The following is a 125165-nucleotide window of genomic DNA, read 5'->3' as shown; positions in this document are numbered from 1 at the left end:
AGGGATAGTAGATATGAGATGGTCGATGAGTAGAAACCTGATTCGGCGGTGGTGGTGATAAAGAGATTCTGGGTCTGAATTCCTGCGCATCAGGATCCAGGTGCCCAGAAAACTTAAGAAGTCGATTTTCCTCCATGGATAAAAGAAAGGTTTGTTCACTTACTTACAGGAGAGAAAACAACAACTCAAAAAGAGGAGAGACTCCAGATTTTCTTTGAGCACATACTATGACCTAAAAATGAAATCTCTCTTATCTTGTCAAAGAAGATTTCACGGCGACCACATTAATGCATAGAAAATCTTGTCGGCGCAAGCAAGAGTCCCTTCAATCCTCCATTCCTGCGTGCGTAACTACTGCGTATCTTATTCTTCCAAGAGAGGACTACTCCTAAAAACTTCAAACCTCCTCTCAGAATTCCAAGGCTATGAGTCTCAACCAGAAACGGATATCCCTAAAAACCTGGTGTTTCGACTTCTCAACTTGGAGCCGACTTCGCTGGAAATATGGTTCAGATTCTATTAAATTACAAAAGTAACCTTCGAAGTATCACACACAAATCGATCAGAAACCGTACACGCGGGCGGCTCCGTTGAGAAGATATGTTACATGTTTGAAACTTGAAACGTTAAAAACACTATACCCAACCCCCAAAAAAAAAAAAAAATTACTAACACCATAATATAATAGATCCACACATAGACGAGGGTAGTTACGGTAATAAACATCAAAGGTTGGTTTGTTTACTTGAGAGAGCATGTATGACACGTGTAATATCTTACTGTACTTTTTTTTTTTTGGAAAAACTATCTCACTGTACTTTTTTTTTTTTTTTTTGGTTTTTTTCTTGTAATCTATCTCACTGTACTTACTTGCTTGCTTTTCGGATTGAGCCTTTCAGGATTTTCCTTCCCCCAACTGCTATAGTGCCATGATGATGCCCTGATGGGTACTGACTCGACACAGCATGACCATCAACGCTTCAGCCTTTAAGAGTAATCGGCTAAAGCCCAAATCTCTGCCTTCTCCATCCAAACCTTTTTTGTGTTTTATTATCAGTAGTTCATTACTACCGAAAAAAATAAAAATAAAAGCAGGCCTGCCTTATTTTTAAGCTTAATACATAGGGCAGAGAATGTTACTATTACATATATGAGAATCTGTAATCTCTTCACTCAAAAGTATATATCAGTCATTACTGACTTTAAGATAATTTTTTTTATGATGAAAAATCCGGTATGAGCTAGATAGCTAGAGAGTATATATTTTTTTTGGTAATTGAAATGCTTCTACAAGCTAACTGATTTGGATGTCAGATTGGCCATTAATTTTATTATTATTATTATTATTATTTATTTATTTTTTTTTTTTTTTAAGTAATAAATTTTTTTGAGACTGCACAAGATCCCTTGTCAAAGGTTCAGGAGGAAAATGTGGAGTATGTACATGCCATATGCCATATGCCATACATAGAACACAGAGAACACAGGTTACCCCACTCTCTAACAAATTTTCTACCCAAATAAAAATGTACAAAATATTTAAAAAGGTAACCATCAATTGATACCATATGTCATTGGACTCAACTCATACCTCTCCTCTGCTCATCCCTGCTCCCGCCTTTTGTTTTTCTTCTATCTCTGCTCCTCTTCCCGTCTTTGTTACCCTCTTCCCCGCCCCAACCGATCTAGGGTTTCCCCTTAGTCTGTTTGGGCTTGTGTTTTTGTTTTTGTTTTTTGTCCCCCCGTTCGCTTGTTCCTCGCGCCCCTCGGTCAGTTCGGCCACGCGGCCCTCGTTGCTCCCCGCTCGTGGTGGTGTGTGCCCGCTTCTGGGGTGTTTATTCTTCCCCCTGTGGTGTGTTTGTTCGGGTTTGTGGCCGCCTCTGCCCCCGTCCCTGGCTTGGCTTTCCGTCCTTGCCCTGCTTCTCTTGTTTGCGTTGCAAATATTGATGATATATAGTCATATATATGCATACAAAAATTCTACCATATGCATATGGTGCTCTACAAGCATCTGTATTGAATATTGATAAGTGGGTACACAACTAATGTAACGAACCGCAGATCTAGGTAAAGTTCGTTATACCGATTAATTGGTCTTCAACAAAAGTTTTTGTCATTTGTTATCACAACAAAAATAAAGGCGATAAAAGTGATAATAATTTGTAATCTAATCAATCATTTTAGGCTTGTTGCATCAATTACCATTTCAGTTTGCCAAAACCAACATGAATGAAAGTGGTGAAATAGTAAATCCCGCTTTTTATCAATGGTGTTTCATATTTTGCATTTCCAACTTTGGTTGGGTTCAATTTAAGGCCCAGCCCAGTTAACATTATTATTGAAAATTGAAACCCCAGCGTAGCCCATGAGCTTTGAACCTTCTCTAAGTCACCCAAAAAAGAAAGAATTTCTCCGGTGACCACTTTCCTCCCTTTTCAGGTTGATATTTGTACTTAATTATATTATATAAAGTAATCCTCCATGTTTTGTTAGAGGTGGCTTCCCAAACCCATGACCCACAATTATTAATTTGTGGTGGAGACAAAGAACGAAAGGGACCATCCAAACTTGCCTCCTCCCCCCTGGTTACCGGGATATATGCTGCTACCCACTAACTTTTGTTGGGGAATAGTGGGCTTGATGACTTTAATAATACAAAAACAAAAATAGAATCCGAGGCACATAAATAAGACAATGGTTTATGGGCCCCTGCCATCATCATTAGTTGGGCAGATCGCACTGGGCCCATTTGGGAATCTGTGGCCCTTTGTCGGATCTTGTTATGGGGAATGAATGAATCGTCACCATCCGTTAACATGCTGGCCAGTTCCTTAGTCCTTACCTCACCAGAGAGACAAGGGGAGAAAAGTATTCAAATGACAAATATATATAAAACTTTAAAATCGAATGCGGCTCAACCCCTATTGGACTGGGCTGGGTTCGAGATTTTTGTTATATTTGTAAGATTGGCCCAATATTGCTTTAAGACAAACCCGGCCCGGCCCGTGTCGGCCCATTGACACCCATGAAAATGATTAATTACCTTTCATAGAGATTACATTATTTTTTTTTGTAATAAAAAGGGAGTGGGGGGGGAGGGGGGGTGGGGTTCAAAATACTAAATTTTAATTTTATATTTAATATATAATTCATAAATTCCATAAAAACAAACACCCCAAAATTTAATTTTACCACCCCCCCCCCGGCTCGGGGGGTGAGGGGTCGGGATTTTCTATCTTTTTTATTCTTCCCCCCCCCCACCCCCCAAACGCCCTCAGACCAACCAATACTATTTCTTTCTCCCAAATATTCAAGAGAGAAAGGCATGTAAATGTCTAAAATATGATGAGATGATTCTTCCTCAAAGTTCGTCCTTGGGGTGTTGGGCATTTGGGGAAGTTTTGATTGGGAAAGAAGCTTGCATTGCGATACCACAAAGTCCATGACTGGCCTTGATGCCACGCTGCATTCTAATGTAACCTTCTTCTCCCCAGTCTTCACCCCATGAGTTTCTCACGATCCAATACTTGGTTCTATCAGCAGTGGTTCCATATCCCACAATCACCACTCCATGATCTAGCTCTGTTCCACAAGGTCCAGTGAACACTCCCTGTTCATGCATCGTGCCGAGTATTGATCAGTTGACATGATTTACTACAGTTTCTTTGTCTTGAATTCTAGTTTTAGGTGATGATTGATTGCATACCTCGGAGTAGAATTGAAAGGGATGACCACTGGCTTGAATGGCTACAGAAACAGGTTGGTTTGCTACTGCTTTCAATAGGGCAGCCTCATTGTTGGATGGAACATCTTGATGTCCATCAATTGTCACCAAAGCACCACCATCCAACTGCAAAATTAGAAAAATTAAGTTTGAGAACCCAAACTAGAATTTTGATTTGCTGAGAAATATCTACCTTTGATGCATCACAGGTACCATCCTTGGCCATGTAGGGATATTTTTCTTCTGTGGTAAGCCCTCCACTTGATTTAATAAACTCAAATGCATAATCCATGAGTCCTCCACTACAGCCTGAATTCTCAGTGCTACAGTCTATCAATTGTTGTTCAGACAGTGAGACGAGCTTCCTTGTCTTGATCTGATTTATGCCCTCAACAGCAGCAACAGTTGAAAAGGCCCAACAACTTCCTGTTACAATATTTGCATAACATGAAAATAATTTAGTATCATAATCCATCAATTGGTCAAGTGGTGAAAGACCCACAATACAAAATAAGAAAACTGTAATTAAATGCTTACCACATTTGCCTTGATTCTTGACACTATTGACAGCACCTTTAGCCCTCCAATCAATAGAAGAAGGGACTCTTTGGAAGTTTTCATAGATGAAGCCATCAACCGCACGAGAACGTCCTCGTAGCATGCTATAGTGACTCACTTTAGAGCCTGCATAGGTGCTGGTGAATTCTTGGTTGGTCATATCTGCAAATTTGTTGAGCTTCAATTTGTAAGGATTGTCTAGTTTGTTGAATTCATGAATGTACTTGACATTCTCTTTGAATACATTGAAACGTATTTGTTTCTCTGAAAGGTCTCGAGAAACAGTGTGATGACTCCTCCACTTCTCATATAAGCTCCAAAGACTGTCTTCCCTCTCCAAATCCTTTTCTGTGAAGTCCATGCACTGGGCCAGACTCAGAAGCAATGCACATGACAGAACAAACACAATAAGCACCTTCTTCTCCATCTCCATTGCTTATTTTGATGAAGAACCTAGGTTTGTTTAAGTGGGTTTATATAGAAGAATATATCACAAGAGGAAAAGCTTCAGAATACCTTCGATTCTCACAATCAATTATTTGGAGGGCATGCATAGGTTGGGGAAGAAAATATCAAGTTGAAGGTTTCTTGTGGGCAACAAGAACGAATTAACAAATTATAAGGAAGGTTATCTAACTCCAAACTAGCTAGGCTATCTCCTGTGCTTGTAAAAGAATTGCTATTTCAAGAATGTCATAGAGCCTACCAGAATAACAAGTGAAGCAAGCAACTGGTGTTGTTTATATGCTAGAATGAGTGGTAGCTATGGTGACATAAGGGAGTTACTTGTTACAACTTTAACTGAACACCTATAAGGGAAAAGGAAAGACGGCTCGGTTACGTTTGGGGAGTTTCATACTTTTCATGCATGTAGTTTTGGACAAAAACAAAGCTCTCTCCATTTTGTGATTTCAACTTCGCATTCAAAACACGCTAACGTTGTCATGGAGGTGACGGGTGGGTCATGATCTTGGAGACTTTTGAGACACGATTTCACCCAAATGGGCTGCTGCAGGAAGCCATAAAGACCTCCTATGACTCATTGCGTTATTTTCCCTTTCGTAAGGACCCATAGCTTTAACCCTAGAAATTCCTATGACTTCTTTTTTTTCTTCTACTTTCGAATCTCCTACTAATAACTAAACAATGACTTTTCAAAAGGATCAGGGGAAAGCCCCAATGCTTTTCGCCCCTATTTTCAAGCAAAAAATGTGAGGTGAAGAAAAAAAGAAGAAGGTTTCCTCCATAAACTTCCAATCTCCTTTGTAAAGAAATGGTTCAGGATTCGATAGTTTTCACCTTAAGTTAGGTTGTCTAATTTATTTATTTTTATTTTTTTTGAAAAGTTAAGGTTCATCAATCAAAGCCTTGTTACATCCTCAAGGGGAGATGTTGTTTACAAGGATCGAACCAATGACCTCTCCACTGAAAAGTATGAATCTCTACCACTATTACACTCTACCAATCTTGCATTGGCAAATTGATCTAATATTCATACTGTTGAAACTTAGGTAAACTACAATTACAGAGCTTTTATATGTATAATTAGGGAAAATCGAATTCTAATATATATTTTTTTTTGTTGGTACAAAGGCGCTTTTTATATATAGTGATAGGGATCTTAGCATGTAAGTAATCCAACCCATGACCTCTCACTCAAATAGGTTCAAACAACCTAATCTCTTGAATTTACAAATCGAATATTTTCATTAAGAGGTGTTGATCATTGTCTATTGACCACCTATTTGATGATATTAAACTCAATTTATAAAATATAGCACAATCCAACTTTAATGCGTAGATTAAGTCATACCATGTCCAAGAGAAGTTGAGAAATATGTTGATCGTCGTCTCTTTTATATTTTCTTTTTTAATTAAATTAATTTTTGTCTGTATTGAATTAAAAAGAAATTTCAACCTATAAATGACATTGAAACACAAGTGTTTTATACCATTGAAAAACCACTTTCATTTTAGTTTTTTAAGAAACTCATCTTTTTATGGATAAGAATTATCATTCTTGCACTTTAAGGAATTTTATTTTCCACAGATAAGGACCTTCCCCCAAAATAAGTTTAACATGAGTTATCACAAGAAACGAATCTTACCAAAAAGTAAACTAAAGAGGGCACATCTCATTCTTTTGATAAATTGAATCTTACTATAAAAAAATAAAAAAATAAAAAAATCTACGTGGGTTCAAGTCAAGATTGCAGATGTATTAAGCACTCAAAATGATCCGATCCCTACCCATTGATTCTCATTCCATTGCATCTACTTAACATTTGAATGGAAATTTATTTCTTTCTCTCAAAAACATAAGAGATTGATTGCATTACAACGTAAGAAAACACTAATTAACTTTCAGAAAAGTTAATAGAAAAAACAAACAACGCACAACAAATTTGTTTATGTGAGACAATCTAAGCGTCTTGTAAGACCAAAGGGGTATCTAACATACGATGAGAGAAATTGCAATCAGAGAAGATATTGAAATATCTGATGCAAAATGTCTTCAATCCTCTTCAAAGTTCGTCCCTGAGCTCTGTGGTTTTTGCAGAATATTTGATGGGGTAAGATGCTTGCATTGCTAAACCACACAGTCCATGACTAGCCTTGATTCCACGTTCCATTCTAATGTAACCGTGCTCTCCCCAGTCTGCTCCCCAGGAGTTCCTGACGATCCAGTACTTGGTTCCATCAGCAGCAGCTCCGTATCCAACAATGGCCACTCCATGATCTAACTCTGTGCCGCAAGGTCCAGTGAATACTCCCTGTTCACCAATCATGGTAAGTATTGATGAGTTAATTAAAGAACCAATTAACTTGAATACCAATTCAGTTTGCCATTACTACAATTTGTATCTTCTTCATCTACTTATCTGGTTTTAGGTGATGGTCAATAACATACCTCTGAGTAAAACTGGAAGGGGTAACCACTGGCTTCAATGGCAATAGAAATAGGTTGATTTGCCACAGCTTTCATTAGGGCAGCCTCGTTGTTGGCTGGAACATCTTGATGTCCATCAATTGTTACCAGAAGACCATTCAACTGCAAAATAGCAAGTTAAATTTGAGACCCATCATTAGTTAATGGACTATTTATTAAATTCTGCAATTCATCTAGAATGCAAAGTAGAATTTTGATTATTTTGCAGACTATATATCTACCTTTGATTCATCACATGAACCATCTTTGGCTGTGTAGGGATAATTCTCCTCTGTGGTGAGTCCTCCATTGGATTTAATAAATTCAAATGCATAATCCATGAGTCCTCCATTACAACCTGAATTCTCGGTGCTACAGTCCACCAACTCCTGCTCAGATAGGGAAACAAGCTTCCCTGTCTTGATTTTGTTTATGCCCTCAACAGCAACAACAGTTGAAAAAGCCCAGCAACTTCCTATAAAAACAGCATAAGACCAAAATAATTATGGGTTGACTAATCTAGTAGTGCAAGAATTGCTTAATTAGGTATAAAATGTAATGGTTATGCACAAGAAAAGAAATAGTTAGGTACTTTGCAGTATCAAATGCTTACCACATTGGCCTTGGTTCTTGACAGGGTTGACAGCACCTTTGGTTCTCCAATCAATGGAAGTAGGGATGCTTTCGAAGTTTTCGTGGACAAAGCCATCAATGGCGCGAGAACGCCCTCGTAGCATGGCGTTGTGGCTCACTTTGGAGCCTGCATAGGTGGTTGTGAACTCTTTGTTGGTCATGTCTCCGAACTTGTTGAGCTTCAACTTGTAAGGGTGGTCCAACTTGTTGAATTCGTGAATGTACTTGACATTCTCCTTGAATACATTGAAGCGTGTTTGCTTCTCTGAAAGGTCTCGCGAAACGGTGTGATGACTCCTCCACTTCTCGTACAAGCTCCAAATGCTATCTTCCGTTTCAAGATCCTTCTCTGTGAAATCAATACACTGGACTAGACCCAAAAATAGAAAACATGATAGGGCAAACAAAACAAAAACCTTCTTCATCTCCATTGCTTAATTGATGTGGAACTTAGGCTTATTGAGGTTGGTTTATATAGAAAAATCACAAAGAGGAGAAACCTAACACTACCCTCATCATCTTCTCCTATCACAATCAATTATTGGAGGGCAAAGGAGGGAGAAGAGATCAATTGAATAATAGATTATCAGAAAGATCCTTTCTGGAGAACCCAAGTTACTAGTTTTCTTTAGTTTCTTCCATAATTCAAACACCCAAACAGTGCCAGCAATAACAACTTGTATTTTAAGCAACACTTCTATGGATAATGACGATCACCCAAAGTAGATCACGAGTTGGAAATAAAATGAAAATTTTTATAAGGTCAATGATTTAATCCTCATCTTCATCTGTCTTCTTGGGCACCTTTCATGCCTCCCAAACGGCACGAAGTTTCCAAGAATCTTGAAAGAGAAGTACAGAATCGAGATTGAATCTTGTTTTTATAAAAATCAATTGATGCAGACATGGAATCTTATAATATATAATCAATTGATGGTGAACATGATGTGTTTCAATTTGGGACAGTTTCCCACCTGGTCAAGTAAACATTTTAAAACATTTTTAAAAAAGTGATTATAGATTAAACCAACCATGAATCGATTCCATAATAAGTAAAGGCTTTTAGACCATTAGTTCCCACGTCTCTATTATTGAATTGGTTCTCACTATATAATATTTATTGAATCAGTCTCTTTTCACATTATACTTTGGATGGAAACCCTAATATCAATTAAGACTAATTCATCTTTTCTTTTCTTTTTTTTTTTTTGGTGGAAGTCTAATCCATCTTAGAACCTTTGATGAATTGAACCATCCATGAAGGTTTAAAATCACCCAATAATTTAGAAGTAACTTTTTAAAAAATAAATTTAAAAGCATTGGATCCAAGACGCATAAGATGGGTTAGTATCATTATCAACTGCGCCTAATTACTTTGGCCAAACTTGTCATAATATTCACTATCAAATATAAAATGAAAGCAATTTAGAAATAAAGTAGAATGCATTGCACCCACGATTAGTAATATGAACTCATTTAGTTGTTTACATTAGTCATAACTCTTGTCATGTTTGCAATTAAACTCTCCACCAATCTTCTTTTCATGGAATCCTTAGTGTTTTGTGACAGATTTGATCCATCCATAATAAATTCAAAGAATCTCTATAACTCAACCTAATTATTGTTTATTTTTTTCATGGCATCCTTTCTTTTCTTGTTTTTAGGTTTTGGGGGTTGGGAATTTTGAGTCCTTTGAAGAGTTGTTTGATATATTTTAGCATTTCACTTGGAATCATGACACGTGATATCTTTCATTATGTGTATGCTTAGACAGTAAATTACGGCTCCTATCGTGAAAAAAGTAGATTAAGACTTGATTAAGTTCCCACATGCATCTTTATACGGTAAAGAATACCATTTGGATTGGGATTACATCAGTCGAATTAGTTGCAATGACTCAGTAAATTAAGACTTGATTAAGTTCTCAATCCTCGTTGATTGATGACTCCGCCCTGTTTTAAACTAATTGGACCAACGTAAAGATCAAATTTACGTGAAATCCTTTCATATTGTATATCATAAACAAAAAATGAAATTTTACTTGATTGACAATGACCAATCCCTAAAATAAAATTGAATGATAATTTTGACAAGTTGGGTAAAAATTGTCCATAATCGACTTTGGAGTTCAGGATCAGAAAATTAAGAAGACAATTTTTAAAATTTTTTTTTTATGGACCATGAGATAATAAATATATAATTAAGAGTTGAATAAGTATTTTGTGATAATAATGTCCATCATGTGAGGTACCAATAGTTTTTTTAAGAAGCCAAATTAAATAAATGACGTGCAACCCATTCTCGCTAGTTAGTCGCTAATAAGAAAACAGAATTAACAAATTTAGATCCACCAGCATTAAATAGTTATTATTTATTTTAAATAATTGTGTTTAATTTATTAGTTAATCACAATTATTTTATTTAAACCTCTTGACCTTGGGAAGAAGTCAGGAAGAGACGTATGAGTTAGATCTGCATTAGTCTTTCTATATAACAAAATGAGTGAAGCTAAATTTATTAATTATTAATTATTGTTATAAAATAAAATTTTATTTGGGTGTATGTATCCTCTCGAAATCCAACTTATAAAATAAAATTTTATTTGGGTTGTATCTATCTTCTCGAAATACACCTCACCGACTATTTTTTATTTATTAAAACAGGCAATTAATTTAAGTAGGCATCCAAACTTGAGGAAAATTGAACTAATTGACAAGGTTTTGGTTCACATGTGATTTTTCAATTTTAATAAAAAAAAATTCTTTAGATTTTAAAAATAATAAAATAATTGTTTATTGACACCTCTATGCGTGTATGTAATTACATAAAATTTGTATTAAAAAAAGATTACTTAAAAATTGTTAACTTAATGCAAGGATTCAGATCTTTATTGTTCACCTAATTCTTACCATTGAAAAGCAACCTTGTGTCTGTCATTTTCATTTTTATTTTTATTTCAAAATGTGAAATTTAAGTTACTTCACCTAGGAATAAGCAGAGTTTTAAGGAAATTCTTCCCTAATCATTTTTTTTTCGATTATTTGTTTGATGAAATAAAATTGAGTGAATAAAAGAGTTTCAATCCTTTCTTTGGAGGGGTCTTTTCAATGAGTGTCTCATAAGATATAAAATTTAGCTAAATCTAATATTCTTATCATAAGATAAATCAGATAAGTGCCGTTGGATTAAATGTGACAGAATCCTATAACTTATTGAGAGATTCCTTCTAAGGAAAGAAACGAGAAAAAAATGTAATGTTTCATATGAAATCTAAAAAATTTAATTTGTTCGATGCATTAGGGGCCGGAGGGTGAAAACAAGTAGATTTCCTTATTTTCTCCCACCCTAAGCATTTTTCTAACATGCAAGCCTAAGAGTAGCTAGAATAGTTAGAAGATCTAATTGAAAATTGAGAAACTTTCAAATGAATATGGAATTTGAATTTCCTATATTGTCACAAGTGTATTATGCATGCATCTCGAAGTTCATCCTATTCTTGATGATATCCTGACCTTATGTTATTGTTTTAATAATTAAATATTATTCGTTCACTCATGTATCAAGGGAGCAAAAGCATGTTAGTAGTTAGCTTAGCTCTATCAGTGTTGTGTCTAACTATTTGGCCAAATTTCGTTCCGATCCATAGATTTTGGGTCTTACGCCCGCGGTCACGGTTTTTTTTTTTTTTTTTTTTTTTTTAAGGTCATGAGTATTCGTGACTAATAAAATGGTTTTACGTACAACCAAAACGAATATGGAATTTTTCAAAAGAAAATTAATCGACAGTCAGGAGAAACTCGACGAACTCTCGGAGTTCAATCATTCACCTGGAAATTGGGTTTTGATAGTTTAATGAATTGATATACATTTTTTTTGAATTTAATCCCAATATTATCAGTGACAAAATAGATTCATCGATCATTCACATATGACTCCATGATTATTTTTTTTCTGGTTGAAATGTTCATAGTGTAGCTCGCTTTAATGGTTACTGATTGGAGACACAGCTCCCAAGTCACAAGCGCAAAGACAGCCTAATCAATGCCGATGGATCTTTTATAATCAACACCAAACAAAGTCGAAAAAAGTCTGGGATGGAACTCCCCCTAGGCCCAATCTATGGAAATCGTGCAATGAAAAAACACACCAGATGTTACAGAACAAAGCAACCCACAGAGCCGCATCGAAGCGCGCGCCCCCGGGCGGCGGCCCCGTGCTGGCCGGTATCCCGCCCGCCCCGGGGCCCCGGGTTTTCGGTGGTTCTCCGGCGCGTTTCTTTCCTCCGGTGGGGGGGGGTTTCTTTTTTTTTTTTTTTTTTTTTTTGTGGGTTTGCCCCCGGTGGCAAACTCACAGTATTGATTGAACACAATGAAACGAACGTTCATCGAAGATTCCAGTCTGAAACAGACCACCCAGGGAGGGAGAAACGAAGATGTTACAGAGACAAAGCAAATACACAATTTTTGCTGGGTTATCTTTCGTGTTTCAAAAACTTAAAATAAAACACATACTGACATCAAAACAGTCACCCATCGGTGAGCTAGCTACTTTCAAAGAGAGAAAGCTGAGCAGGGAAGTTTATCTTGAGTGAGTGAATTATTTATTTCCTTCTAACTGGTCAAAATTATGAGCTCAGAATACGATATTTTCACTTGATTCCCTCCAATAATGAATTGTTAATGAAGCACTGGAGAAGGATTCGAGGAGGTTTCCCTCTTGTTTTTCTTCTATATAAACTAGCTTTAAGTGGATAAGTTTTCATAGCAACATTACAACAATTAACAGTGATGGAGAGTAAGATTGTTCTTGCTGTTACTGCTCTAGCTTTCTCCCTGCTGCTGGGCTTAGCCCAGAGCTTTGATTACCAAGAGAAAGAACTGGAGACTGAAGATGGTCTCTGGAGCATGTATGAGAGGTGGAGAAGTCATCATACCGTTTCCCGAGATGTCTCTGAGAAACAAAAGCGTTTCAATGTGTTCAAAGAGAATGTCAAGTACATTCATGAATTCAACAAGAATGACCACCCTTACAAGCTGAGCGTCAACAACTTTGCAGACATGACCAACTATGAGTTCAGGAGCACCTATGCAGGCTCAAAAGTGAGCCACCACACCATGCTGCGAGGGAAGTCTCGTGCCATTGATGGCTTCATGTATGAGAACGTCAGAAAGGTCCCTGCTTCCATTGATTGGAGGGCTAAAGGTGCTGTCAACCCTGTCAAGAACCAAGGCCAATGTGGTAAGCATTTGAATGTAATTATGGGTTGTTAATAACTTAGATCTTTTAATCAATGGATTTCATGTTATGTTTATGTTACAGGAAGTTGTTGGGCTTTTTCCACTGTTGTTGGTCTTGAGGGCATAAACCAAATCAAAACAGGGAAGCTTATCTCCCTATCAGAGCAAGAGCTGGTTGATTGCAGCAAGGGTGAGAATGAAGGGTGTAATGGAGGACTCATGGATTACGCATATGAGTTTGTTCAGAAAAATGGAGGCATCACCACAGAACAGAACTATCCCTACACAGCCAAAGATGGGATCTGTGATGAATCAAAGGTAGAGTTTTTAAGAAACCCACAAAAGAGATTCTAAACAAATTCAAGTAAGTCAATTAAATTCTCAAGTTTTCTGGTTTTGCAGAAGAATGGTCCTGTGGTGACAATTGATGGACATCAAGATGTGCCTGCTAATAATGAAGATGCCCTGATGAAAGCTGTAGCAAACCAACCTGTTACAGTTTCCATTGAAGCTAGTGGCAAAGCATTCCAGTTTTATTCAGAGGTGAGTAATTAATCCCAAAGACAGAGAGAAATGAACCTGTTTTGATTTTCAAATTAAGCTGGGTAGACATTGTTTGAAAATAACTTGATATGTAAATTGAAACTACCATGTTTGGTGATGAACACAGGGAGTATTCACTGGACCTTGCGGAACAGAGCTAGACCATGGAGTGGCAGCTGTTGGGTATGGAACGACTGTGGATGGCACCAAGTACTGGATCGTGAGGAACTCATGGGGACCCACCTGGGGAGAAAAAGGATACATTAGAATGCAGCGTGGAATCATAGCTAAAGAGGGTCTTTGTGGTATAGCCATGGAAGCTGTTTATCCCATCAAATACTCTTCTAAAGATGTTTCAGAGCCAGAAGCACCTCTCAAGGACGAACTCTAAGGAGTCATGACGACTGAGCCAAACTCAACTTATCTGTTTACTATCAAAGAAAAAAGACTCATCTGTTTGTTTATTGCTTCATGATTTCAGTTCTAGGGCATGTAGTGTGGCTTAGGTTGTAAAACTATTTGCTGTTAGTTACCTAAAATCAGAAAAATGGTATTCTAGGGTGTTTCTGAGATGAGTAAATAAGAATAAATTACATTTACATACCCCTGTGTTTGCAAATAATTTGGTCAAGTGACACTCAGTGTTCTGAATTATCAAATGCCCAACAATCGCTTTATTACAAACGCTAGAAGGATATCAAACTATAGAGGTGAAGAGTGACCAGTCAACAATGGAGATACATTTTTTGATTTTTCCAACACTTACCCTAATTTAAAAGGGTTAATTTCTAACGTTAAAACTAACAATATGGCATAGGGGACCATTCGTGATTAAACAGTTCTAGAACATGGCTAAACGAAGATTTGTCACCCAATAAAAGGTGAGGGAGACTTGTTTAGTGTTATACTTTTTAAGGATAATTACTATATTGCCCTCTGGGACCGTGAAATACTCACTTAGTTCCTTATTAGTTAATCAAATCTTTAACTTTTTTTTTAATATTACTATTAAAACCCCAAATTCCCCTCACTTAAAGGCGTGCTTAATTTGTCTTAATTTACCCTCAATTACTAAATCATCAATGGCCCAAAACGTGGGTTGGTTTGTGGTAATGCTTGGGTAAGCCCAAGTCCAGCTCATTAACTTAAATTACCGACCGATCAGTCTCAAGTGAGCTAAAGCCTAAGAAAAGCCCATGGCAGTTGGCCTGAGAAGAAAACCCATCTGAAATGCCTCAAGATAAACCAAAATGTCACGTCTTACCTATGACATACCTACAAACACTGATTCAAAGGATGTCATGAGGTTGTTATTCGATTCTGTTTCAATTGGATTTAGAACTGTAGAAGCACTTATTAAACGAAACGGTTCAAATATCCCAAACGAAAATCAATTAACAAATGGTTTTTCAATGATTTCAGTCGGATTGAATTAATTTACAAGGTTTATCAGTTCTAATTGGTTTATTATTTTTAATTGCATCATTAATGTATCTGCTTCAAATGAATTTAATCGATTCAAAATTAAACCGAATCATTTATTTAAACAATTAATTTGGTTTTGAATTGTCAAATGGGCTCAACGATAGGCTTCGGTGAGTTGCACTCCCCTGTTTCAATGTCAACAGAAGTGGCAATTAAGGATCTATTTCGACCTTTTTCTGATATTCCTCTTTTCTGTGTTAACTCATTTGCCTTTGAGTGCAACGGTTGTTGATCCCAAACTTGAAAGCCTGGTTTATCTTGATTCTGGAAAACAAATCATATCGGTCGGTAGTCCTTAATATTCATTGGCGTGAACGAGAAATTGCAGAGATCTCTATGTAAACTACATATCTAACGGTTCATAACTTCCATCTCCAATAATAAATTGTTTACGGAGCAAGATCCAAGAGGCTTCCATCTTGTCTTTCTTCAATATAAACAGGCTATATGAGTTTTTAGTTTCCACCAAAACATCAAACTTAACCAATGGAGATAGAGAAGAACGTGTTCGTTGTTTTTGCTCTGTTGTTTGCTCTGCTTCTGGGTTTAGCCCAGAGCTTCGATTTTCAAGAGAAGGATTTGGTGAATGAAGACAGTCTCTGGAACCTGTACGAAAGGTGGAGGACTCATCACACTGTTTCTCGAGACATCTCTGAGAAGCAAAAACGTTTCAACGTCTTCAAAGAAAACGTTAGGTACATTCATGAATTCAACAAGAAGGGTCACCCTTATAAGTTGAAGCTCAACAAATATGCAGACATGACCAACCAAGAGTTCAGGAGCAACTATGCTGGCTCCAAAGTGAAGCACCACGCCATGATGCGAGGGCCTCCAAGTGGGTCTGGTAGCTTCATGTATGAGAAGTTCAAAGACGCTCCTTCTTCTGTGGATTGGAGGGATCAAGGTGCTGTTACCTCTGTCAAGAACCAAGGAAAATGTGGTAAGAACATTGAAGATGTCCAACTAGATAAAATGTTTAATCCCAGAAGGTGATCTATTTTGATGTTTATGTTGCAGGAAGTTGCTGGGCTTTTTCAACTGTTGTTGCTGTTGAGGGCATAAACCAAATCAAAACCCAGAACCTGGTGTCCTTGTCTGAGCAGCAGCTCGTGGATTGTGACACAGGCGATCAGGACAACGGTTGTAATGGAGGACTCATGGAATATGCATTCGAGTACATCAAGAACAATGGAGGGATCACTACAGAGGACAGTTATCCCTACAAAGCCCAAAGTGGGACATGTGATGTATCTAAGGTATAGTCTAGTGTCTTTATCTCTTCATGATTAGATTCTTAGGAATGTTTGAGATTAAAGTACCTTGAAATTTTAGGTGAATGGTCCTCTGGTGACAATTGATGGACATGAGAATGTACCTGCTAGCGATGAGAATGCCCTGATGCTAGCAGTTGCAAATCAACCTGTATCAGTTGCCATTGAAGCAAGTGGGAATGCGTTCCAGTTCTATTCAGAGGTAAGCAACTAATTCCATCCAAAACTAAAGCAGAAAACAGAGGATCTGGTATTTTGTTTTCCTTCTCAATTAAAGAATGTGATGTAGTCCTACCAATTAGGAATTAGTTTTAAATCAGTAAGTCATTCAAAAATCAAGAAATGTCTAGACTGAGCTAACTCATTGATGAAATTAGGGAGTGTTCACTGGACCTTGTGGAACAGAACTAGATCATGGAGTAGCAATTGTTGGCTATGGAGCAACTGATGATGGTACCAAGTATTGGATCGTGAGGAACTCATGGGGACCTGAATGGGGAGAGCAAGGTTACATTAGAATGCAACGCGACGTACCAGCCAAAGACGGACTCTGTGGCATAGCCATGGAGGCGTGTTATCCCATCAAAAACTCTTCTGATCAGCAACTTCAAGAACCAGAGTCACCTCTCAAGGACGAACTCTGAGATGTGAGCTCTAAGTATATGATTTCACTCCTTACCGGTGTACTCTTTTAAGATTCCAGAGAATGTCCTTCGACTAGAAAAATCAGTTTATAACAACAAAAACACCTTCTTAGTTCTATTATCAAGAGCAATAGGAAACAACACTGCTTTAGCTATTGAAAAAGTACTCGACAATGCCAATACTCCAAAGGAGGATTTGAAATACGAATCCAAACTATTTAGTCGATGGTTGGGCTATGTTCACGTTAAAATCCAGCCTTTAACATTGAAACTATACCACTTGTGAAGCAATCCGAGAAGGCTATGTCTCTATACTTGGAACATATCCTTGTCATAACCAAATTGGAAAATAACAAAAGCCCTACCAATGGAGTGCAAACTCATCTGATCATCTAATTTCCAACTAAGAAAGCCTTTACCACAAGATATGGAGGGGAATTTAAGAAAGAGAAAAGAGACATAAATCACACCATATATTATATTCACTTTTGCTTTCAAAAATTTACATATCCACCCTAAATGTGGTATAATGGACCGATAATCGTGTTAGAACCCAAAAAAAAAAAAAAAAAAAAAAAAAACTTTGAAGAAAAAAAATAAAAGAAATCAAATTAATCTGAAAGATCCCCCAAACCCATTAAGATACTATATATTTTATTTCTCTTCAAAGTTCAAACTTCAAACTCACACAAAATTCCCTTTATGAGCACCTACCATTCTTTCCTGGACCTCCATAAAAGAAATACCTTCCCCAAATTTTGTTGTTTACCTGTCACTGTCTAATATCATAGCAATTTGGATTAGTTGTTAAGAGCTGAAGATTTGGAGTAACCAAGTTTCTAGTCGGGTTCATAACTTGGACGTTTCGGAAATAAGAAGCCTTCTTGTAACCTAATCCAGGAAAGTGACCACTGCCCATATGTGTGGTCGTGTGCAACTCCGACTCAGCGTGGTTCGCGACCTCTCCCCCAAACTTTACCAGAGTTGCATAATATGTGTAGTTGATGAAACAAAGACGATGGCCAATACCCAACCAGTTCTATATTTCCGAATTGAAGCCACCAACTCCCACTCCTCCGATCCTGTTTGAAACAAGGGAAACGAAAATCCATCTTCATGATACATCCATGCATATATATATATAGGTTTGTATATATATTAAAAAAAATGTTTAATTAATTTGGTCATTCAGTATGCATTAGCTTAATCTGAATGAAGACATACTTAACCACGCACTTAAATTAATTATACCTTAAAGACCATAAGGATGATCTCCTTTTGCACACCATTAAATATGGATATGGGGGCGAGAGCACCCCCAACAACAATTTTTCTGCTCGTTTGCACAAAGCCTGAACACAATAGATTGTAGCACCCATCTTCATATCCATTACGCTGTTTATGTATATAAAAACCAATTAAGACGGATTAGCACTTATCCTCCTCAATATATCCTAGCGGAGAAAATTAAATTAATTAAAGACTGTTAGTTAATTTGATGAAACTAGTTATATAGTTACTTACAGCCCAGAAAACAAAGAATCTGGGTCGGTTGCTCTATACAGCGCAGGGTATACCTACAGGTTGAAAATATATAAATGAAGCAGATATACTTAATTGGAATAATGTCTTGAATTGAACAGAACAGAACAGAACAGAGAGGTTGGTAGATGAGAAACATTGAATTAATTAATTGGAGTGAAAAATTGAACAAGAATTCAAGATTTTTTTCATTTCTCCTTTTTGAATTAATTTTCACCTGCCAACCAGCTTCAACGCTCTCTTGAGCTCCACATGAACCAGAAATTAGCCAAATCTGTGACTCGCTATATTCGCCCGGGCTACCCGCGTGAGGTGATCACACATTAATTGCTGTTTTCGCTCAATAATACTGACCGCCTTTTACATACCCAACCGCATACTGTGATTAATTCGTAATGAGTCAGTCAATTCAGTAATCCCATACAAATTAAACAAGTTAATTTTAAGAAAAATGGATTTGATGTCTGGTTAAATGTGCACATTGTGTTTTGAATGGTTGAAATACGTACAAAAATTTTTACATGGCTTGCATCCAATGGAGAACAAAGAATAGCATGTGTCTTCCAAAATTTACGGGTCTAATAAACTAACCTCGAAGCCGTTCGTGCTAGCTCGTACAATAGGTCTTATCGGTTTTCTTCCAAATCTTTCGATGGAGCTAGCCTTCAAAATATCTTGTTCTGTGGTTCTTCTAATTTATTGCTTCAGTTGTTAACGAAATCCTTTGGGCTTTTTAAGAGATTGAATAAAAGTATTTAGTTGGGTCAAGATTTACTCTTTTGATTTTATGATGAGCGAGAAATGGTGAAGGATAGAGATCAGTATTCCTTAAATTAAACCAGGCATTAGAGTCAACAATAATTAGATTATGCAGAGCAAAAAGTGGGATGGATCCCTTATAATATTTAAATGGTATAGTGAGTAATTTAGGCAAGTTACTTTGGATCTCTTATGATAATTTGATGTCTTATGTGGTAATCAAGCAAGTTACTTCTCTCTGATGGGCATTGTGAGAAATCCCATTCAAATGTATATTGAATCTCTCACTCTCTAGACAAATTCATGGACTTGGATCCTTTTATGTAAGACTTCCTGTGTTTCTTCTATAAAAACAGACGAGTTATCATCAAATTTTCATGTTATGGTGTGGAGATGGAGAGCATTTGAGCTTGGACCAGATGTTTTTTTCTTTTTCCTACAAGCATAATTACAACAACAACAAAAACACCTTCTTTGGCTATTGAAAAAGTACTCAAACTATTTAGTACGTAAATTCAAAATTTTACATATCCACCCTAAATGTGGTATAATCGACTGATAACCATGTTAGAACAAACAATAACTTTGAAGGAAAAAAAGAAAAAAGAAATCAAATCTATAAATCCCCCAAACCGACTATATATATTTATTTATTTCTCTTCAAAGTTCAAAGTTCAAACCCACACAAAATTCCCTTTAGGGGCATCTACCGTTCCTTCCTGGACCTCCATAATAGAAATACCTTCCCCAAATTTTGTTGTAAACCTCTCGCTCACTAATATCATAGCAATTTCGATTAGTCACTATGTGCTGAAGATTTGGAGTAACCAAGTTGTTAGCCGGGTTCACAACTTGGACGTTGCGGAAATATGAAGCCTTCTTGAAACCTAATCCGGGAAAGTGACCGCTGCCCATCTGTGTCGTCGTGTGCCCTGACAAGTGGTTGTTGATGATCTCTCCCCCAAACTCTACCATAGTTGCATAATTGTTGAGATCATTAAACAAAGACGATGGCCAATACCCAACCAATTCTCTATCTCCGAATCGAAGCCACCAATTCCCACTCCTCCGATCCTGTTCATAAATTAACGATGAGAAATATTACTTAAATCCTTCGTCTTCATGAAACATCTATGATCTATCCAGGTTTCTATACATGACAAAAAAGAAGCCAAAAGATGTTTTGGTCATTCAGTATATATTAGCTTAAACAGAATGAAAAACCACTTAAAATACCTTAAAGACCATAAGGATGATCTCCGTTTGCCCACCATTAAATTTGGATACGGGGGCGATAGCACCCCCAAGAACAATTTTTCTGCTCGTTTGCACAAAGCCTGAACACAATAGATTGTAGCATCCAGTTCGATATCCATTAGCCTGTTTATATATTTAAAAAAAATAAAAAAAAACCAAGACGGATTAGCACTAATCCTCAATCCTAGCGGAGAAAATTAATTAAAGAATGTTAATTTGAAGACACTGTTTGATGAAACTAGTTACTTACAGTCCAGAAAACAAAGAATCTGGGTCGGCTGTCTCCATACTGCGAAAAGAATACCTGGTAGAAAATAAATGAAGATATGACAGCTTTAATTGCCTCTCGCTTGAATATTAAAAAATACACTTGGAATGTTTGTATCGAACAGAAAAGAGAGGTTAATTGGTAGATGAGAAAGATTGAATTGGAGTGGGAAAAAAAAACTGAACAAGAATTCAAGATTTTTTTTCCTTTTTCCTTTATGAATTTTCACTACATATATACCTGCCAACCAACTTCAATGGTGTCAAGACTTTCGTATGGACCAGAAATTAGCCAAATCTGTGACACGCTGAATTCGCCCGGGTTAGCTACGTGAGGTGACCACACATTAATGGCTGTTTTCGCTCCAAAATACTGACCGCCCGATGCATACCCAACTGCATACTGTGGTTAATTCGTAATGAGTCAGTTCAGTAATCCCATACAACTTTTAGAAGTTGCAGAATAACCCATGCCAGTTTCCTACTATCAAGAGGAAATTAATCGTGAAATTTTGAATAAAGAATGGGGAAAAAACCAGTTATTTAAGGAAATTCTGCAATTTCAAACCAGTTAGGAAGCCAGAAATTTGAAAATCATCGGTTTTGGATGCCCACCACATTAATTCTATTCAATTCCAATCACTCAAAAACATGGTTTGGTTCATTTTAAGAAAAATAGATTTGATGTCAATTAGTTAAAGGTGAACATTGTGTTTTGAGCGGTTGAAATATAAAGAAATTCACGTGGCATGCATTCAATAGTGAGCACTGCAATGTCACTAAATGGAAAACAAAGAATAGTATGTGTCTTCCAAATTTTACAGGTCCAATCAACTAACCTCGTGGTTAGTCTCTCTGTTTAGTCTAGCGGATCTTATCGGTTTTCTCCCAAATCTTTCGATCGAACTAGCCCTCAACATATCTTCTTCTGTGGTTCTTCTTATCGGAATTGTTCCTTCTGGGCAAGACTCGTTTGAATTCATCCATACCTGGAAGACATCCGACACCGATTCTAGTTCTTCATAACCCTTGGGTATCTCTGGTGGATCCTGCAACATGACGAGTAGTAGAAGCTCAAAGTTTTATTTCAAAAGAGAAAGGAATAGGAATTTCAAGTTATTGTTAATGGTATAATTTGAATACCAGTGGTTTCTGTCCTTTTAGCTTCGGATGATCAAAAGCTGGTTGTAGATGTAATGGAACACATTCTATGAGATCACCATCAGGACTCTGCAACATCAAACAAGAAACCCAATACTTCACCAAACTAAAAAAAACTAAACAAGAAAATAAAAAATCAAGTTTGAAAAAGCCAATCAAAGACAGTGGAAATGCCTTAATTGTCTTGACAGAAGGCTTGTTGATCCTTCTGAGATGAGCTCTTATTATGTTTAGCTTCTGCAAATCTTCTCCGGATTTGGAGGTTTGGTTTGTCTGATGCTGAAAATCATGGTCTTGTAATGCAATCGATGTTGACGATGCAAAAAAAGAAACAAGAAGAAAACCAGCAAAAATGGGAATGATTGGAGACATGTTGCAATAGCTAGAAGAAGCCATGGGAGAAGAATTTTTGCATGTTGCTGTTTTCTTCTATAATCAACTAATAAATACCATGCATTTCTAATCCTTGTCCACAGAAGCACAACTCTCTCAAAACCCATTTCCGGCAAAATAACCATTCAAAGAAAACCAATTCGATTCACACTAACTCCCTCGTCTCACTATTTTTAACACCTAAATTAACAAATCCACCACACCACGGCGGCACCGGGGGGGACTTTTGCAACCTCCTCCAATCCCAATAGCCAGACTTATTTTAACACTGAACATTGAAGAAAGAAGAGAAGCTGCACAATCAAAAGAAATTGCTTTCTCCGGGTTGTTAACATGCATGGTAAGTCAATTTTCCTTACGTATTCTTTCATGTCTGCTACTTCTAGTTTGAATATTGGCGAGAAAGAGAATAAGAGTATATGGATCTTTGTCAAGTAAGCCAACCATCGAGTTGTTATGATCCACTTGTTACTTAAGATTACTTGTCTATTTCTTGTTTTGTCAAGCGTTGACTTGCTTACAGTTGCTCAAGTAATTTGGGTTTTTTTTTTTTTTAGTAAGAAGTTGCTCGGACTTCAAGTGGATCTCCACCTAGCATGATGTACCTCTACGGCTCTACCCATATAGCCACCACACTCATATGAATGTAGAACCCAAGCTGTCCTTGCTTGATATGCACAAACCTTATGAGTGTATGAGTGTTATGGAATACTGTTATGGATGGAGGAGTAGGCTGAGTGGAGAGGATTGGGACTCAGTGACTTCAGTCCCCACTCTTTTTGTACATTCATTCTTTATTTCTCTTTAAATAAAATTGAGAAAGCTTTACAAGCTCCGCACATAATTTCATTTTTATATACATCAAAACTGAATTTAATTACTTGTTTGATTTGATGTTTTCTCTTGGCAGTCTGTGTTGGAAGCATGGTTTGACATATTGGCAATATTTCACCATGTCAGAGTGGGCTGGGCTCAAAGTATCATCTTCCCTTGCCTTGATGGAGAATCAGCTTATGCCAACTTTTGTTGTTGAAAATCTTAATAAGAGAGGTTTTATTTATCACTGATATACAAAGAGAAAGTGCTGCAGTGGCCCAATTTCTAACTTGTAAGGTCCATATGGGTTATGATGGGCCTTAACGTCGTTGTTGTTGTTGTTTTGCTTTCATTTTCCCCTTCCTCTCCTGCTCTACAACCTTAACTTTGCCTATCTTCTCGGTCTTATTGACTTTTATTTTGTTTTTTTTTTTTGGTAAGAGACTTTTATTTTGTTGTTATAAAGCCGTTTTCTTGGATAAATGATTCCAAAAGAGGGCCCTATGTCACAAAACATTTGTTGATGGAAGGTCTACTTATTGTTCTTCACAGTATCATAGATTTGTTTTCATGCTTCTCTGTGAATGAATAATCTATTAGTTTGTTGGCTTGTGATAAGGAAAAATTTCAGGACCACCCACCTCGAGATTATCCCAAAATAAGTGGTGAAAAAATAATACGAATACTCTCAAATTTTATACGAAATTGGCAATGACTCTCCAAAACGCCTCTTCAAGTTTGCAAAACACTACATTTTATAAACAAATTCTGTTTAAGTCACTCCTAATCCAATAATTTCATAATTCTTAAATTTTCTATTATCTCTTATCTCTTATTGTTTTGGAAATCAGCCATTAATGTAGCCTCCATCAATTCCATTCTGGTTTTTGAAAAGAAATCAGTCTGATTTGAGAGATTAGAGATGCAGCAGCAACTAGCAAACTAAGCAAGCAGCACCATGTATGGTGGCATGGTGCTGTCATGCTATGGGGAAGGGAAAATGTAAATTTCTAAATTGCAAAAGTCAGGGTTGTGTTTCGGGATTGGGAAAGGAAGGGGACCCGTTGTCCAAATGCTTTCCTACACCCCAACATCCTTCATATGTATATAAAAACACTAGGAACACTCCTCATGGTTTGTGACTTTGTTCTCTTATTTCAATTAATTAATAATCAAAATTACGTACCCCGAAAGAAAAAAAATTTAATTAACAATCTACTCTTGGTTTTCTTGCACGGCAGCACAAAATAAGAGAAGAAGCATCAATTGTGTCTATCCCCAAAAGCTTTACTAACCAATGTCAGTTGATACATTCATTGAATTATACGTCAATCACAAATCAAATAAGTCATTTTTGGACTACTCATGGAAGGGATGAAGTTGAAGAGATGGTATTCGTCTCTGTTATCTTCATACATTTCCATCACATAATAAGAAGGGAACATCATATGTAAACCCGTTTACCATCGAGAAATATGAATCTCTACCTTGACGGATACAAACTCGAAATTAAATGTTCTCCAAACCTTTATTAACCCTAGATACAACATATATATATTATCATCCATTATCTCTTACACTTAACTATTATAATCATCAGTATCCCTATTACGCCTAATTATTATTAACAGTAATCCATCACATGGGTAGGTGTGGATCTATTATTACTCCTCTCCCATTTTTTGGAAGAAAAAAGAAAATCAAAATAAGATGTTTGGGAAGGTGAGTTGGAAGTGGGGACATTGGGATCCTTCCGGCTGCATGTGACTCTCTTGTCCACTTCTCTTCTACAGATCTTTGACTTCTTGATTCCATTTTTGTATCATATCATAAATCCTAAGTGTAAAATTGATAAGAACAATAAGACAGGTTCTTAGAATTTGAAATGGGGTCCCAGATCTGTAGTTTCAAAAACAAAGTCAGATTTAATAGGTAATAGCTTCTTTCTTACCCGTACATTTTCTACAAATGAGACTTCATTTTGACATTTGATCACACCGTTCTCATTGAGTTGACTCGCTGACTGAGTCAGTGACTAAATTCTTGGCATAAATAACAGCTGCATCACACATTCACACCTCAGTTGACAATGGGCTCCACGCTTTTCCCGTTTTTTTTTTCTTTTATTTTTTGGTTATTCCCGTTACGTTTTCACTATAACCGTTACACCTTTGTTATACTTTTTTCCTTATTAATTAATAACACTCACAGCAAATTTCTTCTTCTACTTCTTCGTCTGCTGTTGCTGCTGCTTTGGGTATTGAAATTTGAATCATGAAAAAGAAAGAACAATAAAGGAAACAAAAGGAGGATGAGCAATCATGTGGCGCATGGTGAGTGAATCCTGAATCCTGTTCCTCTTTACTCTCGAAAAGACAAAATTGTTCTTTGTGGGCATCACGAAATCTACCGAATCAAGGACGATTTGGGGTTATTTACCGTCTTTTCACTTAAGAGTGTGGGTTGTGCTGTCTCTCCCAGAAAGGATTATCTATGCTCCAGAAAAGAGGGAAACAGAGAGAGAGAGAGAGAGAGACAGAGAGGAGGAATTAGAGAATAGTAGAAGTAATCCTCCCTCTGTGTAGAAAATTCTTATCTTTTTCTCTTCCTGAAGCAAGGAAGAGAAATGTCGATCTGGGTCTGATTCACACACAAGTAAAAGGGGTGTCTTGAGCATCACAGAGTGATTGAATAGTGAGAGTAAAAGAGAGAGAGTGATGGGTGGAGTGACTTCATCCATGGCGGCGAAGTTCGCCTTCTTCCCACCAAACCCTCCTTCTTACAAGGTGGTAACAGACGAAGTCACTGGTCTCTTAATCCTTAGTCCTTTCCCTCACCGTGAAAACGTCGATGTTCTTAAATTGCCCACTCGTCGGGGCACCGAGATTGTGGCTATCTACGTTCGACACCCCATGGCGACCTCAACTCTTCTTTACTCTCATGGCAACGCCGCTGATCTGGGTCAGATGTACGAACTCTTTATCGAATTGAGCATTCACTTACGCGTCAATCTCATGGGGTACTTTCTCTCTCTTTCTGTTTGAGCCTTTGAGGCTTAATTAAGCTTTCAAGTTTTTGTTGGAGCGGAGGAGATAGTGAATAAACCTATGCCCACTTTAAAGCTCCTTTACCTTCTTCTTTCGTCTTCAAGAATGTTGTAATTGTGTAACTATAATCAGGGATCAGCGCCGGGGGTGAAGCTGCAGCTATTATTCAATCACCCGTCGTTATTAACCTTATTAAATGTGGTGATATTTAGTGTAAAATGTACTGCATTTTCGGTGAATTGAGCTATTCTTTTTCTAGAATTTGCGGCTGAATTTTTCAGAATTAGATATTTTGCTGCTTTATGGTTGTTTTGAGCTTTTGGTGCGGAAAAGTCATAGATTTATCGATTTCTTCTTCATTTTTTAGCTAAATAAATTGATCCCTATCAAACCAGGGGGCAGAGAACTCTGTTCTTGCCATTTGAGAGGTTGATCTGGGTATGGTATCTTTTTTACTTCAATAGCATTGAGGTTCTTGGATCTGGGCTCGATGGCAAAAACCATTTGTTAAGCAATGGGTGCCTACTGTATGAAGTTAGGTCTTTTCCGGATGGCTTGGATTGAAAACCTCTTTCTTGTCCTTAATTCGTCTTCTGGAATTACTTTGGATGGTCTTAATCCTTTTTTTTTTTTTTCTATTAAAGGGTAGAAACCAAGGGTTGGCTCACACATTTTAATTTGATTCAGGTACGATTATTCTGGCTATGGACACTCATCTGGGAAGGTTAGCATAATTTTTTCATTTTGCCTTTATCATAATCTCTATTCTACAAATTATTTGATGCATGATAGCATATTCCTTCTTTAGTGTGTGTGGTGTCATTAGAACACCTCATAGCATATTCAGGTCATGTTCTCAGGTACATGTTCTTTTTTGTTCTGTAGCCAAGTGAGCAAAACACTTATGCAGATATCGAAGCTGCCTATAAGTGTCTTGAACATAATTATGGGGCTAAGCAGGAGGACATCATCCTTTATGGGCAATCTGTTGGAAGTGGCCCCACATTGGATCTCGCTGCTCGCTTGCCCCAATTAAGAGCTGTTGTTTTGCATAGTCCTATACTCTCGGGCTTACGTGTCATGTACCCAGTGAAACGCACATATTGGTTTGATATCTATAAGGTACATTTTTCTTGTCCAGTTTATACTTGAGTTTACATGTTGAAATTTTCTTACACATTCTTTGTCTTGAACATTGTCTGGTGTCATATTGTGCAGAACATTGACAAAATCCCATTGGTTAATTGCCCTGTACTAATTATTCATGTAAGTATTCTTATTCTGTTCTTCTGCATTTGATTTTGCATGATGGTTTTTGAAACTACATACAGTTTGACTTTTTGGGTTTGTAAATGTTAATTGAACTAGTACAAAGTAATTCCAAACATATAATTTGAAATTGATCCTCCAACAATAAGAATAAGCTCAAATGTGACTGTGATGCAGTGACTACAATATATTTTCATTTGCAGAAAAAGGACTTACTCGAAGAATGTCAGTTGTGAAAACAAGATCAGATTATGCTATGATTGCCTTTTACTTGCCTGTTCTTCCCATGTGTTATGCCACATTTCTTATTTTTGGTCACAAGCTGCGTTTTTCGTCAACTTCCTAATTGACTGAATTAAGCACTTTCCATGGGAAACCATTGGTAATTGATTATTGCATCTCTAGTAATGCAAATTTGTACATATTGTAGAGATCAGATGAAAAGTGATCTAATGTACAAATTTCCAGTACTAGATATCTAATGGGGGAATACTTGCACATTTGTACTGACAATCATACAACCACTCAACTATAATGCCATGTGGAGAGTCACCACTCATTTACCACATAGTTAGCCTTCCATGTTCACCATTCACATACATATACGTTCACATCCATAAGAATAAGTATATGTGGCTCACCAGTTTGGCCATGTCAACAGTGCAAATAACCACTTGAGCTACAACCCATATCTGGATGTGGTACAATGCACTATACAAATCTAGTGGTTCCCACCGCAGGGAGCATGGATTCCACTTTGTTGATCACAAAGGAGTTACATCCCTTATGTATATAGGTACAAACTCCAAATGAGCACCCTCTCACAACTTTATGTGGCATCCACCACAAAGGAGCTAAAACCTTCTACCAAAGTGATTTGGTAAATTTGATGATTACAATCAAATGGTGAATGCAAATGCCCAATTAAGCTCCAATGTATCAGTTGTGTGCAGTCTAATACTTTTGCAATAGAAAAAGCACATACACAAATGTTATCTACATTCAGACTCTTCTCCTTACTGTCATCCAATCCCAATCTCTACATCAGATCCCTTCAGACATGTTCATGAGGGAGTTCTTCAGAAGCCTGGTTCTGTGGGGATGGCTCTTCTTCTCCTATTTTCACCCCTGATAATGTTTTTCAAGAGCTTGAATCGCACACTCGATGTGGGTTCAAGAAATCCTTCTTCGCTTGGATCTTCAACTTTTCTCCTGCTCTTTCGAGTGGGTTTTATTTCATAATTCTCTATTACGGCAAGTTTTATCTAGAACTTTGCCCAAATAACTTTCATTTATCCTTGTACTACAACAAAATAGAGTATGTGTATAGATTTCTAACACTGGAGTACCATCCTTTTCACTATCAACTCTGTTTTTTGGCTTCTAAGAGTGTCCCATCTTTATGGCTTGTTAGTAGTACAGTAATTGTGGTGATTTTGATGAGTTGAACGTGTACCTTGCATCCTAACCTGGTCTTCATTTATTGTATTTGGGGTCCACTGCGTACTTGATTGGTTTAAGTGAAAATCGTGAAATTTGTTAATCAAGGAAACATTTGTGCTTTGTTCTGTTCTAGCATTTTTCTTGTATTTTTACCTTTCTTCTTCTATTATAAAGTGGGTACATGATTGGATCCCTTTATAAGATTCCCTGGCAGCAAGCGGGGAAATAGCTTAGGCACCAGTTGAAACTATATAAGCTTCAACCAGCCTCACCGATCTTGTCGAGTAAGAATATATTGCGCCAAAATAGTAAAACAGCTTGTTATTGGTTCATTTATCTGGAGATCAATTTCTGTAGATTTGTTTATTTGGTTTATGTTTTATTTTTGTCACCAATACCATCTTATTTTCTTGTATCTTCCAACGATAGTCATTATCATCATCATCATCAAGCCTTGTCCCAACCAAATGTGGTCGGCTACATGATTTCTTGCTTTCCAATCAGTTTTGTTTGAGGCCATGTTAGATACAAGGCCTAAGCTATGTATGTCCTTTCTCACCTTTTCTGAAGGTTATCTTAGGTCTGCCCCTAGTTCTTCTAATTCCTTCAATCTAGATTATCTTCCAAACAATAGTATGACCCCTAAAAGTGCTGCTTGTGCATTTGGATGGTTAACACATTTGTGCCCTCTTATTTTAGACAATCTTCTTTTTTAATGTTCAGATTTTTATCAAAGGAATCAATGTTATCTGTATTTGCAGAAGCATGGGAGTGAAAAATAAGGGAATCTAGAAGCTCCTTGTTTTGCTTTCCTTAAGCCTCAAAGAATTTAGTGTTTTGATATACTTGTCAGGGAGCTGGTGACATTTACGGAGGAAAACACACAGGCCTATACATGAAACAGCCGTGGGCTGGGGGGTTGTCACATGTTTCATTAAATCGTTTTCTTTGTTTTGTGTTCGGTAGGAACTCTTTTATATTTTGTGTATAATGGGGGTTGCTGGTGCATTACAGGGGCACGTTTCTGCTCCTCTGAGCTTCTTCCATATTTCTTTGCAGGGTACCTCTGATGAAGTTGTTGACTGTTCTCATGGTAAGCAGCTTTGGGAGCTGTGTAAGGAGAAGTATGAACCATTATGGCTCAAAGGTGGAAATCATTGTGATTTGGAGCTTTATCCAGAATATATTAGGCACCTCAAGAAATTTGTATCCACAGTTGAGAAATCACCTTCTGAACGGTATGGTTCAAGAAGAAGCACAGACAGGTTTGAACCGTCCCGGCGAAGCACCGATTGTTTAGAGCCTTCAAGGAAGAGCACTGACCGAAGAGAAAAACCAAGGAAGAGCACTGACAGAGCTGAAAAATTGAGGAGCCATGAGTTCAAATCTAATAACATTGACAGGCTAGAAAAGTTAAGAATCCCTTTTGATCAAATGGAGAGGTCTAGAAGAAGTGTGGACTGTCTTGAGAAGTCTCGAAAGAGTGTTGATTTACAGCTTGAGAGAGCAAGGAAAAGTGTTGATCAGTTGGATAGATTACGGACATGAGTTGGTTGCGGAAAAATCATTGGGCATTTTTTATTTATGTTGTTCAGTTGTGGTGTTTGATTGCATTGACTCTGGCAGCAAATGAGAAGCCTTGTTATTGTGTCATTCTTTGTCTTTGATCTTGGAGGTGTCCTAAGTGACAATTTTCCTTGCTGAAAGAAAGGAATTTCCAGTGATTATATTAGTGTCGTGGAATCTCTAAACATGAAGTAGCTTAATCATCTCATTGAAGATGTGATTCGATTTTAAAACAGTTTTCCCCTGGCTAACCAGTTGCTGATGCAAATTATACATTGTCTGGAAGAAAGAAGGCAATATTTCTATATTGGACACAAACTCTAATCAGTCCAGCAATATTTTTATCTGGCTAGTGATTTGCAGTGCCCTGTTCTCTGGGGTCGATGGAAGTCCAGTGAAGCACCCCAAAAGAAGTACCCTTGAGGGGAAGAAACCTTCCCACTTGTAAAACCCAACACCACCCTTCAAGATTGGCTGATGAGGGATTGTTGAGGGATGAGTCTGAAACCACGACAGAACGCCTAAGTACATTCAAATTTTATCATCTCAGAGAAAATATAAACCAAACTAACTTCCAGTGGCAGAGTGGACTCAATGGAGTGATCTACCTAATGCAACTTCGGAATTGTCTTGTAGGAAAGAGTCACGAAATGGAGTTGGAAGGATAATTCTTAAGAAATTCAATTTAATCGGTTATAATTCATCAATAAATAAAAGTTTTTGAATCTGAAAACAACCTTAAACAGCTTCATCTGATCAGCTCCCTTTTGTGTCCTCTGTGGAACAATTGTGTAGGTCATTCTCAATACAAAGCCGTGGTTTCCTGTAGGCATCGTGATTAATTTCAGCCATTAACAAACTACCTTACATGGCGCAGAGGAGCTTTAAATTAGTAGTTACTCTGGGTTAACAGTTTGAATTTTCCTTTTTCCTGATCATTATTCAACCTCGTAGGCTTTTCGGTTGCTTTTGGTTGTAGACTAATAGTAGATTCATTTTCACTCAAATCCATCAGAGGGCACGTCTTGGTTCAAAGCACTTCGATGACCTCACCTGAAAGCACCATATCATTGTAATTGATTAAAAATCCTGATATTTACTCTTGCTAAAAAAAAAATTCATACTCTTAATCTCATACCATGAAAATTTGGTATTTTACATAGTGAACCAACCTAACATAAAATTTTGAATTACATACTGAACCAACCCTTTAACATTAGGATTTTGAATTATTTATCAGAAACTAGCATAGCCATTCCTCTCCTTAATCTGAAGGTCATTGTGGTTGGGAATGAATGACTTTCGAAACAATGCAATGTGTATTTCAGATTCCTGACACTAATGATACCTCTAGTGGTTGGTATTTTATTTACATTACGGTGAAAAAAATTTCTGCCTTTCTTTTACTTGAATTAAGCGAGAGGCTTCACCCGTTTTGTGTCACAATGGGTTCAACAACTACCACAAGAGACGGTGAAGGATCATCATGGGCAACCAACAATGCAAAATATAAGGATATACTTTCTGCTAATGGCTGTTGTTTCAATATAGTGGTTTCGACATCCTTCTACAAAGACATGATCCAAAGTCCCAATCCATCTCTTCTACTAATGTATCAAGTTGACCAGCAACCATTTCAATGAGTCCCATGAATTACCAACCGACGTATTATTAACCATGGAAATATTTCTCTTCACCTGTCCATGGGCATATATAACCGAGTGATCAAGATCTCTAACATAATTTAAACCATGGATATACCAAACAGTAGCAAATAAACCTGGGAAAAAGCTCAATAGGAATGCAAGCAGGTCAGCGATCCATCGGGATGCGAATTATTATACGCACATCCCAGTAGATAAATTTCTTGGCATATCAGAAAGATGATATCCATGTGAGAGCTTGGTTAAATGCAAAAGGAGAGAAACCAAAATAATATATAAATACATTAGTAGAGAATCAGAGACTCGGCCTTTATTCTCCACATGAAGGTTTGGATTACCGCTAGGAATGACTTCTAGATGATCAACAAATCCAAGTCTCCGCCTCATGGGAAAGAGACCAAAAAACTCAGAATCATTGTGCAAGACTTCATGCATCTAACATTAAACAAGAGTGACTGCACCACAACCCTTTAATTAATCTCTATATAGGCTAAGGGAAAATATCCGTACAAGATAAAGAATGAAGCCATTTCTATGCAGGGTAGGATATAAAATCCCTCAAAATGGTTTAGTAATTCCTCTAAATGCATGTGGATGAAATTGGATTTCCTAGCTACAACAAGGAGGATGTTATTTAAGAGAAACAAGACCCCTTCTTCAGTGGATGCCGATATATTGTTCTTCTTCCCCACCTAATGGGCAAAAAGACTACAACTGTTATATGCCACCGCATATTAGATGTCAAGAACCATTCTCATCTAATTGCATGTGATCTTTCTGGGAATTTTACAACTCAAATCTAATATTTAACAGTAATGAGCGGAAGAGATCCAATGTCCAGCCATTACGCAAAAAGGCTAGTTAAAACTCACCGAAAGATATGTTAATGTTGTAGCAGGGAAATAGACCACATATTTAATTATCTATGCTTCCTCCATAAGTTTTGGTTTCTGTGTTACCAGATTTAGTAAACCTTCACTCCCATCTCAAAAAGTTCAGATATTCTTTCTGGACTCCTAAGCCTTGGTAGAAGTTGGGAGTACCATGAAGCCAATGGCAGGCTAAAGGAGGTGTCTGATTGTTCTAGTAGACAAATGCTGGAATTCAGTTTGTCAACAAAGGCTGATAGAACAAGCATTCCCTCGAAACAGTGGTCTGCTCTGATCAAGGAAAATCAACAGTACCTAGTAACACAGAAGATCCATAAGAAAAAGGAATTCAAGCTTAGAAGTCTTGTATTGGAGTGTAAGACTTTTAATAAGTGCTTAGCTATATAAAGCAAATCTTGTTCTAGAATCAAGAATCAGCTGAACAACAGACGAAATTGTGTCTAAATCTGAAAATTCAGGAACAGGGGGACTTAGTGTCCTAAAAAGAATTTGAATAACACAAAAAGGACTAATTATTGAAGGCTGCAAAGTACAGATTGGATTTTTTTTTTTTTCCAAATAAAATCCTCAGGAGTTTGAGCTAACATTGGATTAGAATAGGATCAAAGTGGTACGATTAGGGTCTACAAAAGACAAAAAGATAACAGAATTACTGCAAGACATAGATGACGATGATGGAATATTGTAAATAAAAGAACATGACAAAATAGAATTACCGGAGAAGAACAAACAAATAGGGAGCAACTGCTTAAAGCAATGTAAAGGTTCAGCTGCCAGGCAGACGCCCAGGCTTGAGTCATGAATGCAACCACTTTGTGCAAAAACACAAGGTTAGGACCGACTACAAACCCTGGGAAAATGGCCCTTTTTTAACAAATTACAAATAAAGAAACAGGAAGGAAGGACAAGATTAAGAAACCTATGCGCTGCTTGAGGTTTGACATCACGAAGCACATTTCAGAACATTCGATCCTAGATCCCATAATCTGGGAGAGTGTTTGTATATGTAATCAAGAACAAGGTAAGGCAGAGCCAAAGCCTTACAAAAGTAGGAAGTCCAAGAAGAACAGGTCCAATTTGGCCCTCTTCTGGTGTGAACATGCTTAATCTGGTTTGTTTAATTGTTTCAAATCAGTAGCAATTCAGTCCTTGAACCAGCAATACTGGGTTCAATTTATGTTATTTTATTTTCTGTTAAAAGTTTTGTAAAGGATGGAACTGGTCGTAACAGCAGACAGCAGAGGGTATCATACATTGCTTAAAACTGTCTTTAGTTGCTATTGTAATTAAAAGACAGGGCAGCAATGACAGCCCACAATTTATAGCCAACACAACCATATTTCATGGCTGTGGTGAAGGACGGACCTGCCACATAGCAATCCAAGATATTGATTTGTGGTGAAACTAATCAAACCAGGCAGCAGGAATCCCAGGTTCCAGATGTTTTGGTCTCCGATACTCTTCTTATCTACTCCATTCAAGGTACAATAGTGGTCATCTACAGGTCTGATCTACATTAGGGCTACAATGATCCTAGTCACTCAGTGCCCTAAACACAGGTTACCAAGTTTTATATGAAAGCTGAAGGTTGATCATAAAAAAATTCAAACTTGAGCTTTCCTACTCCAACATCGACTTGTCTACTCAGCATCTTGCTGAATATTTCAGAACTTACAATATTCCTTGAGTGACAGATCCTCTGTTTTAGACTATCTTACTTAATTGGTTATCCCAGAGAGATTTATCTATTCACAAATTACCTGCTACACACAGCTGAATCCTAAAGAGAGACCTGACAAATCTATGAGTAAACGGAAATTGTTGTGTATGGTGAAAAGTAAGGTAGATAAATAATATTCCACAACCAAATAAGAATTCCAGAATTAATATTCCCACTCATCTGCATATACTAGTAAAGCAACACCCCCACCTAAAAAGTGAATCTAAATACCCATAGAAATGTGCAAAAGCTAAGATGCCTGTCATTGAAAATGAGTACCAGTATAGTCCCTCATTGCATGTAAAAGTAGTTGCGTTGATACGTCTGTAGACATACTTTCTTCCTGATATCATGGCATATACACAAAATGAACAATGCCATTTCAATATTCACAAATTAGGTTAAATGTAGGTGAATTCAAGGTGACCTGATGAGCACAAGACCTCTTTCCCGTAAAGATAGTCAAAAACTGTAATACTCTGTGTAGATTAACAGAATTCCTTTCCACCTTTACAGGGGTAGCAGAGAACCAAATTGTTTTTCCATCGAAACCAATGATCAAAACGGAAAAAATAAACAAAATAAACCAAAAGGGAGAAGTTTGGCCACCAACCATTCCCAGACTCTTGAAAGAAAAGTCCCAAAAAAAAAAAAAATCAATTCTCACCAAAAGAATCTAGGTCTTTCGACGCAAACGCTTCCTTAACTTCTTGTATTTGTGCTTGTTCATCTTCCTCTTCCTCTTCTTCTTGACACTATCAGCCCAAACAGAATGATCCTTACCAGGCACAACGTCCTCAGCATCCTCATAGACCATTGGATCAAACACTGGCGTCGAAACGTGACTTAAGCAATACCCGAATGGGGAACTAGGGAAGAACAACAAGGGTTGAGCATCAGTTGATTTCTCTCCTCGTATAGACGCCAGAATAGGATTCGGATTAAAAAGAAAATCTGATTTGCTCTCAGGGTAATCGGTTTGAGGAAGCACGAAAGAAGCCCCCAGGCTTGATTGTTGAAGGTTATTGCAGCTTGAGACGACTCTCAGTGCGGAAGGTTTCTTCATGACTTTATACAGAAAATTAGCCATTGCGAGATTCGAAACGAAGACGCTAACACAGAGAGACACTGATTTTTATTGATCTCCGCTTACTGTGGAATCGATTTAGGTTTCGACGTTTGACCTTCCCATCTGGTTTTCAATTCGAGAACGACAGGCAGCCGTATGCCCTCAGTTCGGAAAAAACCTGGATCAGAAATTTGGGTCGACCTTGCACCAGACCTGGTTACATATGACAAAACCGTAACTAATAGTGTGTAACAGAATACCCGACCCGTCTCGTATTCGGAGACTCGAAATGCATCATGTTCAACGTAAAAAAGAAAAAACTGCCCCCATGCAGGATCGAACTACAGACCTTCAGTTTACAAGACTGACGCTCTACCACTGAGCTATAGGGGCAAGGACAAAAGCACCCACATTCCCAAATTATTTCAAGAAAAGGGAAGAAAATCACAATTCGACTTTTTTTTTTTTTTTTAAACAATCGCCATTTGAAGACAATACCGAATCAGAGTAGATTGGACTTTGGAGAAAATTTGATCTCATACCTTTAATGCAAACCATGCAACTATTAAAATGAAATATTTATTCATGCTATTATTATTTAGTAAGGAGCACGTACACACAAACACATGATTCTTCACACACCAAAAACATTCAAAAACATTAAAAAAAAAAAAGCCTTCATCTTATTGGGTATGACTGCAATATTAGTGCTGCATTGAGTAAAGATCAAGCTAGGAATGCAGCAACGGCGATGCTGGGGAGGCAAGCAACTAATCAGTGCAGCAGCTGTACATGAGGAACTTCTCCATAGGGCGGCCGCATTCGGTACAAACCACCTGATCTGGGAATCCTTCCGACGGACCCGGCAGGATGAGGCGACTGCAGTGATGAGGGGAATGCAGCGTTTGCAGGTAATCTTCAAGTGCTTGAATGAAACCTTTAAGGTCAACTTGTTCCTGCCATGCACCATACTTCTCGAAGCAGTTTAAGATCGTTTCCCCTTTGGCTTTGACCATCTTTCCACCTCCCTTACTGAGCAATGCCCATCCCTGCTCACTGCCGTCGAAGGTGAGCATTCTCATGATCCCCTGCATTATGCGGTCGTTCTCGATGGTTTTTCCATGCTGCATCTTCGAGTGCCACATGCTCTCCAGACGGATCCAGAAGAACCAGATGGAAGTGAGGTCTGGCCAGCAATGGCTCAGCTTCTCTGTGGTGATGACATTGATGTTCCTCCTCACTCTTTCCTTTGGGTTGCTCTTCCCCACATACACCATCTCAAGTGGGATCCGTGCTTCCAGTGCCACTGCTCTTGCCTTGTTCGTGAATTTCCTTATCCAGTCGATGTCTTCTCCTCCATACAAGCAAATGAATCGATCTTGGGACACCTGTTACGGATGAGACGTTAATCAAATATTTGAGTTATACCCAACTTATATTTTAATACAATTAGTTATTGGATTGGTTATGATTTAACGATGTAATGAGAATGGATATATATTTTAGGAGAATCCAATTAACCATAGAATCTAGTGTTATTTGTAAATACTAGCTGAAAACAATGGTTTAGATATTCCAAGCAAAGTTGCATAGTATTAATATGGTGTTTGTCATTTACCCAATCGAATATGTGTTGATCAATGCCATCAACCAAGAGCTCGAGTCTCCAGCTTTCTTCCCTCCAGAGAGCTTCCTCCCTCATGCTAGTGAAAGGGAAGGCAAGGCTTCCCCAGATCCACAACATATGGAGGGCGTTGGGGTTCACAACTCTGCCTTGCATGTCTAACACAACCAAGATTGGTTTCTTGTTGAAGTTCCACTTTTCCTTAATGTACTTGACCACTGCTGGGTCGATCAAGGAAGGGTGGTTAACCGAGTACCACGTCATATTCGCCTGTAAGCGATCAAATTCTCTCTGCCTGGCCTCCGTCCATGGGAGTGTCCTGTCCACTATGGGGAGCCACACCACTTCGTATTGAGACTCTGGCCTTGACGGCTGATCACGGGACTCCTTATACATCTGTTCCATAATCGATAATTCTTCTTGGGAGATGTCAAGGTCCGATATCAGCAGTAGCACATTCTTCCTTCTCAGTACTTCAACCCCAACCTGCATAATTGTGGCATGTATAATATAATATAAATAAATTTACATGCAAAGCAAAAACATATAGCGATAAAACTAGCAAAGTGTGATTAGTTTCAAGAGAGACCCTTCTCTTGGTGGAGCCTTCAAGAAGTGGTTGCATATCATCCTTGGCATAAATCAAGGCCTTGAGAATCTTCATGTTGTCGATATGAATAGTTTCAAAGAGTCGTTCAAGCGTCTTATAGGCCTCGTTGTGCTTCTTCTCATCTACATAACCACCGCGAACCAAAAAATGAACATATTAGAGCATCAATTCGGTAAACTGAACATGATTTCAGTTGAATCATTGTTGATTCACTCACCAATGTGCTGGAAGCAAAGAGCTAGTTGCTTGGTAAGGTGTTCATGGATGTTGTTGACCTTGTGTGCTAAGCTGGACAGCTCCCAGGCTTCAGAGGTCGAAGGAATGTATCTGTAATTGTAATTTTCGTAGCATAGATTCAGATACAAGGCTCTTTTTTCTTAAAAAAAAAAAATAGAAAGACCCTAAAAGCGTAAGTAAAAAGAGAGGAGCCAAGAATAGAGGAGACGGAAGGAAGGGAGAAAAAGATGACATACTCGTGACCCAAGCCAATAAGACCAATGATCTGGGACGAACAGGCGATGATGCTCCTAATTGTCCAGTAAACAGCAGTGGGGACATGGGTGGCGGCCACCGACATGGGTGGTTGGTCGATGGAGATGTACTGAGATGGCAGCTCATTGAACTGGACGATGCATTTGGTCACGTCAAGCATGGCCTTGATAAGATCCTTCAGCGCTTCAAACTTGGGCCTCAACATGTTCGAGTGCTCAAACACATCAGGTAACTGCTTCAGCATCGCTATGGACTTGGCCAAGGGGTTAGTCCCATAGAGTTCAGCCACCAGCCAGAACTCCCCATAATTGATGGCAAAAGCAGCCAAAGCCAGCACCACCTTCGCATCCCATGAGAAGCTTGATAGTATATTGAACAATGACACTGTTGTCGTGTGTGCATCGCCACCGCCAGAGCATTTGTACGTTAACTGTCCATGGTAAACAGGGGAAAGCAGAACACAGATGTCAATTTCGATGAAACCCACTTGGGAAATGCATGTAATTAACGTTTACGTAAGAAAGCACGCTTTATCTAACCTCGCAAGAGATCTTATGTATAGTGTAAGCCAATGCTTCAAGCATCCCTACGAAGGCGTCCTGGTGGCTTCTTTCGTCCAAGCTCTCCATGTGTGATGCAATTAGGGGGGCCTATGACATTTTTGTTTTTTTAATATCAAAATTAAGCATGGCGAAAGAATAAAAGGAAAATGAAGAGAAGAAAATGAGAATACATGAATAGCGCGGTCGAGAGTGGTGGCAGTGGAGCGTTGGAGGATATCCTCGATGAGTTGGAGAAGGGGTCTAACTTCCACCTCGCGACCATCATAAGCATGGGTGGCCAGGATCTGCTTCATCATCACGTTGTCATCTGAGGTTGTGAACATGTGGCGGTCACTCCTCAACATCTTATGTGGCTGCTGCATCCTTGGGGCATACACAGGAGGTGGCAGAGGAGCAGAGGCCGCCGGCCCCTGTCCCACATCACTGAACCTCACCTGTGGTTGGCGCTGCTGCTGCTGTGGCGGCGATGCCATCAGTTGCTGCTGCTGCTGCGGTGGCGGCACCATCAGCTGTTGTTGCTGGGGCGGTGGTGCCACCAGTTGTTGTGGCTGCGGTGGAGGTGCCATCAGTTGCTGTTGTTGCGGAGGATACACTGGTTGCTGCTGTTGTTGTTGTTGTTGTGGTGGCTGAGAATACAATGGCTGCTGTTGCTGTGGCTGCTGCTGGGGCATCTTTGAAAGAGGAGTGCTTGCCATCGTCACAAACTTGTTTTTCTTGATGCAATACTAATGAACTGAGGATGAGTTGCTCGATGAAAAACCCAAGCCAAGTTCCCATGCTTATATAGCGAGAAAAAAGAACAAGGTATCCACATGCATCTCGTGGTGACGGGTACCGGCAGCAACAGTTTGGAATAAAGTGCGTGACTGAATCCACTTCTTTACTTCTAAGTACCGCGTTGCAGCAGTAGTCTTGGTCCCACAGTCCAAAACCCAGGCAGCAAGGGTCTGAATTGGTCCCCGAATCCAAATATATTGTTCCCTTTGCATCCCTAAAGTACCATTTGAAGTCTAAAGATTGGTCGCTAAGCTACCATTTGATTCAAAAATGATACTCGATCATTACCAACCAAGATATCCCCTTGGTGATTGGTTCTTCTTTTGTGTCCCACAATTATCCTTAAAAGATCAAGTGGGTGTGTTCCCAAATGGGATACTTAAACTAATCATAACTGGCTTTGGATCTTAGTTAGATCTGTTGTTAACTTATATGTTGATTACATGCATAATATGATTAATATATTTAATTAAAGAATCCCATCCTTCGTTCTCCGAGGAACCATTGTAGTAGCAAGAAAAGAACAAGTGGGACCACCAAGCTTGCTTGGCCCCAAGAAAATTCCATAGCAAACGATAGCCAAGGGGGCCCACTAGCAATATCTACCTTGGTAAAGCCAAAGATAGGAATATATATCCACATGAAAGCCAAAGATGAGTACGTTATCTATTTCGGGAAAGCTTCTTCACTTCTCGAGCGTTTTATAGACTCTACCCCTTTCAAGGAAGTTTATATTACATCCCACAGGAATGAGGAATGTGCTTGGCTGATTGGTTTTGAGTTGAACCCGATGTTGCTCAGTGATGGTCTGATGGACTGAGAGTTTCATTTTAAATGCATGGGCTTCTTATAGTTTGGATGATGTCAATCTAAGGTCTGTCAGGGTCGAGATGTGTTTGGATTTGTTTTAATTTCTTCTTTTCTTTTTTACTTTTTAATATTTCTATCCAACCAGTGAGAGAAGGGGTTGGAACATTAACATTTTTCAGTTGAGTTATTGATGAGACCTTATATTTAACCCCAGTGTTACTTGAAACTTAACCCATAAGTTTTCTTTTATTAAAAAAAATTAAAAGAAAAGTTGAGATCAATAGAAATATATTGGGGGATATGGGCATTCTAGATTATTAAACAAATGATTGGAAGTAGAGAATTTGATAATTTACTAGCTTGCACAATAGACCAACACCTCATAAGTAAGATGTCAAGAATTCAAATCTCCCTTAAGTGTAATCTCAACCCCACATGTCTACAAATTATCTCCTCTGGCTCCCCTATATATATACTGATTCATTACGCCAGCTAGGTTGAATGCCTCGATTCCAATAAAAGAAAAGAAAAAAGAACATCAGCCAATCAACTTTTATAAAAGAAAATTCTTAAATGAAAGAGACTTGACACCATAAAACACTTGACCACGTGAATAAAAAGTTACGAAAAATTACCTGATTAACTATTTTTAAGTTTTATTTACAAAAATAATCACTCAATGTTTTACTTAACAAAACTAACTAAAATTGAATTTACATTTACAAAACTAACAAAAATAATAATTTTTCATCCTTTGGACATTTTTACTCCAAAAATTTATCATACCAACATGGGGGTGAAAATGCTCGAAGGGTATGAAAAATTAGTGACTTTTTTCTTTTGGACAAAATAGTAATTTTTCCCCTTCAATGTGATTAGTTTTAATAGGTAAAATTGTCCAAAAAGATTAAAAATTTTACTATTTTTTTAGTTTTGTAAGCCTAAACTCAGTTTTAGTTAATTTTGTTAAGTGAAATATTGAGTGATTATTTTTGTACAACAAAAAAAAACCTAAAAATAACTAATAACGTAATTTTCCAAAAAGTTACAAGTTCAAATCCGTGCAAAACTTAATAAATATAAAAGCTCCTCCTTCAAGATAAATTGAGGTGTGTTTAAGTTGATCTGCATCCCTCATATAAAAAAATAAATAACACATTAGATAACAAATATTATTTAAAAAAAATAAAATAATTTTGTTAGTAAAAAAATAAAAATAGAAAAAATTGATCAGCTAAAAATGGCTTCTATCTCAAGACAAGTGGCTCGGAGCTCTCTTTTGATAATGATACGAGGGGTTTGTATCCGACTAACGTTAGACCCGGTGGGGCTAAACCCGATACTTAGTTGGGACTTTCACCGATTAACTTGGAAAGAGCATCATTACGCTGACCTATATGACAACAATGCCTTAGATAAAATGTCAACTACAAGGATAATTAAGCAGGATAAACAACAAGGAGTGTAGTCTAGAGAGATATACCTGTGTTTGTTAGGGAAACCCGAAGGGGCTTAGTCGACATCTAAATAATAACCTGAGAAGCATCAGATAAAAAGCCCACTTATTCAATTCGTGGAATAAAAGTTACAAAGACAAGTGATTGCTGTCTTGTTTCTATCCGACATGACCCCCCAATAAGCTCATCAGCTATTGTATTTGCCGATGGAGCAACATGGGAAAGAACACAAATCTAACTTGGACTTAAAGGTAAAATATATCAACTATAGGCTGGATAGACAAGGGGACCGATTGTCTATTTTTACTTAATGGACCTATCACCTCTCAGCAGTCCGATTTTAAAACGATTCCACCCAACCCATAGTGGATCGCTTCATGTAGGGACGTAGATCAAATTCGTCTCAAATCCGATAATATTCGAATCCGAATCCATTTATTAAACACATTATTTTAATTTGAATTAGACATTCGTCAGATATGTTAAATTTATATCCGACATCCGATCAAATTAATTAATGATAATTTAATATAATTAATTACTATTAATTAAAAAATAATGATATATTCTTTAAAATTAAACTTTAATGGGATATAAATATATATATTAAATGTGGGTGCGAACCCAAGACCTCACCTAGAGAAGTTGGATCTTTAACCGTTTTAACATACCACCTTTGGCGGTGTGAATAGTATCTATCAAAATATCCGTTTATATTTCTATCTCATGCCAATGAAAAGAACAAACATGAGATTTGTAACACTTAGTGAATAGTTTTTTTTTTTTTTTTTTTGATATCTGAGGTTCATCTGGGCCAACTTGTGCACACCTCAATTACATTATCGGAATGAGCTTTGTTGTCCACAAAGGTCGAACCCACAAGCTTGAGGTGAACTATGAATGGTTAATTTGTTTAACTGGCTCGCGTAAGTGCCACATGAGGTGAAGCGTGAGATGAAAAGCAGCGAAGAATGTGCGAGAATTAAGGATGCCGTCCTTAGTCAGCGTATGGTTGCCGCAATTTTACGCCTCTAAAGCAGTTACTGAGCATCAACCTCCTCCGTCGTCGCACTCCAACATCGCTTTTAGGCACTCTCTCCGCTTGTCTGAGTCATTCACCGTCTTGTTCTCCGAACCCTAAAATCTTCACGGGGAATTTTCTGTTCTTGCCGATGGAGGTATTCCTCCTTTCTCTGTCTTCAACACTTTCTTCATTTACCATTGATTGACGTTAAAAACAAACAAAGAAAAGGAAAAGCATGCTCATCTAAGTTCGTTTCACTATTTTACTTGATAATTTTTTGAAGTAAATAGGGCACAATTGAATTATATGAAATGTTTGATTCTTATTAAGCAGCTTTTCCCTCGAACGAAATCGTAGGCTTCGTTCGACGTTCTTCCCTCTTCCATTCGCCTTTTTTTGGTTCTTTCTTTCCTTTCTGTTTAAATGTCTTCTATACCCTGCCAGAGGGATGCACGAAGAAATGATCACGTTCGTCATCAATCTTTTGTCCGAAGAATTGCTGATTAACTTCCTGTTGACCTGTGGAGGCATAATTCTTTGTTAACTTCAACATTTTAATTTGTATATAAGGTTCTGTGGTGGAAGATCATTGATCGGGGACAAAGAAGAGTGTTAATGTGCCAGGATTTTTGGCTCATATGCGATCAAATTGAATTCCATGGTGCTTTTCTTTTATTTGTTCATGGTTTTTTACTAGTAATGTTTTTTGCGGAGGTGAATGAAATTAATCTGCATGAATTTGTAGTTCTCCCTTTAATCAGCTTGTTCTGTTGGAGAAACACTTTGGCAACTTTGTTAATCCTTTGTTTGGTCCGTCTTTGAGAAGGTATTAGGGTTTCAAGGTACTCTATAAGCTACATATTTGGATTTCTTCAGTGAGCCTTCTCTGTTTATCAGGATATAAAGAAGATAAGTCTCTATTACAAGGATGACAACAACTACAGTGCGGTGACGTAGATCTGTGGGCACCAATCAGCTCTATTTTAAGGTTTACTTAATACATGGCCTAGGTTATTCATGTGTCCTAAGGTTATTTTAGGTTTGCTCTTAGCTCTTTTTAGTTCCTTCAATGAAATTATTCTGTTGCATTGGAGCATCGAAGGGACTCTCTTGAACATGGCCATACCACTTCAAACACCTTTATCATAGCTTATAATGTATTGAAATTTGAAACTACTAACGACTTTAACATGGTCATTCCTTAGTTTATGTCTTTCTAATTTTTTCATTCATACATCTCAATATCCTCATCTCTGCTACAGTTGGTTTATCCGTATGATGCTTTATTGATCACCAATAGTTGACATCATACATCATAACTGGTCAAGACTGTCTTATAGTGTTTTCCTTTAAGTTCTAAATGACTAATTGTCAATCACACAACACTTTAGATGCATATAATGTTCGGTGAAACATCATCTTCGTTTTTCTCCTTAGTGATTTAGCCTAGATGCATATTCCAAGATTGACTTCCATAACTCCAACTTGATGTTAATCATTGCTTTTGTCTCATCAACCAAAATCATCAACAAAAGGCATTCACTATGGATCTCTCATCTTGTATGTGTCTACTTGCAAGATGGTGCAAACAAATAAGGGCTTAAAGCTGACTGTTGATGTAACCTAATTGTGTTTGGGATCTCGTGACCTTGACCCCCAACAATTCTTACATTAGTTAGCATACCATACGTATCTTTAATCATATCCACATATTTGATTCTACTGTGCTTAGAGTAATGAACTTGGGATTTTTTTCTTCTTCTTCTTCTGTCTTATTTTTTAAGATATGATATAATATTATGTATCCTACTAAGTGTTTACTGAGGCATTAGAAGTTTTGAAATTATACCAATGCTTAAGCCCTGGTTGGCAGAATTCTTAGTTGTTCTGAACTTTAAAGAAGGTGATTCCCTCCGATCTATGTAGAATTTCCATCACCATTGCAACAAATTTATTATGTATTTGTAACTTTTAAGGGTTCACGTGGCATCACTTAGATTTTAAGGCCAACTTGGATCTATTGTGGTTGACTCTTTTACCTCAGAGCGTGTATCTTATTGAATCTTGATGTGGAGAGATCTGCTTTTATGTGAAGGGTGTTTTTCTTTTTCACTACCAACCACCACCCGCCCCCCCCCAAAAAAAAAAAAAAAAAAAAAAGGAAAAAGAGCTTTTCTGTTTCCTTTTTTTAAACCCCCTAAAGCAGAGTTCAACTTTGCAGTTTTGTACATACAAATTCTGTTTAGGATTATTTGTTCTGTTGTGGACTTCTACATTATTTAATATTCTTCTAGCCAGTTCAAAAAATGATACCTGGGTAAGTGAAACTTTATTTTAGAATTTTTGGTTGAACAATAAGTTGGAGGTGTTCTGAAGTTTCTGATGATAATTTTGCAGCAATTATGGACTAGAGGAGGTGCTGATAAGAATAAAGGTCTAGTTGAGCATTTGCAGCAGTTTGGGGTGTTTAAGTCCCATAAGGTTGCCGAAGTAATGGAGGCTATTGATAGGGGTTTGTTTGTTCCTGACGGGATCCCAGCGTATGTTGACTCTCCAATGCAGATTGGGTATAATGCCACTATATCTGCACCTCATATGCATGCCATGTGCCTGGAATTGTTGGAGAATAATTTGCAGCCAGGCATGCATGCTCTAGATGTTGGTTCAGGTATCATGTTTCTTCTAATTTTTGTTTCTATCATGTTTCTCATGCTCTGGCATGCTATGCTCTTATGTTCAAATAAAAGACAACAGGATTGGGCTTATCATTTGCTTTACTGATCATTAACAGATACTCCCACCACCCAACAACCCTCCTCCATCCCCACACCCCCAAAATACCAAACTCAGACACTACAAAAAAGAAGAAAAGAGTAGAGAATACATGTTTGTCATTGGTTTTTCAATGTTATTCTTAGATGTGGTTTTTTTTTTTTTGGGGGGGGGGGGGTAAGATGTGGTTGATGGTTAGCAGTTCAGCTGAAGTGAATTATATTTTCTTTTCAATACTTGGATAAAAGACCTTTCTTTGCTTGTCCTTTAAAAGCCTAAAGCATGCATAATGAAAAATTACTAAGAGATTATCTCATCTTAGTTGGCATATGGATTTTGGTATAAATGTAGCTGCTATTATCCTCTGCTAATGTGGAAACAGAAAACTTCAGCCCGAAAGCTGTATAGCCATTGTGTCATGACTGTAGAAAAGCATTATGTTTGAACTATAAGTTCAACTTATCAATAGTTCAGAAAACAAGGAGAAAAAGGTTGATACATAGGCATAAAATTCATAAAGTGTTGCAAATCTAGAGATCACTCTATTTGGCTGTAATGGCCGCATCAACATTCTAATTGGCTTGAATTGGTGGAGTATATTGTCGAAAAGCTAACCTGGTTGCTTAGAAAGTATTTTGCTATTAACATTACCCATGGTTCATAAATTAGGTAACCTTCAACTTCCATGTCATGAAGGTGGGTGTAAACATGATGGAAGACCTACTCAAATCTCACCAGCTAAGCTGGAGGGGCAGATGCCCATGCTTCAGATAGAACGATTTTGGAGTTAATAGTCTGGTACTAGATTCAAATTACAAAATGTGGCATGGTATCTTTTGTAATAGATGGGCTTTGTCTCTCTTAAATGATCCTAGCACTGTTATTTCTGTTTTTATATAGCTTGTCTCCTGTATATCATTTGTCCTTTGTCATTTCATACTTAGAGAAGTTTATGACATCTGCTAAACCTGTTACGTAATTCTATTTCCATTCATGTGTACCTTGTGCCCTGTATTTCACTTGTCCTCATTTCATTGACCTCAGCTCCTTCTGGGCTTCCTCCTGAGTCCTGTCATTTATAAAGCATGCACAATAGCAAAATAATCATTGTATCCTGCATTTACCTTTCCCTACTGGAGAAGCCCAGAGATTAAAAAGTGGGAACTCACTTCTTTTTTTTTTTGGTGTGTGTGTGTGGGGGGGGGGGGGGATTTCAAAACAGCTTTACTTTCCAAAATTTCCTCCCCCACTAATTTGGAATCATAAATGTTTGTCGTAGTCATTACCTTAAAATAGTAAAACATAAAAGAAGTGCTTAATTCCAAAGTTTGTAATGAATCTAGGTTGCAGAGTACAGGGAGTATTTAAGAAGATAATCTCGGCCTGGTTGGCACTTGGAAAGAGGTGTAAATGTAGCCTATGTCATTGCCTGCTCAAGTGGAGAAAAGTATGTCTTACACAAAATGCCAATACATTGAGAGTTCAAAACATGATAAACGGTTGATTCATTGCCACAAATTTAACCAGGAAAACTGTTGGAAAAAGATAATTAGGTTACATGGAGATTTCTTTTCTTGTTATCATTTATCAAGCTTGTGATATGGTAACCTTCAATTGCCATGGGTGTCAACATGATAGAACTGCAGTGTCTCACAGTCATGAGTAGCAAAGATTAGTATTCAGTATCAGGATCTGGATTGGCCTCTGCTGATACCAATTCATCAAGTTATGGTTGGGATTGCTGGACAAGCATGCTATTTGGGTAATTTTTGTGGCTTTGGATCCATGTGAGATGCTTGTCTGGGCTAAAACCTGACACTGTGGATGTATGAGTCCTCTATTTATGGTCCTATCAATGTTACGGGATAGGTTTCCAGATATACTTGCTTTTTCAAAAGTCAAATCTTATGTATACATGCATTTTTGTGCTTTCCACTGTTTGGAGAACCAGACCAAGAAGGTATATCTCCTATTTCATGTCATACCACGTCAAAAGTGGCTGCAGCAGCCCATGTATCTAAGACCATGCTTAGCTGAATTTGTACCTCTGCCTTTTGCAATCAGTCAGATGGGAGATCTGACACGTAATATTGGGCAGTTATTTATTACACTGGTCTTGCATAATCATTGGATTGTTTCATCTAGCTGATATCTTTCAAATACTTATTACCTTACGGTTGACTCTTATGTAGGGACTGGGTTCTTGACTGCATGTTTTGCAATGATGGTTGGACCCCAAGGTTGTGCAGTGGGTGTAGAACACATTCCTGAGCTTGCTGCCACTTCCATCAAAAACATCGAAAAAAGCCAAGCTGCACGGTTACTGAAGGGAGGTTCCCTTTCCATACATGTTGGTGGTATGTTCTATTTGTCTGTTGAATGTAAATCATGTAATATAGAGGGAAGATACAACATAGCATAGATATTTGAAAAATTCGATACACAGACCCATTGATGGACCTTGGACTTAAAATCTCATATGGCTAAATCTGATTGTGTCAGATTCATTCTTTTGGAAGATTAAAAACAATGTGGGGAAAGAAAAATGTTTCCATGAGCTAGTTCTTATCTTGAATATTTAGCATGGAGTCTCTTTCTTCTTGGTTCACTAGTTTTTGACATTGAAACTTGGTTGGAAAGCTTTACACCATCAGGCTGAGAGCATCCCAACGTGACACCTGCCTTCAGAAAACCAAATTATTAGTTTCTATTAAAGGTGGCCATTGGTTGTTTAGGGTATTTGTAAGGTTGTTTAAGGTCTTTGTAATTTGTAATGTTAGGAAAGCTGTATGTATTCTGTGATCAATTTTGGAATCCAAGTGACACTGTGAGTGTAACAATATTCTTCACATTCTAATAACATCACTTGCTTAATGTTTCCATGGTTACAGATGGCAGGCAAGGATGGCCAGAATCTGCGCCCTATGATGCCATTCATGTGGGAGCAGCCGCGGCAGAGATCCCACAGCCCCTTATCGACCAGTTGAAGCCTGGTGGCAGAATGGTGATTCCAGTCGGAAACCTTTTCCAGGATCTGAAGGTACTTGACAAGAAGCCTGATGGCTCACTCAGTGTCCGAACTGAAACATCTGTCCGTTATGTTCCGCTGACGAGTCGTGAAGCTCAACTGCGTGGTTGTTGAGTTGGATTTCGGCAAAATTAGTAGATACCATGACCTGCGTGTGTGTTATCGGATATTTGTCTTCCTCGTCTTATATATTGCTATCCAATTAAAGCCTGCATGTTCTACAGTTCTAGTGTGTACATATATTAGGATTCTTTACCTACTTCTCGCCAAACTTCTCAATGGTCGTTAATTAAGATTTGAGCCCTTCGTAAGTGCATGACTTTGCTTTGCTTTTTAAACTTTCAGTGCAATAGAATTCTCTTTAGCGCTTTGCATCTGGGGTGCTGAATGCTCTTATTATTCGTAGGCTAACAACGATGGGGCCACGTTGTCCACTGTGTCTCTCTCTTGACTAACTCTACTTTTAGTCTTTGACATTTGATCTTGATATTTAGGTTTCATTTTTCAGGCAGTAGCTCTTCCATGTTCAGGGGTTAACTTGAATTTTATTTATTTATTTATTGATTTTTCCTTTTGATATAGTATATTATTATAGAAATGTTACCACAACTTCATAGTTGTTTCAATTTGAATTTGTTGCTCTGTGTGTCATTTTTTTTTAAACTACATAATTAAGTTGAATTCATAACATCGAAAATAAAATATCATTATTAATACGGACTTCTCATAAAAATTAATTAGTGAATAAAATGTTAGGAGAAAAAATATATTTTTTTTTCTTGTATATGAGGATCATCGAAGTCCGTTTATGCACACTTCAACTCTATTCTTATGGTTGCTTTTATTTGTAATTAGAATTTACTAAGAGGGAGTATTGAACCCATAACATATTTCATTAAGAGGCCCATTGAATAACCTTTTAATGGTAATAAACAATATATTGTTTCACCAATACAATCACTATTGGAGAATTACTACGAAAACTTATTTAACAATGTTTGCATACATATAATTTGTGATGATATCACATCATCATTTGTGGTTAATTTTTTCCTAACCTACTAAGCATTATCAATCTTATTTTATGGTGTATATCTATACGAGTCATTGTTTACTGTTACACATGTATCTTTCATATATTCATATAACTTTTGGATTACAACAAGTGGCATTTTAAAAAATTGATAGGTTTAATCTTAAATTATCATACTTGATATTTTTGAGATCTAATAGTTGTAATTAGAATAAAACATTGCCTAGACTAAGAAGAATTAGCACTAAATTAAAAATTTAATGATTGCCTTAAAAAATAATAATATATATTAAAAGTAAAACTTTTTCAAAACTTTTTTTCTTTTAAAATTCCATAATCATTTTTACCCATGAACCGTCTTGGTCGGTTCAATATATTTCTAGATGGGCTAACTCTATAGCTGACATTCTAGCTAGGAATGCCTAGTCTATGACAAGTAGAACTGTATGGTTTAATTCCATTCCTTGGTTTTGTGAAGCTTATTCAGGATGTCTTGGATTTTTGTTGCATCCGTTTTAATTAAATATCCTCTTACTTCAAAAATAATCTATGTTTGCGAATGCTCGAGACAAACAAATGTCAAGTCCCACCACCAAGGGATTAACGCTAAGTGCTTACGCCTCACTGGCTATCGTGGGCTGATTTTTGCTTGTATTAGTATGTCTTGGTTTTTTTTTGCATACGTTTTAATTAAATCTCCTTTTACGCGACACAAAGATAGGTCAAGTCCCACCACCAAGGGATTAGCGCTGGGATTCATACAGGGTTACGCTGCTTACGCCTCACTGGCTATCGTGGGCTGATTTTCTCTTTTAATACCTTTCGAATTAATCTCATCTTTTTCCCCTTTTTTCCCTGGTAATTTCATTGTCCACGTGTTATCCCTTCAATTTTCGCAATAATTAAGACGAGGAGGAATGATATTACAGCCACAATTTTCTACAACCCAGGGTTTCTGCCGCTTCTGGAATGGGGATGGCGGCGAGAGAGGTTGCCCTCCGACAAGCACAAGGGTTTATCCGTTTGGATCGCTGTATTAATGGATATTCCAAAATCGCATCAAAATCCAATCGCTCTGGTCTCCTTCTCCGTCGTCTTTCCTTACTAATCCTATGTTTACATTTCTAGTTTTTTCCCCTTCTCTTAGTATAAAATATGTTAGGGTATTTTTGCCATTTCACCCTATGTTCTGCCTATAAATATGCTCTATTGTTTCAAACCCTAGATCACATGGAGAGGAAAGGGGAAGTGGAAGGAAAGAAGGAGAAGGTAGGAAGGGAAGAAGCAAATGGTGGTGATGTAACTTTTCTTGCATTGGGAAATGAGGACAAGAGTATGATGGCTGTAGTGACTGCTGGTCAAAGTTGATCCAGAATTTGTGTTTCTTATATCAAGCAACAAAGGTAAGCAACCTTGATAATGAAGTTCTTGTGCATCCTTAAAGCAAGTATGGTTCTTAAGTTTTGAATTTAAGGTGGCTGTGGTGGGTCTTAGTTCATTAGATTGGTTTTTTGTAAATCTGAAAATTTTGACTTTTAGATTCTACAACCTCCATCCACATGTGATGAAATTTTCCAACTCACATGATTCTATTCATTACATATGTTGAATCTAAAACAAAATACTCTTTGATTGAGGTAGAGAAAATCCAAATTATTTCATTGCCAAATTTTTTTTGGAAAAAAAAAAAAATTTGTTTTTAGATCCATGGCACATGAATTTAAACATGTGGGTTGAAAAATTTTCTTTCTATGTGGGTGGATGATCCATATCCTCTTCTTTTCCCTTTATCACAACTATGAGATTAGGTGGTGAAAAAAAAGCATGCATGGACTTATAATATATGACTTAGAAGACAGCTATATGATTTTGATTGGAGAGTAAGGATCCATGTGGCTGATCTCATTAAGTTGTGAAAAGGTTATTTAATTTTGTTATGTGATGATTTACATTGAGAAGGCCTTTTATTTTTTCTAGCTTATATATCTTAAAGCTTTTGAGGATCAAAGGATTTAATCAAGGTTAGATGGAATAATGTAGAGCTATGCATGGGTTTTCATCGTATTGAGGTACTTTGGTGGTATAAAATATGGATGTGGGATAGATGGTGGGCATACATGGTTTAATTTATTTGTTTATTTACTTTATTAAGTATTTTTCTTATTGCTTTAGTTGTAAATAATTGGAATATTTTATGTAATATGCGTATTGCATCTAATTCATATTGGAAAAGGAAGCCCACAACACTTTTGTGTAGATTCTTGCATATGCCTTCTCACATCTTACCCTCACCCATGGACTCAACACCTTCTCTCTTCAAGAAACACTCAATCTATACTTATGAAATCCAACATAAGGGAAAGGAAGCCCACAACCTTATGCCCTTTGATATCTCACCCATTGGCCTAATAATGATTCTCTTCGTCAAATGCCCACCTTATTCGACAATTTGCTATCTTCCCTTGTTTTTGGGATCTCGAATGGTACTAAGTTGGCGCAAGGTCTCTCCTGGAGCTAGCTTGACTAGAAGGAAATAAAGTTGTACCTTCTCTACAAGTCATGACTTTTGGATGATTGGTATTCATTTGATCCTAAGAAGTGGAATCAGATTGGGTGGTCGCCGATTCGAGTCTCTCCAGTGGTATGATTTTTTTTTGGGGGGGGGGAGTTAGGTTCTTGACAGTAGTGAGATGGTTCAAGGTGTCACCCTAAATCTTGGCTTGAATCGGTATGTGTGTTGGATATGCTATAAGGAATAGAGTTGTGCCTTCTCTATAAGTTTGGGCTTTTGGATGATTGGCCATGCTGTAATTGTAAGGAATAAAGTTGCGCCTTCTCCATAAGTCTGGGCTTTGGGATGACTGACAAGTGCTTAATCCTAATACTTTACTCGGGGTGCAATATTGAACCATGATGTAAGCAATTTGACTTTATATATTTGTGTTTTATGTATGAGAGATTGCATGATGTAACACGATAGGGGGAGTCTCCCAATCATGGTTTCCTTATTAGTTTGGGGTTATGGTTATTAGTGGTTTCCTTATTGGTTTGGGTTTTTGGTTATTAATGTCCTAATTTACGTGAGGTTTCTATTAAGTTTTAGGCTTAATTAGGTAAGAGTTAAGAGCTATATTTCCTATTGTAATTCTATTTTAGGTTATTATGAATTTGTGCTTGTTGGAACAGTAGAACACATATTCTATGGCCCAACCGTGTTCTTCAATTATTCTCCCTCAATTTCTCTTTGTTCTTCTTTCTGCCTAGTACAGTGGGTATAGGTCTTGGGATTGCTTACATGGTATTAAAGCCATGATCCATTGTTGGTTTGAGAGTTGTTTAAGGTGTTTGGTTTGTAAACGAAATCCTAGTTCTTCCTCATTGAACAAGGATCTCATTTTTTTATTTTGTATGGGTCAATACAACAATTGTGATGACCAGGATCTCTTGAGAAGAGAAGTTTTTTATATGGGTCAATACAATAATAGTGATGATCATTGTTGGTGGGTTCGTAAGCAAATCTATGATTGAAGAGAAGTTTTTGTTTCTTTTTTGTCGTTTTGATGGAGAACTTTGTTGTTCTTATCTCATTCTTGGAGTTGAATGTGGGCTGAATACTGTAGTTGTTGGATTTCCGCCATTGATTGAGTATGGGTGGAAGATGGTATTGTTGTGTTCAATTCCAAGCTTTTCCACCTGTAGTTTGCAGAAAAATTTACATGTGATATTGGTCTTGTTGCTTTGATTTGCTGTTATTGATTCCCTTAATTTTCTGGTTTCTTTTAAAGGTTTCCAGTTTGAGTGGGTTTCCCATAATTCTGCCTCCCCTTTTTTTGGTTCCTTATCGCAAGGAAAAGAAGAGGCAATCATGTTATTTGGTCTATTTGTGGGTTTAATTTCCTTTTGTGTTACTGGAGATGTTCTTTTATGTGTCTTTTAGATTCTTTTTTATTTGGTCACCAAGATTACCATTCTAAAGATAGTTGCACTTCCTTTTTTTCGATTCCTAGATTTGCTCTCTTTCGTGAAATATCTAATTAGGATTGGTTTCTTTTTTTGTTTCCTTAAATTTATACTTTAGTTCACCCTATTCACCCTTTATTTTTAGCTTACTTTCCTTCCATATAATCCACCTCGCATTGCCTTTTTGATATCTTGTTTTTTTAGGACAACTTATTTAATGATTATTTCCTACCTTAATCTGTCTCTATATCTTTTCATGCTATTTACATTTTGCCATTGAGAATATTCTCCTTCCAAGTTTATCCTTTAGCTTTTCTTTGTCTTTCCTTTTTGGGATTTCTCTAATTACATTCATACCATTCCCATTTCAATTTGTGATATTTACAGATTTGCCATTCCATCTTTAAGTTGGGTCAGCTTGTTGATTTTGTAAGCCCATGAGCTGTGAAAAAAGTTTGGAACCCATGATTGAGTTGGGATGGATAGATTACTTACTAATGTTGTCATTTGGTGGATCATGGATCACATCAGTTTGGGATTTTATTTGTTGTCGTGTGGGAATGATTGAAGACATATTGGGATTTGTTGTGAAATTTGTTGAGATATTCGTCATTTAAGGTGATTATTAGTGCTTTTGGTCAGGTGTTATAATACACATGAGTGGGAGATTGAAGATGTTGACCGGAAGAAACTTTTTCTGGATTTTAATGGACCCAAGAGTTACGGAGAACCAATTTGGGTTTATGCCGGGAAGATCTACAACAGAGGCTATTTACTTAATTAGGAGACTTATGGAAAGGTATAGAGAATGTAGGAAAGACCTTCATATGGTATTTATTGACTTAGAAAAAGCTTATGATAGAGTCCTTAGAGCGTTAATTTGGCAAGTACTAGAGAAAAGAAGTGTTGCAAGTAAATATGTAGATATAGTTAATGATATGTATGATGGTTTGGTGACTAGTGTTAGAACAGTGGGGGGACAAAGTAATGAATTCCCGATAACAGTTGGGCTACATCAAGGGTCAACTTTAAGCCCATATCTATTTGCACTGGTAATGGATGAATTAACCAAAGACATTCAAGATGAGGTCCCCTAGTGTATGCTTTTTGCGGATGATATTGTGTTGATTGATGAGACACAAGTGGGGATTAATACCAAATTAGAATCATGGAGAGTAGCTTTGAAATCAAAAGGCTTTAAACTTAGTAGATCGAAGACATAATATCTAGTTTGTAACTTTAGTCATGATCGGGCAGATGATGAAGTGGTGATACTTTGGACCTAGGTTCTTTAAAGAGATTCCTCAGAGTGATTGTTTTAGGTACCTAGGTTCAATTATAAGTAAAAGAGGTGATTTAAAGGATGAGGTTTCCCAAAGAATTAAAATAGGGTGGATGAAGTGGAGAGGTGCGTCTGGGGTCTTATGTGATCGGCGTATTCCATTAAAGCTTAAAGGAAAATTTTATAGGACCGTTGTTCGACCAGCTATGATGTACGGTGCAGAGTGTTGGGCTGTTAAAAAGAACCATATAGATAAACTCAGTGTAGCAGAAATGAGGATGTTACGATGGATGAGTGGCAAAACTAGGATGGATAAGATAAGGAACAATCATATTAGAGTTGGTCTGGGAGTTGCTCCCATAAGTGATAAGCTTAGAGAAAGTCGTTTGGGGTGGCACAACCACGTTCAACGGAGACCTATAAATGCTCCTGTTCGGAGAAGTGATATAATCCATATTGAAGGAACTAAAAGAGCTAAGGGTAGACCTAAGATAACCTTAGGAGAAGTGGTGAGAAAGGATATGTATAGCTTGGGCCTTGTATCTAGCATGGCCTCGAACATAATTGATTGGAGGGCAAGAATCCATGTAGCCGACCCCATTTAGTTGGGACAGGGCTTATTGTTGTTGTTAATGGACCCAAGAGTGAGTCTGATTGTTGGAGTGCCTTCCTTGGGGTTTTGTGGTCATTGGAGGTACACTTTTTTATGGATTTTTTTTTGTGGCCATGGGAGTGACACTTTCATGAGATTTTTTGTGTACGCATTAGAGCTGCAATTTTATGGACTTTTATGTAGCCTTTAGGGTGCTACATTTGGTGGATTTTTTTGTAGCTGTTAGGTGCTACATTCGATGGACTTTTCTATTGCCTGCTATATTTTGAGACCTTTGGGAAGGGTGTTCGATTTTTTTCGTTGGTTACTGCGAACACCTTCTAGTTGATTGGGGTTTTGATTTGAGCTTGTTGGTGTCTGATTGCTACATGAATCAAGACTGGTGCTGCCGTTGAAGTTTATTTTTATTTGTCCAAGCTGGAGCTTTCTTTGTGTATACTCCATTTTGAGAGGAAGTGGCAGAGATAATGAGAGAGAACATAATGTAACACAATATGGGGTGGTTTGTCTTATTGGTTGGGGTCTTTGGTTACTAGTGGTTTCCTTATCGGTTATTAATGTCTTAAATCTAAGTGAGTTTTTGTGCTAAGCTTTAGGTTTAATTACGTAAGAGTTTGAAGTTATTTTTGAGTTATATTTCCTTTTGTAATTCTATTTCAGATTTATTATAAATATGTGCTTGCTGGTATGGTAGAACAAACAGATTCTTAAATATGTGCTTGCTGGTATGGTAGAACATACAAATTCTATCTCCAGCATTCAATTATTCTCTCTTCTTCTCCGTCAATTTCTCTTTCTTCTCTGTTACCTATTATTGGTTATAGATCTTGGGATTGTTACAACATTCGTCCATATTTAACCGAAGGAACATATTTGTTGATGACATTGCTTTTGTAGATGAGGAAAAGGCATTGATTAATAATAGTAAGTTGAAATTTCGGAGGTCTGTCTAAGAATCAAAAGGCATTGAGATAAGTACAATGAAGACAGAGCATGTAATGTAAAACTTCAGCCATATTGAGACAATTAATGAGGTGGTGAATATTGTTGAAAAGGAGATCTCAGAGGAAAAGTATTTTAGATATTTGGGTTCAGTTCTGAATAAAGTGAGGTAAAAAATGACAGATGAAGGGGATAAATCTTGCCGGAGTGTTCTGTGACTTAGGGGATCAAGATAGAATGAATGAAGTGGACAGATGTGTTTGGACTTTGGAGTCTTCTGTAGTCGATGTGTTTCTTTAGGACATTTCTATAAGAATGTCTTACAATCAGCTATAAGAATAGTTTAGACTGTTGGGCAATTAAGTTTTGGAGAGGTGAGATGAAACTGCAAGGATAGAAGAAAGAATTTGTGACTGAAGTCGGTTTATGATAAGCTTCAAGAGTGTCTGTCAAGGGTGGTATGATCATGTCCAATGGAGGTCTTGGGCTGCACCAGTTCAAAAGAGCGATTTCATTCAAATTGAGGACTAAAAGATCCAAAAGGAGGTTTAAAATGATCGCAAGAAAATTAGTGACGAAAAACTTGCATGATTCAAGCCTTTTTCTCGAGTATGGCCTCGAATAGGGCTGATTGGATGGCAATGTTCCATGTAGCCGAACCCACATAGGTGAGAGATTTCTGCCTTGTCATCAATGGTTCTGAGTTTCTATCTTTTACTTTTATATTATCTAAACTTTGTTTTTCAAGAAATTCTTGTAGCTCAACCCATTTAGTATGGATAAGGCTTAGTTGTTGCTGTTGATTTTGGATTAAGAGTATATTTTTTTCTTGTTCGAGTTGGCAACGTTTTCTTATTGTTTGTGAAGTCTTAGGTCATTCAGAACTTTTCTTTAGGCAGGACAAAATGGGTCAGATTGGAGCTTTCCTATTGGTTGGCTGATGAAACATCTTATTTCTTATTGGGTGAATGGTGGCTGACCTGATTTCCTATTAATTGGATGATAGAGTGGCTTATTTTCCAGTTGGTGGGCTGATGATGGATGTCAACTCTCTGTTAAGCCAAGCAAAAGCTTTTGGAGTCGCTATTAGAAAATGCACTATCATCCAGGAAAAAACTGTTCAGTTTCTGAAATCTGGTTGTGGATTCAAGGGAAAGGGGTAACAACCAAGGTACAACTTTACGTCGAAATTTGAATTTGGCGAATTTTTGCCGAATTTCTACCATTTCGGTGAACACCAAACCGAAACAATAAACGATATGCGAGATTGCAAAATATCGCTGAGATTTCGGCATATCGACAAGATCTTTATTTTTTACGACATTTTGGCGATTTCTCGTGATTTTTTAGGCTATTTCTTTCGCGATTCTATAGCGGAATCTTCAAGGTCAATGTACAATCTTACCAATTATGTCCCAATGATTCAAGACTCAAAAGGCAATGTGCCAAATGTGGTTAGGGAGGAGAGTCTACATAGAATAATTTCTGGAAATAATTCAAATTAGGCAAACATTTTGTAGCAAAATCTTCAAGATTAATGAACAATCTTATCAATTGTACCATAGTGATTCAAGCCTCAAAAGGCAACGTGCCAAATGTGGTTAGGGAATAGTATATACATGAAAAATTTTATGGAAAAATTTAAATTATGAATGGATTCTGTAATAGGATCTTTAAGGTCAACGGTTCATCTTTTCAATTATATCCGTATGATTTAGGCCTCAGAAGGTAACATGTTAAATGTGACTAGGAAGGAGTATTTATATGGAAGAATTTATAGAAAATAATTCAAATTTACTAAATGTTGGCATCAAATTAGGGTAGACACCAACTTTCAGCCCAAAATGACCAAAAATACCCCCCGAAATGGGGGGCGAAATATGCCAAATATTGGGCAAAATCTCGCAGAAATATCGGCGAGATTTCACCATTTCGACCGGTTCGCTAGGTAGTGAACCGGCGAGGAGCGAATTATCGCACCTTGGTAACATGACATTCATGGACCTCCCATTTGAAAATAAAGAAGTTGATTTTTTTTTTTAAATTAAATAAAAATATTTAACATAGTTCTGATTAGCATTGAACTTCAAGGGATTCTTCAGAATTTGGTCTGAGAGTTAAGTATTCTAGTCCCAGTAAGCATTTCATGGTTTGCCTTCTTAGAGGCACAAATGTGGGTGAAAATGAGATCCTATTGACTCAAGGCCCCCACGCACTCACAACAAAAAAGAAAGGGGTTGGAGGCAAGCTGTAGCCTTGGGCTTTCTTTTAATTTGTCCTTGGCTTCATGGTGTGATTTGTCTGTCTTCTGAGCTTGGACACTATTCATTAGTCTCTCTTAAGTTTTTGACTGATGCATGTGATGACCTTCCAAATTCTCCCTAGTTATTTTCTTCTAATTCTTTAGACTCTACCCTTCCCCTCATGCTATCCCCCAGAAGGGAAATTCAAACTGATTATAAATAATTTGTTGTCTGCAGTTTTAGCAATTTTATGATGCCAGATACTTCAGTTCCTCATGCTGAACACAAGGAGCCAGGGCCTAACTACTTTGGTTACCATACACGAGAAATAGTTCAATTGTTATCTCAAGATGAGGAATTCCTTTCGCCATCCTCTTCCCAGACTCATGAATCACCTGCAACATGTGCAAAGGTCCAAACTAAGAACATTCATGGTGAATGTGGTAGAGAAACCAAAAGTCATGCTGCTTCCAGTTCGTTATTCTGTGATGGCATAGGAGATGGGTTACCAGACTTTAAGAGAGAAAGACTAAAGGCATCCCTCAAAGAAAGTGTGCTGTTCCTGAATAAAGAAGTCGATGAGGTATGCTTGAAGGCCTTATTCCTTTTGTGCATATCTGAATGTAGAGTCTATTCAATTGTTGAAAAGAAGGTATTAGAAACAAGCTATTCATTTAAAACAAATGATATTAGAAATGGGGCAGACCTCTATGGGAAGTTTCTTGTTGTCTAGTTTGTCATGATAACATTGACTGCTGAAGTAGACTGGTGATGAAGGGTGACATTTTGTATGGCGCATATTGCAGAATTGCGACACTGAAATGACTGAACCTGAAGAGGTAGAAAATGCCAGTTAATTTTGGTGACAGTTTTTTATGTTATCCTACAGACTTTGGGGCTTGGGGGATGCATCTCCTCTCAGGTGATCCAGAGGGGCAATATGTATGATATGTGGAAATCAGAATACAATATTATGCTATTATACAGTTGTGGATGTACAGGTGTGTCTATATATGCTAAGTGGGTCCTAAGTAAATTCCTGCATTCGGTTTGGTTTTCAAGGAGACTATGAGTTTTGGTTTTGATTTGCCTCTGTTTTCAGAACTGTATGATTTAACCTAAAAGATGAACGTAGGTTTTCATATTCAGTGATTAATTTTTCTGAAAATATTTTATCGCAGAATATCATTTACTGAGAATGTAATGTTGATTTTTTGTCTCACTTACTTTAAGCACATATGGCAGCTCATGACTATTCTCAATTTTGAAGAATTCTATGCCATTGATATAACATGTTGAATGCAGATGGTAGGTCCTGTCATGGCCATGTGCAAAATAAAAGCATTTCTGAGGGAGAAAACGGGTTTACCAAGCAGTTCTAATGCATCTAGCGCAGACTTGAATGAACCTCCTTGTAAGAAGCAGAAGATGTCCCCTTCCCGTTCATTGATTGATGGCAAGATGCCTGCTGAAAAGGAAGATTTTGGGGAGGTCTGATTCTATGCTGCTTCTCCTTGAATAAATTTCTTCGACTTAAGTCTGATTATATGCCTGCTTCTCCTTGAAGAAATTTCTTTGATTTTTTTCCCTGCAGTTATATTAATCACTGGACTTAACTTCATCTCCAGCCTATAATTGAAAAGTGCAACAGGTGCACACATTATTGATAGGGCGAGGAAAGTGATTTTTCTTTAGAGAAAACATAATGCCAATATGCCGGAACACTGGTATTCCAGAACCCCAGGGAGGTTGCCAGAACCCAGCAGTCCTGTCAGCAACCCAGAGAAATTCTGCCAGCATAGGGGCAGTTTGGTCATTTTGGGTGCCCGTGGTGGAAACCTACTTGACTAAAGTAGAACAATAAATTTATTAGGATTCTAGTCCTGCTCTTATTTTTATATTTGAGTTAATCTTTGATTAGCTTATGAAAGAGTCTAAGTCAAGTTAGGAGTACCAATTAGAGAGGGATTCCTTTAGTTGTATTCCAATTTCCAATTTCCAATTTCTACAAGGAGTCTTGTACTACTATTGTGTGTAATTTGAATAATTCTAGGATAGGACATGTGAGAGTTCTTAGTAGAGTGGGAGTCCCAAAGTAGAAGTCTCTCTTTGTTTAATTTTCTAAGTTGGGGTCCTATCTTAAAAAGTATTCCTTCTTAAATTAGAAGTCATTAAATGTTTGCCCTTTTATTTAGTTGAGTCCTAGTTTGTTTGCTTTCCAGTTTAAGTCCAAGTAGAAGTCCTAGTTTTATTCACCTTCTAATGTTGAGTCCTATTTTGAGTCCTATCTATAATCTAGAATTCTATAATCTAGTACATGTAAGGCTATAAATGTAGCCTCTAGCTTGTAAAGAGGATAGATTTTGAATATTGAATAAACTGAGAATTGAAGATGAATATTGGAGTTGGGTTCCTTGAGGAAGGAACCCTGCGGCTGTTGTGGAGTTCTGTTATTCGAGTGCCTCTACCTCCCTCTCTCTCCTACAAGTAAGTGCAATTAAACTCCGACCCCTAGCCCCTACCTTTCTCCTTTCTTTTCTGTTTTGCAACTTTTCTTCTTCCCATTCCCCCAGCCTGCAACAGCCATAGTTCTTTCCCAAATCCTATACCCTAGGTTAACCCTCCCATCTCCCAATCCCTTTAGGAAACCTTTTCCCCCTCCACTCCCATAGTTTTCGTTCCCAACCTTGGGCCTAACTATCCCCTTAAACCCTAGAAAGTGTGAATCCATTCTTCTTCCCCTAAACCCTAACCCCCGTATCCCCCCCCCCCCCTTTTTTCTCTGAATTTTTCTGGAATTTTCAAACTTCTCAAAAGACGTAGAAGTCAAGGTCAGATCTATGACAACTAAGCATTAGATCTGTCTCTTAACTTTATGAAACTCATCCTAATCCTACTGACCTTCCCGCTCAGTATCAGCCCAATCGGACCAACAAAACTGTAGTCTAAACCCTGATTCTTTTTTGCTGCCCTGAAGCCCTAGAAACCCTAGCCTTCTTTCGCTTTGATCTTTCAAACCCTTCAACCAAAACCTAGTTCCTTTTAGAATTTAGAATTGTTATCCACCTTCCCTCCTTTACCTTCGGCCTTAACCCTGATTCTAGCCGCCGTTTGGAAACCCTAATTTTCTGAAACGCTAAACATAGAAATTCAAATCTGAAATTAAATTACAGCAAGGATCCAGTTGAATTTCTTTGAACCCTAGCTTCCATCCAATACCTGAACCTTGTTTATCCTATTCCCATCCCCAAAATCAATCAAAAGCAGCCCTACCCTATAACCACAGAGATGTAAAACCCTGACTTTACTGCTGGTTCCCTTGAATTGATGCTGAAGACAAACCCTACATTTGGGGTTTGCAGCAGCTTATCAAATTAAAATATGTAATTTATATTGGAACATTAGGCAACTACATTCTTTCCGGTGGTGTTTGCTACTTTGGGAAAATTGTACTTTGAAAAAATGAAGGGGAAATTACAGGATTACTTGTTTTTACTTTTTCCTTTACAATACTAGTCAGTCTTATGTTTCATTTTGCAAAATTATACAAATTTAAGTTTAGGTTCACAAAGGTAGCCACTACAGATGACCTATTCTCTGGCAATGCTGTCGGTCGGATTGGCTTAAGACTGAGAGAATCAAACTCCCCACCACCCTTCATTTCTTCTGATCTCGTTGACCCAATTTTTGGTTGTGTGGTCTTGAACTTGTTGGATCTTTCTTTTTTGGCGGTTTGTCCGTCTGTCCTTTTGTAATGCTTGTGGAATCAGATACAAAAAGAACAGTGAACTTCCATTGGTTTCAAACAAAGTTGATGGAAAGTAGGAGGAAGGTGAAGTAATAATATGAGCTTCTCTTCTATTCAGGCTTCAGATTGATGTCTCTGGGGATATGTTTTTTTTTGTGGAGCTGTATCAAAAGAAGTGGAGGAAGTTGGGTAGAAGGACAAGTCACCCCCCCTTCTCTCTCTCTCTCTCTCTCTCTCTCTCTCTCTCTCTCTCTCATATACACACACACACCCCTACAAACGCCCACTCATGCAGAGTAACAAAATTGATGTCTTCGCTAACCTGAGAGTCTTAAGATTCCTATGTCTTAGTGACCTGAGGCCTAGCTCAGTTTGTTACCTTCACATCAATTTGCCTAAATATTTACCTCAAAAGCGTAGATTCCTTTTTGTTGAAAACATGGATTGAGGTTTCCTAATTAGAATAGGATTATGTTTCTTAATAAGTCTAAAGTTTTATTTTTATATTTCCTTTTCCTACTTAGAATAGGACTTAACTAAGTTGTAACTATAAATACCCTATTGGGGTCTTGTGATAATATACTTTTAGATGAACAATTCTTCACATTACAACATGGTATTAGAGCAAGGTTTTGTTTTCATCTTACAGAGAGAGGTGCTGTAGAATTTATTTTTTGAAGTCGCTATTCACGTGTTTGTTTTCTTTTTGGATATCCTGGAAATGTGTATTTGGTGATTAAGTGCATGTCCAGGAAAATTTTGTCTAAGGAGTCTGGTATTTAAGCGGACCGGTTGCGTCCCTCCAGTCTTTCCTGGAAATTTTTCTGGTGTACTTTGATTCAACAATATACCAATTGGAGGTAACCTAAGGAGATAATTTTCACGTGAATTAGTGGGGGTAATTTTAAAAAATTACAAGGACTTTTTCGTAATTCTGAAAAAGTTCAGGATTTTTTTTCAATTTGCGACAATTTCAGGGACTTCTTGAATAATTTCTCCTTGCGATGATAGTTGATCCCATATCTCCTTTATTTGGTACATCTGAAGAGTCCTATGTCTTCCATTCATAAGGATCGTGAGTTTTTTCACTTTAGATAACCATTGTGAAACTTAATGGGACAAATTATCTTAAATGGTCTCATTCAATTTCCCTCGCTGTTGGTGCTCGTGGTTTTACCGGCCATCTTGATGGGACTTCTACAAAACCTTCCACACCTGATCTGCAACTTTCCAAGTGGTATATAAATGAATGCTTGGTCATGGGTTTTCTCATCAACTCCATTGAATCTAGCATAGCAGAGAGTTATCTCCTCCTTGATGCGAAAAATATTTGGAAAGTTACTAAAGATACATACTCCAGAGTTGGTAATGATGCACAATGCTTTGAAATTAGACGAAAAATCAACCAATTACAACAGAAGGACCTTCATCTTTCTCAGTACTATTACACTCTTTGGGGATATTACCAGACTTTAGATTTCTATGGGAAGTTTACTCCGAAGAATGCTGAAGATGCTATTGCCTATCAACAATGGGAAGATAAACAAAGAGTTTATAATTTTTTGGTAGGATTGAATATAGAATTTGACCAAATTAGTGCACAGATCCTTTCTAAATAGCCTTTCCCTTCTCTGGCTCAAGCCTATACCATGGTAGATACCGAGGACAATCGAAGGACAGCTATGGTATACACTCAAAACATCTAATAGATCTACATTGGTAGCTGGTTATGGCAATAATAAATATAGTTTTGGTAATTTTTGCCCTCCAGTAAAATGCGAGTATTGTGGAAAAGAGTGTCATACAAAGGACAAGTGTTGGAAGTTGCATGGACGTCCAACAAATTCTGGTGGAGGAGATAGAAATGGAATCAAAGGCAGCAATCAAGCATTTGCAAATCAAGCCAGTTCTGACACCTTGAGTATTCCAACACCTCTTTTCTCAGATGAGCTCCAGCACCTTCGTCAATTGATGTCCAGACTTGACTCATCTTCTTCAATACCGACTTCCAGTACGAATATAGCCTTTGTTATTGATCCCTCTGTTGATCCACAAATCCCCACAAGTATTTTTGGTTGTCAGAATGTCAATTTGACTTATCCCTCCTGGGTAATCGACTCTGGGGCAACCGACCATATGACACTAATGACAGACTCATCTACTTTGTTTCATACTTATTCATTTGTCCTTATTGCTCAAGATGTTCGAACGACTAATGGGTCTCTCTCCCTTATCTCTAGGAAATAGATCTGTTTGCCTTCTCTTACCTTCTCTAATGTCATGCATGTTCCTAAGCTTTCGGCTAATCTTTTATCTATTAGTAGCCTTACTAGTGATATGAACTGCAAAATAAGTTTTTTTCTTTCTCATTGTGTGTTTCAGGACTTGAAAACAGGGCTTACGATTGACAGTGGTTGACAAAAAGGGGGGCTCTACTTAATGGATGGGAACCCATCAGCTCTTTCTACAGTCTCTAGTTCCACCTCCCGTACATTTTTTACCTTATTACAGTGGCATAATTGTCTTGGCCACGTTCCTGTTACCCATTTTGTCCAAATTTTTTCCTGATCTGATTAAAAGGTGCAATTTGAATGATTTTTATTGTGAGGCATGCATTTTGGCCAAACAAACCAGGCATGTTTACCCTATTTCAGATAATCGTAGTAAATTTTTTTTTCTTCAGTCATTCACTCTGTGTGTGGGGTCCTTCTCAGACCGTGTCTGTATCTAGTCATAGATGGTTTGTTACCTTTATTGATTGTTGTACTAGGACCACATGGGTTTACTTCACCAAAAAAATGACTTTTTCTCGTGCTTTCAAAATTTTAATAATATGATTAGGACTCAGTTTGGGGTGACAGTCAAAATCCTTCGTACGGATAACGGAACTGAGTAGTTGGGTGGCACATTCCCTTCCTACTTAGCGAACCATGGCATCATACACCAAACTAGTTGCGTCGACACTCCACCTCATAATGGGGTTACCGAACGCAAGAATAGACATCTACTTGAGGTAGCACGTTCCCTTATGTTTTATATGCATGTGCCTATTCGGTTTTGGGGTGAAGCCGTTCTTACTGCGGCATATCTAATTAACCGAATGCCTTCCCGAGTCTTAAACCAACGTTGTCCCCTTGAGGTTCTTTTAGGTACAGTAGTCTCGCCTTTGTCTGGAACCATCATGTTCATGGAAAGTTAGATCCTGGTGATGAAAGTGCATTTTATTGGGTTATCCTCCTACACAGAAGGGGTATAAGTGTTATCATCCTAGTTATCGTCCTTTTTTTGTCTCTATGGATGTTGTGTTCCAAGAACAAATTCTTTTTTTTCCCCTACACCTTTTCAGGGGGAGAGTTTTAGTGAAGAGGTTCCAGTGTTGATTCCTCCTTTTGATATTTCTCCTGAGATTCCTGGAGATGATCCTCCTTTGGAAGATGGAATGACCGGACAAGAACAACTGGTGGATGATATACAGGGGGAGACTAGACCTCTGAAGACCTATAAAAAAAAAGCAAGTGACCCCTTCTGAACCAAGCCAGTCAAAAGCTTTGGTTCCTGGCTCTGAACAATCCGTGCCTCCAGGTGAGTTTGTCTTTGACCCTTCTTATAATCCTAGTTTGGACTTACCAATTGCATTAAAAAAGCAGCCTCGAACTTGCACCAAACATTTTATTTCCAATTATGTTTCATATCAGTCTCTATCTTCAGAATTTCAGTTTTATTTCCTCTTTGTCCTCTACTTCTATTCCTAACACTTGGCAGGAGGCATTTGTGAGGTACTATGGCTTAAAGGGCTGTTTTAAGAGGTTGGGACAGATTTGGAGGTTCCTATATAATTATACTCAAATAGTAAATCAACAATCAGCTTAGCTCATAACCCAGTACAGCATGATAGGACTAAGCATGTGGAGATTGACAGACATTTCATCAAAGAGAAGCTTGAGGCTGGGCTGATTCATATCACCTTTGTTACTTCAAATGAGCAATGGGCTGATGTGCTCACAAAGAGCTTGAGCATGAAGATTTTCAATTACATTATGAGCAAGTTAGGCATGATAAATATCTATGCTCAAACTTGAGAGGGAGTGTTGAAAATAGGGACTGAGGTTTCTTAATTAGAATAGAATTATGTTTCCTAATAAGTCTAGAGTTTTATTTCTAAATTTCATTTTCTTGCTTAGTATAGGACTTAACTAGGTTGTAACTATAAATACCCTATTGAGGTCTTATGAATAATATACTTTTAGAGGAGCAATTATTCACATTACAACACTTTTGTTGGTGTTCAAAAAATAAAAGAGGAAAAAACTAAATAAAAGGAAAAAGTGTAGATTTCTTAGTGACCTGACGCCTAGCTCAGTTTGGTCTTATGTTTTTTACCAAAAATTAAATAAAAGGGGGGGGGGGGGAAAAAAGATGTAAGGGATCTTGACTTGTACCTTTTTTTTGTTTGTTCCCTTGATCTTTCAGGTGGATGACGATCTGCGGGTTATTTTAGAAAATGGTGGACTGGAGGTTGAGGAAACTGTCAAAAAACATTCTGATGAATTGTTTGCAAAGGTATTTTTGTAAATTCTTTTAATGTGAAGATTCAAATAGACCAGCAGAAGTTTGTTGTGTCATTGAGGATTATTGAGGTCTACTGTGAGGCATTTGAGTGACACGCATGTGCTATATCAGGATCTTCAAGGTGATTATGTTTGCCACACTAAAGTCTTCCATTTTTTCAGCTAGGGCACATGGAGCAGCAGCTTGAAGATCTTCTGGATACTGTGATGTTAAAGAGCAGGTATAATGCTTTTCATCCGCCTGTTAGGGGGGAATAAAATGATTACATGGTGATTCTTCTCAATTTCCGATAAATATCTTGGTCAATATGTAGTTACCTGTTAGAGTTTCTTTCTTCTTCTTCTTCCCTTTTTTTTTTTTCTAAAAAAAAGAATAATAATAAAATAGAGGGAGACTGCTTAAAGAGCAGGTATAATGCTTTTTATCCTTCTGTTAGGGAAAAAAAATAGAATATATGGTGATTCTTCTCAGTTTCCAATACATATTTCTTGGTCAATATGTGAATCCAGAATCTCTAATGCTTTGGCAAATACCTGTTAAGAGTTTCTTTCTTCTTCTTGTTCTTTCCAATACATATTTCTTGGTGATTTTTTTTATTTTTTTATTTTTACAAAGAAAAATAGAGGCAGAGACTGCTTAGATTTGTTTTATATGCTCTCTTCAACTCGTTGCAGCAATGGGGAGCAAGGGAGATGCAGGCAATTGTTTAGGTTTCTGGGGACAGGGAACAAGTCTCTTGTATTTTCTTGGGGATAATTTATGCAAGTGGTGATTTAATGTTTTCAGTATGAAGTAGTTCTTTATTGACAGGAAAACAGCAGAGGTCAATGATGACTTCATTTTCAGTGACTAAAGATGTGTCTTAATGTGTCTTAATGGCCGTATGGCAGATACGGCCCCAGAAACCCCATATAATGCAGTGGAGTAGGATTCATGGTCTGACTGCCGACCGAAGTGGTTTAAATGCTACCAAGTCAACTGAGTTCAGTTATGGGGCCAAGATATAAGCTAATCCTTACCCGAATAACCCAATATACGTTTTCGGGTGGGCTTTTAAGTTAGTGCATTCTTGTGTGGTATTGTATGCATGTTTTGTTAAGGTTAACTTGATGCTCTACTAGTAGAAATGTAGGGGCTTCTTCAGACAACAGTATAGTGTGTAGATGAAATATTGCTAAATTTGCAACAGACACTTTCAGAATTTTTTTGAAAAGTTCCCTTTAAATCTTTTCGTGATGGTACTTTGTGAATTTTAAAGTTCCCTTGATTCCAGGTCAATGACCATTACTGAGAAGCAAAAGCTTCGCCAGCTTATTCAGGAGCTTCCACCAAAAAATCTAGACCGTATTGTCGAAATTGTACAACATAGGAGGCCACAAGATTGTCGACCTTGTGACGAGGTCTATATTGATTTGGAAAACGAGGTAATTCTTAACAGGGTACTTTGTCATGAATTGAGTCTACTCTAATTTTTCACTTGACAGTTCTGATCTCTAAGTTTTGCTGTCTATATATGGTTCATTGTAGGATAATGTGACTCTTTGGAGGTTGTATTACTATGTCGAAGCGGTTGCAAGTGCCAGAAAGCTAGTGGCAAAGGAGGAAATTTAAATTTCTTAAAGAGGCTTCATCACTAGTTTTTTTTTTTTTTCTCTTTCGAGTTTCCAGTTGTAATACCCAGGCGATCAGTGCTTCCTAAATTTTAGATGGTTTTTGGTGAGATTAAGGAGAAGGAAGACCTCTTGATATGAAATGGAACATCATCAATGTGATGGCTTCCAAGCTCGTCGACTGAAGGATCGAGTTTAATGTACATTCTGTTTGTTGATGTTTAGTATAGTTAGATCCGCGATGATTTGTTAGAATGTGAATGCCCTTTAGACAATAGATACTAATAGATATAGTGGAAAATTGTTGTATATTGACGAGGTGGTTCTGTTATAGAAGTTGTCCGCAAGAAACAATGAATGAAACTTGTACATGTTCCTGTGTATTGGTGGTGTTCGTGAATCTAGAGCCCTTTTTCTTTTTGATCTGATCAAAAGCCTTCCGTGATGTTGTTGGTGTTACTTAGAAAATTTAAAATCTTTTCTGTGATGTTACTTTTAAAAATGATCTTGAATTGTGCTCAGAATTAATCAAAATAATACCATTATAACTATAAGTGATACGTACGAGCCTTTCATTTACATTAATTTATGAGCCAGGCGCTGATTCTGAAAGGACTTGCTGGAAGGATACAGCAAAAGAGCCATTGAACCGAAGAAGGGCCTTCATGCAGATTCCTTTACAAATACATCATACAATATGAGCTGCAACTGCTTTGAGTGGATGAGAAATGATTATAATTATTACTGTCATTCGAACTCAACAAACTGAAGAAATAAAAGAAGATAGTTAAACAGAGAGCTTGTCAAGAAAGGATCTCCAATTCGGGAAAAACAAAAATATTGCCCTATTACAATCTATATGACGCAAAACAAGGTCACCAAAATAACCCCTTGAAAATCTAAATCACAATTCGTGAGATATACTCGGGAAGATCCTTGGAAACATCTCTCTAAATCAGAAGGAGCCACGCCTTGGTCTTTCCTCTGCAACGTTCACTCTGATGGCCCTCCCATCCAAGCTCTGCACCAACACCATCACAGAATCAAATTGCTTCTTTCATTAAGGGTATTATGTATAATCTTGCATGCTTTTATAGCCATGACTCGACTGTCTGTCTACATGATAAAAATATTTGGATATGCTGAAATTCAGATATTTATAATCTGCATCACTTCCTACTAATAAAGATTCTTGGCTCTTGGTTGTGGAATATGCCTTAGCTGTAATAGCCATGTCAATAATGTCTAACATCCTCTAAACTCAATTTGAAAATCAAAGAAGAAATTATTATGATCATCAGTTACACGCTAACAAAATCCTCACAACTGATAGATGATACCTAAGAAAAATTTAAGCTTAAATCATACAGAAAATGGGAGGCAGCAAAGATTGGTGATGAGATAATTTCATATAAGCCCTTCACAATGTATTAATCATTCAACATTAAAAACTGCAATCAGGTCAATTTGAATCTCTAACCAATAAAAAATGACTCTCAGAGAACAAACTGAATGCCAATCCCCTGCATGTATACGACATCCAAAGTATTGAAGTAGCATCATGCTGAAGGGGAAAACAGAAATATAAGGTCTTAGGTTGCTTACCCATTGCAGCATCCTGAAATTACATATCTCTGGATTCGATTTATTTGGCTTAACTACTAAGCTAATCAGTTTGGGTCTGACAACCATACCAGTAACTAGCCACAACCCCGACTAATGCCCAAAAAAAACGTTAACCAGGCATGCTAAGCAGGCGACATTGAAGCATGCAACATTAAATGCAGACAAAACCGGATGGCACCCAACAAAACAAGGCAACCATTTTGAACTATCACATTAAGAAAGCCTCTAAAAGAAGTACTTCTATCAATTTGAATAGAATTGTCTGATTTTACCTGTCCATCAAGAGCAGCAATGGCATCATCAAGCTCGGATTGTGAAGACATTGTAACAAAGCCAAATCCACGTGAGCGTCCAGTTTCCCGGTCAAATACAACCCTTGCATCCACAACCTTGCCATGTTCACTAAAAACCTGTTCCAGGCGAGCGTTATCAACTTGCCAGGGCAAGTTTCCTACATACATCCTGTATGAAGTTTCAAACACTCGAGGGGGTCGCTCTGCCCGGGACCCCCTTGGAGTAGCCTTGTTCACAGTCAAAGCCCTGCTACTTACTTCCTGTTTAAAAGCAAAGAAGAAATTTGCAATCAAGTTAACAAAGCAATAAAAGCCAAATGGCCTCCACCGGTAATTGTACAGAAGAACTGCAATATACCCCAAACATCTTCAGACAAATACAATAGAGAAAACTAGAACTTCTCCCATGACCTGTCCCTATGACGAACTGTCAATTCAACTCTTTCTGATGCTATGGGATCATTGACTGAAATAAGAAATAGAGCAAATATACGGCAAGCTTTATAGCACAATTATGTTTTCACTAACATTTAGTGTATTATCAGCAATCATTGAAGCGTTTTCATAATTAACAAAACTATCATCATGAATGCAAATTTAAACAAAACTAATGCTTTATAGTGTATTATCAGCAATCATTCTAGTGTTTTCATTATGTTTTCATAAGTAACAAAACGATCATCATGAATGCATAAACTTAAACAAGCCACTCACAAGTCATGAATAGATGTTAATGAAGTGGTTCTACTACTACTACCAGAAAACGCGAACTCAAAACACTACAGTTCAAGATTACACAAATGAACATCTTCATTTATCACAGGAATCAAAGAATTTATCGTTTTCCCTTTGTTTTCTTTTTACTTCTCTTTTCTTCATTTATCGAAGGAATCACAGGTAACAAGATGCTTACGTAGCGGTGGAACATTTCCACAGCTTTCTCCGCTTCTTCCACGGTGCTCATCGTGATGAATCCGAAGCCACGACTTTGATCTGTTTCTCGGTTGTAAATTACCTAGAAAACAAAATAATTAACACCCAACAGCTTCAGATCTGTATAGAGAAAAAAGAACACTAGCATCAGTAACGCAGTCAATTACCTCGGCAACCTCGACAACTCCGGCTTGGTCGAAGAGCTGAGCTAACTTCTCGCTGTCCATATCATAAGGTAAATTACCCACAAACAGCTTGGCCTCTTCAGGTGGTTCTTGGAAAGCCTGTTCCCCACCTTCGAAAAACCCATCTCCAGCACTGACTTCACTATCTTCGACCTCGCTCCCTTCTAAAACCTCATCCTCGCCTTCAACCTCCCAATTCGAAACACGAGCTTCAGTCTCCTCTTCAAGAAACCCTTCCCCAACTTCGCCTTTTTCCTCCTGCTGAGCCCAGTCAGAGGTCTGGGCCACAAAAGCGATCAAAGTAGATGGGAATATTCTCTTCTTCAGAGATAACGAAGCAGAAGGGCAAGTGAGGTTAAGGAGTTTTATTGGTTTTGCAGGGAGAGAGACACAAGGGGTATACCGTTTTGGTGGCAAAAACGGCTGAAGGAGATGATAGGCAGCCTTCTGCCATTGACAAAGGCTTGAATAGATTTGTAGAAGCAGAGGCCATAGCAGAGCAAGCGATAGAGAGATAAGGCTTGAGAGAGGTTTAAGAAAAAGTTAAGAGATGGGTCTTGCGCAGCAGAACCAGTCACAAATGCTAGAGCCAGTGGAATATAAGGATTATCAGAAATCGAAATCTCTTGATATTTTCATCATTTTGAGAGATTGTATGAGATAACTTCAACTTCCGAATAGTTCTTCGAAGCCCTAAATGTTGTTGGGCCCATGGGCTTCGAAATTAACGCTGTTGGTTGATTGTTTTATAACCTTTAGATCAAAATGGTCCAAATATTTGACGGCCACGATTGCATGTTAGGCCACTAACCGTGACATTCAGCTTTACGGCGAGTCACACAACGATAAATGCCGATTTTCCGCGCGAACGACCAGGAGCGAGCGAGAACGGCTAAAGAAGTTGCAGAATTCCTACTCTGTAAGTTGTCGAATCTCGATCTGGAAAATCTCTTTCATTTTGATAGCTCACGCTTCTCGGTTAATAATCGTATATACTCTTTCTTGTTCACAATTGTACCATCAGAAGTATTTCCATACGCTCAAAAACCTAACCAGTAACTTGGATCCTAAGAAACAGTTTGCAGAGGTAAGAAATGCCTTCCTCTATTGATCCAGTTATTGATTTTAAATTCTTGTGCTCCTAATGTTTGAATGGCCATTGTAAGATAAATTGCATTGTTTTGATGTTTTCGAATTGTCTGAACATATATAGATGTTACAAGCTATTCATTTAGCATAATTCGGATCGTAATTTTGTTAATACAGATTTTCTGAGTACAAACCCAAACAAGATCAGATTATCATCTTTTAGTTACCATAAGCAGCCCTCAGTACTTCAATAGACGAATTCAATTTCTCTGAAATTGTTGTCATCTCCATTGCAGAGTGGAAGTTCCAATGTCAAGAGCTGATTGTCAGCATTGTGGTTAAATCCCTCCTCCTTTGAGTCCACCAAACAATATTTGGGTTTTGTGCTTGAATACACTCCAAAACAACCACTTCCTTTCGCTCTGATTTTTATTGTGCATCCTGAACGGTCATTCACACAGTTCAGAGCTTCAACTGCTCCTCCAGAGTTATACATTTTAGTCAGTCCAATTGGCGCAAAATGGACATTTTGACTGTATTCCTGGTGTAATAAACCATGTCAGTATTAGGTGCACTAGAGAGATAAAACTAGATGAGAATCAGATTTTCTAGAAGACTGACCCTTATTGGAGATATTGTGTAGATTTCACATTGTAGAACTCCCAAACTAACTTCAGCATTTCCTTTCCTTGGTAATCGGGAAAGTGACCCTAAATGTGATGTTTGAGACTGTTAGAAGAGGATATATAGTTTTAGAAATCAGATTCTCCATGAAGAGATATGTAAATTACCTGAATTGAAGGCATATACCGCACAATCTCCTTTCCAGTTTTCACCTGCAACATCTTCAAGAAATTCAACATTGTTGGGACTAACATGACCTGAAAGGGATGAAGTCTTAGTTGCTGATGTATAGTTCTCATGAGCTGCCTCTCTCAGTGGCCAGTTTCCTACTCCTTGGCAGTTGAAAACACCTATGACTCCAGACAACTTGTTCAAATTCCAAATCTTCAGCAAGCTGCAAAATTTGATTTGGGTCATCACTAATGTGATGAGACTCGGGGGGAAAAAAAAAATTAACTCTTAACAGTTGAAGAAATGATGTTGAAGTCCAACTGACCTTCTGCCATCCATGATTGGATCTTCAAATAAACAATCCCGAGTAGGTCGACCAGCATATCTAGCTCTTAGAACAGATCCATTTGGTAGCACCAGTTTTTTGAGTACTTCAAAATTGTGGTTTCCTGGGTGGTCACTGTGCAAAAGAAAATTGAACTGGTAAAGAACAGTCGTCCTTGCAGGTAGAGGGGAAAGGCCAGAATAAATACCTTTGACAAATTCTTATAGGGATTCTAACGTCATGATTTACCTTACATACACCCCACAACCACCCAATGCTCTTGCTGCACCATGGAACTCAGCTGCAGTATGTTTGCTCTGTGAGAAAAAAAAGGAGAGTAATCAATAGCCGCAGATATCATGATTAGAAACTTAAGTCTAGAGTAATTTCATCAGAACTCAGTAATCTTATGGCTAGTCTTATGACTATTTTGCAGTTAAATAACAAATCTTGCATAACAATTGGTATGTTATTAGGAGTAGTTACCATCCAAATTGATCAAATGGATCAGAAAAGTTTTTAAGCCTCACAGATTTGACATTTGGATGAATGAAAATGAACACGCTGGATTAATGGAATACATCTTACATGGAACATATCCCAGTCTGGTACCACAATCTCCCCTAGAAGGAGACTGTTGAAAGTGACAGAAGCAATATGCAAGGTCTGTAAGTTTGGCTCCCTTGGCATGAAATCCTCTGATGCTCTCGCAACTGCACTCTTCCTCGAACTGAAACATCCACCCATTCAGAACCTAGCCAGTAATATTTAAGTACTTTCTTCAGACATTACTAAATGCAAGCACATCTACCTGTAAATGTAGTCAGAATTGTGACTCATGCAGCAAATTATGTTGTTGTCCTTGAAATTCCTTGCTACTGAAGCTTCCAGAGCTTGCTGACACTTCCTGGTCAATGAGACCCGCCCTCCATTGCCGGAACCTAGTGTTTCTATCAGATTCTGTACATCCACCTTCACTCCAGCGACTCCACAACTGGCAAGGTAACTGTGGAGATCATCATAGAATTCGAGAATTTTTGTGGGGTCTATCATTCCAACTCCATAATTTCTCCAAGCTATCCATGGCAATGTCTCTGATATTTCCTATACTACTGGGAGACTGAACTGGATATACAATCCTGGGATTGTATTTCTTCATTGCTTTGGATGTTGGAAGGATCCCTCCCCAATATCCAAGCAAAGCATGCCACATGTATACATACCTGTGAGGAAACAAAACATTCAAATTCTGTGAGTACTGCAGTTCCTTAAAGAAGCAACCAAATTGATTGGAATCAAGTTCTTACTTCAGCCCATATTTCTCCTTAATGGTTCTGATAAATTCACAGAGATTTTTGCAAGAATTGTTAGAGCCTGTGTCCTTGAACTTAATGTTCTCCTTGATATCAGCTAGTCTGGTTGCAAACCTACATATTATAAAATGAAAGGAGTTAGTATTGATAAGAGTTGCTACAAATATCTGATAGGCAACAAAATGATGGATCGGAAACTTACTGTGACCCTTCAAGGAATGGTTCACCTTCTTTACTGAACTCATTTATGGTGTCTTGCCAACCATCATCAATGATCAGGAATCTTGGAGGACAGCCTCCTTTTGACAAACTACATGAAGAAAATAGAGAACCCATCACAGTTAACAATTAGGGTGCCTGTGCTGTATTCAAATTCCTAGCTGCAAACTTATGCCATACCTCTCAAGACCTTCCTTGATTCCTTGTGGATCAACTTTGGTATAGAAAGCATCCCAAGTGCACCACCCAAACCAATCTAAGTTGTCCGGGATCTATTGGTTAAATCATTGAAAAAGAAAATGCAGGTAAAAACATTGCTCAGTTGTTCATCCTTCCAAATTCCAATGTAGAACCAAGTACACAAGTAAAATATTAATTTATGCTTACCTTCTTGTTGTTAATTAAACTGAATGTGTCCTTGTGTTTTTCCAATATCCTACACCAATTCAAAAGTGATATATAAGATGTCAACTCTGAAACTTGTGAAAAGGCTAAAACAGCACAAGACAAGATATTAGGTAATCTTGTTCTTCAGGTGAAACCCACCTGAAAGATTCATTAATGAGCTGGTAAGGGTTGTCCCCTGAATTGATGAAAACAGCTTCTAAAGATTGGGAACATTGAATGTCTGGATCTCCTGAAACAAATAGCCATTGAACGAATACAACAGAAAACCATATCAGAACCCACCAAAGACAGACTCAAATTCCTTAACATGAAAACTACTAAACTTGGCAGACCAACTGACCGCTTTCAACACAGAATTGGAGCTTATTGGTCGGAGTTCCTTGCAAACTCGTTCGAAATTGGCCATCCAACAGAGGCAGCATCAGTATGTAGAAGGTGTTTTCTGCTGTTGACTGTTTGACATCCTCATCATGGAGTGCAGAGTCTTTTCGTGCTTCTAGTAGAAGCATCTGAGTTTCCACGGGTATATCACAACCTGCATTCCCTGTGCGAGGTATCATCCACCATATTTTGTATCTGAAGAGGCACAAGATCCTGTATCCCCTGCTATGCCTACACACATTGAAGTAAAAAAATGATAACTTTCAGAACCAGAGCATTAAGGAGAACATCTATGCTTGTTAAACCCATCCCCCCTCTCTTTCTTTTTCAGCAGATTGTCATAGTTTGTTGTGGATTATTATGTTAATCCTATAATCTTAAAAATTGTATTGATTGACTAGAAGAAACCGAAGGGACCGACTAGATATATCTAAAATCATTGGATTTATAACTTATCCGGTTCTACTGGCATCAAACTGTTATGATTCTCATTTGATGGTTAAATTGCAGGATGAGGCATTATATGCAGAGAGAAGGAAATGATTTGGAAAGAAGGAAGTAGTAACTTACTCAAGCACTCCAAGGGTGAAAACATGGTGGCTACTGTTGGTAGCCGAAGTTGCTCCAATGAAAGCTGAGCCAGAAGTCGCCGGAGAAACGACAACGTTGTCTGCCACTCCATCCAGAACTACCTTACCACGAACCTTCAGGCGTCCGTCGGTTAAGGTCGGTGCAGCCGTGATAGTCATCTCGTCTTCTCTCTGTTCTTTACACTTTCCTGATCTGCACAAAAACGTTGCTTAATCTATCACTCCTCTCTCGACAATAGATATCGATGATCTAGAACGAACCCGAATAGGCAACCGCTGCCTCGACAAAGCTGGCTCTTATATATACGTATATGGTGTGGTCAACGACCGACCGACCTGGTATGTGTATAATTTTCTCTAATCCTTACTTTGGAAGAAGGCATGTACAGTTCAAACTTCAAAGGCGAAACAAGTGGTAACATGACACTGCTGCCCCACGTTTAGGCCCCTAAAAAATGGCAAATCCGAGGGTAATGCTGGGAAAGGAAGTAATTTTCAAAAAACATGGCATGTGGACTCAGGAACACTTCCCGTTGCATTTGAAATCCAGCAACAAATATGAATTGGGCTAGGCCAGGATGAAGTGGTCTTAGGATAATTTTTATGGAAAACGAAGTAGACTTTTGAGAAGACAGGTGGGTAGGAAATCTGGAAAGATCTGAGGAGGTTTGGGCTTTGCTGAGTAGATGCTGACTAGGATAGGCCGGTCATACTTTGATTTTCAACTATTACATCTTCCCCCTTTTCTTTACTTTTTTTTTTCTTTTCTTTATTTCTTTTCTCTCTTACCTTATCTACCTTATCTAGAGTGTGGAGGTTGGATTCAAATCCTTTTCACCTAGGTGGGCTGTCTCCCATGTCCCTACCCTTATAAAGGCTTGATACAAGCTTGCTCGTGGACGGGCAGCATGCCCAAATGTTTGAGGGGAGGGGGAAGATGGGAGGACGGGCAGTTGGTGGAGAGAATCTACACGTGTGAAAAACTTACGAGTTCATATTCTCTTCTCATAAGTTTTCCAAGCTCCCCATCATACATTAGGAGTGAAATTCATATTTAAGTGCTGATGAAATGAATCAATTATGAAACTTTTGGTGGATTTTATGTAAGCTTTATTCTTAATATTACGGTGGAGAGATGTGAAACGAAGGCGTTTTGCTTCAGTGAGAAGACAGGGTGATGGATAAAAAATTCTAGTCCCACACTCTTCTACGGCTCCCAATTGGTGACGCCATTAGGTTGTGACTAGTAGCCTGCGTGGCCAACCCATGATTTGTCAGATAAAATTAGTGTTAATATAAAGATAAGAGAGATACAACTTGGAATTTTCTTCTTTGAGTCCCAGACTTTTTGGTTCACCCTATATGACCTCAAGTTTCGAGGTCAAGAACCTTAGTCAGACCTTTCTAGATTCTGCTCGTGTAGATTCTCGTTACTTTTTAATATTATTAGGCCATTTTGTATAGATAGGGTTATAAGTGTCCCAAATAATACCTTTATTGGTGTTTATTTATAACTTGATATCTTTGAATAAAGAGTAAAAATGAGGTTGCAAAGTATTTAATCTTTGTTACAGATCTCCACTTATATTGTAACAAAGAATTTGATGAGCGATCTCAAAAAGTACAATAAGATGTAAAGGCTCAAACATGTTTGCTATAAAAACCCATTTTTACTCTGCAGAGGAACAACAGGATTTAACATTCTAATAAGAATATAGGGGCGATTCCTTGGTAAATGGTATGGTATGATCTTTTGTTAAGTCAACATCTTAGGGATTGTATGGTAACAAATCTGTTTCTTTTTCTTTTTGCACTCTTGGAAATTTGGAATACAAACTCTTAAAATCATGTGTAATTTTGGCATACGAAGTACGCTCACTGGTGGTATTGGGCCTTGTTTGAGTTTAAGATGGCCCATTTTCCTTCAGAGGAAAAATTGTCCCACATATCATTCTGACATTAATGGGCTGAGATGAATCTAGTCGTGGAATTAAATGTTAGGTTCATGGGTTCATCTCAAGCCCATTTTTCTCACCATTGAAATGATACAGACAATGAAATTCGAAACAGTTTACCAAAAAACGTTGATGAACTTACGAAAGCAAGCAAGCAAGCCAATTTCACCTTCTCAATCCGATCTTATCTGAGGCGATATGTATGTGATGATAGGGGTAAGTAAACCAATCAAAAGTGAATCGAACCAACCGTTGGATAGGCTTATCATGGTTACAGCAGATGGAATCATGGTGAGAGCGACCCTTAAAAAGTAGAACGACAAAATTATTGAAAGAGAAGAGTATTTTAAGTGTGTTTTAAGGCTCTAAACCCGTGTGGTGGTGGTGGTGGTGGTGAGGTGAGTACCACTCGTGGTGTCTCGAGATAAGTGAGGCTTTTTTACAAACACAACACCTAACACCTCACATGAATCATGAGCGATTCCAAATGCCTTCTTTCAATTGTTTCGGATAAGCCGACCCCATTTATCGGCTTTTACTTTTCTCTTCTTTTATTTTTCGACCAACATCAACTCTCTCTCTCTCTCTCCCCTCACCCAGGAGACCCAGCAGACTCACACGCACACGCACACGCACGGGGCTCGAATTTGATGAAGAAACCCAAAGAGCACAAGCTAGCAATCAGGTGCATGCAGCACCTGCATAGTGAAAGCTGATATCTTTATAAGTTTTCCATATATAGAATCTAAAAGGAGTTTTTCTAGTAATTCTCCCTTCCACCACCTCCTCGTCCTTGCCTCATCCAGAAGGCATTTGATTAGGGGGTTTACAGTGCAAAGATCATGGCTTCCAGCCAATCTGTTTTACTCATCATTTTGTTTCCCTCCTATTTAAGTGTTTCTCCATCCATTCTCAGCTGACCCAAAAGAAGAAGTAAAAGAAAAAAAAAAATTCTAATTTTTTTGTCACCCAATCATCCATTTTGATTTGAAGTCTCATCATTAATGACTTAAAACATTTTTTTATGATGTCGCCATGTGTTTTTATCAAAATATGTCATATTAATAATTATTATTGTCCCCCATATTTTGATTTTATTAATAATTAAACATTTTTTTTTATGAAATTATTATTGTCCCTCACTTCTAACGATGTTAAGTAGGTGTTAACATATTTATTTTACCCTTCATTAAAATTAAAAAGTCAAAAAAGATGACATTATCCTAATTTAAAAAATATTATATTAAATGCCAATTATATCTTCAAAAGCTTGTAATTTAGAATCAATTTTAGATTCAAAAGAATACTAGCTGTCTCCATTTAAAATGGTGAAGACCCAGATCAAGAAAGTTTGTGAATAAATTACCTCTTGAGATCATGTGTCTTTGTCCCTAACTCCATCATAATGTGCATCATAGTAAAGAAGAATTGTTTCATAGTATAAATTTAAGTTTTAATAATAAAAGCAGTGTTCTGGGAGAAAAGAAATGAACCTTTGTGTGTGTTGTAATTCTTTAAATTTACACAAAAGAACAAAACAACAATCATCTTTGTTGTAGTGTGATACTTGCTAATGAGGGTCTTACCTATATCCAATAATTTCTTTTTAGAGAAGAAAATGATTTAGGTTAATTTTTTCTTAAAGTTAATTAAAGGTATTATTATAACTTGACAATAGGGTAAATAAGTAAAGAGATAACTCTAGTGTTATTTTGAGATTTTGAAAAAACATATAGATGCTACATCATTAATAAACTAACATAATTTAACAGTAGAGACATTAGTAATTGTAGAAAAAATAAAATGTTGGATGAATAATTTTAAAAAAATACAAAAGATAAAGTAATAATAAAGTCAAAATATAATGGAGCAACATAAATTATACCTATAAAAAATGATAACATCTATTTTATAGTTGTAGACATCAATAAATTGTCTGTTATGATTATAAGGATTTTGATTTCTTCAATGGGAAATGAGAGTGTAATGATAAATCATTAGTTTAATCAAATGAACATTTTTAAAGTTTGACTTAATTCAACATGACTCACTCAAGCATTTCTTATCAGCGAGTGATTTATGGATATCATTCGCAAACAATAGTTGAGTCCTTTTTTGTAACCAAGCAACAAGTAATATCATTTCATGGATCGAAGCCTCAGTCTATCAAAGGTGAAATTAAGATGGTTGTTCAAAGTTACCATAGAGGTGATCATGGCTGCATAAGGGTTGATCGCAAAATTTGAATCCATAATTTATCCAAATAAGTTCATCACCTTATTTTTTGAACCATTTGCCAACAAAGAAGAAAGCAAAATATAAAATCTCAACCCTCAAGATAGGAGGAGATCTGATTGTGATCATGACTTCTTCTGTAGTAGTGCTCAAATGCTTGCATTGTTAATTAGTACCTTACCCACAAACTGTTTGCAGAAAATCCATCTTTCGCAGCTATCCATAGAAAGAGTCCGTACAGAATAGGATCCAACACCACCCGTGCAACAACACTTGTTCAGATTCATGGAAAGGCCCAAGAAGATTAAAAGCTAAAGAATGTCTGGTGCTGGTAATACAAAGCAAGAAAAGCAAAGAGATTAATAATATATAATCAAAGCTTATGATGGTTTGCAGGAGGCAAAGAAACATTCTATTTCCTCACCAGAAAAGAAGCGTTCCATCAACTGACCATTTCAAACCCATCTACATCAAACCTACGTAAAGAGAATTTGATGATTTATCCTTTTTCTTTTCTTGTTCTGGTAGTGGTAAACCTTCGAGGAAGATGTTGATGGGTTCATGTCGCTTCCATAGCTCTCCTTTAGGGAGCAAACCAGCAAGGTTTTAGGAAGGCTTATCGACCCCTTCAATGCTTAATTTGTATCAGAGGCCCACGTAAAATTGGCAGAGGCAAACGAAATTTGAACAAAGGAGGCTAAGTCAAAAAGTTGTGGCATTATAAGAAGTAGGTTGATGGCTAGATTCGTGCATCGAATGTTGCTTTGTCAGTAATGACAGACACCTTTTAGTGAAGAAGTACCCCAAAAAAATGTTGAGTTCTCATTTACTAATCCTACTTTCTACATCTCGACATGCATCAAAAGCTATGTTCATTTGATGACTCCAATTCTCTCCTCATTTAATTCGACATCAACCAATATCCACATGTTCAATTTAATAAACAAAAAAAAATGTTAAAAGAGAACTGATGTAGAGAGAATGTTGATGTGAATATGAGATAAAAGTGGCACATATTAAATATTTAGGGCATAATACTTTTGTCAAAAAAAAAAAAAAAGGAACGGAAATAAAATTGTTGGCATGATTCACCAATTCTAATCTTGTTTCTAAAAATGATGATTTTAGAGGGTAATTCATAATTGTTTCGGATAAAAAGAAAAAACGAGTGGTTGTTTGTACACCAAAATTAAAAAACATAGTGGTTCTTTTGTTTTATTTTTTCCGTCGCTTAGAAAGTGATTGTCTTGTCTTTTTACGTTTTTTTAGAGGTTGTAAGGGTTTGACCGAAATTTCGATCTCGATCGTAAACCACAAGTGCTACGCATTTAATGCGTAACATTTAAGTTCAACTCGGTTTATAGAAGTAAAAAATCTGACCTTTAAGTGTCACCCTAATTTATCTTGTCAAAATTTCTCCTTCCTTAATTTGTAATGAAGCAATGTATGTCAAATGTAGACACTACCCGTTAAGGTAGAGGATCACAATAGATTTAGCTAGATTTTAAAGGCAGGCCAGGCCACCTTCTTCAATGAACCACTGTTTTGACCCAAAAAAATGTGCTCCTTACAGAAAAGACAAGAAAAACCTGTACTTTAATAGAATCTTTCGAGGTTTCGTTCATCTCTGGAAAGAAATCTGTACGGATCTTCAGACGTAAAGGGCAATCTAGATTGAGGTGATATATACCAAAAGTATATGTCTAGCGCCAGAAACAGAACCAAGAAGAAGGCTTTCTGTTTGGTAAGAACGGAGGAAATCTCCCTGGATGATGAGCTAAAACAGGAAAAAAGAAACCCAGCTACCTTTAAGTGAGATCCAGCGTTTACCTTTTATCTGTTGTCTGTACCATACCACACTGTCCCAGTGGTCTAGCTTATTTACCGCTGCCGTCCTGTTGATCAGTTTTAGATATTTCTTTCTGGCTTTGATAACCAACCTGAGGTTTAAAAAGGGTTTGTCTGATCATCATCTGTCAGAAAGGGAAGGATATATAGAGAGGCAAACTACTATCCCTGAAACACATATGGAGGGAGCATGGAAGCCTGAACCAGTGGAGAGAGACTGAGACATATGCACAAACCCCAGTGTTAGGTGGTTTATCTTCATTAAAGATTGCTTTTATATTTGTAAGGAAGTAGTAATGTTTGGACTTATCTCATCACTTTGTTTAAGCCTCTGGGTAGGACTAGCTTTCTGTTTTGTCTTCCTATATTTCTCTTTGGCAAAACGTCACCCCAATGCCAAGGACGACAGCAAAAGATTACCTAATGGCAGCATGGGTTGGCCTTTGCTAGGAGAAACTCTTGCCTTCCTCAAGCCACACAGATCCAACTCAATCGGGGATTTCTTGCAGGACCATTGCTCCAGGTAGGTGATTCTGTCTATTCATCATCTTTTTTTTTTCCTTTGTTCTTCCACTTGATCAAATACCTAATTCTTCATCTATTTCAATTTTGCAAAATTCTTCTTTGTATTGAAATGGTCTTTGTTCAAATTATTGATTTACTGATCGAAATTGGATTTTGTTTTATCCAGGTATGGGAGAGTTTTCAAATCTCATCTATTTGGCTACCCGACCATTGTTTCCTGCGATCACGAGCTTAATATGTTCGTCCTTCAAAATGAAGAGAAGTATTTCCAGTGCAGCTACCCCAAATCCATCCATGGAATACTTGGAGATAGGTCTTTGCTAGTTGTTGTTGGTGATCAACATAAGAAGCTCAGGAACTACATGCTTAGCTTTACCAATATCTGTAAGTCAAGACCAGAATATCTGGATGACATAGATAAGCTGGTCACCTCAATGATGGAGTCATGGAAGGATAAAAACCAACTCTTGTTCATGAATGAATCCAACAAGGCAAGAACAGTATTTTATATGGATAGTATTGTTCAGTCTTGATTTCTTTCATCTCTAACTATGCTTCCATGGTATATAACAGTTCGCATTCCAACTTATGGTGAAACAAATGCTTAGCCTGGAACCAGAAGACCCACGAACCTCTATGATACTAGAATATTTCCTTACCTTCATGAAGGGGTTAATCTCTCTCCCGTTATATATACCAGGAACCCCATATGCCAAGGCTGTAAAGGTAACTAGCGTGACACACAGAAATATTAAGTGGCACAAATTAAAACTTCCTCTTCTCTTTGTTGATGAATGGATGTTGGGTTTTGCAGGCTAGAGCAAAGATTTCATCCGCTGTAAAAGCCATTATGGAAGAGCGCAGAAAGGGCGGTGTGGGGCTTGCAAAAGGAGACTTTTTGGATTTGCTTTTATCAAGTACAACCCTAATCGATAAAGAGAAAGTGACAATTGTAGCAGACCTTATTCTTGCAGGATATGAAACCACCTCCACTCTCCTAGCCATGACAGTCTACTTCCTTGGACAATCACCAAATGCTCTTAAGCAATTAAGGGTACCAACCTCTCTCTCTCTCTCTCTCTCTCTCTCTCTCTCTCTCTCTCTCTCTCTCTCTCTCTCTCTGTGTCTGAAAAATTTTACAAAAAAGTAAATACTGATAGGGTCTGTTCTACTGACTTGATTACTGTTGATAAATACACAGGAGGAGCATATTGAGATAAGGGAAGAGAAGCAGAACAGGGAGCCTTTGAACTGGGAAGATTACAAGAAAATGGAGTTCACACAAAATGTAACTTCTTGGCTTAATTTTGTAGGGGTCTTTCATGATATTGTTATTGAAGGAGTTTGATTCATGAAAACCTATTTCATGCAGGTCATAAACGAAAGTTTAAGGTTTGGTAACATAGTCAAGTTTGTCCACAGGAAGGCGATCAAAGATGTCAACTTCAAAGGTTTTCTCATGTGAAAACATTTGATTATTGTTTATAACTGTACAAGTATTAGAGATAATATCTTAGCATCATCCCATAGGTGCAATTAGACAAATATCCAATGTGATCTACCATCTCAGTTGTCCATGTGTGTGCTGCTCCAAGAATGGAATATCACACTGGATAATTGCTCCAAGAAAAGGACTGATGAGCATTAATGGTTATTTTGCTTGCAGGGTATTTCATTCCTTCTGGATGGAAGGTTCTTCCCATGTTCACCGCCGTACATCTGAATCCATCTCTCCATGAAAATCCCTCTGAATTCAATCCTTGGAGATGGGAGGTACTTACTTGTCGCTTGTTCTTACGCCCATAAATTAGAATATAAAATACAACCAACAATTTACTCAGATTTCGCAGTGTAGTACTCCCTATCCGTCAAGATAGAGAGATATGTATTCTCTCACACATCTCCACCACACAATAGGAATAAGGTTCACGTAGTTCTCACTTCTAATTTATTTTATCAGCACTCAAAAGTGAGTCATATCCTTATTTTGTGGTGAAAAAGTATTAAACGATCACAAACTTCTATCCTAACGTATAAAGGATCTAGACTCGCGGTTCAGGGGGCTGCAGCCTGTGGGGCCAGTCTTCTTACATGTGGATCTGGGTTTTACTGGATCCATCCATAAAAGAAATGGACCGGATTCCTCAGTTACATGGTGGGCCGGTCATATAATTTTGGGCTTGATCAGCTCTGTTCTTCTTTGACCATAAAACTCATTTTTGGTAAAAAAAAAAATTATAATAAGATTGACTCTATGTGCTTTGTTACTCAACAGAAACCAGGGAGTACCAAAATCTTGCAGGCCTTCGGCGGGGGGCTTCGTTTATGTCCAGGATACGAGATTGGCAAATTAGAAACTGCAATTTTCCTTCACCATCTTGTGCTCAATTACAGGTAAAAATTCCTTATTCGACATTTTTTAAATTTCTGAATTTATGAATAGAATTTTTCTCCACCATGGTTCATGATCATTTATGTAACCAAACCTGTTAATACATGCAACCCTAAATATTTACTACATGGCACAACCTGAGAGCCAAGAAAATCTTTGGTGCACTCAATTAGGTCAATTTTTGGTATGCAATTCCTTGAATAGTAGTAAATTTTGAGGTTGTATACTAGCTGTAGAAAAAAAAAACATTTTTATTTGGAAGATTATTTTTCTAACACCCTGTGTGGTTGTGCTATGGCTTGGCTTTCAGATGGAAAATCATGGGTGATGACTGCCCTATTGCCTACCCTTATGTGGAATTCAAAAGGCACCTGCCTGTGGAGATAGAACCAGTTTAAACAAAACTGGAAGAGCTCTTGTTTGAATATAATGAAAGTCATCTCTCAGACTCTCACTGTTAAATTATTATAGGTTTTCCATTTTTTGAATAATTCCGTAAGCTTCCATCAAAGGATTGACCTTTTGTGAAGATGTGATTCTCCTTGATTGTATATGTAATAGCTAATATGAATGAATCACCAGTTTTAAAAAAAATATCCGTCAGCTAATAAATGTATATTTTTGCATACCTATTAAAAGCCATTGTCCAGGCAACGGAATGGTGGGAGGTATTTTTCATAATTCACAAGGTCAATTCATGGGAGGGTTTGTTAGACGGGTACCCTCTGGAAGTGTTCTTGAGTTGGAGTTAAGAGCTATTTGGGTTGGCCTATGTGTGGCTAAGGAAATGAGTTTCATGCCTCTTCATTTGGAGTCGGACTCCTTGAAGACTGTGAATCTTTTGGACTCTGGATGCGTGGATTGGGGTAGATTTGACAGGCTAATAGATGAGATTGATTTGGTGCTTGATGGTGTGGATTGCATTAGGTGTTATCACGTGGGATGTGACGCAAATAAAGCTGCCAATTGGATGTCTAAAATGACACTTAGTCCTGAGTACTCTTCAATGTTCATTTAGAATGCTCCCTCAAGTTTGGAGGAGATTCTCATGGCAGATCGTATTTCTTGTCGTTCTTAGTGCTCTTCTTGGGTCATTGACCCCGTTTAGTGTGACCAAAAAAAAATTAAAAATTAAAAGCCACTGTCTGAAATTTAACCCCTTAGCTGCTTGTGTGTCATTTTCCTTTAATTTTATGCATTTTAAAATTTCAAAGACATCATCTAAGTAATGGTACATGGGAGAAGGAGATGAGAGACAGAAAGGCCTGGACCTGCATCACATTAAGTAAAGTTTGCACTTATAATCTAAAATCAGCCAAAGCCCTGCCATCCATGTTGGGCATATCTTATGAATCATTTGATGGAAAATTAAAATTTTCAAGTCCACAATTCATTCAACAAAATTTGGCAGTCCAAACTGATCAAATAAGAAAAATATTTGATCAAATTTGATTGAAATATATCACATATCATATATATAGATATAATCCTTTTTATGGATTCTTTTTTTTTTTTTTGGTAATCATCCTTTTTATGGATTTTTTTTTTTTTTTTTTTTTTGCTATCTCACCATTGTGCTAGAAGCACATTTACAAAATAAATAATTATTTTTTATCATTTAAAAATGCAAAATGAACTTAGAATCTATTCTAAGAATGCATTCTAAACAGAGTCTACAGCTAGTATGCCTTGGAACTAAATGCTGCTCCTTTCCTCAATTTGAGCTCCAGCAATCTCCAATGGGAATTGCTCATCCCCATATAGTTTGGCAATATTGGTTGATGCCCTTGCCCTTGTGCTATTAATGATCTTGAACCATTGGCTTCCAGGATCACACGTCTGGTCTTTACTTAAGCATTTGCATGGATTGGTGACAATAACATTATTGGAATCAATATCCAAACACACAGTGTTTCCATTGGGTAGAGCAGATGATAAGTGCATTTTAGAGTCTGATATCGCCTCCCATTTAGAGTTAGCTTCAGTGCAAATGATCCCAAGCTTAGCTGGTTTACCCAAGTCATTACCTTGTATGCAGAAATATGTCCCTTTCAGTACCAAAAACTTCTGAGGTGTATAACTCCAAGCTTCAGATTCCATACAAGACCCCAAAACTAGTGGTGGATCATGTAGTAACTTCCTCTGAATACAAAGCCCAGTTGATGGATGGAAAATCATCTTATGTTGCCTGAGTTTAGAGATGCCCGGTCCTAAGAAAATTGCAAATGAAAAACTGTTAGATATTTATCACAGGGATAAAAAAATTGTATATGGGGTTATGTCTCAATAATTCCCAGAATTTCAGAATGCTCAATCTGGAATAGCTTCTGGTTTGGCATACCTTGGTAAGGAGGTTGCAGGGAAGAAAGTCTTTGTAAGAAGCTTGAATTCCGAATGTCAGACCAACCATAATTCAACACACCATAAGTTTCATCCATCCCCATCACCCCTTCTCTGAGATAGTAACTCCCCACTAGTGTCCACAAGGCCCAGTCCCAATCCAATTCAGCTGAAACACCAAAGAAGCAATTCAAATACCTATTATCATTCACATTGGTACCCCTTTGATCCGACCCAAACTCACTCACAAATAGTGGCCACCCTTGATCCAGAAGAAACCCAGCTGACCTCTTCAAATTACTCACCACACTTCCACAGACCTGATTTGTATTTCCATTCTTCCAAGCCTGACCATCTGAGAATGCATACCAATGCACCTCAAATACTAGCTTCCCAGTAAAGCTCAGATTCACTGGTTGATTGAGAAGGAAAGTAAAATCCTTGTCATAATTTAACCCAGATAGTATAACAAGAACCTTAGGATTTACAGCATGCACAACCTCAGCTCCTTGTTGCATATACCTGTAAGGGTTGAAGAGTCAAAAAGGTATCATTATATTTTAAATTAACTTGTATCATATGTGAGCTTGATCAATAAATTTAATTGAAAGGATAAGATTCACATGACTTTGAGCCATTGAGATAAGGCTAAGGCTATCCTTGAGTGTGACTTTTACCCACAAAATGAAAAAGGAAAAGAAGCTTTTGTCATATATGTGGTGGACACTGTTACCTGTACCAAACAGTGGGGTTTTGCTTGGATCCCCGGAGCTCATTCCTTAGGCTCATGCCAACAACATTGGGGGTTTTGTTGAACATGGTTGCCATTACTGTTAACCCCTGAAGCCATAAGTCTGGGTTGAAGTATCGATCACCAAAGAAGCCATTATCATCAAAGTTACTGCAACACCAACCGGGTTTGCTGATATGGTTGTCCAGTATCACCATCACGTTGTTCTCCGCAAGATTAGACACAACCATCTGATCAAATTGCAATCATTCACAGAATCAAATCACAGATGGCTGGGTACAGTAGAAAGAGAACCCAGAAACGGATTAACTAAAGATGCTATGATCACTTTACCTGATAAGCTTGGATGAGTGTCAGGTCAAGCATAGATGGGTTGTTCACTTGGATGCCGGCGATGGATTCGACGAGGCCGAGATTTTGGAAGGACTGACGAACGGTGAGGGAGGCTAAGGAACGGTTGGTGGCAAGGAAGAGGGGCCAAGTAAGGCGAACACAGTTGAAACCCATTGATATGATCTGCTTCGAGATCACATCCAAGGGCTGCTTATTGAGTCCCTCGGCCAGTACTGGTTCAAGGTGTGAAGCCCAGTTGACACATGCCAGTTTCACTCTTCGGCCGCTTTCGTCGACTATCCACCGTGACTGGGTGGAGAGAGGTAAAGCCGTGACCGGCCGTTGCAGTAGAAGAAGAACATTTGTACATGTTGAGACTACCAGAAACGCGAATACTAGTGAGAAAAAAGAAGAAAAACATGGTTTATTCATGTTGAAAGTCTCTGTTTTCTGTGATTAACTTGAAAGACGTAGCGCTTATGATGAATCCATACGTATTTAAGGGGGTGGGTTTAAGTAATCAGAAGCAAGTCATGATTCAGGAAGAACATCTCTTACAAGCAAATTAAAAAAGATGTTTGCTTTGAAGATACGTCAAGAACATACTGTTAGTATCACACCGGCCTACCTCGTGGAGGCGTGCATTATATCAATTGCCGCACCAAACTGATTACTGCCAGCGCCAGAATTCTCTAACACTCCTCTCCTCTGTTCTTCCTTTTCGAAGTGAATTCTACCCAAAACAACCAGTCAATTCAAAGACAGAATGTTTTATTTTGGTACAAAGGCACTTTTTCATTTTTAGGAATGGGAATATTACTTATGCAGTGGAAACCAGTATCTTTTTTCTACCAAAAAAAAAAAGAAACCAGTATCTTTTTACTAAATGATAATGTTGGTTACTAATAGAGCAATCTTGCATTGGCATGACAGAATTTTATTTCTACCACTCTCCAGAGTCCAGCTCTCTCTCTTCAATAGTTTCATTTGGTTGGAAAAAGGGAAAAAACAGTATCATTGATTTGGTTATCATTTTTTTTTTTTTGTAAGAAATTTCCATTAATCGAAAGAAAAAACAACCGCCGAAACAGCCTAGGCAACTGGAGAGCATGACTCCTGAAGCCAAGGAACGGAAATAGGTCAAACCGTCGTACACGGGATCAACAGAGCCCTCCTTGCAAGAGCATCCACAACTGCGTTTATCGCTCTTGGAACAAATTTTTGGTTTTCATTTTATAGAATATACAATGTCGATCCTTCCACGAAGGTGACATCTGCGGTTTACTATTTGAGTTGAGCATTAATTGATTGCTTTTTGGGTTGCTCTATCTTCAATTTTAGCAAACTAATGGAGCCCGGATTGTCTCTCCTGATAACAGCTTTCCACCACAGATTATAAGGGGGCCACAGAGTGTTGGTAATGGATTTCATTTTTCTTATTTTTTTTTTTATTGTTTTTCTCTTATAGGCCCCATGTATTTGTGTTTTCTAAAGTAGTTGGGGGAGCACACGGTCAGGGAAGATGATCCACCCTCAAGACCACTATTGGAGAAACTTGATGGTTGCCTGAATTGCTGTTGGCATGAAATGAAATAATTCATTTTCCTTTGAATTCATAAGTAACGTCTACCAACTTTTGTTCAATTCGCTTATAAATTATAATTTTTTTTTCTAGAATACTTATGGATATCTTGTCTTCTTCTTCTTTTTCATTCTATTTATTATTATTATAGAAAGACTTATAGATATCTTGTTTAGACAAGTCTTTTTCTTTCCCTTTTTAACAAAAAAGATTATTGTAATCTTGTAGGGTAACCCATTAAGTGACTTTTCAAAATTTTGTAATACAAAAAGAAAAAAATGAGTACTTTCAAAACTCTTGACCACCTTTGCTATTATTCTCTCTTTTATTTCCTTACATATTATTAAAATAAATTAAAATAATAGCAATGAATGAAGAAGAGACGTACAACCAAAGTAACTTGGTCCAGTTCAATTTGGACTTATGTCCACATAAATTTTTTTTTTTTTTTCAGCTTGTACATGCTCACTCCATATATAGAGAAAAGAGACTAAAAGACAATTATTGAGACTATGAGACAACTCAATTATACAAAGGAAGAAATAGTCCTTTAAAGTAAATAAATATCTTTATGACACAATTTAGTTAACATACATACCAAAAAAAAAAAACTGATTGAGAGAGAATAATGTAAAAATGAAAAAGCTGTTTTTTTATTTTTTTTGGGAGGTGGGGTTTAACAGAAAATAAAGAAGTGTTTGAGAGAATGAGAGTATTAATTTTACAGCTCACAAATCCTCTCCTAGAACTTATTTATCATCAAATTTTTTTATTTGTAGGATTTGAAATTTGTCAAATCTTTTATTAGAGAGAGAAAGTTAATTTCACTAGGCCATACAAAACTTTTATGTCTCATGGATGCAAAAGGACCTCAACTATACAGTGAAAAGATAAAAATAGAAATAGAAGTAAGCCATACAAAACTTGTCCCACCATCATAAGGACATCTCACCCACTAAGCCCACTCGAAGAAGAAAACTCAAAGAGTAAGCAACATGTCCATTCAAGATCAGGTACCACTTCTCAATAGCTCAAGATGAACTAGGTTTTTTGAATTTCATAAAAATAAAGTATCAGCTTAAAGCAATTTGAACCAAACTATTTATCTTACTCGGTCAAGACACTAGATTGTCCAACAATAATCTGGTAGCATCCTTTTATAGAGTTTAGATCCATTTCATATATTTCTAATGTAATTTCATCCCAAGTGAATTATTTGAATTTTTTTTTTGGAAGGAATGATTTCTTTACTAAGAGTTGTCGGTCTTACCAATCGAGTAATCCTGCGATGGTAAAGGGTACAAACAATTACATTTATCACAGGAAAAATCGAACCCATTCATTGAGAGATACTAATTATTACTGACTAAGTAACCCTTCAATGTTACTATTTGATATTTTTATTTTTGTACACTTCTCTTTTTAAAATTTAAAAATAATAAATCCAACTCGTCTCCCGTTAAAGAATGAAAACAATGACTCACAGCTTGACTGTATTTCACCCTTCACTCCTTAGTATTGATAACATAATCAATTACCTAGGGCTCCAATGACTTATTAGGTTTTAAAATTAAATAGCATTTCAACCGGGGTCAAGAGTCATGACATGGTATCCCATGGAGAAAATTATCATCCAAAATTGTTAGTTCTTTTTTCCTTTCTCTTGGTAGAAATTTACAAGGCGTTGATGCAAATGACAAATTATATGCGTTTTGTAGATCTTTTCCCAAGTATGAGTATAACAAAATTTGGTGATTCCTTACGTATATAATTGGAAATTACAATACATTTTACATTTTTTTATATATAAATCTGTAATGGAGATCAGATTTCAAGTATTAGATAACCTTTCATGGTTTCATACAAATTCAAATTATAAAAACATAACCCAAATCAGAAGGATTGAAGAAAAAAGTTGAACTTCAGTGCTGCGTAGTACCATGCTGTTGTCACAGTCAAGATCAAAATCTCGATCGTCGACAACACATGTTGCACATTAAATGTGTAGCATTGAAGTTCGAGCGCAACAATTACCACCACACTTTCTCATGGAATGGAGAAAAAAACAAATAAAAAATAAAAACAAAGAAAAAACAACAACAATAACCACCAACAGATGAGTTCATTCACAATTAGGCAATCTTCCCAAGAGTGGTTTCTGATGTATAGCCATGAAGGCCAAGACTCATGTAGGGCTTATCAATATATTTCAGAGGAGATGGAGTGACCTGCGTGAGCAAATAATTCCCAGCGAAGAGATCAGCAATATAGGGTTTACCCTCCTTCAATCTCTTGTAAAGGTTACTCCATGAAAACCTGACTAAAGAAGAGACCACCTTAGCTTTTCTCCTCATGAACCTTCTTAATCCTGGAATTCGAATTTTTGGCCTCTTCTTACCAGCTCTCTTTCTGATCGTGGACCATCTACTCACTCTCCAGTTCACATTCCATTCTTCTGCTTTTGCGTCTTCTACCTCTTTATCACCATCTTCATCAACAAACCCACCTTCATTTTTCAATCTCTTATAAGAGAGCTTCATGGTTGACGCCATTTGAGCACCAGACAAACAATTGCTTTACGGGGAAAAGAAGAACCCAGATGAGCCTTTGGAATAGCAAACTAGACATAGAGGAAGAGAAGTAGAGAAGAAGAAAAAGTGAATAATAGTTGCAGAAGCTGTTGTTGGTGGCTATTAAAAGCGTTAATTGGAAGCTAGCAAGGATGCCGGAATAAGTTGGTAAGCGACTAAGCGTAGCCTGTCAGTGCTCATTTAATGCTTCACTTTTACTTTGGAATGTAGAAGTAAATCCACAAAATGACAGCCATGATTTATGGAGTAATTTGAGATTATTAATTAAAAAATTAAAATAAAATTTTATTTTGCTTTCATTGAGAGTTGAACTCAAGACCTCCCGCTTACTAAACGGGTGCTCTAACCAACTGAGCTATGAAAGCTTGTGTTTTACATTTTGGAAAAATACAAATGTGATCGGTGCAACGTCAGCCGACGGGGAGCTTTCAGAGTCGCCCTCACCCAACCCTTTTTTCTCTCTCCCCATAATTTTATACCATACCATAACACCAGTATGGGTCGCGAATGGTGATGCATAAACATTGAACTCCAAATCCCTATCAGTATTCAGTTCTACCATGGAACCTGAACCGTACTGTAAACTTTTTCTCGCATCTCACACCGTCTCGGCCATGAGCGTAACGTACCGACACATTACTCGGCCTTCTGTGCTGGAAGGAATGATTCAAATGGTAAGGCACGTTCCTAAAGCTGTTTCTCTCGTTAGGGTTTCCACCGGCGACTAAAACCCTACCGTCAGGGAGAACAACCGCCGATTAGTGATACATTCTGGCAATGTCGGTAGCACGGAGGACTGTGAGGAACCTCCTCCACTGATGGCGCTTACAATATAATACTACGAAGGATTCAAACTTCGGTTTGAAGCTAAGGGTTGGAATCAAGAATTGCTTCAACCTTTTCGTTATTAGCTTGGAGCTTCTTGTGTGAGTGACTGAGCCTGACGGGGCTACGGGTTGTGCATGACACTATGACAGCATGAGGCTAAGGAGGCCTCTATATTCGTGTTTGGACGTTCCCTCCTTATTAGGCGTTCATGCGTTTGAAGCTGTGGGAGGAAAGCTTTGGATGTTCTTGCCAAGTAAAGCTTAAGAAAAGAAAAAAGAAAAGAAAGCCTGAAACATCTGCCACCATCATGGGGTTATTAAACACAATAACTATTCAAGAAATGTAATGTAAAAACAAACAGATCTCAAACAACTGATGTATGTACAAGTGGGACAATCAGATTTCCTTAGATTCATGCCGTCCACCCTCGCTATGGACATCGTCTTGTCATGATATTCAGCTAGCACGTAAGGTTACTACCCAGAGCCAAAAGAATGTACAAATAGGTGCCAATACTAATTGCTGGTGGTTCACAAATCATATTGTATGGTGAAGTCTTTCAGTAGAGCTTTATTCGAGTATGTATGGAACTCCGGCAGATGGGGCAGAACTCAAGATCTTGACCACAGTCACAACAGGTCTGCACAAGATGATTAAGACAAGTCAACCCTCGCCCATGCCTTCAAATCTCACAGACTACATAAGTACTACATGTATGAATTACCTGATGCCCGCAACCAAAAGCCATATCTTTAGGATTACTAAGGCAGATAGGGCAGAGCTGTTCAACATCCGAAAAAAAATATTAATGCTATTTAAAGGATTCAGATCAAATGATACTAAAATGTAAAATTTATGACTTCATAGCAGTATATAAAGCTAAAAGATTATCTGAACTGTTCCCAAAAAGAAAAAATCACTTCCCCAAGAAAAGATACCCTTCCCCTCTATCTTATTAAGGAAAATAAAATCCAAAGCACCATTTCCACTATTCCAGGTTTCTCATCAAAACCCTCCAGGGAAGAGATCTTTTCCCACCGTGGTTAAAAGAAACAATTTTCATAAGACGCATAAGACTCTTCTGAGGAGAAAGTTACTACTAGAACCTAAACGGGACCATGAAAATACCTGGCTATCATAAGCAGAACTTGTAGGAGGAGCTGCACTGTAAGGAGAAGCTGCACTGTAAGTCTTTTCAGTTTCATAATAAGCAGGTTCTCTCTGCTGGAAACTACTCTGTCTCTGCTGGAAACTACTTTGCCTCTGTTGGAAACTACTTGAACGAGAAGTAGGTTTGGTGTTGCCAAACGAAGCTGCACCATAGACAGGTGTGGGTAGAGGAACCCTGTCTGGAGCCTCCCCTCTTCGGCGACTGCTTTAGCAAATCAGAAAATCAGAGCAATTATATTGAGCCTAAAACAACAGATACATGTTTCGTTGCCAAAGGAGGAGAGACGAAAAAGTGCATAAGATCTGATGATAAGAGCTTTAAAATCCAACAAACAGAATGCAGGATTACCCCAGTATGTTGAGCTCTAATGTCGCCTTATACTGAGAAGGTATTTCCATCAAGGCAGCAAGAGCAAACTCTGTTTCTTTCCTGGAAACTGGCACATTCTTCAACATTATCTCCGTAAAATTCACAAACTGAAAATCACACAATAGCCATTTCCTATTCAGCATTTACTGACAATACCAAAAACCAATGAACTAAAGGAAGATAGAATTTCCGGATCACATTTTTTACCTGGAAATTGTCGAAGGCTCGAGCAGGGATATTGTCATCAAATTCCCTCATCATATCCCAAGGTCCGTCTCCAACTCCAACTAAAATTATTGACAAAGGATACTCACTGTGCAGGAGATATTAAACTGTTAATAAGAATGTGGATTTAAATTTTTTCTTCAGGGCCATTAATGAAACAATGTACCACCTTGCTTTCACGATAGTTTCAACAGTTTTTTGCTCTTGTGGACTTAGCTGGCCATTCTCCGTATCAACACTTCTTGTTACCTGTGAAATCCAGGGTTTATATCAGATGTAACTGTTGGACTAGCTGGAAAGTACAATAGCCTAATACATAATGGATGGGCATTCATCCTTCTTTGCAATACATAATCATGCTCAACTGTTCTATTTTATTTGGTTTTCCATACAGTTTCGTGGACATTCAGACTTTCCCACTACCAACCCTAGTTGTCCAGGCATTCCTTAGAGAGACAACTGCCAAACTTTTTAAAATCTAAAAAGGGGGAAATTAGGGGTTGGCCTATTTTTTTGTTGTTGGGGGGTTGTGTTTGTTGGGTGGGGAGTAGATGGGTTGGGGATTTTGAGTGCAGAAGAGAGAAAAAGGGAAAAGAGGATAAAAACAATTGAATAAGAATTATTCATCCAAATAAAATAAAAAAGGAAAAAAAAAAAAATATTGAAACAAGAATCAGAACATTTATTTTACTTTATTTTTTTTTTGGGGGGGGGTGTTTGTTGGGTGGGGAATAGATGGGTTGGGGATGTGGAGTGCAGAAGATATAAAAAAGGAAAAGAGGATAAAAACAATTGAATAAGAATTTTATTCATCCAAAAAAAAAAAAGGAATGAGAAAATAAATCTTGAAACAAGTATCAGAACATAAATCTGGTCAGGTCTTCAAATAAGGCATTGCCTTGGCCTTGCCCCCACAATGCTGAGCACCCTGGTGCCTCACGACCACCATGCCATGCCCAGCACCAAGAAACCTATGCTATCAACTTCTAATAATTGCAACAAGTCATGACCTGATGTGATCACATTACATGAAAAGCTACCCCCAAGATACACTACATTGTAAGCACTACACATGAAAGAAGTACTCCACCTTTTATCACACTTTTTAAGTGGGGCAATCACATTTGAATTCTGCCATTTTGATCCCTCTTGAATTCTGTTCATGTGAAATATAGACTATGTTTCCTTAACTAAATGAAAACAGTACAAGTAACCATGTCCAAAAATTTAGTAATAACAGTCAAGGCCACCAAAAGAAATTGTAGCAATCAATAAACCACAAACTTAGATTTAGAACAACTGAGATTATCTAATAAAGGAAGCTTTAAAGAAGATGACGCGAGTAACTAAAACCAGCCTGAAACATGAAAGCAGTGTTTCAGAAGACCAACAAAGATTTGTGCTGGGAAGGTCATGACAGAAGTTATATGGTTCTTGGGAGACTAAAAAATAGAACGAGAATCTAGGAAAAAACCACCAAATGGCTTATATTTAAAACACTTATCGTGAAATCTCCAGAGTGTTGACTTGGTGGGAGTCAGGGAAGAAAAAGTTTGAGTAAATGTGTGGACTAATGAAAGATATGCATAATGGTGCAGAGGTTACTGATAAGCATAACAACTGGGATAGGGTGGGATAGTGAATTCCACAAATAATTGGATTACATCAAGGATCAGCATTGAGCTTGTATTTGTTTGCAACAATCACTCATGAGATTGAGTAGAGACATTAAATATTAAGTCACTTGGTCTGGACTAATTTCTGATGATATGCTACTAGCGAATGAAATAAAAGCAGGGTTAAAATGCCAAGTTGGAATATCAAGAGCCACCTTAAAACCAAAAAGGTTACATGCTAACTGGTAAGTAAAACAAAAATGGACCATACAGTGAGTAACTTCAGTAACAATAGGAGTATAGGACCGACAGTGGGAGTGGTGAAAAATCGACGAAGAGAGACTGTAAAGTGATAACTTAAAAGTACCCGTGTTAACATGTTCAATCATAGGTAAAAAACAAGAAATAGAGGATGCAACTTCACAAAATAATGGCAGACAATGGATGAAGTGAAGAGGTGCATCATAAGTATTTGGAAAAGGGAAATTCTATATGACCAACAAGAAGGTAAGAGAAGGCTAGGTTTCATTGAGTTAAACACAACTGAACTCAAATTTGAACTACAAGAATTAACTAATATGTTGAATGAAAAGTCACTGATTACCCAACAACTGAAACATGGAAAAATGAAGTGAAGTAAAATGCAGTCTCTCATCAAACAACCTCATAATGCACTGTCAGAACCCACACATGGCATGGTAGCTTACAACCATGCAACATACGCACTGTCAAAGTTGAAGTAAAATAAGCATCCCACAGAAGAACAGTTCCTTGTTTAACTGAAAGTAGAAGAATAAACCAATAAAAGGAAAGGAGGGTACCTGCCCATCAGCTATTATCAATAAAACATGGTACTGGCCACCACTTTGCTCAACAATAGTCATAGCCATTTCAATAATTGGAGCAAATGATGTTGGTCCTGCCATAGGAAACAGAAAACCATGAACTAAATTGCTCACTTCTCTAAAACAATAACAATATAATGGAGAAAGTCAAACCTGCCAATCGTAAATTAGGGACTATTTCCTTGTATCGAGTCAATGCTTCCTCAAACCCATTACAGGGCCTTTCATCAGGATAGAAGCTAAAGACATCTTGATCATGTGTTGATGCTGCCAAAATATAGAAAAGAGTACATAAGTAATCTATCACCATATAAAGTTCACTCCAAAATCCATCAAAGCATGATCATGAGAAAACTACCATCTCCAAATCCAAAACATGGTATCAAATTATCCTCATCAAAAGCAGTTAACGTTCTTCCAATGATGGATATTGCTTGCTCGTAGGGATTTAGAGTGTCTCCAATATGATGCAAGCTTCGCCGATTGAATGACCTAGCTCCTAATATAAAAGGCAATGTCAAATTTGTTGCATTACCACTAATTAAAAAAGTTTCAAAACATAAAGATGATTCGAACCTGTCCACTCATTGCTCTTAGTGAAGTCAATACCAACAATGAGATTAGAAGACTCTAGACCAGCATGTGCGAGAGCCTCTGTGACCTGTTGAGCAGATTGGTTGTTCCAGGATTAGTTTAAGATAATGATGATCAAACCGTGTCCTACGCTCATACCAATGGCATTCAAAAGAGATACACAACTTCATATAAGAACTTTAAGCTATATATGCTACATTAAACCCTGTCAGCCCTGTCCAACAAGAAGAAATTATAGAACGATTGCATCAACAAACTGGAAAGATAAAATTAGATATGAAATCAAAAAGAAGAAAGTAATTTCAGTCCACCACAACATTTCCAATCTCAGGTCAACCAGGATGATCTGACAGATTGAACTGGGACCTAGATGCTTCCTCGCATTGGTCTTGAGAATGACCACTCCTTGACATTACACACAAGACTAGAATGAAAGGGTTTACCCCCAAAAATAAAAGAAATAGAACGGAAGGACTGAGAATCACTTCAAACCCCATCCGTGGGTTCAAAAACCAAAAATCAATCTAATATTAATAACTCCTACAGAGGGGACCATTTAAATTTTTTTTTAAACAATATATCACCAAAATCTTTAGTTAACATTTTACTTGTTAACCCGTCCAACAGAAACAGCTCATGCTGGCTATATTTTGAAGGAATTTCTACACATCATCCAACTAAATGGGGTCAGAATGCCAACTTTGTTTCACCATTTAAATTCCACGTATGTGGATTAGCTCTATGTTTCCATTGAGTCGTTACCTATGGTAAGCAACAGTATGATCAGGGCTCTAGTAAGCAGTTGTATGACAAGATAAAACTACTGCCCATACAACCCCTTTGTAATGTAGAAAATCACACAGTTATCTTTTGCTTGTCGCATTGATTGTCATCAAAATGTCCCCAGCTCTAAGTTGGCCCATAATTCATGGAACATAAGCCTTTTACATTTTCAGTAATTTCACTGTTAGAATTCAGAGAATTTGCAGGCTGCTAGGTGATATTATTTGGGCATAAAAAATTCCTTATGCCAATCTCTGAATCTTACCTATTGAATGTGCATAATTTTTGTTGTGGCATGGCAATTTCTTCCAGAAAGCATGCCCTGTAACATTATCAAGAAATCCCATGAGAAGTAAACTCAACTCATACAGACAATTTTCTTCCTCATTCCCACAACTCAACTTTCTCTTCAATGATGACTTACGATAAAAGAAATAGTCATTAAGGCAATCGATGACCCATCTAAATGACCATATGTAGTTATACATGCCTGATTCTAGTACTCTGCCAAAAAAGGTAAGCTTAATGTGCACCAAAATTCTCGACATCCAATGCATCCTCAGCCAACATAACTGTCAAATTCTATAACCCAATTAGGCTAATCACAAAGTGTGAACCATGTCAGCTTCCAAAGGACTACAGCATAAGATGAAGACTTCAGATCAGGAACGGCAAAATATCGCCAAGAGTGCAGGAGTCCTCCAAACTCGCCCAAACCCCCCTTTCATTAGAAAGGATTCTAATAACTGGCCCAATGAATAAAAACTCCTAACTCACCACAAGAGGAGGCTGGCTGAAGTTCTCAATTCAAGTATCTATTTACAGCATTAGCAAGCCTTATGTATCTGAATACTTTAAGCATACAGAAGCCCCTCAATTCTGTTACGATGTCCCTCCATTTAAGTAACTTTTACATGATTCTAGCGCCAAAGTTAGACATCAAAGGAAACACTGAAAAGGAAATAATTGAGATCCTACCCAAGGATCCAACAACAAAAGAAAGAAATGTCAACTAAAAGAGAACATGGCCTAACCTGTTCCAAGGATTGGTAATTGTCAGCTATCCTTGAATATTTCCTCTCCAATTTCTTTCTTGGATGACCCCGATTATCATATGATGCAGCCGGGGTGCCATAGTATTGCTGAGGCGCATAGTGCTGCGGGGTCGCGTAGGATGGGGGTGGTTGAGTATATGGGGATTGCGGCGGATAGCCATGATGATTATAGGACGAACTCGACCCAAACGAAGAAGAGTGTCTCCAACTCGAACGCTCCTTTGAGCTTTTGCCTCCCATCAAATTCAGTAATCTACTGAAACACTCCGATATGCTAAAAATTTGACCTCTCTCCTCCGCAGCCGAAGCCCTCAAACTAATAGAAGTAATTAAGCCAACCAACAAGAAAGCAACCAGCCACCATAAGGAACCTAACACAAGCTGGAAGAGAAACATGCAACTTCGAACTAGTAAGTTGCAACAGCATATAAACTAATTGCTATTCAAATTATCAAACAAGACGGTGGAAAGGTAAATGCAGAAATTTCCTCAGATTTGATAGAAAAGAATGATTCTTTATGCAGCAGATTCAACGCTCTCTTCTCCTCTCCTCACGCTATGTACATAATTTGCTCAACAAAAACAAGTTACAGCAAAGAACAGCACTATCCTCGGGAATCTGAAACAAATACGAAATAAGTAGCTAAAAACGAAAATCAGAACGGAGAAGCAACATTAGGGGAGAACAAATAAATGCCCTTCCGTCCAAATTCTTCCCATCATATAATAACTCAAAAACAAAAATACTATGGCTGTTGAACAGAACAACGCGCTTAGTCTTCCAAGGAAAAATAAATAAAAATAAATAAAAAAGAAGAAAAAACTGCAAGTGATTTAAACAGTATGCATTTCTTGAGTAAAAAATAAAGCAGGGAAATGAAAGACCGACTGAGTCTAAAAACTCTTAGAAAAACAGTTAAAAGTAGGTCAACTAACGATTCTTCACAATTTGACTTTAATTCTATGTGAATCAAAAAGGCTTAAGTCCTGCACAGAAATAAAAATCCAAAATCTGAGGCTCAGTTAACCTTAATCCGCTAATTTTGCATATAAATCATGTGCAAGAATTTTCAATAAAAGCAATAGATCCTTAGATCTTTAGAACAATTTCAACTTGTACAGATTCACCATTTTCATAGTTATAATTTACACTACATACCTGCTATCGAGCGCCGCTCTTTGAAGTTTCCAGGGGAAGAAACGCAGTGAGAGAGACAGAGACTGAGACCGCTGGAGAGAGAGAATAAATAATGGGCAATATCTATCAACTGAAAAGAGAGAAAAAGAGAATTATATGGATAGACACCCTATTGATCGAGTGATATGCCACGTGGCATATAAGCTTGAACAGATCTACGAACATCATGTTTACAGTTTACGTGTAGGTTTCGGTAAACAAATTTGACACGTTGATGAAATAATTTGGGGAAGCTAACGCACGTATGAATGTCTTCATTGAACGTTTCTAAATATTTACCATCAAATTTGATGGATTATAGATCAATAGATTTCTTTAGATTAGTTATGTTAACCTTCTATTATCTCTTGCTATTTAAATGATATTAAAGTTTCAAAATAAAATAAAATAAACACACAAAGGAACCTTTAATGGTAACCTTTTATCAGTGTCTCTTCTTTAGAAACCATCAGTGACTTTATGGGCTTGTTGAGATATCTAGTTTTGGTTATTGAGTGTTCTTCTTTCAAGCAGTTAGAGTTTTGGAGTTCTTGAAATCTGTGGTTTTGGTTCTTGAATTTCTTTCCCGTTTCTGACGAAATCGGTTTCTAATATTTATTGGTCTTCCTCCATTCCACTGCAGATTATTCTGAATGTGGTTTTGTCCCTTCCACTAAAACTTACTGGTTCAAACTATTTGTTACAAATGTTTTAGTTTTCTTCTCTTCTGAAAGGCCATGGTCTCTTCTGCCAATATTGGGTAGGGGTTGGTTTTCAAAAGGTATGAAATCATCAAACGGAAAACCTTCAATTCAAATCTTCAAAAACCCATTAAATATGTTCAAACCCAATAAAAAACACTTTGAAACATGTCGTTGCCGGAGAACCCTAGAGAAACTCATTTCCATGGGGCAAAGGTTACTCGACTTTCTCCACGTAAGTTAATAAAATAAAATAAAAAACAAACGAAAATCATCAAGCGAATAACCTTCAACTCAAATCTTAAAAAGCCATTAAATATGTTCAAACTGAATCAAGAACACGTATGAAACACGCCATCCCGATGAACCCTAAAGAACCTCCTTTCCAAAGGATGGAGGTTATTCGACTTTCTCTTGTAAGTTTAAAATATATAAGAAAAATAAAAATAAAAACGGTGATAGCCGGTGATGAAAATTATCCGTAGTGAGGACAAATCTAAATCTTTAACGAATGGTTCAAATTTAGTTTAATAGATTTAAAGGTAAGATCTCAATGAGGGTGTAGTAAAGTCATCCCACGCGTACGTCAACTACAATAATTTGTACATCACGGGCTCCATTATAATTGACTAAATCGATTACGGAAAAAAGGGGGTTTTCTTTTCTTTACCTTTAAAACGAAGTGAAAGTGAAAGCGGAGTTGCAAAGGCGGAAGTTGCCAAGAAGGTCCAATTTCCATCACGTTTCCCAGCAAAAAGCATTTAAATAGAGACTTGTTTTGACTGTTCGTATCAAATCAAGCGTCGATGATTCCTGGTTTCCAGGTCATTTCCGACTACAACAAATCGTTAAGACACGTCACGTTCAGCCGTTCAGTTTGTGAGCTGTCGGTGTTTTGGCCACTTGTTTGTTTTTCAGCCGTTGATTACGGATCCCGTGACTTCGTAGAGCCGATGACGATGGACGACTTGAATCCGGATCATCACGACTCGGACGACTTTCGATGTTACACTGGACTGGACGTTTCTCTAGTTATTACCGTCCACATCAACCGTCGTCTTTCAACTTTGACCTCTGACTTTTTATTTTTATTTTTATTTTTTAATTAATTAATTTCGACGTCGCGTCTTTAATACGATTTTGTTACGAGACCACCGTAGGAATCTGAGGGGGCGTATTCACAACTGGAGGATGATGGTTGAGCCTTGGGGCATGGTTTTATTTATTTATTATTATTTTTTTGTTTGGATAGAAAGCAAATTTCATTGGAAAGGGTAAAGCGGACAATCAGCATTTAAGGGAACATATACGTATCTCGCCAAGCCAGGTAGAGAACGATGCCCAAACCATCTTGCTTGTCTGATTGCGACATCTTCCTTGTCCATTTTTAATCGAAAAAATTACATAATTGGCCACATCTAAGTTTCCTATAACAAAACTAGACATTGATGTTTGGAATTATAAAAATTTTCATTTTATTGACAACTATCCATCAGTTTTTATATTTATATGAATTATTTTATTTTTCTTTTACCATATATAATAAGTGTGTTCACATTTAATTAGTCAATGCCAACTGAGCTCATCTTTGATAGCCATGTCAACCTTTTTATCTATAACTTCTTCGAAATTTTCACATACCACCACCAGAAGATTACTCAATTGTCCATGATCAATATATTTAATAAATCACTATAAAAATATCAATTATTTAAATTTAATTGAAAAAATCATATAAGTCATCAAGAGGTCAGGCTTTTCTTCAAATATAATAATATTTAAAAATATCTGTTAAGAACCTCAAAAATTTACTTCTTCCCCAACCCCTATAAAAAAAAAGTAAAAAAATAAGTTGTTCTCAGAACAGCTAATCAAATGTTGGAACTCACTTACAAAGTAGTCTGTCCTTATATTTTGTGGAATTAATTATTAAACTATTTTATAAGAAAAACAATAAAATCTGAATTTAGACAATTTAACTCGTAACCTTGTACAAACCAAACCAAATCAAATTGTGAATTTAATAAGCTTTCTTGGGTGGTAGGTAGTAGGATGGATTGCTTGCTTTGAGGTTGCATAAATAAAGGGAGAATGAAAGTGATCACATGGAGAGGATTCCTTGTGTCCACCGTAGAAAATAAGAAGTGGAGATTTCTCTCATGTGATTCGTCAGAAGTCAAATTCACGTATAATTGTCGTGTCATTAAAGTATGAATCAATCACTCTAGTGGAACCTTTTTTAAAAAAAATAAAGGTTGCTTTGGGGTTAGTGGAGTTTAGTTTCGTTTGGTAGTAGTAAAAGACAAAATAACCCATTGGTGATCTAAACTAAGAACACTGACATGTGTGATGACGTGTTTCACAAGAAAACCCGAGGGGAGGGAGAAACAAATTGAAAACACAATTAATAAGTCCCAGATACCACCCTCCCCAAACAACGCACAAGAAGACCACCACCCTTATTTTGTTTTATAAAGCAGAATCCAGAATGGAGTTCGAAAACGACTGAAATTTTAATCTAGAAAACAATTCGTCATGCTATCAATCATTCCGTGCACGTCACAGATACTTATTTTCAAGGATGGATGCTCCAGATAAAAGAGCTGCAACGGATAGAGTCAAGATTTACAGAACATTAAACAATCAACAATTGATATCATCTTTTATTTTCATTATTTTTATTTTTATAATTTTTCTTCACTTGAGATTTGAGAGAACTAAGCATAGGTAATTCACAAATAGCAAAGGAAACTTCGAGGGTGACTTTGTTGGAAAAAAATACCAGCGTTTCTACGTAGGATGTCGGAGTTCGAATCCCCTCAAGGCTATGGGATAAGCTCTACCTATAATATCTCTTGAAGAAGTAGTCAAGATACATGTAAATTGACCCGAATGAACCTCATATCATAAAAAACAATAAAATCCAAAAAGATCTCATTAATGAAAATCCAATAAATTAAGGAAAAGAGTCAAAGGAGTCAATTTGTAATTCACACCGTAAAGGATAAGTCTGTGAATTCAAATTCAAATTCAAATCCACCGTAACTAGTTCTATCATCGATTGATCTTATCTCCAACCGATCAATAAGAGTTTGAGTTATAGTTAAAGTATCAACAAGTTGTAGAGTTTGATTATAAACAATATGTACTTTAAAATCAAATATTTGAATTATAATTTATATAATATTAATATATATAGCTCCCATTCACTAATCCGAGTGTAGAAGAATTTTATCTCAATCGAAATTCTAACTCAAATGCAATAATAATAAAAACTTTTTTTTTATTATTATTTGTAAGAAAATTTTAAAAAGATTGGATGAGACCACAACCCATTGACCTTAGGCTGCGTTTGTTTGTTGGAATAAAGGTGGGGTGGAAAAAAATGGGTAGAAAAATTCTTTAAAAAAGTGTAGATTTTTTACTTTTCCCTTAAATTCAAAAATGATAGATTGTTTGGTTGTTTGGGATGAGAAAGTGAGAGACAAATTTTTTTTTTTTGTTTTTTTGGTAACGGATAAGTTTTCTTGAATCAAGAAAACTTGTCTCCGCCTACTTTCTCACCCCAAACCATTTTAAAACCCTACATATTTAGTGGAACTTTGTGGAAAAATTGGAAAAAGTAAAAAGTGGGACCCAGCACTATCATTTTTTCACAAAATCCTTTTATTTTCTTTATTTCTCCCTCACCCCTCTAATTACACTTGAGGTCCACATGTTTTTTTTCCCACTCCACCTTTACAAATAAACGCAACCTTAGGGAAGCTCCACCCTTAATTGTGAGCCAACCTTTTATCTTATTACTAAGAACCTCCCTAACTACTTAGATATAATGTTGCTCTGAGAACACCAAGTCATAATGTCCTTCCAAGCAACTATTTAATGACAACAATAATTAGGTAACGGTTTGGTTGGTGAACAATGGACTTTTCGTCCTACACTCCTACATACTAAAATGTTTTGGTATTTATTTTCTTTTTTTTTTTTTTTTATATTTTTTTTTTTTTTTTTTTTTTTTTTTAAAAAAAATTTTTTTTTTTTTTTTTTTTTTTTTTTTTTAAAAAAATTTTTTTTTTTTTTTTTTTTTTTTTTTAAAAAATTTTTTTTTTAACCATATCCTATTATAGATTATTTACAAAAATTTATTTTTATCTTGACAATTAAGGGTGTCAATTGGTACGTTTCGGTAATTCGGTACGGTATCAACTTTGAATATCGAAAACCAAAACCGTACCGTACCAAATTTATATGGTACAGTAAATGTTCGGTATGGTTTTGATATTTGTAAAAACAGTTCAGTGCAGTTTTGGTATTAAATCGGTGTGAAAAAACGATTTAAAACACGATACCTAGTGCAGTACAATTTTAGTATGAACGAACCTATGCCACTTTTGTTATTAGTTCATTAATATCCTAATGAAAATTGCAATTAAACAATCGATAGAATATGATATTAAGAGAGACAAAACAAGTAAATATAAGAAGATGAGTGAAGGACAAAACAAAAAGCTAAAACATAGAATTAGGGATAGGGTAAATGTAAAGTGGTTTTTATCATAAAATTAAATTTATATTCCTTAAATTGGAACCTTACCGAAGAAATTCGGTTTCGTATGTACCATACCGAATTTCGAATGGTGCGGTACAATACAGTTTTAGATGATATGGTGTAATTTTAGACGACACGATTTGATACAGTTAAATGATTTCAATACACAATTGACACTCTTATTGACAATAGTTGTAATGAGCATTTGTTTCTATATATTACCAAACAAATATGGGTTTGGTAATAACATTATTTATTATAATATATTAGAAAAACATATCCTTTCCTATCTATTATATCTTAGATGCTAGTTGATTCATCTAAAAACCATTACCAACTAATATCGTAATTAGAAAATATTATAAACCTATTTACAACTATTCACTTATCAAACCTATTTTTCATTACATAATTCAACAATAATTATCAAGTAGTTTTTAGTATAAAATTGTTTTTAAAAAGAGCAAAAATATAATGAAAATTAACTTTAAAAAAATGCAATAATTCAACCTTGAGCAAGAGATTAAGAAAAGAAGACAGCTACTGTGCAGCAGATAGTAAAAAAATACTATTATTCTTTAAGAGATGCTTAATAGATATTTGATCAGCTACTACAAGCACAGTTTGGATTCTCCTTTCACATGAAGAGAAATTTTTTTCAATTTAGATGATTAGCTTCATGACATTTATTTTAGTATAAAAATAAAATCTTCATTTAAATGAGGGAAAGAAAGATTTGAATTATCTGCGCTTTTTGTTGGTGATTTTTCTTTTTCTCCAATTTTTTTCTGATGAACTGGTTTAACAGTGATTAGGCCCAACTCTGAAATCAGCGCCATCATCTTCGGTGAAGTGCTTCATAACAAGTCTTCGTTTGCCACGTCATTGTGGACTTATCTTTTGTCTTATTGATTGCTTTATTTCTTTATTTATTATGATTATTTTTTCTTTGGGGGAAGGGGTAGGTGAAAGTGTAAAGTTATTTTCGTTGAACTGGTTTAGGCTTACTAAAATATGTGGTTGCAAAAACCTAAGCCCATAAAATGTCGTAAAGGACAAGCCCATTTTGGGAAGGCTAAGCCCATAAAATGTCGTATAGCAAGAGCCCATTTTGGGAAAGCTAAGCCCATAAAAAGTCGTAAAGCACGAGCCCATTTTGGGATGGCTTGCAAGCCCAATTGGTCCAACCAGGCCCCCGACCCACAAAGAATCAGGCCTTTAGCCCATGCTGAGGGGACAAACAAAAGCCCTTCTTATCCTCTATCGAGATTCCTGGCTGTTTCATCTCACGCTGCCCATGGAAGGCAACCTTCATGAATTATTATTGAATTAATGACCAACGAGGACATGATGATGCGGGTGACCAACACTGTACCTGTGTGTCCCTTTTTGGCAATTGGGTTGTTGCCTTTTAAGATCCCCCTATGTGCATGGAAAATTTATCAGGTACATTTCTTTGTAGATGTGAGACAAGTGTCCCAGCATCACATCAAATGGTGAAATTCATTTACATGTCACATCAGTCAGTTGGCTGATGTGACAAGTAAATGAATTTCTATCATTTAATGTAATGTTAGGACCATGGAAAGAAAGAAATATCGATGGGATTCGCCCTTCCACTGCGAAATTAAACCAGGGGCGAAACGATATTTACCAGATATTTTCTCGGCGATATCTGGATATCGCGATATTTCGGAAAAATCTATTTTTTAAATTTTTTTGTGTGTGTGATTTTTATACTATTTCTTGCACTTTTTAGGTGATTTCTCTCACGATTGTATCACAATCTTACCAATTTTATCACAATGATTCAAGACTCAAAAGTTAATGTGTTAAATGTAATTTGGAAGAAAATCTACATAGAATAACTTATAAATAGGAAAAAAATTTATAGCAAAATCATCAAGATTAATGAGCAATCTTACCAACTAGTGATCTAGTCCTCAAAAGTCAACATGTCAAATGTGGTTAGGGAAGAATATATATATACATGAAATAATTTATGAAAACAATTTACATTATGAAGATATTTTGTAATAGAATCGTCGGTTAATCTTTCTAACTATGTCCAAATGATTTAGGCCTTAGAAGGTAACACATTAAATGTGTGGCTAGGCAGGAGATTTAAATGGAAATATTTACTAATAAATAATTTAAATTATCAAAGTCAACATGCCAAATGTGATTAGGGAAGAGAGTATACATGAAATAATTTATGGAAACAATTTAAATTATTAATGAATCTTATAAAAGAATCTTCAGAGTGATTTGATAATCGTTCCAATTATGTCCTAATGATGTAGGCCTATAAGGTAATATATTAAATGTGACTAGGTAAGAGAATTTAAATGGAATAATTTTTAGGAAATAATTCAAATTTACCACATATTTGCATCAGATTAAGATAGGCATCAAATTTACCAAAATTATTGGGTAAAAATACTTACAAAATTTAAGGACGAAAATTTCTATATGGGGGGCGAAATATCGCTGAGATATGGGGGGCAAAATTTCTATATGGGTGAAATTACCGAAATTTCTTTCCTTGGTTAGGACACTTGTTACATACCCATAAGAAAATGGATGGTCATATAAGAATGGACCTTTTATTGGTCCATGTGCATGTTTCACGCGAGCAACTGGAGATCAGTCAGATCACTGAAAGGTAGCTTTGTCCGGCTTTCAGATTTTTTCCTTTTTTCCTTTTTCTTTTAATCAGGCGTTAATTCTACACGTGAATCACTCCACTGAGACGAAGGAAGTTGCGAATCGTGTGTTAGACATAAGCTCTGTTTGGCACATTTAATGTCCATCATCGAGCATGACATATGCCTGTAATTAATATCTAAAATTTTAAAACCATCTCTTAAAATAAAATGATGGAGGCCCACCTTCTTTGCTTAAGATTCAGTGGCATGATGGGTTAGCTTAGCCACAAATAAATGTCTGGACCGACCCAAGCTTCTATGTTTGAGTTTCGATTACCTTTTAGTCGGAGGAGCATTTACTGCTCTTAGAGCTTAACATTTAATTGAAATATTAATAAAATAAGCTAAAAGTGAATTTAGTAAATTTTACATGAACTCCACACTTGCTATTATGGTAATTTGAGAAATTGCTTGGATTTATCCAAAAAAAAAAAAATAAAATAAAATAAAATTGCTTCAGTGTTGCACTAAACCGTCTATTTTTTGAAAAATGTGTTTTTACACTTTTGAGAAATGGAAGGTCAACTTAAAATCTGTTCAGATTTCAATTTTGATTTTTTGCAGCACAGTATTGAATATTAATTGCATAGCACTGAAGTCGAACTGCGATAATATGATGGGGTTGATCTTGTAAAAGATTCTGCTGGAGAGATTGGAATCGAATACTCCTAGTGCAGATTCTTATCCGTGTTGTATGATATGGTATACTGCTTGAACCATGAGTGGATCCGAATCACTGAGTCGGACTTGATCGACTTGGGTACATCCGCGACCCGTACATAGTGACGGTGATTCCCGCCCGAACCGAACAAATCAAAATTCAGATAATCCAAGAAGGAACCGCAGAGGTTGACAGTTGACTGTGAAAATAAATTGATTAAATTAAATTTGAAGAAAATTAAAATTAATTTATAAGGAAGAAGCAGGCAAAGCTTCTAGCAGGGAAGAGAGAGGAAGAAGAAGACTGGTTGGTAGCTTTTCTTGATCTTCATCTTTCGCTCTCTTCCCCTCGAAGCGGAGAAATTGCGTGAGGCAAGTGCTCATCCCACATTATTGTCAATTCTATTTTTTTGCTCTTATTATTTTTATTCTCCGGCGTGTGATTCGAAATCGCTGTGTTGCTTATCGAATTTGTCTCATTCCGATCACCTTCTGTTGGTAATTCGAATTTCGAATTTCTGTGGTTTCATTCCTCGATACATTTTCGTTTATTTGTTTGTTTTTGAGTGTTTCGTCTAAGAAATTGATACGGAGGGAAGCGAATTAGCGGAAACTTTGATCATTTGTTGATCAGCAAGTTGTTTATCCCCGTAATGGAATGGTGGATGGATTGATCGATCCAAAGATAGGAATTGTTTAATCGAGATGGCGAGCGCTGCCGATGTTGTTCTCAGCGACGTCTGTCAGCAGGATTCCGTCTCTCAAGAAGGTATTTCTGTGGAGAAATTCAGAGATACTGTTGCGGAGCTTGAACGTGAGCGACGAGCTAGGGAGGCTGCGGAGAGTGCCAAATCAGAGATGCAGGTGTCTTTTAATCGCTTGAAGGTTCTTGCTCATGAGGCGATAAAGAAGCGTGACGAGTGCACGAAACTGAGGAATGAAGCATTTAGGGAAAGAGATGAAGCGTTGAGATCAAATGAGAAGTTATCGGAGGAACTAGCAGAGACTTTGAAGCTGAAGGATGAACTTTTAAAACAGAAGGAGGATAGGGCTCGGCAGCTTGATGAAGCGGTGAAAGCAAGGGACTTCGCGCGTTCGGAAATTGAAGGCGCCGCTCATATGCTTGTGAGTGGAATCGAGAAGATCTCTGGAAAGATCAGTAACTTCAAGAATTTTTCTGGGTCTGGACTTCCTAGCTCTCAGAAGTACAGCGGATTACGCGCTGTTGCTTATGGAGTTATCAAGAGAACAAACGAAATTGTTGAAGAAATTACTAGGCAGATTGACGTGGCAATTAAGTCCAGAAATGAAGCTCGTGAGCAGATGGAACAAAGAAATTATGAAATAGCCATTGAAGTTTCTCAGCTTGAAGCTACAATCAGTGGGTTGAGGGAGGAGGTGATACAGAAAGCATCTAAAGTTGAGAATCTGGGGAAGTCAATTGCTGATAAAGATGTGAAAATATCTGAGATAGATAGAAAGATGTCAGAGAAGTTGGATGCTGCGGAGAAGGAAGCGACGGAGTCAAGGCAGCTGGTTAATGATTATGATCATAAATTGAGGAATATGGAATTAAAACTTGAATCTCAGAGGCCCTTACTTGTTGAGCAGTTGAATTATATATCAAAAATACATGACCGAATATATCAAGTAATTATGGTGGTTGATGCTAATAAATCAGATCATTCCGACATTTCGGAGTCCTTGTTCCTTCCAGAAGGTATGGACATGGATGAGAACCTACGTGCTTCTCTGGCTGGTATGGAATCTATCGATTTATTGGTCAATATTGCTGTACAGAAGGTAAGGGATGCAATGGAAGAGAGGACCACTGAAATGAAAAGGCTAAATGAGAGTCTTGCTAAATTGGTAAAAGATAAACAACAGATTGGATCCCTCCTTAGAAGTGCGTTGTCAACAAGGATGTCATCAGATTCACTATCCAGTACAAATGATGTCCTACAAGCTACTGAAAATGGTTTCATAGAGGCGGGGATGTACTTCAGAATCAACAATCTGCAGCATGCTGACAATGGTAAAGCAGGTACAATGGACATAGAGAAGGATGAAGTCTTTACTCTGGTAAGTGTTTCTGTCAGAAGCCGTGCTTTGGCTATTTCTTAAAGAATTTAGGTTAAACTAATCAGGCTTTTCTGGAAGCTTATTATGTTTTATGTATCATATGTAGGCCAGTGCTCTGGAGAACAGTGTTAAGGATTATCAGCTGGAGATCATTGATCTTCAAAATTCTGTGGCAGAACTTAGGTACCTAAAGTGTACTACTGTTAGTATGATTTTAGGATTACATTTGCAGATTTTACAATCTCAACAGAAAATAAAGGACATGGTCTCTAATAATTGGGTACCGTTATGTAATGAGTTTGCATTTGTGTTTAGGAAAATAAATCATTTATGGAAAATGCTATTCTTCTAAATTGAGCATTTTGTTTTGTTCTATGTATTGCTTTACTGGATTAAGGGCAGAGTTGTGTATATGTAAGGCCAATGTGGAGAACCAAGCTGCGGAACTCAGTCAAAGAAAGCTTCGGATAGTGGAGCTTGAAGAGAAGGAAAGAGTTGCCAATGAAAACGTAAGCAGAGTATTCAACCTGGTTTTTTCTTTTTCTTTTTTCAATATACTATATATGAAAAAGAAACTTCTTTTTACCCTCCTCCCATTGTCCCATTGATTATGGTAGCTTGTCTTATGATAGAAGGAATGAGAGTATGTTGGTTCACCAATGTTATGACTTTATTAACCTCAAGTACTGAGTGCAACTATGACATTTTGAAGGTTGAAGGGCTTATGATGGACATAGCAGCTGCTGAAGAAGAAATCTCAAGATGGAAAGTGGCAGCAGAGCAAGAAGCTGCTGCAGGCAGAGCCATTGAACAAGAATATCTGGCACAGGTACACTTAAAAAGTAGTCTTGCGAATGTTTCAGAAATCATTTAGTTGGGACAAGGCTTCTTCTTGTTGTCGTTTTTTTTTTTGAATGATTTATTATCCTTTAATGTCAAAGATGTGTTTCAAAGTACTAATATTGGATGCTGGAACCATGCATATTAAAGTAGTTGTATATTTTCCTTTTTCCTGGCTACTGTTACTTCATATTTCTGCAGAACCTCTTTTAAGTGATAGTAATCATAGTATTCTAAACCTAAACAACTAAGTTTGGTAAAATTTATGTCTGTCCGGGTTCTTTTAAATAGATGGAGTTTCTTTTACAGATTATGGTGTAGGTGTGGGGATGCATCTAAATTCCTCCCCCCCCCCCCGCGTACTCCTTGCTTGCTGAAAGTTTGTTACTGACCAGAGTTAATGAATGCTTTTAGGTGGCCCCTGGTGATGAGGTTTATTTTATTACTTATGACAGCATTGAGCAGATGTTGCTTGCATATTTTATTCTCCTTATTAGAGTTCCAAATTCCCTCATTTAATTTTATTTTAACAAAGCTTTTATAGAAAAGAGGAAAAGGAACAAAATATAGTAAGCCACAAGAAGGAAAGCCGACTCTGCACAAAAAAGAAAGAAGAAAAGAAATATGTCATGTCAAAGGTAGCTAACCTTAGTTATGGATTTCCTCGGAGCACCTCTCACATGATACATCTTCTGTGGAATTAGCTGATCTCTTTTGCTTCTGGGGAGAAAATCTTCATTGGTCCAGTAAGAGATCTAGCTTTCTTGATCTGATGAATATGTTTCCAGTGACTTCTCCATTAGTGTTCTTCATTTGCTCAATTGTCAAAGCTGAATCCCTTTCAGTTAAGGAGTTCCTCCACCCCTTAGGGCTAGCGATTTCCAAAGCTTTGATAAGCACTTACATCCCTATTTGCTTTTACACTTGTATTCCTATGTCAATCCCTTGCGCCTCTTATCCATTCTCAATTGATCATTGAGGGAACTTAATCTAACATGTTTTATATGGTAACGGATTAAATTCTGTAGAATGTTTGCATCCATAATGTAGACTTAAGGTTTTCTGGTTCAATGGCATGAACTTTGAAGCCTTAGTGATAAGGTTTTCTGCTACTGAATGTTGGATTGATGGGGGAGTCTGAAGTAGCCATTGATAATATGTTTCTCAATATCAGCCCAATGGCACCATAACATTGCTGTCTTTCTCTTTGAATCATAGCCCTTGTGTATATTTTATTTTTCTCTATCCAATAAACCTTGAAATTGGCTTTATTAGTCATGTAGTATGGGCAGCTCTTGCTCACTCCAACTGGAAGAAAAAGAATATGTCAGTATGTACTTAAAACAATTCTTGGGAGATCCATTCATTTAATGCCATATAGATTTTAATGCTCTGCTTATGTGAAAGCCTTAGGTACCGGGTTCACCCGTTTATAGATTTTAGACATTGTTTATTATAGGGATATTTTTGAAAATAAACAGTGATTTAACTGTTTTCAGTGATAAATTTTGACAAATATATCCAATAGAAATCCAATTTTGGGGTCTCTGTGTTTTTTAAACATAAAGTGGGGTGTCAGTGCTTTAAGGCTTCCATTTTGGGGTGCCAGTGCAATTTGCTCTAGATTTTAATACTCTGCTAAACGCAGCTGCCATTTAGTAGATTTCTTTTGAACCAGTGTTTCTTGTCTTATCACAAAATCACTGTCAGTTCAACATAAGTTTGACTTAACGTGATTACTATTTATTCTTGTGATTAAACTCAATAGAGGGAGGACTTCAGATGTGTTGCTAAGGTTGCTCCATTGTGACGTTATGGTCACAGGTTCAACTGAGGAAATAGATCTCCACAAATTGGAGCAAGACTGTATATATTATGACCTTCCCCTGAACCTGCATTTGTGGTAGCTTCATGCACTGAGTATTCCTTTTTTTAGTTAATCTCGACACCAAAGTTGCATGTATTGGCCAGCAAATGCTTTGGACTCCAGGCAATTGGATGCTTGGGCATGCCTTTCTTGTCATGATTTGGGCTTAAGGGATTCACCTTGACCTAACAACCCAAGCCAGTAGGTTCACCCTTTTCCAGGTTTGGGATGAGATTTCAAGCTATTGGCCTAAGTAAGGATGGGAAATCCTAGATCAAGGTTGGGCTTGGCTACATTAGGGTTGAGGCCTTGAGCTCAGGACAGACAAGCCTGAGTGAGGTTGTCTTATGTGCATGTGTATTCTAGTTATCTGTACGTATAAGGTTAAAAATGCTCATAGATGCTTCTGCATTGTAATTCCTTCCATAGGTAGGTTTGAGTCCGGACAAGGTTTGGCAGGGCTTAAGCAATTTCAATCAGGCCCTGGGTTTTCAATAACCAGGCTCACCCTGCCCCAGTCATTTCGCTAGCTTGTTCCAGAATAAAAAAGTATTCGTGATAGCAAATCCTAGGGTAATGAGTCCTCGTCCCTTATAGGTTAGGGTTCAGACGCACAAAAAAAATTAAGGGTGTGTGCTCATTTAAGGACTCCTTTTTTTAATGTTCCGGTAAGGGATATTTTAGACATTTCACTTTTCTAGGTTAACAGTGAAATGTGAGGGGATGTGCAGCATGATCGTCATTCTGGCGTTGTGGACTTTTTCTAAGGTATATTTGGATATTTTTTTTCCTTTGTTCAGCATCAAACTTGGTAAATGATGTTAAATCAAATGAAAATTTCCCATCTGGTGATGGAGTTGGAAGTGCATCTATCAATATAATTCTTGAAAACTAGAGGATCTTAACAGATGAAATGCTACTTTAGGTTCAAGGAACAGAGATATGATTGGGTGTTTATAGTTAAATAATAAATGAAACCGAAGCAGAAAACTTCAGAACAGAACTAGCAGTAGATGCAAAATGATCTTGTCATGTACATGCACAAAGCTCCGTCACCATTCTCTGTTGGTTCGAGGGGCTTGAAGAGACCAACTTATGTGCTGTGTGGAAGAAGGGGAGTTGCTGCATATTAGCAGCATCGAACTTCCCTTTTTCCATGACTCAGAATACCCATAAAGAAAGCTTGGAAATATCAGAAAGACATTCTGCTAATGTTTTGGCCATAATTTTCCCTAATCATAATAATTAGGTAGATTTTGAACCATCAAAGAAGTAACTGATGCTAATAGTCCCAATGCATGAGAGGGTATTGATCAAATTTGAGTTTGAAACTTGACAGGCTTGGATACCATGGTTGGAATTGCCACATCACCATCCCATTGCTAATTTGGATGAACTTGGTCGTGGATTTTCCTTTTATAGGTTTGGAATTGGCCTACCTCTTGGGGAGAAAGAATTGCCTTTTGAATTCCCTTTTTAGGTTCTTTTATTTTACAAATTTAATGTTTTATAATTTAATAATTCACATTGTGTATCAGATGTCTTCTTTGTTCCATGATGGTTTCCTCTAGAAATCTGTCCATGTTTATCGTTGCATCAAAAATATTTTCAAACCCGTGTTGATATGATTGATTTGTTAGACCTAGTTTTCAGACAAGTTTGTCAGCATTTCCACTGCCATAAATGATGCCAGAATGATAGCTTTTAAATAGGGACTTAACAACTTAAATCCAGCATATTGAGATCATTGGATTCATCCAACCTATATTCTGATTTTTCTGGGTTTATGTAATTGTCTATTTGAAGGTTTCACTGACTAAGTTGGTTCCAAGATACTCAAAATGAGATCTCCTGTTGTAACTTTTTTAACTCTTTTGGGGGCATTACATCTTCCTCTTCCTTGAAGTTCTACTGCATTAGTGACTAATAGTAATAAGATGATCCCTGCACATCTGTAATTCATTTGCATATCCAAGTTGCTTTTATAGAGCTTACTTAAGTTGCCTTATTTATCTTTCTTAATGTGTGTTTGTATATTTTTGGATTCTCTTTAGCTTGGGTCTGTTACCAGCTGTTTATAACCATCAGAAATTCAGAGTTTATGGCAAGGTAGATTGTAATGGTGATTGGATCATCCCTGGGCCTTCATGCACTAATCATATGGACATTAAATAAAGTGAAAGATCAATTTGATTGTCAAATAAAGACCCTTTACCAACTGTGTAGAATTTTAGCGAGTTTACAAAAATCTCTCACATAATCATATCAATACACCTTCCTGTTTAAGTTATCAACACTGGCATCAATTATTGTTGTGACTAAAGAAAATTTATTATCATTTTCACCAATACTGACTGTCATCTGTGAAGGGTGTACCCTTTTTTTTTTTTAAGGCTGAACTTGGCTGATGCTTCTATTTGAGCAGTGGGGTGCATCATCTCAGCTTTTGACGGTTTTGATTGTGATACTGCAGTTGTCAGCCATTAGGCAGGAACTGGATGATGCGAAACAAGCCATGATGGAATCAGAGAAGAAGCTCAAATTCAAAGAAGAGACAGCTGAAGCTGCCATGGCTGCAAGAGATGCGGCGGATAAGTCTTTGAGGCTTGCGGACTTAAGGGCTTCAAGATTGAGGGATAGGCTGGAGGAGCTTTCCCATCAACTTGAGGTGTCTGATACCCGGGAAGATTCAAGGATCCGGAACAGGCCAAGATATATGTGCTGGCCCTGGGAATGGCTGGGGCTGAACTTTGTGGGATATAACCTATCTGAGACACAACACCAGAATTCAAATGAAATGGAACTTTCAGAACCATTATTATAAGTGAAAATTTTCCCCCCGTATAATTCCTTGTAATCTTAAGTTAACCCAATCAAATAGGAAGTCAAGGATTGCCCTTGCACCACAGAATGTCACATTTCCCGAAGCTTTCTCGTTCGTCTTCCTTTACAGCAGCATGCATGTAGTAATTTCTTTTCATCCCACATCCGTCGCTGATGGGGTTGCATATATCTGTGCTTGTCACCTCAACATTACTCCCTTGTTAGTTGAATCATTAGTTTCAAGGTGTAAGCTTCAGGATGAAGGTAGTGTTACTGTAAATACAACCATATTTGCCCCCTACTTGGTCCATTTCTCCTTTCCCTGCTACCCAGAAAAAATAAAAATCTATCTGGGAACTTGCTGCCTGCCTGATCATGGGGGATAAATATGTGTGCCCTTTGCTTGATGTGCTGTTTTATTAATTGGTCTTCCTCATCCTATTGTTTTTTTACATACTAATAATAATTTTTGTTTTTTCTTATACGTTCTCTTTTCCCAGCAATTAGGTTTGATCCTCTTGAAAAGATTCCTTTTCTTTTCATCAATAATGCGAAGGAGCAGAATCCTATTAAATCCACAATTCACAAGGCTCATCCGGAATTCTAGAATCAAGGCTCCAACTCTTGGAATATTTCTCATGAAAATATTCTAAAATTATTACTTTCATACAGCAGGGAATAAATATTTTTTAGCATTTATTATTAAGTAAATCTATTTTAAATATAGTAAATTAAAGAATTTGGCTTTTTTTTTTTAAGTTTTGGTAATTGGTTGATACAATCTGATTTGACTATAAGATAATCTTGATCATATAGTACGATTTAGGTTGAATTTTACAGATGCATACCATTTTTTGAATTTTGAGTTTTCAATAGTTTTAGTAGAAATAAAATTCTATATAAGTTAAAAAATAATCTTGATTCAAAAAAATTTGTCTCTCACTTTCTCACCCAAGCAACTAAATAATTTACCATTTTGGGATTTAGAAAAAAGAAAAATCTACACTCTTTTCAAGAATTTTCCAACCTCTTTTTTTCTCACCTCACCTTTATTCCAGTAAACAAACGCAATCTGAAGGTTTCTTATGTATCCTCAAGATTCTATGCGAATTGAAGATTTTATTATTATTTTTCTTCTTGTTGGATCAAAATATTAAAATAAAATAAAATAATTATTTTCAAAATTAAACTCTCTCTCTCTAATGTAATTCTATCCCAAAAAATTGTCTTGGAGTAAAATCTTTTTTAATTTTTTTCTGCTCCAGTTTTTTAACTTTTTATCAAGTAATTTTTTTTGCTAAAAAAAAAAATAAAGTCGTTGAAAAAAAAAAATAGATGAAAAAACTTTTCCTCCAAAAAAATTCTCTTTTTATTCTCTTGTGGGGACTTCTACCTCGGTGCTCTGAATTTTATAATACAATCTAGAAAAAAAAAAAAAAAAAAAGGGTGTTTAACGACCCTTACCTAAAATAAAATCCAAAAATTTTTATTAGTGGAAAGCGGTATGAGTCGTAAATATTGTCATTGGTAGTGGAAGAGACGAAGAGTCCATGGCGAAGTAGAAGTCATGGATCGGTTATTAGATCTTAATTAATTGGGGTGCGTAGTTCAGGTCACATCATTCGTTCTCACTAGTCTAGCCTTCGATCTGATTCATCCGTGGATTTTGCAGCTCTCCAAAGTCCAAAGTAAGTTTTTCCGTTTTCGTTTTCTCGTTACTGTCCATCCGAGTTTCTTTCTGGCGTCGAAGAAGAAGAAGGTTGCCTGTTGCTAACTCGAGATTTTTTAGGGTTTTATCATCTAGACTAGACAACTCTCTCAACTCTCTATTTGGTGTGTTTCTGCAGCACGCTTAAAGAAACAACTGGCCACGTTCTTCCACCGTTCAAGTTATGGTAAAAAGTTTTCAACTCATTGAAACCCGCAAGCGTATAAATCGGTAAATTCTCAACTTTTTTTTTTTGATACTTCATTGAGAATTTGAGGTATTTTAGATTGTTTTTTTTTTGGGGGAATATAACATGTGTGATAGATTCATAGTTCTGTGTCACCTCATCTTTTTCATTGTTCCTTGATTTTTAGGGGAAGAGGAGGAGGACATTATGGTGAAGTCGGTGAAACTTCCTTCTCCTTGGAACATGAACATGAACATTGTAGCAGCGATGATGTTCTTATAGATATTCTCGCTCTTTTACCCCTAAATTCAATTTTCAGATTCAAATGTGTGTCAAAGAGATGGCACGGGCTTATCTCGAAAGAGTATTTGCGTCTTAAAGTAATCGAAAGAAACAGAATGGATCCCATTCCTGTGTACTTCTTCCAAACCCCACGCATATACTTGCCCATAACTGAGGAGGACATGTGGGAATACCGCACTTATGGTGCAATGGTATACGCCATTCCTGAGATCAACAGTCGTAGAGAGTGGAAGTGGACTTCATTGGCAGAGGCAAAGAGTGTAACGAATTTCACTTGTCCTGAAATCAATTACAGACTTTTTGATAAGAAGATAAGAAGTGAGTATAAGTTTGGAGACAGAGTGAGAGTGGACTCTAATGTTATCAACAGAGGAATTGCTGGTGATGATGATTTTAGATTATTCATCTGTTGCTCGAATGGCCTTCTATTGTGTCTTGTCAGCCATTGGATTAACTCACCGCCTCCCTGGGTGTGCTCCTGTACCTCTAGCTCTAGCGAGTGTCGCCTCTTCTATAAACATGTCACCAGGTACTACATCTGCAACCCTCTCACCCAAGTTGGTTACTTACTTCCTTATTCACCTAAGCAGAGCCAGCGACAACTTAACTCGCATGGCGTAGGGGAGCAGTGTCCGTTGATTTGGAGAGACTGTGTAGCTCTGGTGGTGGGATCATCTACTGATGATTACGATGGATACAAAGTTGTGCGAGCAGAGGCTTCTCTATCCAGTAAGAATATCATTGAATTGGAGACTTTCTCCTCCCACACGGGGGAAATGGCGGTTATCCACCGTGACTGTAACAGTTCCTATTCATAGGGTTTTCTCATATTATTCTCGAAGGAATTGGAGCGTCTGTGTGATAAAAGGAGCCATTTACTGGATGGTTGATTCTGATAGTTTTAAATACATCTTTGCGTATTATCCTCCTGATGCTGCGGAGGAAGAGAAGGAGAAGGAGAAGGAGAAGGAGAAGGAGAAGGAGAAGCATAATCATCCTGGTGGTGGTGGTGGTGGTGTCATAAAGATAATTAATTCTCCTCGAGATGGCAATATCCCTTTGCTTGATGTTGGCATGGGTGAGTCTGTTGACGGTCTACTCCAATTGGTAGCAGTGAAGAGTAATGGTGTAGGAGGAGGAGGAGGAGGAGGAGATTATGTCATCAAGATATGGGTTTATCAACCACCGGTACAGGGAAAGGTTTGCAGATGGTTACTCAGACGTCAATTGCCACTAAAACCAAATATTAAGTTTCGTCTTGATTTGCAGCACCTGATAATTTTCTTTCATCCTCTGAATCCAAACATCCTGTTTATCTGTTCAAAAGGTCGCAACTTTGCTTGTCACCTCAACATTACTCCAGTTTTTGTTGAACCATTAGTTAAGTTGAACCTTGTGCATCCGGACGTTACCGTACAACCATATCTGCCCCCACCTTGGCCCATTTCTCCTTTCCCAGCAGCTGCCCAGAAAAAATAAAGATCCATGCATACTCTCTCCCTGCTGCTGCCTGTCTGATTATTTAGAATTTTGCTTGGGAGCAGTGCCACGGGCACTGCCCAAGCAGCGAACGTCAGGATTAAATCTTACTGTTTGATTAAACCTCACCTGATCCGCTAGGCCCTCTTTGTGCTCCCCGGTTTATGCTTCCCTGTGAATCGCCGTTTCAAATCAACAACCAATATTAATCCTCTTTCATTTTCCTCTCTTAACGTCGGGGCCCTCCCGGTATTTCCTAATCAAACCAAATTTATGAATGTGTTTTCGGTTCCACGGTTTGTGTACCTGGCCCGGTGCTTGTTCTTCTTCATTTTGCTAGATTGACATTCAAACAGATCCCATCTCTGTACACTTTTCTGTTCTGTGTCCTGCTCTGGTCATCTCTTCGTCTGGTGCACAGGCTGCTTGGTCTTCTTTCCGTGCGTCAGCTGCGCCCTTGGCCGTTTCTTCTTCCCATCCGCGCTTCCCAGCACTCTCTTTTATTCCTGGTGTTCTGCCCAACCCCGCCCGTCGCTCTTCGTCTGGCCCTCTCCTTTCTGAATAGGCCGATCATGGCGTGGGAGATCCGGTGCATCAGTAGATAGGCGATGGCACGTGTAGACAGGTGAGTCCACTTCCTCTGTTCCTCTTCTACCCCATTAATTGCAAGAGAGCTTATGGCCTCTCTCTCAGCAATAAGGCAACCCTCGTGCTTGTCTTGCATCGGTGTTTCTTGCACCTCATCTCTCCTTCTATCCAACCCATTTGAGATTTTCAGTTCACAACCCTTCGTTCTGTTTGGGCCTGTGCGTGTGTTGCTGCCGATCCAAATGGGGTGTGGTGGTGTGTGGCTTGCTCTCTTTGCTTCCAAGTGTTTCGCTTCAGCTTGAAGGATATACTTTCTGGTTTTGCTTTGGCCATTAAGTTAACACATCCAATCTGGGTTCTTTCAGGGATTTTACCTTCTAGGGTGCTCTTTCATCTTCCTGGTTCGATTGGAGGGATGGAGGTTTTTAATATCTGGTTTGTTGGTTTGCGAGCTGATCCCGATTCGGTTAGCCATTAACCGGGTTAATAGCACTTAAGGTTTTGTTGCACTGCTGATTCCCGGTGGTTTATCCGTAGATTTATCCTGCGTTCCTTGGGTGCCGCCTGCTCCCGCATCCGATTATTTATGGTGTAATGATCATGTATGCCCTTTGTTGATTTGCTGTTCTTTAATTGATGTTCCACATCTTTTCCTTTTTTATATGTACTAATAATAACAATTATGTCCTTTTTTCATTTTAACACATTTTCTTTTCCCAGCAGACTCCATGTTATTCAGTGCTGATTGAAATTTTGATTTCACAATTCTACATGCGTAAATCTCAAAGAGTCGCTCAAGAAAAGAAAGAAAGAAAAAAAAAGAGAGAGTTTATGTTGCATTTGTGATTTTAATACATTATTAAAGAAAGAAAAACACTCAAACCATACCAAATTGAACGCCACATATTTTCATTATTGCTGTAATGACTCAATCTTGTTTTAGTATGCATGGGATACCAAAAAAATAATATATATATGACTACTCCACTAATAATGACATTGCTCAATTGGACCAATTTTTTTTTTATTCTAACAAACAAAAATTAGTGTAAAGTGAAGCTATTACAAACACTTTCAAATTAGATAAATTTAGAAACCAAGAAGTTGGTATTCTATTAAACTTTTAAGAGCTCGACCAAAAGGGTTATCTTACATAACGAATCAGCCACACTACTGCAATTAATTCCTTGAAATAAAGTTGAGAGGAATGAATTCAAATGAATTAAAAAAAAAAAGGGGTTTAAAAAAAAAAAAAAAAAGAGGGGGGCAGAGGGAGAGGAAAAAAGGTTTTAAAATTTGACCCCCAAACCCCCCCCCCCTGCATTTATTTCTTGAAAAAGTGGAGGAAAAATTCAGTTGAATGATATCCAAAATTATAGGTTCTGAAAACAATAATAATAGCAAGAGGCCAAAAGGATATGTTCAATCAAGTTTTTAAAATTTGACTCCACAACAAGTAGCTTGGCACCAATTCAACAGTGTGTATCAAACAATCTCTAATTACTAGGGCTTTAGCTGCTACACTTGAGTTGCATATTAATCCACATGTATAGGGTGTTATAAGATGTCATTTGGTTTTTTTTTTTATCACGATGCCAACCCTTTTTCCTTCTTCCTTACTAATTTAACAATTTCTCATCTTTTTCAAGGCTCCAATCTTGTGGTTTCTCTTCATTGTTTGGGTTACTTTTCTATTTGATGAAGTTGGTCCCCTTTCTAAGTTCAATTCTGTTTTTTTATTTATTTATTTTTCTTTTGTTTTAATATTCTTTTGGCCAAGTATTTCATTCATAATATGAGTGCAACGGCCTACAAGTGGCCTTTGTTTTCGAACTATTTATTTTTTTCCATGCTTCATAACTAACACCATCAAAATAGACTTCTCTGTGGATAATTTTTGTAGATCAATCTGCCTTTATGGAGTTTTACTCACTGTTCCCATGCTGGAATTTGATTTCTTGTTTTCATTTTCTATTTCCTTCTCTTATCCTTGGGGTTTTTTTTCTTCTATTTTTTGTACTATTCAATTACAATTTTCTCTTGGTGATTTTATTTTTGAGGGGTGAACCCAATTAAGTCATCCAAAAGGACACCCAATGTGAGGTTAAGAGATTGATGTATATGATTATAGAAGGTCGGAGGAAAATGAATAGATACACTTGCAAAATTGGTGGAGATAACCTGAGCTAGTGGGGCTTGACCTTAAGCACATCCAAAATAAGATATGGAGAGAATTTCTTCTTTGACTAGCTTT

The 125165-nt window shown here is 37.3% G+C and overlaps 15 protein-coding genes, 1 long non-coding RNA gene, 2 other non-coding genes and 1 pseudogene across 23 annotated transcripts; 8 read left to right on the top strand and 11 right to left on the bottom strand.

The window, feature by feature from the left end:
- Positions 1 to 3306: 3306 nt before the first annotated feature.
- LOC149020762 (vignain-like) lies at positions 3307 to 4715 on the bottom strand. Its single transcript, XM_089148975.1, has 4 exons — positions 4262 to 4715; positions 3918 to 4150; positions 3707 to 3850; positions 3307 to 3610 (listed from the first exon to the last, which is right to left on the bottom strand). Exons 1-4 carry the CDS (start codon positions 4713 to 4715, stop codon positions 3362 to 3364), a joined length of 1080 nt encoding a protein of 359 aa, XP_089005101.1. The 3' UTR covers positions 3307 to 3361.
- A 1788-nt stretch (positions 4716 to 6503) lies between these two features.
- On the bottom strand, positions 6504 to 8299 carry LOC149020761 (thiol protease SEN102-like). Its single transcript, XM_089146990.1, has 4 exons — positions 7825 to 8299; positions 7454 to 7686; positions 7194 to 7334; positions 6504 to 7056 (listed from the first exon to the last, which is right to left on the bottom strand). The coding sequence occupies exons 1-4, from the start codon at positions 8273 to 8275 to the stop codon at positions 6808 to 6810; spliced, it is 1074 nt and encodes a 357-aa protein (XP_089003116.1). The 5' UTR covers positions 8276 to 8299; the 3' UTR covers positions 6504 to 6807.
- A 4290-nt stretch (positions 8300 to 12589) lies between these two features.
- Positions 12590 to 14237, top strand: LOC149020760 (vignain-like). The gene is made up of 4 exons (XM_089146989.1): positions 12590 to 13082; positions 13164 to 13399; positions 13484 to 13624; positions 13752 to 14237. The coding sequence occupies exons 1-4, from the start codon at positions 12632 to 12634 to the stop codon at positions 14013 to 14015; spliced, it is 1092 nt and encodes a 363-aa protein (XP_089003115.1). The 5' UTR covers positions 12590 to 12631; the 3' UTR covers positions 14016 to 14237.
- A 1317-nt stretch (positions 14238 to 15554) lies between these two features.
- Positions 15555 to 17274, top strand: LOC149020759 (vignain-like). The gene is made up of 4 exons (XM_089146988.1): positions 15555 to 16049; positions 16127 to 16365; positions 16442 to 16582; positions 16758 to 17274. Exons 1-4 carry the CDS (start codon positions 15596 to 15598, stop codon positions 17022 to 17024), a joined length of 1101 nt encoding a protein of 366 aa, XP_089003114.1. The 5' UTR covers positions 15555 to 15595; the 3' UTR covers positions 17025 to 17274.
- Positions 17275 to 17724: 450 nt separating this feature from the next.
- On the bottom strand, positions 17725 to 18944 carry LOC149020758 (protein neprosin-like; annotated as a pseudogene).
- A 1077-nt stretch (positions 18945 to 20021) lies between these two features.
- LOC149020757 (protein neprosin-like) lies at positions 20022 to 23026 on the bottom strand. The gene is made up of 8 exons (XM_089146947.1): positions 23009 to 23026; positions 22185 to 22439; positions 21993 to 22079; positions 21689 to 21898; positions 21091 to 21252; positions 20833 to 20886; positions 20562 to 20705; positions 20022 to 20399 (listed from the first exon to the last, which is right to left on the bottom strand). Exons 1-8 carry the CDS (start codon positions 23024 to 23026, stop codon positions 20022 to 20024), a joined length of 1308 nt encoding a protein of 435 aa, XP_089003073.1.
- A 2440-nt stretch (positions 23027 to 25466) lies between these two features.
- LOC149020756 (uncharacterized) lies at positions 25467 to 31461 on the top strand. The gene is made up of 5 exons (XM_089148974.1): positions 25467 to 26238; positions 26954 to 26990; positions 27152 to 27388; positions 27485 to 27532; positions 30038 to 31461. Exons 1-5 carry the CDS (start codon positions 25937 to 25939, stop codon positions 30524 to 30526), a joined length of 1113 nt encoding a protein of 370 aa, XP_089005100.1. The 5' UTR covers positions 25467 to 25936; the 3' UTR covers positions 30527 to 31461.
- Positions 31462 to 36208: 4747 nt separating this feature from the next.
- Positions 36209 to 36280, bottom strand: TRNAT-UGU (transfer RNA threonine (anticodon UGU)). Its single transcript has one exon. It is a non-coding gene; the product is annotated as a tRNA-Thr (tRNA).
- A 177-nt stretch (positions 36281 to 36457) lies between these two features.
- On the bottom strand, positions 36458 to 39915 carry LOC149020754 (protein SIEVE ELEMENT OCCLUSION B-like). The gene is made up of 7 exons (XM_089148973.1): positions 39347 to 39915; positions 39153 to 39263; positions 38595 to 39043; positions 38339 to 38448; positions 38101 to 38243; positions 37506 to 37997; positions 36458 to 37275 (listed from the first exon to the last, which is right to left on the bottom strand). The coding sequence occupies exons 1-7, from the start codon at positions 39869 to 39871 to the stop codon at positions 36658 to 36660; spliced, it is 2448 nt and encodes an 815-aa protein (XP_089005099.1). The 5' UTR covers positions 39872 to 39915; the 3' UTR covers positions 36458 to 36657.
- A 3240-nt stretch (positions 39916 to 43155) lies between these two features.
- LOC149020753 (protein-L-isoaspartate O-methyltransferase 1-like) lies at positions 43156 to 49587 on the top strand. 2 transcript variants are annotated; one of them, XM_089148970.1, is made up of 4 exons: positions 43156 to 43398; positions 45642 to 45912; positions 48209 to 48373; positions 48908 to 49584. In XM_089148970.1, exons 1-4 carry the CDS (start codon positions 43393 to 43395, stop codon positions 49156 to 49158), a joined length of 693 nt encoding a protein of 230 aa, XP_089005096.1. In that variant the 5' UTR covers positions 43156 to 43392; the 3' UTR covers positions 49159 to 49584. The 2 variants fall into 2 exon arrangements, with proteins under 2 accessions (XP_089005096.1, XP_089005097.1); XM_089148971.1 differs by lacking the exon at positions 43156 to 43398 and adding an exon at positions 43421 to 43905 and having other exon boundaries at positions 48908 to 49587.
- Positions 49588 to 50773: 1186 nt separating this feature from the next.
- LOC149020752 (uncharacterized) lies at positions 50774 to 69709 on the top strand. Of its 2 annotated transcripts, XM_089148969.1 has the most exons (8): positions 50774 to 51155; positions 51303 to 51480; positions 59355 to 59700; positions 60423 to 60608; positions 67336 to 67425; positions 67596 to 67654; positions 68708 to 68858; positions 68962 to 69709. In XM_089148969.1, the coding sequence occupies exons 3-8, from the start codon at positions 59368 to 59370 to the stop codon at positions 69043 to 69045; spliced, it is 903 nt and encodes a 300-aa protein (XP_089005095.1). In that variant the 5' UTR covers positions 50774 to 51155; positions 51303 to 51480; positions 59355 to 59367; the 3' UTR covers positions 69046 to 69709. The 2 variants fall into 2 exon arrangements, with proteins under 2 accessions (XP_089005095.1, XP_089005094.1); XM_089148968.1 differs by having other exon boundaries at positions 50774 to 51480.
- Positions 69710 to 69810: 101 nt separating this feature from the next.
- Positions 69811 to 72735, bottom strand: LOC149020751 (28 kDa ribonucleoprotein, chloroplastic-like). The gene is given in 5 exon segments (XM_089148967.1): positions 69811 to 70065; positions 70943 to 71224; positions 71877 to 71978; positions 72064 to 72477; positions 72479 to 72735. Coding segments are annotated over 5 exon segments (960 nt in total). The 5' UTR covers positions 72575 to 72735; the 3' UTR covers positions 69811 to 69999.
- A 197-nt stretch (positions 72736 to 72932) lies between these two features.
- On the top strand, positions 72933 to 77208 carry LOC149020750 (uncharacterized). Its single transcript, XR_016172243.1, has 3 exons — positions 72933 to 73000; positions 73106 to 73168; positions 77122 to 77208. It is a non-coding gene; the product is annotated as an uncharacterized LOC149020750 (long non-coding RNA).
- On the bottom strand, positions 73261 to 77362 carry LOC149020749 (putative galactinol--sucrose galactosyltransferase 2). The gene is given in 15 exon segments (XM_089148966.1): positions 73261 to 73711; positions 73792 to 73880; positions 73962 to 74188; positions 74291 to 74425; positions 74540 to 74607; positions 74879 to 75020; positions 75102 to 75355; positions 75357 to 75513; positions 75598 to 75717; positions 75806 to 75913; positions 76003 to 76094; positions 76210 to 76258; positions 76369 to 76459; positions 76571 to 76842; positions 77182 to 77362. Coding segments are annotated over 15 exon segments (2277 nt in total). The 5' UTR covers positions 77361 to 77362; the 3' UTR covers positions 73261 to 73417.
- Positions 77363 to 83661: 6299 nt separating this feature from the next.
- LOC149020748 (cytochrome P450 724B1-like) lies at positions 83662 to 86562 on the top strand. Its single transcript, XM_089146987.1, has 9 exons — positions 83662 to 83762; positions 83931 to 84255; positions 84338 to 84490; positions 84579 to 84818; positions 84966 to 85052; positions 85137 to 85215; positions 85431 to 85537; positions 86040 to 86158; positions 86467 to 86562. Exons 1-9 carry the CDS (start codon positions 83671 to 83673, stop codon positions 86552 to 86554), a joined length of 1290 nt encoding a protein of 429 aa, XP_089003113.1. The 5' UTR covers positions 83662 to 83670; the 3' UTR covers positions 86555 to 86562.
- An 855-nt stretch (positions 86563 to 87417) lies between these two features.
- On the bottom strand, positions 87418 to 90338 carry LOC149020747 (glycosyl hydrolase 5 family protein-like). The gene is made up of 4 exons (XM_089148965.1): positions 89581 to 90338; positions 89230 to 89477; positions 88498 to 89018; positions 87418 to 88366 (listed from the first exon to the last, which is right to left on the bottom strand). Exons 1-4 carry the CDS (start codon positions 90010 to 90012, stop codon positions 87852 to 87854), a joined length of 1716 nt encoding a protein of 571 aa, XP_089005091.1. The 5' UTR covers positions 90013 to 90338; the 3' UTR covers positions 87418 to 87851.
- A 3706-nt stretch (positions 90339 to 94044) lies between these two features.
- Positions 94045 to 94118, bottom strand: TRNAT-AGU (transfer RNA threonine (anticodon AGU)). Its single transcript has one exon. It is a non-coding gene; the product is annotated as a tRNA-Thr (tRNA).
- Positions 94119 to 94391: 273 nt separating this feature from the next.
- LOC149020745 (E3 ubiquitin-protein ligase RGLG2-like) lies at positions 94392 to 102507 on the bottom strand. 4 transcript variants are annotated; one of them, XM_089148962.1, is made up of 13 exons: positions 102399 to 102482; positions 102176 to 102226; positions 101219 to 101555; positions 99384 to 99468; positions 99166 to 99306; positions 98961 to 99074; positions 98784 to 98881; positions 96516 to 96595; positions 96329 to 96434; positions 96101 to 96228; positions 95710 to 95953; positions 95306 to 95362; positions 94392 to 95221 (listed from the first exon to the last, which is right to left on the bottom strand). In XM_089148962.1, the coding sequence occupies exons 3-13, from the start codon at positions 101477 to 101479 to the stop codon at positions 95141 to 95143; spliced, it is 1395 nt and encodes a 464-aa protein (XP_089005088.1). In that variant the 5' UTR covers positions 101480 to 101555; positions 102176 to 102226; positions 102399 to 102482; the 3' UTR covers positions 94392 to 95140. The 4 variants fall into 4 exon arrangements, with proteins under 4 accessions (XP_089005088.1, XP_089005086.1, XP_089005087.1 ...); XM_089148960.1 differs by lacking the exon at positions 102176 to 102226 and having other exon boundaries at positions 101219 to 101858; positions 102399 to 102507; XM_089148961.1 differs by lacking the exon at positions 102176 to 102226 and having other exon boundaries at positions 101219 to 101620; positions 102399 to 102507.
- Positions 102508 to 111305: 8798 nt separating this feature from the next.
- LOC149020744 (uncharacterized) lies at positions 111306 to 119236 on the top strand. Its single transcript, XM_089148959.1, has 5 exons — positions 111306 to 113116; positions 113223 to 113299; positions 113514 to 113625; positions 113829 to 113945; positions 118297 to 119236. The coding sequence occupies exons 1-5, from the start codon at positions 111740 to 111742 to the stop codon at positions 118645 to 118647; spliced, it is 2034 nt and encodes a 677-aa protein (XP_089005085.1). The 5' UTR covers positions 111306 to 111739; the 3' UTR covers positions 118648 to 119236.
- The last annotated feature ends 5929 nt before the right edge of the window (positions 119237 to 125165 follow it).

This window comes from Hakea prostrata, chromosome 3 (genome assembly GCF_041222555.1).
Source record: "Hakea prostrata isolate BN-2017 chromosome 3, UWA_Hpros_2, whole genome shotgun sequence".
Taxonomy (NCBI): domain Eukaryota; kingdom Viridiplantae; phylum Streptophyta; class Magnoliopsida; order Proteales; family Proteaceae; genus Hakea; species Hakea prostrata.
This window is presented reverse-complemented; position numbering and strand designations above follow the sequence as displayed.

Coding starts and splice junctions, on each gene's coding strand:
- LOC149020748 (XM_089146987.1), top strand. CDS start 83,671: ATGGGTTGGCCTTTGCTAGGAGAAACTCTTGCCTTCCTCAAGCCACAC. Junction 84,491..84,578: donor CATATGCCAAGGCTGTAAAG/GTAACTAGCGTG, acceptor TGGGTTTTGCAG/GCTAGAGCAAAGATTTCATC. Junction 84,819..84,965: donor ATGCTCTTAAGCAATTAAGG/GTACCAACCTCT, acceptor ATAAATACACAG/GAGGAGCATATTGAGATAAG.
- LOC149020747 (XM_089148965.1), bottom strand. CDS start 90,012: ATGAATAAACCATGTTTTTCTTCTTTTTTCTCACTAGTATTCGCGTTT. Junction 89,478..89,580: donor CACTCATCCAAGCTTATCAG/GTAAAGTGATCA, acceptor CAATTTGATCAG/ATGGTTGTGTCTAATCTTGC. Junction 88,367..88,497: donor CCTGCAACCTCCTTACCAAG/GTATGCCAAACC, acceptor CAATTTTCTTAG/GACCGGGCATCTCTAAACTC.
- LOC149020752 (XM_089148969.1), top strand. CDS start 59,368: ATGATGCCAGATACTTCAGTTCCTCATGCTGAACACAAGGAGCCAGGG. Junction 59,701..60,422: donor TGAATAAAGAAGTCGATGAG/GTATGCTTGAAG, acceptor TGTTGAATGCAG/ATGGTAGGTCCTGTCATGGC. Junction 67,655..68,707: donor ACTGTGATGTTAAAGAGCAG/GTATAATGCTTT, acceptor CCTTGATTCCAG/GTCAATGACCATTACTGAGA.
- LOC149020754 (XM_089148973.1), bottom strand. CDS start 39,871: ATGGCAAGCACTCCTCTTTCAAAGATGCCCCAGCAGCAGCCACAGCAA. Junction 39,044..39,152: donor TACATAAGATCTCTTGCGAG/GTTAGATAAAGC, acceptor TACCATGGACAG/TTAACGTACAAATGCTCTGG. Junction 38,244..38,338: donor TCTTTGCTTCCAGCACATTG/GTGAGTGAATCA, acceptor GTGGTTATGTAG/ATGAGAAGAAGCACAACGAG.
- LOC149020760 (XM_089146989.1), top strand. CDS start 12,632: ATGGAGAGTAAGATTGTTCTTGCTGTTACTGCTCTAGCTTTCTCCCTG. Junction 13,400..13,483: donor GGATCTGTGATGAATCAAAG/GTAGAGTTTTTA, acceptor CTGGTTTTGCAG/AAGAATGGTCCTGTGGTGAC. Junction 13,625..13,751: donor CATTCCAGTTTTATTCAGAG/GTGAGTAATTAA, acceptor TGATGAACACAG/GGAGTATTCACTGGACCTTG.
- LOC149020753 (XM_089148970.1), top strand. Junction 45,913..48,208: donor TGCTCTAGATGTTGGTTCAG/GTATCATGTTTC, acceptor ACTCTTATGTAG/GGACTGGGTTCTTGACTGCA. Junction 48,374..48,907: donor CCTTTCCATACATGTTGGTG/GTATGTTCTATT, acceptor CCATGGTTACAG/ATGGCAGGCAAGGATGGCCA.
- LOC149020745 (XM_089148960.1), bottom strand. CDS start 101,635: ATGTTTCTCTTCCAGCTTGTGTTAGGTTCCTTATGGTGGCTGGTTGCT. Junction 99,075..99,165: donor ATGTTTTGGATTTGGAGATG/GTAGTTTTCTCA, acceptor ATATTTTGGCAG/CATCAACACATGATCAAGAT. Junction 96,596..98,783: donor TGATAATAGCTGATGGGCAG/GTACCCTCCTTT, acceptor TGGATTTCACAG/GTAACAAGAAGTGTTGATAC.
- LOC149020756 (XM_089148974.1), top strand. CDS start 25,937: ATGGGTGGAGTGACTTCATCCATGGCGGCGAAGTTCGCCTTCTTCCCA. Junction 26,239..26,953: donor TTACGCGTCAATCTCATGGG/GTACTTTCTCTC, acceptor AATTTGATTCAG/GTACGATTATTCTGGCTATG. Junction 27,389..27,484: donor ATTGGTTTGATATCTATAAG/GTACATTTTTCT, acceptor CATATTGTGCAG/AACATTGACAAAATCCCATT.
- LOC149020744 (XM_089148959.1), top strand. CDS start 111,740: ATGGCGAGCGCTGCCGATGTTGTTCTCAGCGACGTCTGTCAGCAGGAT. Junction 113,300..113,513: donor AATTCTGTGGCAGAACTTAG/GTACCTAAAGTG, acceptor TACTGGATTAAG/GGCAGAGTTGTGTATATGTA. Junction 113,626..113,828: donor AAAGAGTTGCCAATGAAAAC/GTAAGCAGAGTA, acceptor GACATTTTGAAG/GTTGAAGGGCTTATGATGGA.
- LOC149020762 (XM_089148975.1), bottom strand. CDS start 4,715: ATGGAGATGGAGAAGAAGGTGCTTATTGTGTTTGTTCTGTCATGTGCA. Junction 4,151..4,261: donor CAAGAATCAAGGCAAATGTG/GTAAGCATTTAA, acceptor ATATTGTAACAG/GAAGTTGTTGGGCCTTTTCA. Junction 3,851..3,917: donor GTACCTGTGATGCATCAAAG/GTAGATATTTCT, acceptor CTAATTTTGCAG/TTGGATGGTGGTGCTTTGGT.
- LOC149020759 (XM_089146988.1), top strand. CDS start 15,596: ATGGAGATAGAGAAGAACGTGTTCGTTGTTTTTGCTCTGTTGTTTGCT. Junction 16,050..16,126: donor CAAGAACCAAGGAAAATGTG/GTAAGAACATTG, acceptor TTTATGTTGCAG/GAAGTTGCTGGGCTTTTTCA. Junction 16,366..16,441: donor GGACATGTGATGTATCTAAG/GTATAGTCTAGT, acceptor TTGAAATTTTAG/GTGAATGGTCCTCTGGTGAC.
- LOC149020757 (XM_089146947.1), bottom strand. Junction 20,887..21,090: donor CCATTGAAGTTGGTTGGCAG/GTATATATGTAG, acceptor ATTTTCTACCAG/GTATTCTTTTCGCAGTATGG. Junction 20,706..20,832: donor GATTCTTTGTTTTCTGGACT/GTAAGTAACTAG, acceptor ATATATAAACAG/GCTAATGGATATCGAACTGG.
- LOC149020761 (XM_089146990.1), bottom strand. CDS start 8,275: ATGGAGATGAAGAAGGTTTTTGTTTTGTTTGCCCTATCATGTTTTCTA. Junction 7,335..7,453: donor GTTCATGTGATGAATCAAAG/GTAGATATATAG, acceptor GCTATTTTGCAG/TTGAATGGTCTTCTGGTAAC. Junction 7,057..7,193: donor CCTTCCAGTTTTACTCAGAG/GTATGTTATTGA, acceptor ATTGGTGAACAG/GGAGTATTCACTGGACCTTG.